General features: G+C 40.9%; 1 protein-coding gene across 3 annotated transcripts; it reads right to left on the reverse strand.

Annotated features, from left to right (window-relative positions):
- Positions 1-62,249: 62,249 nt before the first annotated feature.
- On the reverse strand, positions 62,250-108,545 carry NEDD1 (NEDD1 gamma-tubulin ring complex targeting factor). Of its 3 annotated transcripts, XM_047788233.1 has the most exons (16): positions 105,566-105,696; positions 104,727-104,829; positions 102,821-102,897; positions 101,776-101,870; positions 99,877-99,993; positions 97,097-97,237; positions 83,637-83,866; positions 82,012-82,213; positions 81,455-81,650; positions 76,438-76,566; positions 73,143-73,184; positions 71,924-72,126; positions 70,403-70,547; positions 69,355-69,511; positions 65,009-65,075; positions 63,485-64,566 (listed from the first exon to the last, which is right to left on the reverse strand). In XM_047788233.1, the coding sequence occupies exons 5-16, from the start codon at positions 99,955-99,957 to the stop codon at positions 64,462-64,464; spliced, it is 1,698 nt and encodes a 565-aa protein (XP_047644189.1). In that variant the 5' UTR covers positions 99,958-99,993; positions 101,776-101,870; positions 102,821-102,897; positions 104,727-104,829; positions 105,566-105,696; the 3' UTR covers positions 63,485-64,461. The 3 variants fall into 3 exon arrangements, with proteins under 3 accessions (XP_047644188.1, XP_047644189.1, XP_047644186.1); XM_047788230.1 differs by lacking the exons at positions 102,821-102,897; positions 104,727-104,829 and adding an exon at positions 108,467-108,545 and having other exon boundaries at positions 105,566-105,709; XM_047788232.1 differs by lacking the exons at positions 63,485-64,566; positions 102,821-102,897; positions 104,727-104,829 and adding an exon at positions 62,250-62,394 and having other exon boundaries at positions 105,566-105,709.
- Positions 108,546-144,179: the final 35,634 nt, after the last annotated feature.

Here is a 144,179-nt window from a genome sequence, read left to right on the forward strand (position 1 = left end):
TCAAGAGAATGTAGTAAAAATTTAATTTTTTATTTTTTATATGTCATTACTCTAAGAATGACCTGAAAGTGCCCAAATTCCTAAAACCCTGGAACACTGGATACAGTGTTCCAGGGTTTTAGGAAACTGATGCCCCAAATGGGTTTCATTGCCTTCCGAGTCTTCTCTTTCACCCCAGCCTGGATAATTTTACTAAAGTTATCTTCTAAAGGACTACTTTGGTCATGCCAGCCCCCGTGAAAAACCATAAACAGTGCTCCACTGCCTAATGGGTGAAGCTCAAATGCCTCCACCTGACATTCAAGACCTGCTTGTAATAAGTCTTAAGCCCACTGCCTCAACTCCTCACACAACAGGAATCTTCTACACCATCCAAAAGTTTTCACTCAAAACCCATGAGTTTGCACCTCCAGGTTACATATGTGGCATCTCTTTGTTCATGGAAAAGCCATTCATTCATCCCTCAAGGCTCAGATTAGGCCTCACCTCTTCATCCCTCAAGGCTCAGATTAGGCCTCACCTCTACACAAAGCCAGCCCAGAATGACTTTCTCCTTTGAATACACTAAACAACACATCTACTTTGTCACTGACCATGACAATGCTTCCATGATCTTTTTTACACATCTAATTAGACTGTAAACTACTGATGAGTATACCATAGTTTACATTTTATTTCTATTTCCACAGGACTTGACCTAGCCTTAGGATCTCTTGATCCTTATACATAAGAATTAGCCTCTGAGAGAAATGCCCAGACTTCGGTATCTTTCCCATTTCTGCGAACACCTACCTATTCACTCAAATCCTCCAAGTGGTTCCAACATGAAATGTATTCGAGGGATTGCAAAGCATCCAGAAATCTCCTGATTGTTCACCCCCCTCTTCTGCTTCCTGGGCGTTCTGGAAAGGGCTCTTCTGCTATGCCCCATTTTTCCATTTAATCCCAGATGCCTCTGAGAAGCTGCAGTCTGTTCTGTTTCCCCAGAACTCACTAAACTCCTGCCCTGACTTCTGCTGGTTTTCCCTCTGGGCTCCACACTGGCCAGTGGAAAGGGCCTTCACTTACGCAAATTCCCTGCTGGGGGTGCCAACTGTCACCCTTAATATATGCAGGGCCTCAGCTAGACCCTGGGTGAGATACAATAATGAATGACATTATCCTTACCCTCCAGGCGCTTACAGGCTGATAATACCTATAGAACTAATTAACTTCTAAGGGAAAAAGAAATAATATCTTCAGTTGTCTCATCTTTGCTCACATTCAGGTTAGACAAAGCCACATGAATTGCTTGTTGGTCTCTGTGAAGGAATACCAAGGAGAAACCACTGCCAAATCAATACATTTTAATTGGAAGTGGTTACGAAACCCAGGAGAGGTCCCTAAATGTATTAATTGCTTCCCAAGGAAATATAAAATTCACAATTACCAAAACCATGAAAATTAATACAATGACAGCTCTAAAAGATTGCTTTGTAAACTGTTGCTAAATGCATGGAAATAAACCAACTGACCTTTCAAAAAGTGGGGAAAAAAAAAAGCTCTAAATGATCAGTATACAAGAATTGTTTGCCTTGAGACTAATCAACTTACTTAGGGCAGTATATTAATGCATTGCAATTCATTTAAAGGAGACTTCATCAACTGCATCATTAGTTTAAGAAAAGTTATTTCAACAAAGAAGGTAGCTAAATGGTTAGATGTGAATTGTTTTCCCCTTCCTTCTCACACCCACAATATATTGGTACAGGTTAAAAATTGTTTTTCTAGTAGGTCTGAATTTAGATTTTAAAAAGTAGTTTGAAGTGAAAATAGCAATTTTCTTTATTCTAAGATTCTTTTTGATTTAGCATTTCCACTGAATTGCGTCAGAAAAGATGCTGGTTCTCCATAAGGCAGTATATGCAGAGTTTTCTCAAAACCTGGAAATTATTTCTCCTAGAAAAGTGCCTTCTCATTCACATGGTTATTTATTCAACAATCTGAGCAGCTTCCATACGTGTGTCTATGCTGGGTTGGGCACAGGGAATAAAGGCAGAAAGACCCAGCCCTCCTGCAAAGTCCTAGGAGAAAGAGCTATCTGCTTTGCTAATACTACATGCCCTGGAAAGCGGGAGCCCCAGAGAAGAAATACTTAAGTCTCTCACAGAGGACAAGGCACTTCAACTGAGAACTGAGGGATGAAGATGATGTTGCCAGGCAATCGAGATGGGCAAGGACATTCCAGCAGAAGGACCAACATGGGTGAAATGCAAAAAGTGGCAGAGCCAGAGAAGAGCAAGTAGCTAAGACTGGACCTTCTAGTATGTGGGGATCAGTGGGGCACATGGGGCTGGATAAGCAATCAGAGGAAAAATACTAATTAATTTTGAGCACTTACGTGCTGAGCACAGTGACAGGTGTTCCACATGGATAATTATATTATTTATTTTTATAAAATGGTCTCCCTTTGAGATAAGTACTATTATCTCAAAGATAATATTATCCTAATTTTACAGATGAGGAAAGCGAGGCACAAAGACGTTACTAGTTCAAGGACTTGTAGCTAGTCAATGGCTTTGAAACAAGGCGTTCTTTCTCCAGAGTCCACAAGCTTAACCACCTTGCAAAGTGTGACACAGAAGCTAAGAAAGCAAGTCTCATGCAATGGGATGTCACTGACTGATACTGGGCATGAAACAACATCATCAGATGTGTACAATAAAATAATTACTCTGATGTTCTAGAGGACAGACACTTCACAATTTTGCTTGTTTGAATGTTGGAAGGAGGAAGAAAAGGGGCCAGAGCACAAAGGCCAGAATTGCAATGAAGAGGATGCAAATCTTAGTAAAAGAGAAAACAAAGGCCTGACTTGGGCAGTGGCAGTGGCAACCGAGTGGAAGGGCAGACACACGAGGTATTTAGGAGGGGCAGGAAACCTGGTGATCCTGATGGGTGTCGGGAGTAGGATAGGTGTAGACAAAGATCAGGAAGGGAGCACCTCTCTCCCGCTCCTGGTGACTCTTTGAACATGAAAGGACATCAATTAATATAAAACTCCTGGCCTCTCTCTGTCCTCTGCCACTGCCTCAAATTACAGCTACCTGTAGGATGGTGAATTTGGTAGAGAAGAGAGACACACATAGCTCAGTCTCTTCCTCCCTCTCTCTCTAACCCCCTCTTCCTCTCTCCCCCCACCCCAAAAGTTGCCTTTGGAAGCATACATTCTATTCTGCAGTTCCACAGAGCAGGAAGGCTCCCAGTTGGAGGAAATAACTTAAATCTCTCAACAACTGGTGTGTGAACAAAAACTGTGAGAAATAAGACATGTTGGCAATTAAAGGTGCGTATGTCATAGGCCTTCGGTAGACTCTGTTATTTGGGGCTGTGTGGTGGCGTGTAGCAACTTAGATGGTCTATGAGGCTGATTTTGACAGTTATGCAGTTGGTTTTGAACTGCTGGACCTGAACCAAACACCATACATGGCTTTCCCCCTTGTAGATCTTTGTAGCGTGCGGTGGCTCTATCCACAAGCAAGTGACTTTCTCTAGAGGCAGAATGGCACATGCAGCCCCTACCAAGAGCCCCAGTGCTGGGGCAGGCCTGGAGGGATGGAGTGGGGGAAGGGGTGCAAAAAATATTACTCCTTTTTTTTTCTTTTTACGGCCACACCTGCAGCATATGGAAGTTCCCAGGACAGGGGTCAAATCAGGGCTGCAGCTGCCAACACCAGCGACAGCCAGAGCAATGCAGGATCAAAACTGCATCTTCAACCTATGCCATAGCTTGAGGCAACTCCAGATCCTTAACCCACTGAACAAGGCCAGGGATTGAACCAGCATCCTCACGAACATCAGGTTCTTAACCTGCTAAGCCAAGATGGAAACTCCTATTTCCTCCTTTTAAACTGCAAAGCAGCTCTACTATATGCAGCACAATCCCATGAGGTTCTGGATTTAAACTATAAAAAGCAGGCCATACAAAAGGGAAGAAGTAAACAGGTTTCAAATACATGGAACAAATAGGGGGAAACATAACTCTAAAAAGATCCCAAAACAGGAGCTGCCTCCACTGCAAATTATATTCTTTTCTCAGAGGGCACGCATGCCTCCAAAAGCATGTCAAAGTGAGGAGACATCCGTGGAGATGGCTGCCACCCCCCACCCCCTCCCCGCCACCAGGCTAAATTCCCAGGGCCCAAATGAGCTAACCTCTTGCTGGGATGGTTCTCCCACTGCGCTTAAGGTCACACATTGGGTGTTTCACACAATTGACAACAGCCAACTGGCTTCCTGATGAAGCCAAACTATCTCTCCCCTGGGTTTCCTACCAGTTACCCCTGCATTTCTGTTCTAGCCTTTGGCGACTCTAAGTAACTAGGTTCTGGAAACACAATTTTGTCTGAGAAACGGAATTACAGTTTAAGGACTGGCAGCTGGCATAGTTTCTAACCAATAAAGTGTTCTGTTAACTCTTGAGGTGCTTTACACAGGATTTTCACGGACACGAGGAATTCCATCAAGGCAACTTCCAAGACAGAGGCACTTCCCCTGTCTCGCTAGAGTCCACCTGGGCCACATCTCCTGGGCAATCCCCAGCTCCATCCAGAATCAAGATCGTCTCTCACCAAGACTGATCCAAATAGCAAACTGAGGAAGATGGACTTTGATTTCAATTTCCACGGACTTTTACATGACAGTGACCACAATTTTGAATTTGAATTCCTCTGGATTTTATCAAGTCTTTAGATTTTAGTTTCTTCCTAGACATTTTATAGGGTATTGATATTAATTTTAGAGGCATCTTTATAATGTTGAGGTTTTGATTTTTGAAATACTGTAATGCTGTCATTTAATCTCATGGCAGGATACAGACAATGTGCCATCATCATGTATGATGGAAAACAGAGCAAGGGGTGAAGAGTCAGCCTTGGGAGCAAAGTAGCCCAGAAGTTCATTTAGTGAAGGGATTTGCTAGATCCATTTCAGAACCCTGTTGGAGTAAAATCTCCACTGCCCACCTGTGCTCCAGGATGATCCCCAAAGGAGCAATGGAGGTTATGGCAGGAGTGGGCCTCAGGGAGGTGAGAGCAGACTGACTCCACAAGTTCCTCCTCTCCCGCCAGCAGAAGAGCCTCGTGGTTAACAAAGTGGTGAAGGCTAATAAGAGGAGGAAAAAAATGGTAACCAATGCAAGCGGAAAAGGTGTCTCTACTTCTGATGGTTCCCTTTAAGTGAAGGGCCATCAATTAGTATAACACACCTGGCCCTGGTCTATCTCTTTGCTCTTTTGGCCTGAATCCTATGCTAGACCAAACATAAGAACCTGCTTGGGGTGGGCCCAGACATCAGTATGTTTTAAAAGCTCCCCAGGTGATTCTAATGTGTGGGCAGGGCTGAGTAGCCAAGAACTAAATGATCCCTAAAGATACCTTCCAACTCTTAAAGAAATTGCTATAATCCTGCCAGAAGTTAGAGCAAATGACTTTAAGGCCCTTGGGATGTCCTTTCTAGTAGCCCCCAAGACTCAAATGCATAGTGTACAATCAACCTTCTAATGGAAAAAAAAAAAAAAAAAACCACATGAGCTTCATGTGTTGGTCCCAAAGCTTGCCTCTTAGGGCTCCCCTACCAGGTCACTGACACACAATCAATGGTAGAACTGTTCTGAACTGTAGCTTGAGAGGGAAATCATCAGGAACAATCCAGCTACAACACAGCTAATCACAATGACTGGTATTTCCAGGGCCGTGTTCATCAAGCATTCGTGTAGACAGACGCTTATGGTCAAACTGATTCTAGAATCCTTCTGCCTCCACGGCTGGAATCTTTTATAAACTGAAATTCTCCATTCAGCCTTCCCTCTCACCTAAGTGCAAAATCCCTCCTAATGGTAGCATCTGCTGTCTGCAGCAAACAGTTGATTACAGATGCTCTGAAAGGGATTTAAGTCCTTTCTCATGCTACTCAGGAGGTGATAGTGTGATGGGAAGCAGTGACTCGTCTGTTTAAAAAACAAAAACAAAGCCTTTGGCTAAACGGTGAGGGCAATAATAGGGTAAAAGATATATTGTTGTATAAAATATTAATATTTGTTGGATTTTTATCTTTTTCTTTGGTACTAAATACGACCAGTAACCATACATGCACTGTCTCGTACAGCTACGGAGCAGGTGTGCAGGTAACTGGTTACCAAGCAACGTACTGGCTGGGGATTAGAGCACACAGTTGCATGGGCATAACTCTGAATAATGCAGACCTTGTTAAGTGATACATTTTTCATTATCCTAGTATCAGATCAAGTTCTATACCAGCTTTTTTTCTTCTTTAATCTAGGGAACAGATTCTATTAAGAACCTTGAAGAAATCTTACCATCAGATATTTCTTTTTTATTAAAAACAATGAAAAGAACAGATTTCATTATCTTATCCATCAAACTTGTTATCTACCTAAACATCTGTTCAGTTTTTGTTGTCGTGTTTAGAAAGAATAATTATCCAACAGACCTCATAAGAAATGAATTCCAATGGAGTGAATGAACTTTACTAATGACCTGCATTTATAGCTCCTCAAGGACAAAGTTACCTAGTCTCATAATCCTGTTTATTCTTTCAAAATGAAAAGGTCTTTGGTGGTTGTTTTAGATCTTAGAGGGTTTTTAAAAACTAGCTCTCAACAGTCTTCTGATCCTTAATAAACACGATCAAAATATATTTAAAATACTTGTAGTTCCTCAGGTGCTGAGTATAGAATATAACTCTGCTCTTTACCTTTATTTTCCTAATTTAAATATTAGTCTGCATTAAGGACTTGAAGCAGCAGCTAGAACATTTTTTTTCAGAGGAAAGTTCTCTGATACCTGTAATGACATCATTTTGCCTTTCCAAAAAAAAAAAAATCACAATTAAATGGAGAGAAGAAGAGGAAGGAAGGAATTCAAAAGGAGTCCTTATTCCCCATTCTTTGGAAACAAACAAGTAGATCTTTTTAAAGATTATTACTCTCATATATATTCCATTAGGACTGCTCAGTTTTTAATGGCTTCTTTGCAACCATGTAAGTGATTTGCCTGCTCTAGAGAAGGCACGTCTAGATGGAAATGTTTATATGAGATGATTTGGGTATGGGAGAACAAGTAAATATTCTTGTCCTTAATTTTAAGATTAGGTATCCATGATGTGAATTTTATTTAAAAATTGACAAATACATTTTTTTTCTAAATCTGGATAGAAGCCAAAGGGGTTGTGTCTTGACTCTGAGAGAAGAAAAAATTTTAGCCAAGTTCTTGGTGTTGATGTCATAGCTAGGATTTAGATAAAAACACATTTTACACAACTGTTTGGAGTTCATGCAGTGCTGTACACCACTGCTTGACTCAGAGAATGGAGCAACGGGAACTTGCTTCTGACCTGATGCCTTACTGAAGCTCAAACCGGCAATTTCATAGAATTTCCAGCAGTTTTGTAACCGTGTCTATTATTTATGATTCAGCATCTTCAAATTCATCTGAAGTATACTTAACATGAACAAAACACTAAAAAAATGGCAAAGAAGGCAGCTTCAAATTTCTTAGAGGAAAGAGCTATGAGAGCGAATGCCCTCTCTCCCTCATGCTCCTTTTTTTAGGAAAGGAAATACAAGATTCTCTATACTGGAGATGGGATGGGAGTCAATACATAATTTCTTTTTCTTTTTTTTTTTTTTTTGCCGTTTTCTAGGGCCGTTTCCCACGGCATATGGAGGTTCCCAAGCTAGGGGTCTAATCAGAGCTGTAGCCTCCGGCCTACACCACAGCTCACAGCAACGCCAGATCCTTAACCCACTGAGCAAGGCCAGGGATCCAACGCACAACCTCATGGCTCCTAGTCGGATTCGTTAACCACTGCGCCATGACGGGAACTCCAATACATAATTTCTTAAAATGCAATGGGCATTTCTTTTCTTTACATTTAAAATGTATACACCTGATACCTACCTTATATCTAAAGTAAATATCTAGAATCCATACCCTCCAAAAGACCAAAGTGAAACAGCCCCTTTTATTTTTCAAGACGCTGCTTTTAAGTTCAAGATGCTCATAGTTGTGTTTACCTCATCACTGTTTTTCTTGGTTTTTCCCCGTCTAGCAAATTCTTTGCTGATAGGATTGTTGCTACACTGTATGGACATGAAAAGGCCTTTGGACTAGTGAGTCATCAGAGCTGTTTTTAAAAAGAAAAACCACAAGTAACTGTAGGCTGGAAGACCTGTTTGGCTTTAATTTTGCTCTATGAATTTTCTGTTAAAAGAAGGAAGATATTCTTCTCGGTTTCTCCTCATTCGTTCAGGCTGGAGATTTAAGCATATGCTAACTATGTATACAGTCTGCTTATAACTTCGAGCTAGCTTAATGGTAATTTCCTCATAAATGTCATTTCAACTGAAATTGCACTTGAAAGATACTCATTACAATAAATCATAATTTATCACAGAAATGTGGGTCGACCCAAAACACAGATTTACACTTCTATTCCTGACCCTCCCCTGTTTAATTATGCAATAATCATGTAATAAAAGACATAACACAACATAAAGTATAACTCATTTAATTCTATCCCTTATTCCAATAAGGACTCTCTAAAATCGTTCGCCTAAAGTCGTCTCCATTCCTCAAAGTCAGGTAACAAATGAAAAGGAGGAAAGATGGTCTGGAGCCTGTTTTTTTCTGTAATCTTCCATGCAGAAAATAACTGAGTTACACTCTAGAACTGAATCTTCAGACTTAAAAATTAGCAAATGTTGCCTAGCCTATTGATAATAAAAGGGCTATATTTACCATTGCTTTTTTCTCTAAAATGAAAAGACCTCAGAATTTTAAATTTGCAATAAATAATAATCAGTAACAAATTTACATTTTATGTCAATCTTGAAACAAACAAAAAAATACATTTATGAGAACCAAAATGCATTAACGTTCCCCTCTGTTAGTCCATTTGATCTTATGAGTCTTCTCTTCTTCCTGTTCAGCAAAGAAAATGCTCTGTTTTGCCTTGAAGTCTGAATTCCTTAAAAGGTAAAGAAGCTTCTGCTCTAAACATCATTATCAAATCTTCCCCCCCCAAAAAAATTTAAATGCAATCTAAACACTGTTCTCAGAGTGGACACCTAAATAATTACATGTTCAGTTTATTGTATTTTCTTATGCTGCTTGAATCGTTTTAGAAATAGGGTGGGCCACAAATTATATTATTGAGATAAAATTTATTGAAGTATCTACTATTCCCATATTTAAAATTTCAGCTTCATGACTCATTACCTTTTGTCAATTCTGAGCTCTCGAACATGGTAATTAACAGCCTTTCTTAACAACACCTGCCAGCGTCTTGAGGGTCAGAGGTTTGGGGGGCAGGCAGGACACAGACCTGTGGTTAGCCCAGGTGAGGACTGCAAAAGAAGTGACTGGATCAGGTCACAGGACTGAAGAACCCCTGAGACAGACAGGAATGTCCCTCACCACCCCGACCAAACAAGCGAGAAAGACCCAGGCACTGTCCTCCCTTTTGACTCCAGAGGCAAGAGAAGAGCTTTCCTGAGAACCAGATAAAAGATGTCAGCATCCTGAATTGCACCTTTACAGGGCCAGTACTACTTTACCATCTACTGATAAATTCTCTGGGCTATTAGAAGGTGTCCTTTTCATTATCAGCTACGCGTTTATTTTCCTATGTGGGTACTTATGGATATGTATAAAAGGGAACCAATGCTTGTCAAGTACATTCTTGTACCTGGTGCTTTACGTGCATTTTCTTATTTAACCCCCTCTCTGTCCCTTGGTGGTCGTCCTCTTATCCATCTATTGCATATGAGACACACAAAACTCCAAACTGAAAAAGGTCAAGTAAGACCCTTGTGCAAGGGAACACTCTCATAAAAAAACTGATTGGGAATTCAAATTTAGGTCGGATTCCAAAGACTCAGATCTTTACTACAATACCGCGGAGGCTCATGAGATGCAGATTTCCTCGCAAGCTGAGGAAATTGAATTTGGCATTGAACAGCGTCATCCAACTCTTACCTCTGAAAATAGTTTTGGCAGCTCCTCAAGTAACTGATCTGTATTTTGTTGTATAACATTCATTTCTGTTTGATAACATTTCCAATATTTAAGTATGCTGAAGATTTTGTTGATCTGCTGACATTTAAATTAGCTTTTGCATGTCTTTCCTTCCGACAATTTTAGGTCATTGAATTTCAGAGCAGAGTCATCATTACAAAGAAGAGCTTCCTCACTATATAAAATGACTATGATATTATACACAGAACAAAAAGCCAACAAACTCCTGTATCAGAATCACCTTGGGAGGTTAAGATGCAGGTTCCTGAATTCTGTCCCTGAGATACTGATCCCATTTATGGGACACCGTTACCTATATTTTAACCACAAAAGTTCAGGAATCACTACAGACAATGCACTGTTTAAATAAAAGTACTGTAAAGACCCAAGCTGTAGCAGTTCTCCTACGCCAAAAGTTTTGAAGAAAATCACATGCAGTTTCTGAGGTCTTAGATTTGAAATGGCCACAAACAAATTAACTAGACTTTGTGCAAATGTTCTAATTATTCTTATGGACAAAATTTGCTTCAAGTATGCCATTGTCAATACGAAGCATGGTAAACCAGATCAACCCACCCGCAATTCACCACAAACCAGCATGTGCTCACCTCCCCGCTTCCTCCTTCACTAACCTATTCCTCCACCCACTATATGACAGACCTTTTTCCTCCGCTCTTCACGTTTCACATCAATTACCCTTAAAACCCAACAGGCCAGCATAAAAGACCTTCTGTTTACATGCATGATACGTAAGGCCATTCATCATCAGGCCCTGGCAACTCTGCACATGCCTCCCTCTCACCGTTCCTCACCTCTCATTTCACGCTAGGACAGTCCCCAACCATAGCTCACTGAACACTTAATGCTGACTCATCGTGCATCCTTCCTTGTCAGTAAAATGGCCTTCAACCCATCATCTTCTTTGCTTGATTGATATCAATTAACCTCTGGAGGATTGCCTCTTCCTGGAAGCCTTCCTTGATGCTCTGAAGTGCCACTGTGGGAGAAGTGCACGGCAGAATCACCCAGGTAGCTTTTGATATAAACACAGCCCCTCCAGCTCTCTTATATTACTGTTTGCGTGATATATCCTTTTCTATACTTCTACTTTTAACCTATTTGTGTCTCTGAATCTAAACCATGTTTCTTGAACAGAGCATATAGTTGGGTCTTGTGTTTTATCAAATCTAATAGTATCTGTCTTCTGCTTTGAGTGTCACTCCATTCACATATACTGAAAGTATTGTTATGGATGGATCTGTTTTTCCATTTAATGGGATGGACTTGCTTTTGGATTCCATATTTTAAAAATTTCCATGTGCCTGTGGATATGGTTTCAATATAGCTCTGAAGTTTGTAGCAGTGATTCCTAAGCTTTTGTGTTTAAAATGTAGATAACAGGGTCCATAAGTGAGATTTTTAGCCATTTTTTAGGTTTTTTTCCTTAGTAGTTGCTCTAGGATTTATAAGGTGCATCTATAACTTACCATAATCTACTTCAGGTTACTATGGATTTAACACTGGTAAACCTCTATTTCAATAATACTTTTTTTCTTCTTCCCATATTTTGTGCTACTATTGCCAGATATATTACATCTGTATATGTTATAAACCCAACAATACAGTGTTATAATTATTGATTTAAGCAGCCTTATTGTTTTAAAGAAATTAAGAGAAGACAAAAGATAGATAGATAGATAGATAGATAGATAGATAGATAGATAGATAGATAGAGATAGATGGATAGACAGATAGATAGATGGATGGATAGATGGATGGATGGATAGATGATAGATACATGGATCGATCCTATATTTACCTACATTTTTACTATTTCCAATGTTCTTCTGTAACGTAAGTGCCTGGCATTAAGCTTTGGATAGCTGAGGCATCCATTTCAAAAGACATCCACCTTGAATAAACATATTGCCAGCTACCAGCAAAAGAAGACCAAGGAACTATGCACCCCCTCAACCATGAAGGTCCCTCTTTCAAAAAGCCCCAGGTAACCTAGATAGCTGACCATCTGACAGCTGTCTATCTGACTCTTCTCCCTTCCCATGCCCTCATTCCTGCTCTCATGCTTTAAATTAGCCAATAAAGAATGAACCCATACCACCTTAGTGGTGACTTTCAAACCCTAATTAAGGCAGAGCCCCAAGTCCTCTCTCACTCTTGCACCTTCTCTCTAGCCTCTCTCCATGACTTCCCTATATAATCTCAACCATGCCAAGTACCCCCTGGGACCTGTAAGCTACAAATCTTATTTCTCAAAGTTCCCTGATTGTTTTTGCAATCACAATAATACCCAAAGAACCAGTCCAGCCCTCAAATTGTGTGGGTGTACAAATATACCTCCCAAAACCAACCTAGCCTACAACCTAATACTTTTTCACTTGGAAAAGTCTATAGCGAGACCTCCTAAGAACTCATTCACTAATATTTGTGAATATAAACAAAAAGAAACTTCACTGGTATTGTGAAAAGGAAATATAACAAAACTGTAAAACATTTTTTTTTCTTTTTGGCCACCTTTTGTATATGGATTTCCTGGGCCAGGGATCAGATCCAAGTTGCAGTGCAACCTATGCCACAGCTTTGGCAATGCTGGATCCTTTTAACCCACTGTGCCAGGCCAGGGATCAAACCTGCATGCTGGTGCTGCAGAGATGCTGCTGATCCCATTGTGCCACAGCAGAAACTCCTGTAAGAGAAGTTTTAAAAACATGCCTCATGCTGACAATCACTGAATGACCCTATAACTTAGAAACGTAAAAGGGCGAGCCATAATGAAGGTTTTCCATTCTTTCTGACCCCTTTCTCAGTAAGGATGATCTCTGCTTTGCCCCGTGCCTATTGCTTTCTAATTCTGCTCCAAACATGAAACAGCTTTCCCAAGAAATTTTTCTTCAAGAATTTCCAAACCGAATAGGGTCTCATTTCACTCTCATGAAACAATAGGACAATTTATGGAAATTAAGCAAGGCATAATCAAAGAACGTCCCATAACCATGAACTGCATACTGATCCAAATTAAATGCACAGTAAGTACATACACGCTAGAAAATATTTTTCCCAATGAAGACTGACTCATCCTTTGACTATATTCTCCTGCCACCATTTTAATCCCCTTAGATTTCTGGAATAATTGTCTGCTCTGACCTCTGACCATCTTCACCCAGATCATCAGGACAGCCTCCATCCTCTCTGGAGCCTTCACTGCAGACTCTCTTACAAAAGCCCCTTACAGCTACATTTAAAATGCACATTTTAATCAATGGCCAAGATCTGAAAAGGGCAGTTTCATGCTCATTCTGTCTGCACTTCTAGAAGAAAGGATGGGCAAGATTTACATACTGCTTAACTCTGCTGCAAAGGACTTCTTTGCAATAATTTATTTTTGTTCAGTTCCAAGTCTTTGCAAGGTCACATTCTCCAATAATTGGCTCTAAGGTTACGTAGGACATAACATGTTCGGTTTTATTCCCTGCACTCCCACCCCATAATCTGTATCTTTGTCACAAGAATAAATGGGAGTCAAACAAGGCTGATAATTGTATCACACTCAAGGTAAACAGCCTTGTAGCTGGAAGATTCTGAAGGCTGCTCTTATGTTCTCTTCTCCCTCCCTCCCAATACAAGTTTTAAGAGATTGGAAATCATAGTTGCCTGGCTTGATTTAACCTAACGATTGCAGAGTTTGTTTAATTATTGTCTTAATCTCAAGTTGCGAGGAGGATGAATTTCTGGTGTGCGAGGAGAAAGAACAAGCTATCCCTGAGAGAATATTATTGTGCACCCACTGTTCTTACCTTTCTTTCCATCCATAAATAGCTCTTGGGCCCAGAAGGTCCTTCTGACCTACAGAAGAGGTTTCCAGAATCCCTTTATGTGACAGTTAATAAGCCTCATCTCCAGAAAACATACACAGCAGACTGTTCCAGACTAAAGATGGTGCTCTTACCCTCATGCAAATGCAGAACAGCACAGCTTGCATGAAAAATGGCACTAAGGAAAAGAAATCTCCAGCAAAACAAAGTCAGACAACGCCCACCAATAGATACATAGCCAACATGCAAGAAAGTCTGCTGATGGTTCCTGCGACCTCTCCCATGGTTAGGGTCTGTGCTAATTGAAAGTTTGGGTACTTGTACACCCACAATTGCATCCCACCTCTGTGTGTGTGACAGACTCCTACTCTCCCTGGCTAACCAAGATCCCCATTTTGGTGCCCAAGTTTTCCCATTTTCTCTTTACGATAAAAAGTGACCTGTCTTCCCATCCCATCCAGGCCCTGTGTGACATGCTCACTCACTGAGCTAGAATACTGATGACAGGTAAGTGCTCCATATGGTCCCCCTTCCTAAGACACACAAATATTTTTTCTACAGAGGCTTCTAATATCTTCACCCAAAGCCATAAGCAATGTAGACATTCCAGATAGCCTGGCATGATGTGCTTGACAGAGAAAGAAGAATGTGTACTGATGTCTCTCACATCATCCCTTATGCACTTGCCCTGCATAAAGCATGCACAGGCAAAAGGCCCTGCTGTCCCCTTCATATGCACCAAGGCCAAACCCATACAATTTCTCGATGTTGAGATTCTGCAAGGATATGGGGATAAAGGAAGGCAGAGTATGAAATAATCAGAAGCACAAACAAAATAAAGTGGCGACTAGTAGTGTACTGAGTGCTCCATATGCACCTCATTAAATTAAATTAAGTAGTACAATTCTTGCCAGGCTTCCTCAGAAACTGTTACACAGCACAAATACCACACATATTACGGTATAGAAGAAAATCCTACCAGTTACTTCCTTGGTGACCTCTGCCAGGCAGATGTCCACTCTGAACCTCAGGTTCCCCAAACATAAACTAGAAACAGCAAAACCAGCCAGAGTGGGCCGTTGTGAGGAATAAATGAGATGGTGTCTTTGAGAGCAGTGAGTCCACCAGGCCCTGGCACAAGGAAGAAACCCAACAAATGCTCTTTTTCATCTTTACCCCAACTTCAAGATTTGTTTCACACATAAAACCCTTTTTATGTGAACTTGGATACTCATAAAAGCCCTTATTTTTCTCTTTTCCCTAATTACTCACTTTCCTTCTTGCACTATTTTCCCTGCCTTTTGAAAAGACCAATCCCAGTCTATTTCCCGAGGTTCTTCTCACACTGGCCACATTAGCAGATATGGAAGATCTCACATGAGCTGCTTGCACTTCATCAACAAGAAACTTCCAGAACAATCTCCTAGCCATGCACTTGGCATTGTGTTGGCTAAAGCAAGAACAAGACCTGGTCCACTCAAAGCTTCTAGCTCAATTGAGAGGACTGCTAAACTTAAGAAATAGTTATAAGCCAATATGAGACTGCATATTCTTGGTGTGTAGTAGTATGAATCTCAGTAATAATAATAATAGGTAAAGTAATGAAAACTTACAATGAGCCAGGCATGAAGTTACAGATACATATCTATATCTATAATGTTATTCTCATTTTATAGATACAGAGAAAGATTCAGTAGTTTGTCCAAGATCATGCAATGGAGGGGCCACCAGTGTTACTCAATTCAACAGAAAAGTACAAAACACTGCTTAGCACAAGGCAAAGTAAACCGGATTCATACGAGATTCCTAAGGGCAGGAATTACATCTTCCTGACCTTTATTTCCATGGCAGACTGTCCATTCCTGTGTGTTGATTAACAAATGAGCGAAGTCTTGTTGAATATGAGGTTTGATAAGTCAACTACAGAAGAGCAAAGTGAAGGCTATTCACGGCAAGCAGAGTAGCAGACTCACGTGCTCAGAAGCTGAATTTAACATAACTATAGACAGGATCTAAGAAGCAGATTGACCTTAATGAAGCCCCAGGCTCGTTGTGAGGATAATGATGGATACAGATGCAGAGATGAGATAGAGGGAGATAATGGGGAGGTCTTAAAAGCTTAAGCAGAAAAGTATAGAGTTGACAACATGGGCAATAGGGAACACCCATAAATCCTTGAGCAAGGAAACAATTTGAGAAAAGTGGCATTTTAGAAAGACTGATCTGGCAAGAGTGAAAAATTGAGAGAACATAGAATAATGCAGGTGTGAAATCAGGAAGGGCTGAATTTGAGTTTTCCAAATGGCTGAATTAGAAGAAAGAGCTGTAAGTGTCAAAGCACAGAGAGAAATAACAATTCAACAATTACTCAGTATCTTTTATGTGCCTGGAATGGTGTAAGGAGCTAAGGATAAAGGAAGGAATTAAACATAAGCCTGGGTGACTAATCATCACAAAGATGGAAATGAAGTTAAAAGAGACCTGCCAAGGTGCAGTGTAGGTATTAGGCTAGAAGACTTTACCATCCCAGAACTAAGATCAGAAGGGTGATATACAACAAATTCCAGACATGTAAGTTGATGGGGAGAAAGCTCACATTTTTCTCTAACCCCTTCATAAGTAGTTATTTCTCTGTTAAAATTTTAAGCTTCTCTGAAAAAAGAAAAAGAGTCACATCACTCACGTTTTGAATACCTGGGACAGTATTAGAAATAAAGAAATCATATGATGAATATATATGATCAATTAACTAAATGTCATGAAATCCAACAGGGACTTCTTTTTTAAATTATTACAATAACCTCGTCTCTCTCTATTCCCTTATTATCATTTTACCATCCCTCCCACCTTTTCTCTATTCCTTCACAATTCCCTCTCTACTCCTGATGGGATACACGTCCTGCTGCTCCAGCCATCTGGCACACTGTTTCTGAGTCTCAGAAACTCTTTCTATTCAGAAATATCATTTTTCTCATACTTGCAAAAAATTAACTTGAAGAAAGCAAAGAACTGGATGTTAAAGCTGAGAAGAATTTTAGGAAATACCACGGGGTAAGTTTTAGGAAGGCACGCCATGTTCGTATTGAAGCTTCAGAGGTCCAGGGACTCAAATTCCATTACTGACTTTTCATCTTCCACCTCTACATTTCCTTTCTTGGTGCCTGACGAGTTCCATCTATAAGTGGGAAAGACTCTGGTCTGACAAACTCTCACAAGGAAGAACTCCGGAACTCTGCGCAGACCTCAACAGAGATGGATTACTGAAGCACATCCCCAGTGGGTAGGAAGTCTCTCTCTAGCACCACCTCCCAGGTGATTATAAATGCAGCACAGGAAAGGCAGATGCTATTAAAGCAATGGACTGCCTGCTCAATAATAATCTAAACATACATGATGGGGGACAAGATGCCAGTCAAAAGGCTGACGAAGTTTCTTAGAGTATCACTGTCCACCGCACTGACCCCAGAAACAACAGAAATGGGGGCTAAAGCAATTCCTAAAGGGCTGGAAAACAGGTTTCGAGTCTCTTACGAATGCCAGCTGATTGACATTAACTACCTAAAGTCTTGTGTTAAGGACATTGGGGTTGTTCCCGGGATCATTAGGAAAACTGTGTTGAACTGATAGGTGATACCTGGCACATATGACGGAAAAGTGACGATACTGTGCTATTTGGCCAGATCTGTTATGTCCAACCCCACCCTGATAATCACTATGAATAGTCTAGAGGATTGAGTGGAATTCAACAGCAAAGCTTCTAGAGAATAAACTCTGAGTGCTTCCTGAGTCATTGCTGGTGCAGGGCAGCATGCATTACAAAGAGAAGTCTTGTACTGGAGGAAAAAGAGAACAGAAGAGAAAATCAAACTACTTGGAGTCTACTGCAAGCCAGCTCTACAACCTTGGGCAAGACATTTTCTCCCCTGGATTTTCACATGTTCATCTAGAAATGGGGGGAGGACATGCACTTTCTGATACAAAATTCAATGTGTTTTTTTAATTTCCCATAGTTCCAATTTATTATCCACCAAAAAAAGTTGAATCTCATCAGAATGTACAGATCCTTTGGGGGTAAACAAGTCTACCTTGAAGATGGATCACATTTTAACCGCACCATCTGTATATTGGACATTCTTATATCTAAACTTTTGTCACTTTCCCCTTCTTATAATCATGCTATATTTATCTTCCCCAAATGCTTGAGAATTACGGGGAACACTGGCACTAGCTACTGAATGACTACTATGTAGGTGCCTAGAAGTGCTGGTGGAGAAAGGGATTATCACTGATTCTGAGATTTGAGATTTCATAGATGGGAGAGTGGTAGAAGGAGAAAGAACTTGAGGAGGAAAGACTTTCTTGATTTCAGATATTTTGTTCTTTAGGTGCTTAGGAGATATATGAATAAAACCGTCCAGTTGGGTATGTAAGTCCGAAGCTGGGGAGGAGAATCTGGGCCAGAGATAAGATTCAGGAGTCACTGACATATCAATGCCAACTGATATAATTAGAACAGATTAGATCGACCAGGTGGGAGAGTATACAGAATGAGAAATACAGTATGCTTAGGATGAAAAGGATGCCAGGATCTAACTAGTAAGCAGTGGGAGATCCCCTGGAGAAAACCAAGAAGGGATCATCTCTGAGGGGTTATGACAACCAGGAGTGTGGTCTCGTGGAAACCAACATCACAGATTTCAATGAAGTAGTGTCAAACAGCAGAAAAATCCAGAAAGGGAGTCGGGGGGAAAATCCAAATGGACCTGGTGTTTAAAAGACATCAAGGATATTAGCAAGAACTATTTCAGCAAAGTTAAGCGGATGCAAAATTAAAGGGAGGAAAAGAGTATTTTACTTTTATTTGGAGGCATATGAAGAATTGTGTGGGTCGCAGATACAAAATGGAAAATGAAAAGCTAACAGTAAGTACAGTAAGTTCTATATGCTGCTCTTTTCCATTGTCTGCAACTGGACAAAGGTGTGCTATTTTTTATTTACTGGCATGAGTCTATCAAAGGTAGATTTCAACTGACTCATAGCTGAGAGAACTGACAGGCCACACTAAAAAGAAAATAACTCAGCACCTCAGAAAGGGGGGCCCTTCCAAATCCCATTCCCCTGTCTGCCGCCTCACATCTGTCAGATCTTAAAACAGTCATTCAGCCTCTTTGTTGATCCATTTCCTTAGCTGTGGAATGGGAAAATAATTCCCTTTTAATTGGATCCTGAAGTGCTAAGGGCTTTTCAGACTGCCCGAGACTCTGCAGTGTTCAGAGACAATATCCTAGTTCAGAAATTTCCCAGCTGCGTCGTCCGATTACTGAGAAAGCTGCTTCTCTCTTCACAGGAAATCCACAACCTGAATGCTTAAGAGGTAAATGTTTTTCTGCACGTTTGTGTGGCTTCAGACCCTGAACCATGATCTCCTGGTGTCCACAACATGCAAAGTAAAGTGGAGAACGGAGGAAATGATCTGCAGAATTCAGCTCCTAGTTTGAAGTTTGCCTCAGACTATTCATTTGTCTGACCAGAAAAGTTTACAAAACTAAATTCCTACTGCATAAGCCAGGGCCTCCCGTTTTTTGGTTTTTTTTTTTTTTTTTTTTTGGGTCTGTGCAGGTTCATTTGCATTCTGTTTCTTTCCTCTTGAATTTCAGCCTCTACCAATTTTGTGTCCCCCAGGAGCTGTCGTTAGCAGCCATATATCCTCTCTTGTAAATAAACCCCAACTGTCTGCTGGAAATTTCCACTTGCATATCCAGCCATCTCACCGAAAGCAACAGACCTGAAATCAAATTCATCAATCTCTTCCCCAAAACTGGCCCCTTCCCAGACGCTCCCATTGCCCTCGACTGACGTCATTCTCCCCATCACCCTGGCTGAAGTCCTCGGCGTCATCTGTGCCCACACTCTCCCTTGTCTTCTGTATCTTTTCCCCAAGTCTTAAAATTTTTCCACTGAAATGTTTGACCCACCTGTCCCTTCTAGTTTTTGGTTTTGCACACTTCCCTTGTGCCAGATACCATGCTGAGTATAACCCTCACCTCACTTAATCCTCACGACAACCCTCTAAAGAGACTGATGGAATTTCCCTCATTTTGATGATATGAAACTGTGGTTCAGATGGCTATAAGGACTCTTAGAATGTCTGTGCCCCCGTAAATTCATGTGGTGAAGCCCCGACCCTCAATGTGACTATATTTAGAAAAGGGCCTGTGAAATGATAAAGACTAAATGAGGTCATACGGATGGAACCTTAATCCAAAGGGCTGTTGCCCTGGTAAGAAAAGAGGCCCCAGAGTTTGCTCTCGCCACTATATGAGGACACAGCCGAAGGCATCCATCCATCTACATGCCAAGAAAAGTGCTCTCACCAGGAACCAAGTCAGCCAGCGCTTTGATCTTGCATGTCCCAGGCTCCAAACTGTGAGAAAAGATTTCTGCTGTTTAAGCCACCCAGTCTATGATATCTTGTTATGACACACTGAGCTGACTAAGACAGAGTGCCCAGCCCACTGGTAGCGGACAGAGGTAGGATCCAAAGCTAGGACCACCTATCTCCAGGAAGCATGCTCTGAGCCACAGCACTGTACCCATCCCTCTCCCCCCAGGGCCAGCTCCCTAGCTCAGACCTTCATGGCCGCCCAGGGAGCTCAGTAACAGCCCCTTGCTTCAAGGCTGCCTTGCTCTCCTCCAATCAACCTGTGCACGTCAGGTTCGATTTCCTCAAACACCACCTGGATCAGATCATTTCTCTGCTCATAACTTTTAGTGTCTCCCTTACTGGCTACAAATTCAGGAGTAATGTCTTTAAATAGGTCCCCAAGTTGGCCTTAGGCTTCTCTCCCAGCTTAGGTTGCCTCACTGCCTTTCCCAGAGGCATCTGTCCCATTGATCAAAGTGCTACGAATTAGTGTCTGTGAGTGCCAATGAGGGCAGGGGCTATGCTGGTCCCATCTCTGTGTGATCACTGTCTGGCACATACTAAGTGCTCAATAGACAGGGGCTGAATGAATGAATGAATTGGTGCATGTCATTCGCCTGGCCCAGATAGGCTCCTAGTCCTCTTATTTGCAATTTACCCAGCCATCAGGACCAAGCGGAGCTCCACCTCCATGGCTATGGCAGCTCCAGCCACACAGCCCACCACGATCTCACTTAGCCATTCTTCCAGAACATTCTGTCCCTGTGACTCACTCGACACATATCACTTAGTACCATGAACCAACATGACTGTCCATGTTCAGGAATGTTCCTTTTTGCACTTTCTGAAATATTAAAACATGAGAACAATCTGTGGCAGAGGCTTCCAGCTGCCTCCCAAATCTCTTCTATCCTTTGTTTTAAAACTCAGATCTTTAGCTGGGCCTCTTGCCATCCAGATTTTTAAAAAGGAAGCACATTTTTCAGTCCTCTTTGCAGCGAATTAGAACCACAGGACTAAATTTTGGTCATTGAGGGGAAGCCCACCTTTTTCCTCCATACCCTCAGTCCCACTGCCTGGAATTGAGATGAGATTCTGGAATTCTAGCAGCCCTACTGGACAAGAGTACAAGGTCATGCCTGGGCCATAAGTGGAGTCCTACGATGCCCAGCTGCCTGCCTCTGGCCTTGTTTTTCATGAAAGCGAAATGAAGTTCCATCTTGTTTGGATCATTGGTATTTAGGCCTCTCGACTGCAGCCAAGGTGGCGCATACTGGAAATGCCGAGTATAAAAGACTTGAACACATAACAGTAGGTTGATATAAGATTGTTAAAAGAACTAGAGGGATCACTCTACCCACTTACCTCTCTATTGAACTATCTGAGAAAAATAACCCATATGTGCATTATACTTTTAATTAAGAGTGGATTTATGTATTACTTGTATGACAAATGGCAAAAAAGATTTAATCACAAACATTGTGATTAAACACAATGTTTAATCACTTTTACTTTCTGTTTGCCACTCTCCCTAGCATACAACAGGCCCTGATATTTGGCCAAAACCTACAAGAATCTGTCAAATACTGACTATTTGTATAGAAACACCAACAACAAATGTTGGGAGGAGGGCTTAAAAAATGATATCCTTCATCTGCTATGTCACAGGAGACTTTCCACTCAGTTAAGTAGTAATACGTTTGACATGTCTTATAGCCCCCTACTCCTTAGCTCCACCAAATTCAACTCACTTTTCAGTTAAAAATATTAACTGTTTTGAATTCTGAAATGAGAGAGAAATGTTGGCAGTGAAGCTCAACAGAAAGAGAGTCCAAAGTGAGCAAAATAAAGATATAAAAAGGAATAAAACTGAATTTCTTTATAATATATGGTTTGATAGATGAAATTAATACTCATCCATAGATTTACCAGGTTCAAACTTACTCTCACCCTAAGTATTTTGTGATTATGTTCCACAAGACAAGATTTCTTGCCACCAACTGTGGAAATCCATCCTATTTTTGTGTTTTTCACCAGAAGAATTTGTTTGGGGCCCATCAAAAGGAAACAGGGCACAGCACAGAAGTTTATTGGAAAAACCCACTCTTGTTTATTTTATAATTATATACTTGACATTTGGACACTCCTGCTTGTTACTAATCACTTAATTAGGTGCCCCAAAGTTCATAAAAAATCACAGGTTTAACCTCAACGTAAAAGCTCCTTTAACTCCTCTTGCTCTGAAATTTGATCTCATCCACTGTACACGCAATTACAGCCCTGACAAATGATTACTGATGATAACAGACCTCATTTAAAGGAGAGGAATATAAGCACACAATGACCTGATTTTTTTTTTTTAAATCAGTGTTCACAGAAAGAATGGGTAGAACAGATAAATCAATAACCGGAAAAAAAAAAAAAACCCTTAAGCATTGACGTTACATTCAGCAAATCATTCAATAAAGCTTGAATTAATGGAGATTTACATAAATAGTCTGAATAATGGGTGACCTTCAGGAAAATTAAGACAAAGGCTTTTGCATAGCTCTTCAAAGATGTTTGACAAGGGAATGACTCTCAGCTGTATGTCTTGCTTATTAAAGGTTTCATTTAGATCATTAGGATTTTTCCTGAACATAAATATACGCAAACAGCATATCTGATGAATTTTGGCAGTTTACAAACACACACACATACAATACCCAAAATAAGGACATTTAGAGGTGCAAAGTAAACATTATTTTTGTTTCTTTATGAGCAGTGATATTTAGAGAAATCAAGAACGACTTTAATAGTGAAATTACTCTTGACCACACAAGGTATTTACTAATAAATATGTAGAATATTACTCCAAGCAATAGTTCCCAAAATCAGTAACTGAAAACCCCGGTATCAGTATGCTTAACAAAAAAAGAGGTTTGTAGTGAAAAGAGTATGAAATATGATGCATACTACATTCTCTCTTCGATAGCCACATCAGCATATTACATTCTATAAGCCTAGTAAAGGCTCTGAAAAGCCCTGCAGTACAACGACCTATGTTCACATAACTAGATATTTTTCCCAAAGTAACCTGTACTACTATTACACTTTGGAAAACATGTTCTAAATTAATAGCCTAACGTTGGGTTTTTGACTTTACATCATAATTCTCAACTGAAAACTGTTTATTATGAAGGCTCAACAAATACTCACTATTGTTAAAGCACCATAAGGAATAAGAGATGAATAATGTGAGATCTTTGAGCTCCAGGAGCTCACACTTGAGTAGAAAAATCTAATACTCCTAGCCCAAACTAAAAGAATCACGGTAAGTGGTATATCATAGTTCAGTTGAAGAGGGAAGGTTTTGGGACTGTGGCATTTCTAACGGAATTTTCAAGAATGGATTGAATTTCTTAGGAAGTGATGGGGTTGGAACTATGAGGTGCAAAGAAACTCAAGATGTCCTGGAGGCTGATGATGACCAGCTGCCTTGGGTAGAGATCTGGGGTGAGGTCTCTATAGGCTAAACCAGTGCAAAGCTCACCAGCAGTTTTAAACTGAGGTCAGATGACAGGGGTGATTAAATGCAAGGCTAAAGAAGGTGGGAGGGATTAGGCAAGCAATGTGAAATAACTACGAGAGGAGTGTGATTAAAGCTGTGCAGGATGGTGTGCAATGCTGCCCTCAATATGAAAGCACAGCAGACAGGTTTTCATCCTTTGCTCGGATCACAGCAATATATAATTTAAGATCTTAAACAAATCCGCGTTACACAGGTTCAGAGCACTATGCATTTTATCAGAAATGTTCACAAGCAACCAAGAGACCAAAAATTATAGTTTTGGAATAACAGGAAAAGGTGATAAATTTCCACTGTCTTTCATAAATCCAACCTGATGGCAACACAAAAGAGGAAACTTGAAATACTGCCCTGTGCCCTCCCACTCTCACTCAGGGTAGCAACCATGGAATGGTCCTGCAGAACCGCTGAGACCAATTTCACCAGCAACTTGTATTGGTTTTAAGAGGTTACCTTTCTCTCTCAAAAGCCACACACTATTAAAAATGTAAATGGAGCAGCAGAAGGATGTCATGTGAGGAACATGTGGGTTCAAAACAAACAAACAGGCTGCTCCATATTCTTACAGACAAAAACAAGTGATACAATTTGATTTTTAATATCCAATGACTGTTAGATTGAGAAAACAGTTTTACAATTGCAATGGCCTTCACACCTACTGGGCTAGTTTAGGTCACTAGGAATCTGTGTTTGCTAGGAAGGTGAAAAGGGTTGAAATGAGACATTAGAGAGTTTTTTTGATAAATATAGGTGGTCAGTGTCTGCATTATCCAGGATGGCTCTCCTCCTACAGAGGGCATTGCCCAGGGGAATGAAGCAAGATGAGCTAGGAAGCAGTCTAAAGACTTTCAAAACACCTGCCCACAGAAAATGTCTGAAGGTGTCACCATTTCCAAGGGCTGACATAAACAGGGACTCAGGCTCATTTACTTTACCAAGTAACGAGAGCTCACTCTGTGTTCACCCAGTCCTTTCGGTAAAAATCTTCTGAAATGAGTTACTCTACATTCCTGCCTTATCAAGTGCCTTATCTAGACCAGTGATTTCCAAAGGAACTGGTGCTACTCTGACCACGACATCCAAATAACCTGGAGAGCTCCTGAAACATGTACATTCCAGGTCTGCTTCTACACCCACCCCCCTATTCTGGTCCTATGTGGGTCTAAGGGAAGTTGAAGAGATATTTTTTTAATGACCCAAGTTTTGGAAACCCCTAATTTAGACGATAATCAGATGTTACTGAGATGTTTTGCAGTATCTGAAGGGCCATAAAAATCTCAGGCTTTTATGTCACAGCTGCGACAGAGACCATGCTAGATGATACCAAACCCTGTTTCCTTTCCTTCCTGGGTACAGAGCTGGGCTCTATTTCCCAGCCTCTCTTACAGTTACGTGTCACGCCATTGGAATGTGGACAGAACGATGTGCCACTTTCCATTCTGGTCCCTAATAACTTCCTAGGGAAGCTTCCAGGTTGACTGGCTTCCCTTGTTTGCCAGTCAGGTTCCTTAGACTCAGTGGAAAGCTGAGATTCTAGAGGAATATCAGAGCCCCAAGACAGAGTCCAGGTTACCTGAGTAAGTATATGAAGCAGAGCAACCACCTACCCACCACCACAGCGGCTGAGTCCCATTGCACTGTCAGGTGCACGAGACATCGTTTTTATTTTGTATTTATTTATTTACTTATTTATTTTGTCTTTTACCTTTTTAGGGCCACACCCTCGGCCCATGGAGGTTCCCAGGCCAGGGGTCCAATTGGAACTGTGGCTGCCGGCCTACACCACAGCCACAGCCACGCCAGATCTGAGCCTCGTCTGCAACCTGCATCACAGCTCACGCCAATGCCAGATCCCTAACCCACTGAGCAAGACCAGGTATTGAACCCACAACCTCATGGTTCCCAGTCAGATTCGTTTCCGCTGCGCCACGATGGGAACTCCAGACATCATCTTTTATTACGATAAGCTATTAGGATGCAGGGACTCTTTGTCATCGCCCTTAGCTTAGTCTTACTAATACCTTAACATTTTTAGCAGACTTTGCTATCGATTAAGCATTCCAAAGTCGTAAAGAGATATACTCATATTTTGATCTCTAACATAGTTGGATGGTAGCTGAGTAACCTTTAAAAGAAATTTAAAGGATCACTGGATATTTAACCTTTAAAAGAAATTCTGATATAAACTTATTTTTTTCTGTGGCTTTCTTCTTCCTTCTAAAAACGGAGTACAGGACAGAAAAAAAAAAAAACATCTGGCTAATTGAGAGTTCCAAGTAATAAGATTTCAATTTAATAAGCTTTTATAACAGTTACAGGAATAAAAACAAAATATAGCAACTAATAAATCTGAATTTTCAAAAACCAAATGGATACAAAATAAAAGCCTGTGAAAATTTAAGACTTAATAGAATCACACAACCTGAAGAGTATTCAAAAGGTCATGGTATTTATTTACTGTTGAAAGAATCTGTAGGAAGAAATTCTACCACTGAGCTCATCATTGTCATCGCTTTGGAGGCAGTTTTACAGTAAATGTTAAGAGGGCAAGGTTAGGAGTTAGAGCTGGATCTAAATCCCAGCTCTTCTCCTTACGAGTTGGGAAATCCTAAATAAACCCTCTAAGCCTCACTCTCCCCATCTGCACAATGGTGAGGATATAATGTACTTCACGGGTTGTTATGAACTTTAAATGGCTCTAAGGCAGCATATGGCACACTGTAAATATTTAATACTCAGCTGTATTAATATAGTAGTTAGCTGCAACATATCTTTTACTAAGGACAACCCTTTACTGTCTACACACATAAAGATCTTGGAACTTCATGAGCTGTAATCAGCTAATTTTTACCCCCGAAGAAAGAAAGATGACAGGCTGGTGGTGGCTTTGCCCAGAATTCTATATACTTTTCTTATAAAGCAACAACCAGTGTGCTAATTTCTATGCTTCTTAATCCTTTTTCTGCCAACCATGAAGACCTGTAAGTCCTGGGCAAACCTCACCGGTGCTTGAAGCTTCTCTAAAAATGGTAAAACTCTCCCCATTCTTGGAGACAAAGCTGAGTGGCCTGTCATCGTCCAGTGTGTGAGCTTGAGCGGCTGGAGCCCTCCCATCACAGCCCATCTCAGAAATGCACTGGATTACCAGTGGGACCAAAAGACAATGTGGGGGTGCCACCCACCTCCCCCCCGCCCCGGCCGGCAGAGACAGTGGCCTGCACCTGCCACCGCATTTCTTTTGATAAGATACTGAGGAGATACAGTGTCTCCTCGGTTTTCTAAGTTTTAGTTTGAAAATTGAATTCGGGAGCTTGTCAACTCTGACAGCAGAGCTTTAACATTCAGTTCAAAAACAATCTGCTTGTACTTTATAAAATCTGCCTTCTGACTTCAGAGCAGTAGGATTTTTCAAAATCTTCACTACGTAGGGAATGAAAAACTTCAGTTTTCTTTCTTTCCAATTAAACTTGGATTCTTTATAAAAAAGCATTTCCATTTCCTACCCCAGTTCTTCTCCCCTAAAATGCCTCTTTCAGCTAAGAGAACTCAGTCCTATATTTCAAAAAAGACAGAGACTTTGCTGCAGTGTGGGCCCTTCTCATCAGCAAAGACTGCAGACAAAAATAGATAATACCCACGAGACTAATCTCAAATCAACACCGTTCAAGTGACAGGATTCATGACACTTGAGGTTTTAAAAATAATAAAAAGCAAAGCCCGTGGAAGAAATCGCTCCATGCCTTAAAGTTTCAAAAGTCACCCCTGGCAGCAGAGACCTCCATCAGAAGCTATATTGAGAAGTAAAATTACTGGGACTCAAAAGGATAGGTCAAAACCCTAAACATGGCAGGAAACCAAAGGTAAAAACATGATCCAATGACAGCTGGCAAAGGCCTGTCAATGCCTGGAAAATTACACGGTGAAATTCATTTCTGACATTTCATTCACACAAGAATAACAGGACCCTGAAGTTAAACAATGACATTCCGAAAGGAAACACCTCTGTGGGTGACACTTCTTGCATAGTTCAGCCTCCAGGGCATAATCGCAAACCAGAATTTCATGTAGCTCAGGTGTGTGTGGGGGGAGGTGCGGGGCTGGGGTGGGAAGGAGGAGATGGAGGGAGAGCAGAGAAGCAGCAAGAGGTGGGAGAGCCAAGAACGAAGCCAGGGAGGACGCAGGTGACAGTTCATTCCTGTTCCTTCCCAAAGGACTTGAGCCTTCACTACATAGATTTTTTTTTTAAGTGACATTTGAAAGGTGCTGCAATCATCCATTCATTTGGGTTCTGTCTGGCCTTTAAATATAATATTTCAACAGAGAGTTCAAGCTGGTGGGGGTCTGAGATGTTTTCATGAGAAGTAACCAAGTCAGACAGTTCCTATTGTCCAGGAGACTCTGTCAGGGGGGAGAAGCACTACGATTAACCACCCAGGAGAATTTTACTGCTCAGACTCAGGAGCACCAGCCTTCCAGGCTGTTCCATTTCTCCAGCAGGAAGGGACCAAAAGAAAGCAATCCTTCAATTCCAGAGAAATCCAGTGTAGTGGGGGCAGGAGATGGACAGGGGTCTATGTCTCTGAGCTGTTTCAATTTACCAACGCTGGAAATGAAGGACAGTGGTGGTTGTGATGGGGACCCAAGAAAAATAGAGCCTCATTACATCCCAAAGGTAAGCTCTAAGTTTTAGCTGCTAATTTCTCTCATGTCGCCTTTCGTTTGAATGGTGATCATTGATTATTATTTTATCAAGATTTGTTTTACATTTGCTCCCAAATGGCTTCATCAGTGGATTTTAAGTATCACCAATATAATGTACTAGAAATCAGTTCCTAAAACATATAAAAAGAATCAGAAACCCTATTTCTCATCTCACAGCATCACACACACACACACACACACATTTGATACCCACACACACTTCGAAAACTTCCCTTTTGTTTTCTTCTTTTCATAATAAACACAACTGCTTACAATTCCAAGTGATACTGAATGGCTCATGGACATGCACAACTATTTTTAAAAGGTGATTACACACACATATTACTTCCTCCCTGAAACATCAGACCAGAGAGACTGAGTTTCCCCAGTGAGTCTCAGAAACACACAACAGGATGTTTAATTTGTTTAAGTTTCCAAAGCAATTTACTGGAGACAAAAATAAAATACCATGGCATTTTCCTGGCATCTTAAAAAAAGAAACCCTCTCTGAGAAGTACAATGAACCTCATGAGATCTCCAACACAAATCCTCTATTTGTATGCTCACATCTCTTTATGGTTTTGCTCACTGAAGAAGAGTTTAACATATTTCAACCCAGGCACTTAGTGAAAGGGAAGCTTCCAACAAAACAGATCTTTTTATGAGGCAGCCCTCAAGGTCTCCAACAGCTAAACAGGCTCAGACAACCACCCACACTCGCCTATTCCAGCCTCAGTAATCAAGAGAGTCTGTTCCCTGGATCATCTTAATTTAAGAAAAGTTTCTCCTATTTAATGCAGTTAGAGCACCATGCTAGTGTCAGCTGAGCAGAGTTTAAAAAATCTTTAAAGAAAACTTCTGTTCCTGTAAGGTACAGCTGTCTATGCTTTCATTATTTTAAAATGAAGCTTGAAATGAGAAGAATGATTTTTTTAAAAGAAAAGAAATTATTCATCTGCAGCCCCTGGCTTCAACACTGTGCACAGCAGCCCAAGGAGGTCAAAGGCAGCATAGTTTCAAGGATTGTAGGTTACTTAAAAAAAGAAAAAAAATCCTACTTTTTGAGGTTTGCACTTGATCTGCTGCCACTATGACCCGCCATCCTGGAAAAATTTTTTTCCCTGCTCAAGAGTGAGTTCTCAAGCTATCTGTTGATTCTCCTTACCACTGCAGAGGCAGAGCAGCACAAGTGCAAATGTATGGGGTTCTCTGCCCTCCTGCTTCCGCTCCCTCTAACTTGACTCTCAACTTAGCAGATACTTAATAACCAAAGGCATGATTTATAAGGCACCATCGAATTATGAGGTGTCATCTGACACATCTACGCTAAACTGTCAGCTACTCCACATCACTTTGATTGCAAGCAACAGAAAATTACTCTGGTTAATTCCAGCAGAAAAAGACAATCAAAAGGGTATAGTGGAGCTCAAAGAACAGATAAAAGAGGCCAGAGTCTAGCACAGAAAAAAAGAGGGAGGGGAGTTCCCGTCATGGCGCAGCGGAAACAAATCCAACTAGGAACCATGAGGTTTCAGCTTCGATCCCTGGCCCTGTTCAGTGACTTAAGGATCCAGCGTTGCCGTGAGCTATGGTGTAGGTCACAGAGGCGGCTCGGATCTGGCATTGCTGTGGCTCTGGCGTAGGCCAGTAGCAACAGCTCCGATTAGACCCCTAGCCTGGGAACCTCCATATGCCGTGGGTGCAGCCCTAAAAAAAGACAAAAAAAAAAGGAATCCAGAAAGGTTTCAGGAGGAGGTCTAGCTAACAGGAACAACCTGACAGTGTTAATGAGGTGTTGTTACTAGATGAATGAGTTTGAATCATTTAGGGGAGGGGTGTTGTTGCTTATATCACACCACTGATATCTCAAGGTCCCAGAAGGGAAAGTCAAGTGAGCCTGGATCAGAGTTTATCAACCTGTGCACTACTGCCATTTTGGACCAGATAATTTCTTGTTGTAGGGGGTTGTCCTGTGCATTGCGCGATCTACAACAACGTCTCTGGCCTCTACACACTACATGCTAGCAGCATTCTCTCTAGTTTAACAACCAAAAATGTCTCCAGACATTGTCAAATGTCCCAGAGGAGATAAGCTCATCCCTAGTTAAGAACCACAGGCTGCGACTGAATCACAAACACTGCCCTCCTCATGCTTAGGAAAGGCCTGGTGCCTTGATGCCCAATCTCCCAAGACAAAAAGGGAAGGTGGGTAAGCCTCCAGGAAGGGAGCTGGATACTGTCCACCAAAGGCTAGGGAATTAATGCCTGCTCTTTGTTTCCACATCAGAATGTTAAAGAAGGTTACGTTTTCCATCCCACGTATTCATAGAACAAGAAAAAAGTGGAATTTAAGACACTTCTGAAAACAGGCTGTAGAGAAAGTATCCCATTAGAATGCTGTATCCGTCCACGATGCTGTGATAGTTGCAACTGCGTGCTGGAAAAGCGCAATCCTAGTCAGGGGGTGTTCTTTTCCATTTTTATTCAAATGCCCCATGTTTCCCTATATGTTTTTAAATCCTGCCAGATCTTTTTCCAGCTCTTGCTATCTGTGGGCTTGTGGTAACTGACATGGCTAATTTAAGGAAACTGGTTCCAAACCCCAGAGAACACTCAATGCATCTCTCTATTAATTAGCCAGTTAACTCAGTTGGTTCCAACACGGTGCTAATGAGACCAAAGACATGAATGCAACCCTCATGCCATATGGGCTTGTTCAACAGCCAGAATGATGGAGAGATGGGCATGGCTACTGCCCCGAGCGGGGGTGGTGAGGTGGGTGGGAGAGAGGATGGATATGTCCGGACAACCCATTCCCACTGCGAGGGCACCCGGTGTGGCATGCGCCGCCAGGGATGGGGTCCCTTACCCTCACAGAGGACAGAGCACGACACACGCGCATCACAGTACCTCTTTCCTGGCACTCCAGCGGGAGATGCCACATCTTCTCCTCTCCCCATTCCAGCACATACCTACTCATGTTAGGTTCCTGGGCTGCTTCCTTTCCCTTCTGTTCATTAACATTTCTTAAAAATTGAAGTGCAGAACTTCATCTCCAATCTGCACTGACACTAAATTCCCTGATCCCACCATCAGCAGCAAGACGGGGCTTGTCTCTTCTTCCATTATTATTTCTGACAGCCCCAAAGAAATCACTTAATATTCAATTCAGCCTCCTTTTTCAGACAGTCTTAAAAATCAATTTAAAAATGTTTCTTCTTGATCCTGTCATTTAGCACTGAAATGGCCCAAACTGATTACTTGGTAACATTAGCGTTTCTCCCTTCTTCCAGGATGTCAGCTTCACTTTGTGAGTCTGTTCTGCTATCATTTAAGCCGGCTTTCACTTTAGGGTTGTTTTTCACCGAGAAACATGATTTTTTTTTAGCTATATTTGTAGAACAACTTTCAATTATCTTTTTAAAAAAAACCAGCAGTAAATAATAGGCAAAACACTTTGGCTGAGAAAATTCGATTCAATGGGTAAGAAAAAAAAAAGGGAAAAAAAAGACTTAAAATTGCAATTACTCTAAAACCTTTGCAAATGCTCCTTTAAAGCCTCTACCTTCCAAACAGTAAATTAGTTAACAGTAACATCATATTATTTATTAATAAAAAGGAAAAGTTAAAATAGCCATTCATGATGAGACGCTGAAAGCTGCAAGAAAGCCAAGAACAGGAAGAAAAGGTCTGAAAGAGAAGAAAAGGTAACAGCAGTTTTTATAAAGAAGAAAAGAAGTTCTTTTGTTTTTGCTGCCGTTCTGTGAACAGCCTAGAGAATTCAGTTCATTGTCACTGTCTGCCCTTCTTCCTGGCTTCAGTTTTGTTTTTCAGGTTGTCTTTAATTCTCCAAGTAACATTATTAGAAAACTGGAGAGGCTGAAAACCACCAGGAAGACCAAGGGGGAAAAAGCCTAACTAAATGAACCGTGTCCGGAGCATTTGACTCCTGAGCCTGTGTTTCCTTTTCTCAGCAAACAGAGGAATGCTGCACACAGGCATGACATTAAAAAAGGGCTCTGGACTCTTTCTTAAAAAATAGTTCTTCAGCTTGATAATCAGAACTGATTTTTCCTCCAACTTCTTAAGAATCTCTGCTGTACTCTTAATTCCAACCAGCTTGTTATTTACATCATTGCGATATCCTAACAGATCCCCCTTCATCATGGCTCCGTCTTGAAAAAGAAAGTATCTGCTAAAACCATGAGGGCGCAAAAGCCATCAGCATGAACTGCAAGAGAGAAAACAATTGGATTTTTCTTATAGGATCAAAGAGTCAAAAATCATTCTTTCTGGGACTGTGGAACACCAAACATTGGGACTTGAAAGTGTCACCTCAGGAATTAACAAACACCAGAATGTACGTCCAGCCCCAAACCACCTTCTGAGATGGAAGATAAACTGTAAGAACCTATCCACATCACAGCAAATGTAATCAAACAGACTTTGAAAAGGCACAATGAAAAGTTCCCAAAGTGGCTCAGTCAGTTTAGGGCTCAACGTTGTCTCCGTGAGGACGAGGGTTCAATCCCTGGCCTTGCTCACTGGGTCAAGGATCCAGCGTTGCTGCCAGCTGCAGCATAGGTCTCAAATGCAGCTCAGATCCTGTGTTGCTATGGCTATGGCTTAGGCCGGCAGCTGCAGCTCTGATTCGACCCCTAGGAACTTCCATATGCTGCAAGTGTGGCCCTAAAAAGACAAAGAAAAGAAGGAAGGGAGGGGCGAAGGGAAAAAGGAAGAGAAAAGAAAAGAAGAGGGGGGAAGGGAAGAGAAGAGAAAGAAGAGAAAAGAAAAAAGAAAGAAAAGGCATAACGTGATTTGTGGGGAGTGTGTCTGGTATCTTTTCTACCTGCCAAACATGTAGCCTTCCTGTGCAGAGCAAGTGTCCTTCTAGTGCCACCAGGAGGCCACTAACATTAAAGACCATGGCCCAGCCCCGGCTTTTAGGCTCTGATTACAATGGACTAAAAATCGCCTAAGGTAACCCAGGGAAGGGGAGAGTACTGCCGCTTGCCCATTAATTGAACCTCAATGATGCATTACACTCCACCTGCAACTCTGTCTCTGGCTAGACACTCACTCATCTACATGGATGTGCAGGTAACGGGGCGGGGGGAAGAGTCTTGACAATGAGAAGGGAAAAGTAGGAACTGTTTCAATTGCTGACCTTTTTAGTAAATGACTTCTCTTTGGAGACTAGTAGCCGGGGGAAGAAAAACTTTAATATAGAGCCTGAACTAAGTCACAGAGTGAGGAAAGTCTCACATCTGCACCAGAATTCTTCCCCAAGTTCCGCCAGACTTCCAGCAAAACTAATTGAAGAACACCCGTTCGTTCAAAATCGGGTTATGATTCACATTATCAAAGGTCCATGTATTTTACCAAGGGATTTACTTCTAAATTCTTGAAAATAATATTAGTTCTTTGAATGCATTTCTAATTAAATTAGAATTATAAGCATTTCAAACTAGACTCCACTGTCAGAGACAGAAAATCTGAATTGTTCATGTAATTAACACACGACCCTAGGCTAACAGGCCTGGAAATAAGACCCTGCATGGGTATGAACCCTTAATGTACTGACGCCGTGCTTTTAGCTTGCTGGTCATCATCTCACATTTCCTTCTGATACTTCAGCATTTGTAGACCCGTCCTGGATTCTAATAAAATGAGTGTAAAGCATACGCCATGCAGAATCACCTAGCATTTTCATTGGCAAGGGACTTAAGAGGTCACCGAACAAAATGTTCCTCCGAGGCTGGAGGGCCCAGAGGCGCATGCCTGATGGCCTCACTTCTGCACACACTGACAGGACACTACTACGTTTCAAGGCCCTATACGTCACTCAACTTCAATGGTACAGGATCTTGTATAGAACAGTTAACATTTACAGATGAATACGCGAAACACTATGATATATGAAGAGGGGGATCAGAGGAGAGCATATTTTTCACTTTAGTTACCTCCGTTCTGCTGAAACATCAGCCTCCTGCCCCTTCCATTTCAGATGTTCTGTGTAATTTCACTTTCCCTGGAATCCTTTCCACCACACTCTCCTCAGAGCTATTATCTAATTCAGAAGAATGGAGGCACCAAAAATCCCAAACGCTTAATGACAGATTTCTTGTACATCACCCATCAGATGACAACAGCACATCCGCTCACCTAAGGAAAGGCTGAGAGTGCCATGAGCCTCACAGAGACACAATGGGGGAAAAAAACACTTCGGATTTCACACAGGATTTAAACTTTCAAGTCTGGCATTCTCTAACTGGGAGTGCATCCTGGCCAACAGTTGCACAGACTAACAATTAATTGCCAACTATTTATGGAAGGCCGTTTTGGCCTTACGTCAGGCTAGTTATGATGAAATAGAATACATATACCTATCAGATGTGGTTCTTTGCCATCAAAGATCTTCCATCCTCCCACTGGGGAGACAAGGCCAAGGAATAAGTCATTAAACTAACATTTATTTTCTTGAATCGAAATAGAAGAGGGATAATTCGTGGATTTGCTAATTATACTTCTGTGCCATACATGTTAGCCATGAATGGCTCATCCAGGCTTAACCTGACTTCAGGCCTATTTCATCAAGTCTTCTCCTGATTCCACGTGTTTAGCTGAGACCACTTCCTAGGCATGGGTTCTTACAGAACACACAGTTTTGGTGGTTGTTGTAGCTCTTTCCCATTTATGCCAAGCAAATATGGAAGTTAAACACTTTCAACATCTAGCCTATATACTTTCCAAAATCTTCCATGCCAACATGGAAATAAGCTTTCAAAACCTAAAAAGGGTTTTCATATAAATAAGTGTCAAGCATTTTTAAATACTTACAAACAGTCCCTTTCATACCCTGTTGCTAGATTTTTGTGTCTAATGTTAACAGGGGGAAAAAATAACAGGGAAAATAAAAAGCCCAAAGTGAGCAGCAAGTGAAAGCTTGAAAGCAAACACAGGAAAGAAATATATGGAAATCGTCTGCATGAATCCTTAGTCTCCCTTGCCTTAGATTTTAGCCTTACACAGGATTCAATTTCACACTAAACACAGCAGAGATGGCTGAGACAAAGGAGGGAAAGAGTAAATAGTTCCACGTAGGTTCTAGAAGAAAATAACCCCATTCTTTTCTGAGCAAATTCACTTCAGCTTCCCCTCCTCTGCAGATGAATAAAAGCATTTTTAAATAAAAAGTTACCATAAATTTTGTTGTTGCAAAAATAAATCCCCCAGATGTTTAGTGTAGCTTCAGGAGTTAAAGGCTTCCAAAGCATTTACTCTGAATTCAAGAGCAAACTCTACAAGAATACTCTGGGAACTAAATCCTAATATAAAATAAATCCTTATATGCAAGCAACAGCACATTTCACACTTCATTTTTTAGGACAGCTAGGACCAGGAGTGCAATCTCTTGAAAATACAAAGTCAAGTTTTAGCAAATAAACTTTTAAATGTGTTTTAAAAAATTAAAAGGTGCTGCTTGAATCTGCCTGGAGTTATTACTTAAAACTAGAGACAGAGGTTTTTAAAGTCAGAGGCAATTGACAACATTGGATTTAAGCCTTCAGTTTTATAAAAACTTAAAATACTCGAAATGTTCCTTGCTGAAAAAAGTAAAATACCAAAACATCTAAATGAATATTAAAGTATGTTAGATAATACTACTTCAAGTTTGGGTCCCAGGAATCACAGTTAAAGACTAGAGAATTCTTTGGCAAAACTGAAGGAACTTTAAAAAAAAAAAAAAAATTTTTTTTTTTTTTTTGTTTTTTTGAGACAGCTATGCCCTCTGGAGGTGGCACTTGGGAATTGAATAAATTCGTCCCCAAACCAATAACAATGACTTTTCGGAAGAATGGAACATGCGCTTGGAAATGCAAAGAAGGCTTAGAAGGTTTCATTCATGTTCCTTTCTTTGCATCAAACCCGTTTTCAATGAATACTAATTTAGAATTTCAATTTAGAAGTGTTGGAATGAGTGCGAAACATTTTGGTAGAACAGATTAAAAGCTTGTGTTCAGTATCTGGAATACAATGATTAGGAACGTGCTGAGTATTGTGAAACGGAATCAAAAAATACCCTCAAACCCTCTTTTGGTGAACTGCATGGGAGTGGATGGCCTTCCCTCTACACACCATATTTTCCAAGACTCCCAGAGAAAACTAAATCATCCCGACTAGCAAATGCATTTGTCCTATCTTCTCAGGGTGATTCACCACCTCCCCTTCAATCTTCTAACTTGTTTTATACTTCATGCCTAATCAACAGAGCTAAACTCCCCATCTAAGGAATATAGGATTCCTGTGGGAGAAATAAGAGACAAGTATTTTTCACTGGAGTTTGAGAGAGAGAAATTAATAATTATGGGGGAGGGGGGACCAAAAGCAAAACTCCAGGAGCAGTCCTTGCTGCATGTGCAAATGAGAAAGCCACCGCTACGAAAGAGAGAATGAACACAGCTTTTTGACTGTGAATTTGTCTTGGATATGCGTGAATACAGCTGTGTGTCTCTCTCTCTCTTTTTTTTTTTTTTTTTTTCTGTCCTTTAGGGCCACACCCGCGGCCTATGGAGGTTCCCAGGCTAGGGGTTCAGCTGGAGTTGCAGGAGCCAGGCCTACACCATAGGAAGCAAGAGCTCCGCCCAGCCGAGTCTGCAACCTACACCACAGCTCGCCACAACGCCAACGCAGGATCCTTCACCCACTGCTGCAAGGTCAGGGATCCAACCCGCATCCTCATGGATACTAGTCCAGTTCGTTAACCACCGAGTCACAACGGGGAACTCCAGCTACCTCTCTTCTTAAAAGAACGGAGAAACTGAAAGGGCTAAGGCCAGTGCCTGAGGCGAGCGGGTAGAATAATACATGCAGATATCAGAGCGGTGTGATTCTATCCAGGAAACAAGCTCCGCGGTGCGCGCTGAGCACGCCTGCGTGGCCAAGAGGGCCTGCAACAGAACGTTCTGGAAAAAGGAAACAAGGGTCTTCCCCACTTCCAGTTCATTTGGGCCCCAGCGGCATCACGGGTTCTGACCCAAAGGCAAGCGCGCTCCCCAGCCCCACTTCCTCCCGTCTCCCCAGAAGCAAGTCCAGGACCCAGGGTTCTAGAATCTGGTCCCTGACGGCTTCGCACAGCCTCTGTCTGGTTCCTACCCACCCACAGCCTCTGTCTGGTTCTCTGGCTCCTTGCCCGCGCCCCCACCTCGAGGCCAATTCTTTAAAGAAACGCAGGACCGCGCGTCTGAAACTCACAAGCGATGTCCAGGTGCCACGGAGGGAACGCGCTGAGCCTCCCAAAACGCGAAGCAAGCGTTCCAGGCCCAATCAGGGGGCTGACGCGCCCCGCTTTCCGCCTCTGGGGCCGCGCACCTGCGCCGCCGCGGACGGGGACGCTGCACCACCGGAGTGGCGCCGACAGAGGGCGCCCGCGGCCAGACTCGCCGCCTGAGACCCGCAAGGCCTGATGGGTCCGCCGGCGCCGAGGGCCCCCAAGGAGCCAGGGAGGTGGACTAAGGAAATCTGGGACTTGGGCCTTGGGGAACCAATGTCTTGACGTCTCTGAACCTCGGGCTCCTAATCTGAGAAATTGCTGATAGCTCTAAAGGTATGACTACATATTCGCTCGTGTATGTATTCAGTCATTCGTTCACAACAAATACGCCTCGAGGTCCCCGCCACGTCCGCGCACTGTCGAGGCACTCGGGGTACCAGATTGGAGCCAGCCTCTGCCCTCTTTGAGTGCGTGTTCTACTGGAGTCCCCTGGAGCAGCGTAAATGCGATCATGTGCCTGTAGCATGTCCTAGCACTTGCTTAGCCTTCAGAAACTGTTGGTGCATAATATTATTAGCTGTCTGTCTACATCAACTTCATCCTCCATCAGCAAGAGAGAAGGTTTGTTGGTTCCTGGGGCCTTCATCTTAATAGCTGGATGGTAATGGAAAGGACAGAGCCCTGCCACTCATGAGGCAAGTCCCGCTTGGGCTGTTATGGAACCTTCAGGTAAGAGTACCTTCGGGGAAAGGCCTTGCATCTTTGACGGACTACTTTCCCGAGGAAAAAAGTCTCTTCTAAAGGGGGGTGGGCCTAAATGGGGCTCTCCCCCCAACCCAGACATTCCTGGTAAAAGCTTCCAATGGCACTTGGGATGTTAGACATCTCCTCCCCCTTTTGTAGGGATATTTAGAGGTTTCCCATGGTTTCCAGAGCCCCCCGAAAGCTTTGTCTTAAAGTTCCCTGTCAGAAGAACTGATCAGAGATGATAACTTACGTCACTGAAGGGAGACACATCTTTGTAAAAACAAATCTTGGGCAAATGGGAGTATTTTCTCAACTTTTTTTTTTTTAAGGTGTTTTAAGCTTCTAACTCCTCAAACAGCATCCCAACTTAGGAGGCAGGATCTATTCTTTCTTCTGCCTGGGTCTCCTGAGACTGATTTTTTTTTTTTTATTTTAATGAATTGCAGGAAGGTGTATCAGGCTTCCATTGCTACATAACAAATTACCAAAAACTTAGTAGCTTAAAACCACAATCATTTATGATCTAACATGGATTAGGCATCAGGCACTAGTTCTCTTCTCAAGATCTCATGTGGCTAAACTAAAGATGCTGGCTGGCTGGATCCTCACCTGGAGGCTCCACTAGGGAAAGAGCCACTTCCAAGCTTCCTCAGGTTCTGGGCTGGATTCTCTTAGTGGAGGTAGGACTGAGGTCCCTACTGTCTTGCTAACTATCAGCCAATGACCACAGTCAGATCCTAGAGGCCACTCTCTGGTCCTTGCCACATGGTCCCCTCCATACCCTCTCACGTTTCCATTTTCTCTTTTAAAACTCATCCAATAAGATCAGACCCACTCAGATAATCTCCTTCTTAATTAACTTGAAATCCACTGATTAGCAACCTAATAATGGGATCAAGATCCCATCATAGTTACAGTGAGGGTTTTATATAGGTGTTATACTTTTTTTTTTTTAGGGCCCCATCTATGGCATATGAAAGTTCCTAGGCTAGGGGTTGAATCAGCGCTGCAGCTGCCAGCCTATGTCACAGCCACAGCCACAGCAATGCCAGATCCTTAACCCACAGAGCGAGGCCAGGAATCAAACCCATGTCTTCATGGATATTAGTTGGGTTTTTAACCTGCTGAGCCACAAAAGGAACTCCTACAGATGTTTTATTTGGGGCTGCTGTAACAAATACCACAGACTGGATGGCTTAAACAAAAACCATTTATTCCTCACAGTTCCGAAGGCCGGGAAAGTCCAAGATCAAGGTGGGGGCTGGTTCAGTTCCTAATGAGAGTCCACATCCTGGTTTGCAGATAGGGGCCTTCTCACTGTATCCTCACATGGCAGAGAGGGATTGTCTCTCTAGTGTCTCTTAAGGGCACGAATATCTTCAGGAGGGGCTCAACCCTCATGACCTAATTACTGCTCAAGGCCCTACCTCCTAATACTGTTACAGTGAAGATTGGGGCTTCAACATGTGAATTTTGGAGGGACATAAATATTCAACTTATAGCAACAGAATGTGCATACCAGGGGGTGGGAATCTTTCAATCCATCTTGTAATTCTTCCTATTATAAAGCTATAGGAATGTGCTAATTTTATAGACACTAGATTCCTACCTAAAATAACTAGTGTCTAAAGGCCAGAACCCCAAATACCACTATCTGGTCTTGGGCCCTCTGCCCGCTCCAACCTTCTTGTTCCCCTCTTCCATCCCTTGCATGAGTGGGAGTAAGAGCCAAAGCTGGAGCCCAGAGGATGAAGGGCATTGACTGAGGGTCAGAGGGAAGAAAGGCCACTGACCCCCACCCCATGGTGCCTCTGACGTGGCAGCAAGGCAGCAATTAGAAGTGGAAGGGTCAGGGAGTTCCACTTGTGGCTCAGTGGGTTAAGAACCCAACTAGTATCCACAAGGGTGCGGGTTCAGTCCCTGGCCCCGCTCAATGGGTTCAAGGATCTGGCATTGCCATGAGCTATGGTATAGGTTGCAGATGTGGCTCTTGCTTTTGCTGTTGCTGTGGCTGTGGTGTAGGCCAGCAGCTGCAGCTCCAGTTCCACCTCTAGGCCAGGAACGTCCATAGGCTGTAGGTGCAGCCCTAAAAAGCAAAAAAAAAAAAAAAAAAGGAGTGGAGGGGTCAGGAAGCCACACCTGGGCTCAGAGCTCAGCTCTGCCACTTATTTTGAACTTTCAGTCTAGTTACTGACTCTTTATTTCGACATCTGTAAAATGAAACAAGATTTCCCCTCAGAGTTGTAAGCATTGGATGAGAGACTATACACATCAGGTGCTTTACACAGCACCTGTAGGGTAAGAGTCCAATAGCTGGAAAAATAAATAAATAAAGCCCCCCGTGGAGACAGCTCAAAGAAGGAGGACTTGTCATTTCTCATAACATCTCCTGGGTGCTCAGAATGGCGCTGGGAACTGTGAGAGTTACAGACTTCCATGAAGCATGACATCTAGCCTTGAGACCTGGACAGTCCAGCTGGAAATCAGGCACACAGGTGCCCTTCACAGAGAGATCGATTATGATCATAAGAGGGCTCTTTCTCAAGACGTTTCACCCAGGACCTGTAAGCACTTGACCTCTCCAGGTGTTCATGCCAGGCCTTCAAATCTGTGCTGCCTTAGCAGCTGGCCTTGCCGTGACCAGAGGCCCTCTGGTCCCTGGACCTGAGCGAAGGTCCCTAAAGTATCACACACAGACCTACCCGTGAGACAGTCAGTTAGTGACACTGAGAATATTCAGCCTACAGTCAGAGCTGGCTCCATTTGCTTCTGCCAAGTAAGAATACCTATCAATGACACTGACTTTAGAGAAACTAGTAGGACTAGAGACTTTGCATAGTGTTTTTTTTCCTGTAGTTGCTCTAACAAATTACCGCAAAACTTAGTAACTCAAAACTACACAGGTTTATTCCCTTACAGTTCTGGAGGTCAGACATGTCACTGGGCTTAAATTCGGGTGTCAGTGGGGCTGTGTCCCTTCTGTAAACTCTAGGGAAGAATCCGTTTCTTTGCCTTGTCGGGCATCTAAAGGTTGCCTGCATCGCTTGACTCCTGCGCCCACTCTGACCTCTGCTTCCCATCACACCTCCCTTGAGATTACATTAGGGCCCACCTGGATAATCCAGGACACTCTTCCTATCTCAAGATCCTTAATTTTAAAAGATCTGCACAGTCTCTTTTGCCATGTGAGGTAACACAGTCACAAATTGGGGGGGCGGGGGGGCAGTTAGGACATAGAGATTTTGAGGCGCTATGATTTTGCTTATCACATCTGTTTCCCTGAATCAGATGCCTGTGAGTATTTTTCTCCCCAATAGATTCAGGGGAAAAAAAAAAAAAAACTATTCCTGTCTAGCCATTTCCCTGAGCAAACCTGCAAATAACTTGGGGATTAAACATATTTTCATAGAAGTAAGTTTGTTGAAGTTTAGTAAGGAAAGGTCCTGCGCTCTGGACGTCCTAAGAGAATAACTGATCATTAAACTCTGCTTTTACGGTGGCTTATTAAGGCCACCACGTAATAAGATTTGAAGAGAGAAGCTCTATTTTCATATAATTCTAGGATTCTTCACTTCAGTGTTTGCACATTGCAATGATCCCCAACACCTGTGTCCCCACACCCTGTTTCTAACGATTCTTTAAATGGACTTGATACTGCGTTTTTCTTTTGACAGTTCAGTGACAGGCACGCATCACTTACACTGTTACCATGGTAACTGAGGGATCTCCAAACAGAGAAAAACTGAGATCAAAATAAAAGGGGGGAGCCCTAGTCCAAATTGGCATTTTGACTCCTTGTCCAAGTGTAATTGGGTGTCAACTGGTCACGCAGTTGGCTTTGGGAGGTTTTTCCAGGAAGGACCCCTGAGTCAGTCAGCCCAGCAGGGGAAGTCGCTCCTGTGAAAGAGAATGTCTGTCTCCTGCAAGGAGCAGGTTCAAAGTTTATGGAACCTTCTGCTCTCCCTTGCATATGCATCTCTTTTATTGGAATCATCTCTTTTGTTTTTCATCTCCTCTAGCTTTTCCCCTTCTGAACACATTAGTTACTATGGAAACATTGGTGTGAATGTCAGAAAGCTCGGCTCAGAAATGCTTCATAAAGTCAATTTATAGAATGGTCTGACATTTATCTCATATTTGGGAAATTTAAAGAATTGGTGATATTCATGACCACAGACAGGGGTGGGTGGTAAACACTGTGCTCTATGTGGGTTTTAAAGTTTGTTTTATATGCACTGTGCAAACATCAAGTTTTGTCTTTGTGGGAAGAACAGCAACAAAAACAGGAATCTGGTTTGGGATTTGAAATCGGATTCGTTTTCCATCAGTTCAGGAAGGATTTCCACTTTCTAAGCTTATAAGGCTGACTAGAATCTCTTGTGTCAAAATAAATGCTTTTTGAGAAAATTATGGTTGGCTTATGTTTTCAACTTTAACCTGACAATAAAACAATGGTATTCCCCAGAATAACATACACAGGGCAGCAGCAATATTAGTTAAAGGCACAGAAATGTTACTATCCATGCTGTAAAACATCCTACTTCACTATGGGGAATTGCAGAGTGAGTGTTACCCTACAGAATAATAATAATAAGAGCTAATGTTTATGGCACACTTACTATGTGTCAAGCCCCATTCTAAATACTTTACATGTATTAATTCATGTGATGCTCAAAACAACGTGCTGAGGTAGATGCTACCATTATACTTGTTTTACACACAAGAAATCTAAGCACAAAGAGGTTAAGTAACTCATCCAAGTAAGTGGCTAAAGCAAAGATTCAAATGAAAGCAATTGGGTTCTGGTGTACATTCTTAACCATCGTGCAAAATTGCCTCTTTATGGAAAAGTAAAACAATAGTAACAACAGATCTTGCTAGAGAGCTTTGAGTTACCATGCCTGTACTAAAAAAGACAATCTAAATACAATCTAAGCATTCCCCTACAGTATTTCCCCTCTGATGATCTTGCCCAAAGCAATAGGCTTACCACATTGTCCTTGGAAATACAAGTTCCTAATGATTACAGTTTAACGATGAGTTCAGTTTACAGTTAAATTTGATTTTAGACTTGTAAGCTCTTGTCTATTTTATTTGTATATTTTACATATAAAGGAAGAAAATGTTTTGCTGTAAGATTAGCAGGAAAGCTATAAATAGCTGAAAAGATACTGACATTAACTCCTCTGTATTACATCAGAAGAATTTTGTGTGTGTGTGTTTTGTCTTTTGAGGGCCACACCCGCGGCATATGGAGGTTCCCAGGCTAGGGGTTGAATCAGAGCTGCAGCTGCTGACCTACACCACAGCACACAGCAATGCCAGATCCTTCACCCACTGAGCGAGGCCAGGGATCAAACCTGAAACCTCATGGTTCCTAGTTGGATTCGTTTCCACTGCACCACGACGGGAAATCCCAGAAGAATTTTAATTACAAAGAAAATCCAGTGTCAACTTGTGGAACTGCATGAATGCTCTGCACCCAACATTCTGTGTAATCTCTGGCAACAACTCCCAGTTCTTGTTCAAGAAAGGCACACCTGCTCAGTTCATATGCTTGACTCTCCTGGTGCCAGATCAGATCACATGACCCAGGTCTAAGCCAGTTACCACATCTCATCTCCCTGACCTCAGTGACTGGTTCAAAGATGGCGTGTGACCAGCTGAGAAAGAGCAAATGAAATGCCAGAAGATTTTTGCTGGGAATGCTTCAATGGGAAGAGGGGATCCTTTTCTTCTCTGGAAAACTTAAGAGTGGAATGAGCTACTCTAGCCATCTTTGCTACACAAAAGAGTTGGCCTGGAGCATACAGAGGCTGCTAGACAGAGAGACTGAAACCTCTGGAACAAAAGATTAAGAGAAACCCAGCCAAATGGCATCATTTAAGCCCTGAATACAACACTGTCCAAAATCTAGACTCTTCAAGTATTTAATCAATAAGTCATTCCCATCTCCTCTCCTTTTTATTTATTTATTTTTTTTTAATCTAAACACATTTGAACTGGCTTACAACAAACAGAAAAGATCTAATGGACAAAACATGAAATGTCTGTGTGCTTTGAAGGAAGACACTACATCTTCTTATTCACCTTGCTTGTAAGCAAGCAAACAATCCCTTATCTGAGATTCCAAAATGCATTAATCTCTGAAAACCAAATGTTCCTTTGTAGCTCATTTGGTGTCAAAACGGACATGACCTGCATGGACATGAGGCTACTCATAGCTCTTACTTATCCCATTTAACGTGAATATTCATATGTTTTGCTGAGGAACAACTAATGTGTGTGATGTCAGGATGCCACTGCAGACCCTGCCAGAAAGGTCAGACTATATAAGGCATAAACTCTTATCTTTATTTAATCAAATCAAAAAAAACTATAAAGTCCAAAACTCAAACCCCAAGGATTTTAGATAAAAGACCATGGACTTCTAGTCACAGGATAAATTGAATAAATAAATTGAAAAAATAAGAGCTTAATCTCTCAACAGGATGAAATCTGAGTTAGCTAACAGTATTGTTGAGAACCACGGGATGATGGGATCTATTATCCCAAAATTATATTGAAGTTAAGAGCATGCTTGCGTATGATAGACATCAAGTCAAACATCAGATTGATAAACAAGACAAAGGGAAAATTCCTACCTTCAAAACAAAAGCAAAAGGAATTGAATGTCTCGAAGAATGTATCAAAAGCTTTGATAACAGGGAATCTCAAAGAACAGAGCCTGCTGCCTGACTCAACACCAAGTTGCATTACCCTGTACGTGCTATAAACATTAAGTGCTGCAAGCTGCAAGCGAGGCCCCAAAAAGCAAAGAAATAAAAAAAATTAAAAAATTATAATGCTGAGTACCTGTGGCTATGACATCAACTAAATCTTGAAATCCATACTGGATATCCAACCATATGTCCATGGTGGATTTATTCTTAAAAACTTTGCCCTGAGTCCTCACTGTATAACACAAAGACACACACACACACACACACACACACACACACACACACACACACACATTATAGTTTTTTGTTTGTTTATTTTTCCTTTTTCTGTGTGTGTGGCCACACCCGAGGCATATGGAGGTTCCCAAGCTAGGGGTCGAATCGGAGCTGTAGCTGCTGGCCTAAGTCAGAGCAACTTGGGATCCAAGCTGTCTACAACCTATACCACAGCTCACGGCAATGCTGGATCCTTAACCCACTGAGCAAAGCTAGGGATCGAACCCGCATCCTTACGGATACTAGTCAGGTTCATTAACCACTGAGCCACAAGGGGAACTCGTACTCGCTATAGTTACATATAGTTATTTGCTTTTTATTAGACTGCAGCCAAGAAAACGATCATGCTATACAATATCAAAAACAGTAGTGGAAACTAATTAAGCACTACCCTCAAAGGAGAAAATTTTGGGGTTGTGACTCATCTGTTTTCTTCTTTATGCATCCAAGACCTAAAACAGGAACTAGCACACACTAGGTTCTCAAGATGTGCTTTATTAAAAATGAAACAGGAGTTCCTGTCATGACTCAGGAGAAACAAATCTGACTAGTATCCATGAGGATGCGGGTTCAGTCCCTGAGCCACTCAGTGGGTTAAGGGTCTGGTGTTGCCATGAGCTGTGGTGTAGGTTGCAGATGTGGCTTGGATCCTGCATTGCTGCGGCTGTGGCTGTGGCTGGCAGCTGCAGCTCCAATTAGACCCCTAGCCTGTGAACTTCCATATGCCGAGGGTGTGTCCCTAAAAAAAAAAAAAAAAAAAAAAAGGGAAAAAAAGAAAGAACTGCTGTATTCTGAGGCCCTTGCCATCTGACAACTGACAGAGGGAGGGAAAACTAGAGAAGAAAAAGCCCTAAGAATGGTGACAACACTAGTACATGGAAAGAGACCCTCCACAGGCGTCCTGTCAGTGACAGAAAACCAGAATACAATCAGTGATGTCTAAGGCACCCCCAGCTACACGATTACATGATTTTTATACATTAAACGAAAATCTAAATGGGAGCAGATAGAATTTCATGTAACTTACTTAAAACACTGACTAATAGAATATACAGTAATCCCCAAACTTGGAGAAGTCTCCATTGAAATTTAAAATTTCATATATATGAAAAAAATGCTGCATCAAGTATCTTACTATAGCTAAAAGATGGTACGAGCCTAAAAAAAAAAAGTAGTGCAGCTGAAAATGGCCCACACACTGGCCTGAGAAATGTTGAATCTTTATGTTTCTGTTAATAAAACATCTCAGGTCCAAACCCCCAAGCTGTAAAAGCCCAAAAAAAAAAAAAAAAAACCCAGCATGTTGCCAAATTTTTCTACCTCCATGCCATTGCTTAAATCTCACCTACCTTTTTTTCCTGGGAATAGAACTGCCTCCCTTCACTCCAGGTTCTCCTCCAATCTGCCTTACACACTATCGCCAGATGATGTTTCCTAAGGAAAAGCTTTGATCTCATCACTGTTTCTCAGCCATTGACAGCACCTCATTACCTTCAGCAGCATCTCACTAACTACATGCTGATAGCACGTTTCCCATTTCCTCTCCTACTCCTCATTGGGCTCCTTTTCAGTCTCTGGTACTGAAGCACGCCTCTCTGCTTGTCCCTTAAAATGTTAGAATTCTGAAATTCCTCTGGTGGCTCAGCAAGTTAAGAGTCTGGCATTGTCACTTCTACCTCTCTGGTTACAGCGCGGGGTGTATCCCTGGCCCAGGAACTTCCACATGCCAAAGGTGCAGCCAAAATAAAATAAAATGTTAGAATTCCTTAAATCTTGACCACAGCCCCTCCTCTCATTCTGTACCTTCTCTTTACATGACCCCATCCTTTGCAAAGCCTTCATTAACATCTAGAGGCCAACAAATCTCATTATTTGTTTTTGACTGTGGTAAATTATGTATAACATAAAATTTACCATTTTCACCCTTTTATTTTTTGGCTGCACCCATAAATCTGAGCCACAGCTGCAAGCTACACTACAGCTGCAGCAACACCAGATCCTTAACCCATTGTGCCAGGCTGAGGATCAAAACCACCCCTCCACAGTGACCTGAACCACTGCAGTTGGGTCATTAACCTGCTGTGCCACAGCAGGAACTCCTCACCCATTTAAAGTATACAATTCAATGGCACTGAGTATATTCCCAAGGTTATGCAACCATCACTATTATCCACTTCCAGACTTTTACCATCGTCTTAAATGGAAACTCCAGACCTATGGAGCCGTCACTTTCCATATTCCCCCAGCCGTAATCCCTGGAAATCACTAATCTGCTTTGTGTCTCTATGCACTTTCCTATTCTGGAAATTCTGCATAAATAGAATCTTACAATATGTGACCTTTTGCGTCTGACTCCTTTCTCTTATAAGCATAATGTTTTCAAGGTTCATCCATGTTGTACCATGTATAAGTATTCATCCCTTTGTCTGGATATAAAATATTCCATTGTATGGATATACCATATTTGTTTACCCATTCACCAGTTTATAGGCATTTGAGTTGTTTTCATCTTTTTAGCTACTGTGAGTAATGCTGCTATAATCATCGGTGTACAAGTTTTGCTTGAATACCACTTTTCAATGTTTTCTGGATATCTACCTAGGATTGAAATTGGTGGGTCCTCTGGTATTTCTGTCTAACTTATTGAAGAACTGGTAAACTGTTCTCCATATTGGCTGTATCATTTTATATTTCCACCAGCAGTGTATGAGGGTTCCAATTTCTTCACATCCTTGTCAAGATGATATTTTCGTTTTTTTAAATTATGGCCATCCTGGCAGACGCACAGTGCCATCTCTTTGTGGTTTTGACTTGCATTTGCCTAATGACTAATGATATTGAGCATCTTTTCATGCACTTTTTAGCTATTTATAGGTCTCATTTGGAAAAATGTCTATTCCAGTCCTTTACCCATTTTTAAATTGGGTAGTTTGTCTTTTTGTTGTTGAATTGTAGGAGTTCTTTATGTATTTTGGAGACTAGACCCTTAGTATATATACAATTTACAAATATTATCTCCCATTCCATAGGTAGACTTTTTACTCTCTTGATAATGTTCTTTAGCGCATAAGAGTTTCGAACTTCGATGAAGTCCAGATTAGCCTTTTTTTGCTATTGCCACTTTTGCTTTAGTGCCAAAATTATGACCAAATCCAATATCATAAAGATTTGCCCTTATGTTTTCTTTTAAGGGTTTTAAAGTTTTAGCTCTTGAATTTAGGTTTTTCGAGTTCTCATTTTAATGTTTGTAAATGATGTGAGATAAAGGTCTAACTCCATTCTTTTGCCTGTGGATAGCCAGTTGTCCCAGCACCATTTGTTGAAGAAATTGTTCTTTCCCCCATTGAATGGTCTTGGCAACTTGGTCAAAAATCAGTTGCCCATAGATATCTGGGAACCGTTATTATTTAGACAGACTTGTCTGAGCTTGAGACCCATAGGTCTCCGTCAGACCCTCCAACATACACATCTCAACATCCGCAAAGCAGACCTCTTGGTTTCCTACATCTCCAAGTATGTTCACTTTCTACTCTTCTTTCTAGGTACCACCATTCATCTAGCCATGGAGGCCAGAAATTCCCTCTCCTTCACTCTCCATATCTAGTTTCTGGCAACTGCCTCTCCATAAAATATCTTGAATCTGTCAAATTCTTTCAAGCTCTTCTGCCGTTCCCTCGATCATGTTACTGTGGTCTACTCTCTGCACCATTAAAAGGTATCCTAACTAGACTCATCTCCCTCCAGGCAGCAGCGGACAACCGCAGTCATGAGCAACTGTCCCTTTCCTTCTATGTAAAAGAAAAAGGACAACTTCTAATAACACATTAATATATGAAATATGTGGTAAGATAAAACTCACTGCTAGAAACGTTCTAGGGTGGCTCCAATGAATACTGCTTCCTTGTGTTCTTATTCTGTCTAATCCCTTACACTTGAGTGTGGGTAAAACTTGTGTCTTACTTGGAGTCAAAACAATACAGTGAAGGTGAAGAAATCTTGCTGATAAAATTAAGGTCCTAAATCAGTGGCCTCGAGAGACTGTGTGACTCTGAATGTGGGTTGTTTGAAGCTGCTAATTTGTGGCAATTTGCAATACGGAAAAATAAAACTTGGGGGTTCCCATTTGTGGCTCAGAAGTAATGAACCTGACTAGGATCCTGACGAGGACCCATGAGGACATGGGTTCGATCCCTGCCATGAGCTGTGGTGTAGATTGCAGACATGGCTCGGATCCTACGTTGCTGTGGCTGTGATGTAGGCCAGCAGCTGTAGCTCTGATTCGACCCCTAACCTGGGAACTTCTATGTGCCACAGGTGTGACCCTAAAAAAAAAAAACAAACACACACAAAAAAACAAAAACTAATACACATTCTAAGGTAGTAAAGATGTTTTTGTTGCTGTCATTTGTTTCTTACTTTTTTTTCCCTCCCTAAATGGCTTAAATAGTAAAGGGACAATTGAAAGAATAAAGCAGTTAGAACAAAATTAAATGCATTTGTAGCCGACTCCCCAATAAAGTGAAGTGACAACTGAATGCTTGAACTTGATTTGCTCTATTTTACAATAGAATATGTAACTCCCTCCTCACACCCAGGCTTTCATTCTTTGAAGTTTCTTTGCCTAAGAAAGAATTTAAGGATTAAAAGAAAAACAGGAGTTCCCATCGTGGCGCAGCGAAAACAAATCTGAATAGGAACCATGAGGTTGCAGGTTCAATCCCTGGCCTCACTCAGTGGGTCAAGGATCTGGCATTGCCGTGAACTGTGGTGTAGGTCGCAGACACAGCTCGGATCCCGCCTTGCTGTGGCTGTGGTGTAGGCTGGCAACTACAGCTCCAATTAGACCCCTAGCCTGGGAACCTCCATATGCCGTGGGAGCGGCCCTAAAAAAAAGACAAAAAGACAATAAAAGAAACAAAAACAAAAACCATAGGAAAACAAATGGAAGAGCACACTGACTGCACAACACACAACAGCACACAAAACAGTCCACAGTCGTTCTTGCTTCAATGCTTTTTTACCTCGGCTCTTTGAGTCAGTGTCTTCCCACAGGAATAATTTTATAATTAGTTGATGACCCAACATCAAATAAGTCGTTGTTATGATTTATATGGTCAATTTATATATAATAATAGCAAAGAGGGGATTCAGAGCCTCTATAATAATTTAGGTTGAAGATATTATGTTCCAAGTTACATAAGACAGGCATAAAAAGACGGTTCATCTTGATTATAAAATAAACCCATAGGTCGTATGATAAATATATGTGGTACAAATATAACTTTATAACATCATTTTTAATACAAAACTCTAGACCAGATAAAAATATATCATTTAATTTGACCTAATTTTGTTAAGAAATTAACTTATCCCCTGCACAAAAATCTAGGAAAGATAATTATTCTTTTATATTGCTTATGAACATAGAAATGAAACTCTGAAATAAAATACCAGGGGAAAAGACACAACAGTATATAAAAAGAGTAATCCTCCCGACCATGTAGAATTTGTCCCCCAATCAAAAAGATGAGTCAGTACTAAAAACAAATCACAACAATTCACATCTATACGTAATAAAGGGAGGAATGCTCAAATACATGTTGAGCATTCTGTTGAAACTGTTAAATTTCTATTCAGACCTCTAATGCTTAAAACACTTTGAAAACTGGAGCTTATAGGATAATTATTAAACGTTAAAAAACCTTCTCAGGAGTTCCCGTCATGGCGCAGCAGAAATAAATCCAACTAGGAACCACTAGGTTGTGGGTTCGATCCCTGGCCTTACTCAGTGGGCGTTGCCGTGAGCTGTGGTGTAGGTTGCAGATGTGGCTCGGATCTGGTGTTGCTGTGGCTGTGGCTAGGCCGGCAGCTGCGGCTCCAATTGGACCTCTAGCCTGGGAACCTCCATATGCCATGGGTGTGGCCCTAAAAAAACAAAAATTAAATAAATAAATAAATAGCCTTCTCAAACCAATAGCCTACCTTATGTGTAACAGGTAGCTTCTAATTTATTTTATTTTGTTTAATTACTCAATGAATTCTATTACATTTATAGTTGTACAATGATCAGCACAACCCGATTTTATAGCATTTCCATCCCAAACCCGCAGCCCATCCCCCACCCCCAACCTGTCTCTTTTGGAAACCGAAAGTTTTTCAAAATCTGTGAGTCAGTATCTGTTCACACAGATAGCTTCTAGAAGCATTCTGATTTAAATCCACTATCTCTGATCAAGCTCTGCTTATTTCACCTTCCAAATAGTTCTCCAGTCTTTTGATGGTTGAGGCCTTCAGTGTTTCTTCCCTGGAAAAAGTCTCCTAAATGAGGAATGCTATGTCTGAATGCCTCTGTGCCCCCCAAATTCATTTGCTGAAATCCTAACTCCCAAGGTGATGGTTTTAGGAGAGGGAAGCTTTTGGAGGTGATTAAGTCACAAGAGTGCCTCCTGAATAGAACTGGTGTTCTTATAGGAGGCCACACTCGTGGCCTCACTCCTTCTCCCATCCTCATGGTGGAGACACAGTGAGATGGTGTCTTCTGTGTACCAGAAACAGGCCCAAATCTGCCAGCATCTTGATCCTGGACTCCCCAGCCTCCAGGACTGTGAAAATACATTGCTACATTTCTGTTGTTTATAAGCCATCCAATCATCGTATTTTGTTACAGCAGCTCAAACAGACCAAAACAATACCACTGCCCTTAGTCTAATTCGTCTCAAAACCATTCTCTTCACTGAAGTCAGAATCATTGTTCTAAATTTGTTTATTCGTTCCTTTTCCTTTTTTTTTTTTTAAGTCTTTTTAGGGCCACACCCATGGCATATGGAAGTTCCCAGGCAAGGGGTTGAAACATAGCTGCGGCTGCTGGCCTATGCCATAGCCACAGCAACGTGGGATCCAAGCCGTGTCTGTGTCCTACACCACAGCTCACAGCAACACCAATCCTTAACCCACTGAGTGAGGCCAGGGATTAAACCCATATCCTCATGGATACTAGTAGGGTTCGTTACAGCTGAGCCACAACAGGTGCTTTTATTGGTTCCTCTTTATCCTCCAAAGACAATCCCAGCACCTTGGTGAGCTCCCAAGGCTCTTGATGATCCGACATGGCTCATCTCTGCAACTTACACCCTGCTTTCCCTGAGGGGCCGTTACAGGTTCTGTGCATGCTCCTTCCAGCCTCCTACCTGGGAGGCACACCCAAGTAATTACTTTAGTTCTCAGTTCAGAACTTTTACCTCCTCTTTCCTCTAGGAAGCCTTCTTAGATGCTACTCTGCCTTTTCAGATTGCAGCTAATGCCCCTTTCTGCTGCCTCCAGACGTGCCCTGTTCATATACCGTTTCCCCATTCTCAGCATATGATTAGTCAGTTTATGTGTGTCTTTTCTACTGGATTGATGCATGTGCTCCGTGGTACAATGCCCAGTTTCTAGCACACAGGAGGTGACTACTGTGCACTGAATGAATGAATGATGAAAAACTTGAGCAAAGGTGAGCCCTGTTAGTTGAAACCTCTCTACTGAAGCACGATCTGGAATGGAATCTTCTGGGGAGTTGTCCAGACTGGCGGATAATGTCTAAAAGTATTATCTACCACTCATCCTGAGAGGAACCCCAGCCAAGTCAAACTTCTAGATCTGGGAGATCCTACTTATCTACCAAAATCACCTCACACCCATGCTCAAGGAGGTCCCCTTCCCCATTCAGACCTAAGCAGCCAAACTTGTTGTACACAATGGATGTCAGCTACAGGCACCTAACAGAGCTGAGGATGTGGCCACATTTAAGGGTCTGCATACTTTGTGCCTTTGTTTATTGGATAAATGCTAACCTCTTAGCCATGTCTCCCAGAGCCTCCCCCCCTTTTTTTTTTGTCTTTTTAGGGCCACACCCACTTGTTAGGGCCCATGGAGATTCCCAGGCTAGGGGTCAAATTGGAGCTGTAGCTGCCGGCCTACGCCAGAGCCACAGCACTGGAGGATCTGAGACATATCTGTGACCTACACCACAGCTCAAGGCAATGCCAGATCCTCAATCCATTGAGCAGAGCCAGGGATCAAACCTGACTCCTCATGGATGCTAGTCGGATTCACTTCCACTGGGCCATTCTGGGAACTCCCCAGAGCCCTCCTTGATCCGTCCCCACTTTCCTCTCCATCTTCTCTTGCACAAGCTCCTTTGCATGACCCACATTCCAGATGTTCCCTCCTATTAAATTCAGGCAACTTCGTTCTTTGCCAGATAACTTTGATATTTAGAGAGAGTTCAATGATGACAGCAATATTTAGACATCCAAATATTCTTCATTCTTTCATTCTGGCAGATAAAGACTTAGTGTGCATGATCATCTTAAAAATGAGAAATAAAATGTTTTCTCATTTCACTAGTATTCAAATAATAGAGTAGGTGTCTTTTGACATAAGACGTGCTTCAGACAAATTCTGAAAAGTTCAATTTCTCTGAATGCAAAATGAAGCATAATTGATTTCTGACGTTTTAATTTTATGTGAGCTGGTTGTCAGGTTTCACTTGGAAAATTCCCACAATATCTACATCAAGGGCATGTCAACTATCTTCAGTCGTTATTGTCATTTTTCTATGTTTATAAATTTATCCTACTACTGTAAGTACTACCATTCGATATGTGTGAAGAAGGAAGAATCATGGTTAACCACATTCCCCGTTTATTGCAAATATCATAGGTATCATACAGAAATTAGTGAATTCTTTGTCGTTTTTTGGGGGCCACACCTGAGACATATTAAAGTTCCCAGGCTAGGGGTCAAATTGGAACTGCAGCTGCCGGCCTGCACTACAGCTCACGGCAATGCAGGATCCTTAACCCAATGAATGAGGCCAAGGATCAAACCCACACCTTGGTGGATGCTAGTCAGGTTTGTAACCAGCTGAGCCGCAACGGGAACTCCCAGAAATTAATAATTTATAACAATCCCTACATGTTTTCCACATTATTCAACAACTGATAAAATTAGATACGAGGTGACATTGAACCACTATTGAGGTCAAAGTGTCACACGAGACATGGCACCTACAGAAAGATTTCCAAAACGGCCTCTGCCCAGTGGGGAGAGAGACCTGGAGACAAATCACTCCAATTCTGTAAGAATTATAATAGTGATAGGAAATGAATTTGGGGATGCACGGAAGAGAGCATGGTGGCCCTTAGGTCATGGGAAAACGTCACAAAAGAAGTGATGTGGTAAGTGTCATGAAGGATCGCTACTGGTTTGCCAGGCAGAGAGAACAAGGAAAGTGATTGCCCAGAGCTATGAAATTGCATGGCACTCTCTGGAACCTGACACTGAGATATCTGGGGCAGGGAGTGTGGAGTAGCAGGAGAAAAGTCTTCAAGGGGAGTTCCCACCGTGGTGCAATGGGATCAGTGGCATCTCTGGAGCACTGGGATGCAGGCTAGATTCCCAGCTCAGCACAGATCCAGAGCTGCTGCAGCTGTGACATAGGTCACAACTGTGGCTCGGATTTAGTACTTAGCCTGGGAATTTTCACATGCCACTGGGTGGCCAAAAAAAAAAAAAAAAAAACACCAAAACAAAACAAGTCTTCAAGGGAGGATCAGGATACCACACCAAGGAGTTCCTGTTGTGGTACAGTGGGTTAAGAATCTGACTGCAGAGACTTGGGCTGCTGCAGAGGTGGGAACTTCCATGCACTGTGGGTGCGGCCATTTCAAAAAAAAAAAAGAAAAAGGTGTGAGGATGCCACACACATGGCCTTTTTCTGTCGATAGGACAATTAGATTTGCCTTTTGGGTGACTACAGCAGAAGTGTCCACAACAGATGAGAAGAAACAGAGGAAGGCAGAAAGCCTGGTTAAAAGGCTCTTATGGTAAATCTCAGCAAAGCATGACAAGGCTCCAAATTTCAGCAGCTGGACTAGAGATGAGTCAAGATGTTTATCAGTTATCTGTTGCTGCGTAATAAACAACCAAAAAACTCTCAGTGCCAGCCAGAGGTAGGCATTTGCTCCCAGAGATCTGAAGGGTCACTTGGGCTGGACTCCGCTGGGTCTGGCAGAGCAGCTTGGCCGAGAGCACTGCTTCACATGTCTCATTTTCCTTGGGACCCGCAGAAAGCCAAGGTAGCTTTTTGTGTTTAGTTTTGTTTTTTAAGGTCCATGTTGGAGGTACAAGAGAGCAGGTGGAAACATGCAAGACCTCTTAAAGCCTAGGCTTGGACAGTTTCATTTCTACTTTATTGGCCAAAATAAGCCACATGGCCAAACCCAAAGTCACAGCGTGAGGAAACACACTCCACCTCTTCAGTAGCTGTAGGACTGCAGTCAAATAGCGAAGGGCAGGGATACAGCTAGGGGTTTAGGTCTGGTGACAATAATGCGATATATAACACTCTGGCCTCTGGGCTAGCGTAATTCATGTTCCTCCCAAATGCGGGGTATGCTTACCCCCATCGAAGGACTCTAACAAATGTCACATCCAATCACAGCATCAGGCTCAGTTTAGGATCTTATAATCGACACTAGATTCAGATGTTTTACCTTCATAAGAACAATGGATCGCTCTTTGCTCAGAGAACAGAAGAATGAGCTATATGCCCCCCACACCTGAGAGAGAGACAGAGACAGAGACAGACAGAGAGAAAGAGAGTCTACAAACAGTGAAACTAGGACAGGATACGTGCAATAAATACTCCCCTTTACGAATGGGAGGCTCTAGCAATCACTGACCTACAGAAATTCTGAAATCCAACTGGACCACAACTGCTCTGTGGATGGGAGACGTTCCTTAATCCGGCCTGGGTTCCGCCCCCTGAGAAACCACCTCCCAAACCCATAGCTCTCCACCGTTCTGCACTGCTCTTCAAGGTGTCCTTCCTTTTCCATCCTCCTCCTCAGCCACTGCTGAAAGGGGCTTTGGAAGATAAGCCATTTTGGAAAGTGAACAACTTTCTCCGTCTGCCTCTTGCTTTAGAAAGTGGAGGGCTTAGGGATTTTTAAATATTTTTTGAAAAGCTTTAATCTTTTAGTCCTAGATGGCAGCCATGCTTCTGCTAAACCAACTGTTTAAAACACTTTGTGGACGTCTATGTATTTGATTCCAGTCAATCCAGTGTGCCAAAAGCCAAAAGTCATACCCACAATTATTTTCTAGGTATGCTTCTCTCACTCTTGACTTAATCACTGCTACTAATAAGTGCATATCTGACTAATGGGAGGCCATGCCCTTAATCTTCTGAAGTGTCCTTCTACCAGCTGAAGAGGTGTTAGCACAGGGCCTCCGCCAGTCTCAGGTGTCTTCTACACTGTTCACAATTACTGAAGATTCCAAAGAGCTTGCCTTCGGAAGTACACGAATATACAAGAAGCCATTCCATTAGACCTCAGGACAGTGATGTAACAGCATGTCACAAAACCAAAGAAACACTTCACTCTATGCACATGAGAAAATAAGAATCAAAAAGACAATGTCTTAGTACTGTCAGGAACATACTTTTGACTTCACAGACCCCCAAAAGGAACTTGGGAATTCTCAGGGCTTACCAAACCACATTTTAAAAATCAACTGCTCTACTAAAAGACACCTTTTTTCCTTTCAGAGGCTCTAACTACAGTTTTTATAGCCACATCCTTGAATTTCCCCTAAATAACATAAACCTAAACAGACTATCTCTTTATCTTATCTCTGTAGTCTTTAAGAGCTCCATCTATCTAAGTAGGTGAAACTTGAAAATTTAATACATAAAATAAGACTTTGCTAGTAATATACAGTGATTATCTACAGTATTAATTTGCCTGGCATTCTGTTTACTTCAACTACACAGTAATACATCTAAACCTTATTGGTGAAAGGTAAGCAGAACTTTGAAAACCACTGGAGAGGTGGCAAAACAAAAATGAGAGTCCTGACTTGCCAAGTAGAATGATCCTGTTGAACCCCAAGAGTTGACTTGGAACTCTGAAGGGTTACACCTAAAGAATAAACTACACATTTAAACTCTACTTGGAATCACCTCAATCCCTGATGGGGTTACTATGGCATAAGGTGCTCATTCCCCTAGCCTAGCTGCCTGCCAACAGTCAAAGTAAATCTTCTCTGGGAGAAGACAATAGCAGTCAGAGACTCAAAGGCAATTTTTCATATCAATCACTCAGTAAAGAAATATTCAAGAAGACCAGATGACACAATGGGACCAACTACTCAGAGGAAAAGTGTAGAATAGAAACAAATGCATAGAACATCCAGATACTAGTTATCAGACACACTTTTAAAAAACTAAGGTAGGGGCAAGATAGGGGTAGGGGACTAAGAGATACAACCTACTATGTATAAAATAAATAAGCTACAAGGATATATTATACAGCACAGGGAATATAACTAGTATTTTATAACTATAAATGAAGTACGATCTTTAAAAACTGTGAATCACTGTGTTGTATATTGAAACATATACTGTAAATCAACTATCCCTCAACTTAAACAGACAGATGAATCATACAGTTAATGTATGATTAACATACATTAGTCTATTAACATAGCAAATTACATTAATCTTATGTTAGCCCAAATTTGCATTGAGATAAGCCTTGCTAAGTAATATATATTATCATTTTTTTAGACATCATTGGATTCCAATTGCTAACATTTTATTTAGTACTTTTGCATCTGTATTCTGATAAATACTGGTTTATGATTTTCTTGTGATTTTGGTATTAGACTAATACTGACCTCAAAGAATGAGTTCAGAATTATCCCTTCTTCAATTTCCTGGAAGCATCTGTTGAGGATTCGGATATTTTCTTCTTTAAGTATACCAAAGAATTCATCAGTATAGCCATTTAGATTTGGTATTTTTTTGTCAGAATTATCTATAGAATCTGCCATGATGTCACTTCCCTTCCTTGATATCGGTAATTTAGGGTTTTGCTTTTTCCTTTCATCAGTCTGGCTAAAAGTTTATCAATTTTATTGATCTCAAAGACATTTTTATCAGTTGGCTTTTTTTAATATAATGGAAAAAAATAAAAATCATTATCAAGGGAATAAAAAAAATCAAAGAAATTTTAATTTCATTGATTTTCGCAATTGATTTTCTATTGCATTGAGTTCTCTAATCTTTTTTTCCTTTCATTTGCTTCTTTTGGGGTTTTACTTGCTATTATTTTTCTAGCTTCAGGTGGAAGCTGAAGTCATTAAAAAAAAAAGGAAAGGACTCAAATTAATCTATTCGTCTGTTTTATTCTCACTTCACACTGTAAACAGAGAAATGCTTACAATAAAGTTTCAAACTATAAATTAAAAATAAAACAACAGGACAAAGTAAAACACAAATAAGAGGTATTGGCCAGGGGAAAAACAAGCTCAGACAGGCAATCCCGATGCTCTCCCACACTGGACTATAAAGTTTGCTCTAATCTTCTGGAAGGCACAGCAAAGGGGAAGCGTTTTTCTTGTTATTCATGATGCTAAAATGTTGCTATCCCTCTAGAGAAGGAAACTTCTTTTTTTTAACCTCTAAAGTAAATATAACTAAATGGGACTGAAGACTTTGGTATAATGCCCTTAACCATGGTGCTAGCTATTTTCCAGTTCTTCCTTCATTTTAGATTTACCCTCTACCTTTCTCTCTGTTTTGTACTGCAGGAGACTCACCCTACAGACTCTCCCTCCCAGGCTGCTTGCTGGGTGGCTTCAGGTTGGGTTTGGCTGGAGGCTGGAAGTCAGGAGAAGAGAGGTTGGAGTTCCTTTCCTGCTTCTCTGCTTTGACCACATTTCTCTTAGAAGCCATGTTCCACTAGGGCCATAGCAATGTTGGGTGACACCTCCCACAATTCAAATACCCCTTCAGCCTGAAATAACAACAGCTTCCTCTGGTGACCCTAACATTTTTTTGTTAGTTCTCTCAACTCTATCCACACATGTCCTGGTAGGAAAGATTGGTGTGATTTTCCTACCAGGACCCTGATTGATAAAGACAAACTCCGAGAGCAATGCCTTATTTCAAAAACTTCCTTCTCAAAAGAGAAGTCCTAACAATTGCCCTCAGCCACATTTCAATGAAAATGCCTCTGCAAGATGTGAGAAATTATTGTTCAGGTATACAAAAAGTCTAGAACAGTTCTAGAAAAGTTCTAGAACAGTTCTAGAACAGTTCTAGAAAAGTCTAGAAAAGTTCTATCCGATAGAACTTACTGAAATGATGGAAATGTTTTAGGTCAGTGTTGCCCAAGATAATAGCCATTAAGTCATTAATATAGTAGATGTTAAGCTCCTGAAATGTGGGTACAGAGACCAAGAAACTGAGTTTTTTATTTCATTTAAATTAATTTATACATAAATAGCTACATGTGGCTAGTGGCTACATTATTGTACAGCAAAAATCTATATAATTTCTTAATAGTTATTTCCCCAATACGATTTTTTGTCCTACCGTACAGCATGGTGACCCAGTTACACATACATGTACACATTCTATTTTCAGACATTCTCATGCTCCGTCTTAAGTGACTAGACATAGTTCCCAGTGCTACACAGCAGGATCTCATTGCTAATCCATTCCAAAGGCAATAGTTTGTATCTATTAACCCCAAGCTCCCAATCCATTCCACTCCCACGCCCTCCCCCTTGGCAACCACAAATCTGTTCTCTAAGTCCATGATTTTCTTTTCTGTGGAAAGGTTCATTTGTGCTGTTTATCAGATTCCAGATATAAGTGATATCATGTGGTATTTGTCTTTCTCTTTCTGACTTACTTCACTCAGGATGAGAGTCTCTAGTTCCATCCATGTTGCTGCAAATGGCATTATGTCATTCTTTTTTATGACCGAGTAGTATTCCATTGTGTATATATACATCTTCCTAATCCAATCGTCTGTGGATGGACATTTGGGTTGTTTCCATGTCTTGGCTATTGTGAATAGAGCTGCAATGAACATGTGGGTGCATGAGTCTTTTTTAAGGCAAGTTTTGTCTGGGTATAAGCTCAAGAGTGGGATTGCTGGATCATATGGTAGTTCTATGTATAGATTTCTAAGGCATCTCCATACTGATCTCCATAGTGATTGTAAAGCTTGTATTTCCACCAACAGTGCAGGAGGGTTCCTTTTTTTCCACACTCCCTCCAGCATTTGTTGTTTGTGAACTTATTAATGATGGCCATTCTGACTGGTGTGAGGTGATATCTCATGGTAGTTTTGATTTGCATTTCTCTAATAATCAGGGATGTTTAGCTTTTTGTCATGTGCTTGTTGGCCATCTGTACATGTTCCTTGGAAAAATGTCTACTCAGGTCTTTTGCCCATTTTTCCATTGGGTTTTTGGCTTTTTTGCTGCTGAGTTGTATAAGTTGCTTGTATATCCTAGAGATTAAGCCCTTGTCAGTTGCATCATCTGAAACTATTTTCTCCATTCTGTAAGTTGTCTTTTTGTTTTCTTTTTGGTTTCCTTTGCTGTGCAAAAGCTTGTCAGTTTGATCAGTTCCCATTGGTTTATTTTTGCTTTTATTTCTGTTGCTTTGGGAGACTGACCTGAGAAAATATTCATAAGGTTGATGTCAGAAAATGTTTTGCTGATGTTCTTTTCCAAGAGTTTGATGGTGTCCTGTCTTATATTTAAGTCTTTCAACCATTTTGAGTTTATTTTCGTGCATGGTGTGAGGGTGTGTTCTAGTTCATTGATTTACATGCAGCTGTCCAGGTTTCCCAGCAATGCTTGCAGAAAAGACTGTCTTTTTTCCATTTTATGTTCTTGCCTCCTTTATCAAAGATACATTGGTCTGTATGCCTGTTTTGGTACCAGTACCACATTGTCTTGATGACTGTGGCTTTGTAATATTGCCTTAAGTCTGGGAGAGTTATGCCTTCTGCTGAGTCCTTTCCTTTTCTAACGCAGATATTTAATGATATAAATATAAGAACTGCTTTAGCTGATTCTCATAAATTAGAATAATTTGTTTTCATTTGCATTCAGTTTGATATACCTTCTAAGTTTTATTTCTTCTTTTTATATTTAAACTATTTATACCTTTATATTTAAAGTAGATTTCATGGATTCAGTATATAGTTTGATTAAAAAAGGCTCAATCTGATATTAAGGCTATCTGACAATTTATACTTAATTATTGATATTGCTGTTTGAATCTACCATTTTACTGTTCATTTTCTTTGTGTCCCATTTATTCTTTGTTCCCCTTCTTTTCCTTCCTTCTTTTGCATTGTTTTTTATGGCTACATTTTAGTATCTGTTGGTTTACTAGTTATAATTGCTTTTCTTTTGTGGTTGCTTTAGGGTTTACAGTATACATTCTTAGCTTATAACATTCTACCTTCAGGTAGTATTATACTGCTTCACAGTTAGTATAAGACCCATAAAGGAGTTCCCTGGTAGCCTATCAGTAAGGATTTGGCATTGTCACTGCTGTGGCTTGGTTCACTCCTGGCCTGTGAACTTCTGCATGCCACAGGGGTGACCCAAAAAAAAAAAAAAAAGACCCCTTACAGTGGTATACTTTTATTTCCCTCCTCCCAATCCTGATGATACTACTGTCAGACATTTCATTTTACATATATGTTAACCGCACAATATCTTATTATTTTTGCTTTAAATGGTCCATCATCCCTTAAAGATAATTTAAAATAAGAAAAAAAAAAAAGTCACATTTGTTCACACATTTACTATTTCTGTTGTTCTTCATTCCTTTGCATAGAAGCAGATTTCTATCTGGTGCCTTTAACATTCTCTGTAGGGCAAGTCAGCTTGTGGTAAATTCTCTCAGCCTTTCTAAGAATGAAAAAGGTTTTATTTCATTTTCATTTTTGAAAGATATTTTTACTAGACACAAAATTCTAAGCTGAACTTATTTTCAAAAATTCAATATAATTCACATATTTTGGTCTTTTTGAAATTCAGATGCATAAATCCAATCTCTAGTATTCTATTTTTATCCAGAGCAAAAATTTAATTTTTGGTTTTCCATTTTTACCATTTAAAATTTTATTTTTTGTACTTAGTTTTTAAATTCCATGACACAAATGTTTCATCTACACGCATAAAGTTACTAAAATTGTTTTATTTACCAATCTCTTTTAATACTCATTATGTCCATTTATAGAAAAAAGCAATAGGAAAATATTAACAGATTAAAATACAGCATGTAGCAAAACACACTTGTTTGTCTTCTAAACCTGTACGACAATGATATATATGAGAATCTGTTACAAGTCATAATGCTTTCATAACCTGTCAGGAAAAAAGAAGATATCAGAACCCCTTCAATGAAGCTTTAATACAAATGTATTCTCTGAGCCACACTAGGAAAAAGTAATTTGTTTTTATTTTTTGAAGTAATTATTAGTATGTTTACACTTATTAAATATTTCTTTAAAACCTTTCATCACTTGGAAAAAAGTTAGTAAGCTAACTAGATTTCTTTTTTATTTTAGTAAATACTGTCATCTCAGAAGTAAAAATTGGGCAGGAGTGTTATGCCCAGGTACATAGTTTAAATCTTTGGGACAAGAGACGAGAAGGTAAACAAGTCAGTAGCCCACCTAATCTCATATCATGGAAAGCACAGATCACAGCAGGTGGATGCACACATGCACCTATTGTCAAAGAGGTGTAACTTCTCTTGAGGATTAATCTTTTTTTTTTTTTTGCTTTTTAGGGCTGTACCTGCAGCATGTGGAAGTTCCCAGGCTAAGGGTCAATTGGAGCTGTAGTTGCCAGCCTACACCACAGCTCACAGTGATGCTGGATCCTTAACCCACTCGCGAGGCCAGGGATCAAACCCACATCCTCATGGACACTAGTCAGGTTCATAACCCGCTAAGCCATAAAGGGAACTCCCAATCTTCCTATTTTTTTTTAATTTTATTTATTTTATAGTAAGGTCAATAATATAAACATATTACACACAGCACACAAAGAATTAGAGAAGGTTAATAACATAAACCACAAAACAAAATAAACTTCTTTTGGGAGGAGAAAAATGGCACTAATCCTGTAATATTTACTATCTAATATGAAATTTTCACTGATTATAAGTTGAACTATATTGATTGAAATTTTACAGTATAATTTTGGGTGTTATTAATTCATGAGATAATCAGTAGAGATGTGGTTCTGGTTGAGTCTTATAAACCCTTAGAAGTTTTCATAGGTAAAGTGAAGTTAGCTAAAAAATACCAACCAGGAGTAGAGATATGTCAGAAGTATAATACAGTAACATAAATTCAAGAGATATTACGTAATCTGTGCAATTCAAAATTCCAGAAATTTTCTAATCAAATGTACAAGTAATAAATAATGGTCATACTTGACTGCATCAAGTTAACAAAATAACTACTAACCAACCTTATGTTTTATTAGTCAAATGTTTAGAAACACAAGACACCAATTATAATTACTTTCTCCATAAAAATAGAAGGTATATCAAACTCTTTAATCAAACATCCAAAAAAATTTAGAAGGCAATTGTCAACCAAAAATATTATCTGCTTAAAAAAAGATGATTTAAGAGCATACATAACGTATTTTTTTCTTTGCACAATTTTCTTTTATTATGAGAAAGGACACTTAGTGTATAGCTAAATAAAGCTTTCCAAAAATAAAGATCCTGTTGACTTTCCTTTTAGGCAAATGACATTGTGTAGTTTATTTAATATAAAAATATAAATATTTTTGACAGTCAGAAAAAGTGAAATAGTGGTTGGTATAAAATCCCATCACCCTTTTACTTGAAAAAAAATTCTTCCCCAGAGGCCATGAAAACAATACTGATGCCATGTAGTTCTGTGTTGCCAAAAGCTTCCCAAATTACAAAACATTAAAGTATTCACAGAAATTTCAAAAGTGTGCCCGTAGTCTTTTGTTTTCTTCTCGTAGTCTTTCAATTTCCGCCACTAAACCTTCATTCACTGAGTATCTTTCCAACAAAGAGTGCATTTCATTCTAGAAAAGGGGGGAAATCCCTTTTAAATTATAGTATTTCATATTTATTTGAAAAGCTGTTTTACATGTTTTCAGCTACCATTTCTCTCATGTTCAATTAACTAGCTGAACAATATTTTTTGTACTGAACCACACTTACTACTTTGTTAATATAAATTAAAGATCAGTGGTGAAATTTATGTATTTGGAAAGCTTATATTTGCACCTCTTGGAAGCTTTCTGCTTACTTATTGGAAAAAAAAAAAAAAAGCTGTGGAAAAAGTAGCCTTAACTATCATAAGTTACAAAGAAGGGTGACTAGTTAAAATCTACTTTCCTTGTTCAATTTCTAAAACTCTTTGTTTATTTCTTAGTAAATAGATACAACCAGATAAAAATACATCACCCTCTAATGGACTTTTTAGATCTACAAATATACTCACTTAAAATATGTCATACATACCAATTGCATATGAAACTGTTTAATCATCTCCACTTGCAAATTCACAATGTCCCTATGGCATGCTTCTCTAGGATAGAAGGTAAAATATTTATCAAAATTAAAACAGTTTCACCAATTTTAGATCATTCAAGAAATTGGCTAAATTCTTAGTTTCAAATTACTGAATGTTAATCATTAATATTACAATAGCAAAAATACCAATGCAGTTAGTATTTATTTACTATGTGCTAGTCACTGTTTCTTGAATATATGAGTTCTTAAATATAAGAACTCATTCAATTTTCACAACTAGGTACAATTATTACTTCCATTTTACCAGTGAAGTACCAGAGTCACAGAGCAGTTATAACTTGTCCCAAGTCACACAACTAGTAAATGGTGGGCTAGGCTACAAACCCAGGCTCTCTACCCCCAGAACTCTCACTACACCACATTCCTCAATATAGAAACTAAGGGAAGACACAGGTTTACATTTCAATGAAATACAGATAAGACACTAGCTTATACTGCCCCCACTCCCCTGCCCCAAGTCTTCACCAGGCTTTGTCTCAGCGCTCCTGCTCTGCCCCAACTTTTAATGGAAGTACCCAGTGAAGGCCTGTGGCAAAAACTTTGTGAGCAAATGGAGGGAGACTTATTTTTTGGCTGGAACTCCTTGGGATTGCTAAACTGTCTTGACAGTCTTCACTTGGCCTTTAAAAATCTATAAAAACTTCAGCTAGCTCTCCTTACCCTAGTGCTTTCTCCATTGCTCTCTCAAGGATGAAAACAACCGTGGGTCTCTCATCTCCTGGAGGGACTCATCACTTTCTGGGTTTTAGTTCATTTAGGTTTCTTGGCACTCTCAAAGCTGAATTTATTTTTAAAAATATGATTTTAGGAGGAGTTCCCGTTGTGGCGCAGTGGTTAACGAATCCGACTAGGAACCATGAGGTTGCGGGTTCGGTCCCTGCCCTTGCTCAGTGGGTTAACGATCCGGCGTTGCCGTGAGCTGTGGTGTAGGTTGCAGACGCGGCTTGGATCCCGCGTTGCTGTGGCTCTGGCATAGGCTGGCGGCTACAGCTCCGATTCAACCCCTAGCCTGGGAACCTCCATATGCCGCGGGAGCGGCCCAAGAAATAGCAACAACAACAACAACAATAACAACAACAAAAGACAAAAATATATGATTTTATAGGTTATCTGGCTTCTTCTCATTATTAGGGTTGAAAAGATTACATCCTAAGCGGAAAGTCTGCGGGTTTATTTCTATTGTCTTTCAAGAAGATTGAAGTTTCTTCTAGCAAGCAGATCCCTTTGATCCTGTACTTGCTGGGTTTTACGTTTTCTTAGGGTTAGTTTATTTCTGGTTTGCTTTTATTCCTAGGGTTTAGTCTGTGCTCCTTTAGGAGGTCAACTGAATGTCTAGAGTATTCACCAGGCTTTATCTTAGTGGGTCCTGAACGTTAACCTTCAATTCTCCAGCATCACAAGGCTGCCAAAATCTTTTTCTCCTCTTTATCTGCCACTTTATGTTTAATTTCCTGCCCTCTAACTCAGTACAGGCATTGCTTAGGAGTCAAAGATGTCTACAGGGGAAACTATACAGTTTTAGGCTTGCTTCCTGCAGGTGCCCCCTTTCCAGAAACTTGGCCTTGCAGTCTTGGCTGCCTTGGCAGTTCCAAATTCCGGTACTCTCCAACCCAGGAAGACAGTCTCAAACTCCAGGCCATTGTTTTCAGCTCAGCCTCTTTTCCCCACACTGTGAAATCTACACATCCCTCAGGGGAAAAAGCAGAGGTAAATGTGGAGCTTACCAAGTAGACACCCCTTCTTTGCAAGACTGTGGCCACTTCTCTCTTTTCTACAGCAGTGGTTTGGTGGTGCCTTCACTTTTTGTTGTGTGTTTGTAGGGTTTTTTTCTTTTGGTTATGCCCACAGCATGCAGAAGTTTTGGCCAGAAATCTAAGTCCCACTCCCCATGTGCAGGTATGCAAGGCATGCTGAAAGCCCAAGGTAGGGCAGTAATTTCTTTCTAAATCTACAGAACTGCTCCCTTTCTGTGTTTCCAACATTGCTTTATTCACATTATATTCTAGTCCATGGTATCCAGACAATTCTGCTATTTTGCCCTATTTATGCTTTCCTGAAATATCTCATATTTTTTGGACTATACATTGAAAATAACAGGGCCAGATTTTTTTAAAATGTGCTATTTACATATAATGGAATATAATTCAGCCTTAAAAATAAAGAAATATTGACATGTGACAACATGGATGAACCCGAAAAGCATAACGCTAAGTGAAATAAACCAGATATAGAAGTAAGGAAATACTGTAGATTCTGTTTATAAGAAATATCTAACACAGTTAAACTCACGGAAACAAAGAATGGCATTGTGGGTGTCAGAGGCTGGGGAGAACAGAAAACAGGGAGTTACCAATCAATGAGTATAAACCTTCAGTTGCACAAAATGAGCAAACAAAAGAGGCCTGCTGTACAACACTGAGCCCAGAGTTACTAATACTGTACACTTAAAATCTATTAAGAGGGAGGGTCTCAGGTAAGTATTCTTAACACAAGAAAACAAGCAAAAGTAAGAAAGAGAGAGAGAGAGAGAAAGAAAAGAAAAGAAAAGAAAAGAAAAGAAAAGAAAGAAAGAAAGAAAGAAAGAAAGAAAGAAAGAAAGAAAGAAAAGAAAAGAAAGAAAGAAAGAAAGAAAGAAATTAAGAAAAAGAAAAGGAAGGAAGGAAGGAAGGAAGGACGGAAAGAGAAAATAAAAAGACTTAAAGAGGAAGGACTGGGGCAGACGACTTGGAACCTACGTCAACTTTGGAAACAGAGCACTAACAAAAACAAGTAAATCCTAGTAAAAATATTGAATAATCAAAGATTTTGCCTTAAAAAAAGTGAGGGTCACTTAGTGAAAGGGGAAAGGAAGTAGAAGAAAGGATTGGGGCAGTCAAGCATGAAGGCAAGGAGAAAATGCCCAAAGATGGGGAATAATAAAAACAAGCACTTCCTAACACAGAGCACATGGCCAAACCAAGTTCAGAGGAAGGGAAAGGAAAAGATGGACACTGACAGGGGCTTCGCTGCTTTCACCTGTCTTCATGGACTTTGTTTTAGAGGCTGTTACATGAACCAACAAGATTTCCTCATCACAGTGTCATCACTGCCCTACTTACAACTGAATTAATTCACATTAAAGAAACACACATCATAGGAGGACACACTATACCTACCTTAATTAAACTATAAGGCCTATGTAGGCAGATCATTCATTTTTGTATCCTTAGTATCAGTACATACTAGGCACACTACACATGCCAAAATGATTATTTTTCTTTAAAAAATTGTTAGCATTAAAATTTTTTTCAAAATATTTTTGTCTTTTTTTGTTGTTGTTGTTGTTGTTATTGTTGCTATTTCTTGGGCCGCTCCCGCGGCATATGGAGGTTCCCAGGCTAGGGGTCCAATCGGAGCTGTAGCCACCGGCCTACGCCAGAGCCACAGCAACGCGGGATCCAAGCCGCGTCTGCAACCTACACCACAACTCACGGCAACGCCGGATCGTTAACCCACTGAGCAAGGGCAGGGACCGAACCCGCAACCTCATGGTTCCTAGTCGGATTCGTTAACCACTGCGCCACGACGGGAACTCCTCAAAATATTTTTAACATTAAAAAGAAACATACACCAACGAAAACGAGACATCTTCTCCAACATTCTTGCTCATGCTATTTCAAATCTGAGTAAGAGTACTAAGTAACTCAAGGTAGAAGGGGGGAAAAAATAAAAGAGTCTAATAATGGAAAACAGCTTTCAAAATATATTGAGATGATAGCTAAAAGGAAGCCGCACTGTAGAACTTTTTTACAATGTTCAAAATTCAAAGAATGAGAAGACAAAGATAGATGCAGGCAAGAATTTTTAAAATTGAGTATTATATTCTGATGCATTCTATTTGAAAATATTCAGAATTCCTTTAAAAAATATCTTTCTCTACTACATTATTACACATAGCATATTTAAAAGGTGATCTATCAATACTGTAACAATCCCATTTGAATTTACCAGAATCTGTTCACACAGTGATTATTAAAAAAAAATCCATGATGGCAGCCTGCCCGCTACACTGTCCTGCCAAATTATCCAATAATCGCCCTAGAGAGATGTGCCTTTTCCTAGATGATATAAAATAAACCTAGCGCTTCAACAAACTCATCATGTCTTCTACGATGTTATGGACCCCAGACCCTAGGCAAATACAGTAACCACCACCATTACTTGTAGTCACAGTTTTATATCCAATTTAAAAAGCCAGTTGAGGTCCCAGATAGAAAGAGTAATTTCCCAATTACCTAAAGTCATCCAATGTTTCTTGTATCATGTTCTGAATAAAATGGATTTGAACAGATGTCAACGGTGCATTTGGCCGATTATTTCCAATGGTATCAGCTATTTTTTCTGATAGTGAACTGGCCACTCCAGCAGTGACAGAGGATGCTATCTTTGGATCTAACATAAAAAAAATGGAGAAAATATTAATAGTCAGCTTGGGCTAAGAGACAGCAAACATTTCTGAATATGATTTGGCATGAGAAAACTTGAAACACTGGTGAAGAACAGTGTTCCTGAAACATTTAGAAAAATTCTCTGTCTGGAATACCAATCTTAGAAACTTTCTATGACATTATTTCTAATAGTCATTTATCTCTATATATAAACTGCCAACTGTCTAATGTAATAACATATGGCAGAGGAATTAATCCTGAAGAATCTCTGAACCACCTTCTCTTATAAAGGATGCATGTGACAAGCTGCACACAAACTAGATAAACCAAGACCATTAAAAACAAAGAGAAGGAACAGAGAAGTAAAGTAGTGCTCCAGGCAAAGCCCTAGAGTTTAAGCTAATGCAATATATCCACAGAAACCTTAAAATACAGATATCTATACAAAAGAGCTACTTTTATACAAAGAGGTGTTTTGTACAGACAACTTAGCACTGAACCTAATACCGTTTTAAATGTGATCACCTCTTTAGGGTCTGTGCCATGAACTCTATACACAGAACTTTAATATGAGGAAGAAAAACGACAGTCTGAGCTAGGTAATGACCCACTTTCAGAGTCCTCCATTACAGTCCTACCTGCACCACAGTAGAGCAAGACCCTTACGTATTAGATGGAAAATGAAATGCACAGCCAAAGAGAATCAGATCAATGTGATTGAATTTAGCCTTTCATGTACATCATCTGGTGTAAGAGTCACACACTAGAGAAATGTCATAAATTTTAAATACCTTCAACTTTTCCCCCTATAATCATGGCTAAATTTATCCTTTTCAAGTTAAATACTGGGAATTTTCAACTTAACACTCAAACACCAGAAGTTCTATGTGCTTACTTGGAGTTGAGGAGCCATTGACTGGAGGTTCATGGGCTTCAATTTCTTTTTCTGGCTTTTCAAATTTCTCAGGACTTCTTGTTTGGTTAGATGATGAAGAGGTATTTAGACGTCCAATTTCAGCACTGGGGATCAACTTTGCAAACTTCATATTTTAAATAAACAATATATAAATTCTGGTTTTATTCATATTACCCATATAACTTATATCTACTTTTCTCTTTTTTTTCCCAGTAAGTGGGGTCAGAAAAAGGAAGACTAGGGAGTCTTTCTTGAAGGAGAAAAAAGTGCTACTAGGGCCAGTAGCAAAACAGACCAAGTTCACTACTGAAAAACAGTCGCAATGATAACATGATGAGGAAAAGCTCATTTACTAAGAATCTGCTATTGAATATCATTCAAAATTGTAATCATAGGCCAAAAAAGAAAAATAAATCCCCAAACTCTTATGTGATAACTAGTCAGAAATATTTGAAAAACAGGTCAAAAAACATTTTTCTATTTCTTAAATGATATCTTTTCAATATCATTCTAAAAAATATATACATCAACAAGCAGACATACTGCGCAAAAGATTACAATGATGAGGAATTACATTCTCAGCACCACAAATTTGCTCTAAGACTTAAGGTAAATGACTTGACCACCAACTTGATGCTGTGTGTTGCATGGAAATGCATTCTAAAAGAATTCAGGTATGGGGAGTTCCCACTGTGCCTCCACGTAGATGAACCCAACTAGCATTCATGAGGATGTGGGATTGATTCCTGGCCTCACTCAGTGGGTTAAGGATCTGGCACTGCCGTGCACTGTGGTGCAGGTCACAGATGCGGCTCGGATCTCACATTGCTGTGGCTGTGGCATTGGCCAGCAGCTGCAACTCAGATATGACCCCTAGCCTGGAAATTTCCATATGCCACAGTTGTGGCACTAAAAAGATTAAAAAAAAAAGAAGAAGAAGAATTCAGGTATAAAATATTCTTACACAGACAGTTTAAGCAAGTATCTTGTCTCAGGAAAAAAAACAGCTTATGATTACACCTGCTGTTACCTCCAACATATCCAAAGACAGATTACAAAAGTTTTCTTGAGCTTTTCACAGGTGACATCAAGGTTTAAGAATATTTTCTACCTGGAGTTCCCATCATGGCTCAGTGGTTAACGAACCTGACTAGCATCCATGAGGATGCGGGTTTGATCCATGGCCTTGCTCAGTGGGTTAAGGATCTGGCATTGCCGTGAGCTGTGGTATAGGTCATAGTCGTGCCTCGGACTGGCATTGCTGTGGCTGTGGCGTAGGCCCCGATTAGACCCCTATCCTGGGAACCTCCATATGCTGTGGGTGCAGGCCAAGAAAGACAAAAAAAAAAAAAGAGAGAGAGAGAAAAGAAAAGAATATTTTCTACCTAGTGAGCACACAGCACTGTCAATAATGACAACATATTCAGGGGCAGCTGCCTTCATTATACTTGCTGGTGATAAACACACACAGTGAGTTCAATCTCATTTATAGGCGGATACCTGTTTGAAGGAATCTTTAGGTTCCTGTTTTCCAAGATGCATTTTCTTAGACTCAGCTGTCAGAGCATGATTTTCATTTTCTTCTTTCCCTGGAGACTCCATAAAGACATTAAGAGGACTAGAATGCAATACTGAGGTGCTTGAAGCTGCTGGGTTTTTTCTTAGAGGAAACACTGAGTTCAACTGTGATAGAAAGTCTAGGCCTGAAAAAGAAAAGGCAAAAACCGGCACTTACACAGAATGTTCCCCAATCTTGGATATTCAAGAAAAGCACTTAATGCAATAGACGTGCTAATACAGTACAGAGACAAGGGAGCACCCGTCAGCTCTACCCCTTACTTCATGTGAATTCTGGGGTAAAAAATCCTAAAACTCCCTGTGACCATTGCATAAGCTACAAACGTGAATAATGATAGCCATCTCTCTGAGTGGTGAGGTTTAAAGGGATATTGTATGTAAAAATACAGCGAAAACTGCAAAATATAATGAATGTTTTAGTCAATATAAGTTTTTTTTGATAAAATTATTAATTTGGTATATATCTGTGATATATTTTGGTAGGTAGCCTTGAGGAGGCACCTCCTGCCACAGATCCATGCTCTCAGGTAATCCCCTCCCTTGGAATGTGAGCTGGACTTAGAAACTTACTTCTAATAAAGAATATATAGCAAAAGTGCAGGATCTCACTTCCAAGATTAAGTTACAAACACTCTGTGGCTTCTTTTTTTTTTTGGCCACAGTGTGCAGCAGCATATAGAATCTTAGTTTGCAGATCAGGGACTGAACTTGGACTACAGTAGTGAAAGCACTGAGCCCTAACCACTGGGCCACCAGGGAACTCCCTGTGGCTCCCATCTTGAATGCCCTCTCTCACTCTCTTGCACCAGCTCTGAGGGAAGCCAGCTGCTGTGTTGTCGGCTGCCCTGTGGAGAGGCCCACATGGAAGGAAGTGCTATCTTTGGCCAATAGCCACATGGATGAGTGTGGAAGATCCTTGCCCAGTCAAGCCCTGAGATGACTGCTAACACCCCTAAAGCATCTAGAGAGACCTGAAGCCAAAGGCACCCAGCTAAGCCATACTTGGATTCTTAACCCATAATTATGAAATGATAAATGTTCTTTTAAGCTCAAATTGTTGGAGTCATTTGTTTGTTATACAGCAATAGATAATATGGTATCACTTTTAATTTTCACAAAAGTACTTTTCAATAATTCTTACCATCTCCTTTGCCTATGGACTCATCACCTCCTTTGTTAGCATCTATAATAAAATTAGAAAATCAAATTTAAAAACTAGAGAAAAAGAAGCCATAGCAACTTATGCTTCCTATTCATTCCCCAAAGAGTTCAGAGACTTTCCATCCTTAAGAAGGAAAATCTGAGTGAAGATAAAGCTAGTACAAATACAATCTTCCCTTTTCATTCTTTTAGCTTCAGGCATAGCAGCAAATATGAAACAATAATTCTATGGCAGGAAGGTGTATTACAAAAAGCAATGGAGTAGGCTCTGGAGATCTGTAATCCAGGTCCGCCTAGACCACTTAATAGCGTTGTGACCTTGGACAAGACGTTTATACAATTAAACTTCAGTTTTCGCACTATACAATGGGGAGAGTGCCTTGACCATCTTACAAGACTGTTTGGACAATCAATTGAAATAGAGTAAAAAATTTTGCAAGCAATACAATGTTATTCAAAATATAAGTTTTTATTAATATTTCAGTGGTAGAATACGTTTAAGAATATTTCAATACAAAAGTTCCCGTGTGGCACAGTGGGTTAAGGATCTGGCATTGCTGCAGCTGTGGCACAGGCCACAAGTGCAGCTCAGGTTCGATCCCTGGCCCAGGAACTTCCACATGGGTGTGGCCAAAATATCTCAATACGGTGATATTATTCATTTACCAAATAACAACTAAAAACTGTTTAACTCCATTTTAACAGGTTAATAGAAAATGGGAAAAGGTTATTTAAAAAACTCACCAGGAACTCAGATGACCAATAAACTGATTATCCTGCATGGTAACCATATTAGCGGACTATCATCCCTCTCTCCATCCAGTCATCTGTCTGTCTATCTACACAATCATACCTAGTCATTGCACAACACACATACACCTTTAGAGGCTACTCGTTTTTTTCCCTAACAAAGCCAGAAGTATTCTTACTTTAGAAATCAAGAAATTGAGGCACAAACAAGTTAAGCCTTTTGTCTAGGTAGTGTTGAATCTTTGAGATTAAAACACAAATCTCTTGACAATGAAAACCTGTACTATATTTAGTATCCATGTTTTTTCTTATTAATAACATCAAACTCTAATAAATGAAGGGCATATGGCTCAAATTCTAATCATATGTTTTCTTTTGTTTTGTTTCATTTTTGTTTTTTGCTTTTTAGGCCCGCACCCGCAGCATATGGAATTCCCAGACTAGCAGGTGAATTGGAGCTACAGCTGCCAGCCTACACCACAGCCACAGCAACACCGGATCCGAGTCACATCTGTGACCTACACCACAGCTCATGGCAATGCTGGATCCTTAACCCACTGAGCAAGGCCAGGGATTGAACTTGCATCCTGTGGACACTGGTCCAGTTCTTAACCCAATAAACCACGATGAGAACTCTGGGAAAGGCTATCCTATCCTCCCGAGCACTGCTTTATTTTTTTTTTTTTTTGGTCTTTTGTCTTTTTAGGGCTGCACCCCTGGCATATGGAGGTTCCCAGGCTAGGGGTCGAATCAGAGCTACAGCTGCCGGCCTACACCAGAGCCACAGCAACGCCAGATCCGAGCCACGTCTGCGACCTACACCACAGCTCACGGCAACGCCGGATCTCCGACCCGCAGAGCAAGGCCAGGGATCAAACCCGAATCCTCATGGACACTAGTCGGATTTGTTTCCACTGCACCACAACCGGAACTCCCAGATAGAAATTAAAGAGGAATTTCTTTCCTTATTTATTACTTTCAAAAACCATTAAAGAGTTTCATTTATAACTCATTTATAACTCAAATACTTCCAAAGAGCCCCTTCAATTCAAAAATTACTCCAGCAGTTCTCATAAACAAAGTCCCCCAACCGGGTACTCACGTCTAAAACCTTTCTCAACTCCGGCCCAAGCCACTTTTCCCTCCTTTGCCCACATCTCTCTCTCTTTACCCTAAACTACACAGTATGACCACTCTTCATCCTGAAAGATGAAAGACAGGACTTTGACGTGGAAACTTAAGGAGTCGTTTTCAAGCTGGGGCAGGGCAGAAGACCCTCAATAACTGCACCATTACACATGTATTTAGTCCTTCTGACTACGAAATTAGTTGTAGAAAATTTTGAAATAATTTCAAAGTAAAAAATTAAGCTGTACAAAATCAAGACTGGATGTAATAATTTAAATATTCTGCTACTGTTGACATTAAGATTCCCTCCAGCTTTCACTCTTATAAGTAACAGTAAACACAAATCTTTGTGGGCTTTTCTGAATATCTTCTTAGGTAAATTTATAGATATGGAATTAACAGGCCAAAAAGTATGAATATTTAGGTCTGCCAAATTACCCTCTAGAAATTTACCCCTATTGTTGATAACACTGCTATTAGCAGTGAGACTATCCCATTAAAGAAATTAGTATGAACATTAGTACCAAAAAACAGCCCAACAATGTGCCGAGTTCATACAGAGGAAACAATGATTTGTGGGGTTTTTTTTGTTTCTTTGGCTTTCTTCTTTTTCATGGTAACATCTACTAGCAATGGGGGAATGGGGGTGCACTTTCATACATAATATAGGAGTTCCCATTGTGGCGCAGTGGTTAACGAATCTGACTAGGAACCATGAGGTTGCGGGTTCGGTCCCTGCCCTTGCTCAGTGGGTTAAGGGTCCGGCATTGCCGTGAGCTGTGGTGTAGGTTGCAGACGCGGCTCGGATCCCGCGTTGCTGTGGCTCTGGCGTAGGCCGGTGGCTACAGCTCCGATTCAAACCCCTAGCCTGGGAACCTCCATATGCCTCGGGAGCGGCCCAAGAAATAGCTAAAAAAAAAAAAAACAAAAACATACATAATATAAAAGATGAGGCAACTACCCCCCAGCCATATTTCTCCATGAAAACATTAAATACCAATTAAATACTAATAATCAAAGAAACAATTTTTTTTAATCTTAGGAAGATATTTTTGGCCTATAAAATATCCAAGATTTGGGGGAAATTTATTTAGCAGTAGATACAAGCAAAAGATTGCCTACAGAGGCAAAACTTCCTCTAAGAAACTTCTGTGGAAATAAAAATGCTAATTTGAGAGCTATCTGCCTGGTTCCCAAGTGAAAATTGCTAGCATATATTTTGGAATGATAACATTTGAAATATCAGGGCAAAGGAAAAGATACCACCCCAGGGATTGAGAAAACTAGCAAGTGTCTTCAACAGAGTGAGATTAAGGTATTATCCACATCTTGGAGCCAGAATAAAAACATAGTGATTACCAGAGCAGGAGAACAGCACCCTTGCTTTGAAGACTTACCATCTCTGAGAGGTGAGAACATGTCACCTAAACTACCTTCCCCAGTATCATCAAAGCTGGAGAAATCCTGAGGTTTCCCACTGTCTGTCTCCTTAGACAAAATATCTGTGTTTACGCCTCGAGGAAGACCTTGGAGAAAATGAATATAAAAATAAGTTTTATTATATCCAAATACATTTACCATGAGAAGCTACGCCCTAAAAATTAAAGTACTACCTATATCATTGGTAATATGACAACAGCTAAGCATCAGGAAAAGAAAGAATATAACAAGAGCTCAGTTAACCATCATTTTCATGGAACGAAGGGCTCCTCAAAAGCAAGTAACTTGTTCCTATAGCGCCACTTTTAAAATCTATTTGGAAAGCACTTTTCCAAGGCTTCCCTCTTAAACAAAGTATACTGAACACAGCTTACCTTTGTTTGTGACCAACTATTAGGATCATTTACAAATGATTGTTTTAAGTCTGTAAGATATAGTACAATGCCTAACATAGAGCAGTATTCAAGTAACGTTAGTTCCTTTCCCCAACTTGGAGCGAGTGGATTTCTTTTTTCCCTTCTTTGATCTTGTCCTTCGCGAACAGTGGGGACGTAACACTGCTCTCTGCATTCTTGACCTCGAATGACTTCACTAACCTCAGGCTAGTTCACTGAGAGGAAGGAACCAGAATACCAGACTCATAAGGAATGGTACAGTAGACAACAATGAAGAGGCAGGGAGCAGGTGACCTTCTCTCTCAGTATATAATTGTATGACTTAAGGGCAAGGACACTCTAAGAGGAATTCTGCACGCTACTGCTTCTTGCTCATTTTGGGGTCAAGGAATGAGTTCTAGAAACTGAAGAACTTTGATGAAAGCCTGGCATTTGAATCGGTAGCGTGTTACTGCAGCATATTTTAAAGAGTATTTTACGCCATCTTGGTCCCAAATGAAAACTGAAGAGCCTGGGATAAAAACAAAGATCCGCTTCGCTCAAAATATTCGAAGATGTTCAAGCCTGGCGCATAAAATAAACCTTTCCGAAAGAAAGTTGAAATATGACCAAACAACGTACATCACCATCACTGAAGGGTGTTCATATCAAGAGTATAAACTGACATAAAGATGTTTCCTCTCTTTTTTTTAGATTCTTAAGATGTTTGAATGCATAACTCTAGCCTTTGTTACTTTATGAAATAGAAACGTGGTATCATTTGAAAATAGTGCTAAAGCCTGATTTTTTTTTTTAAGACCACACCTGCAGCATATAGAAGTTCCCAGGATAGGGCTCAAATTAGAGCTGCAGTTGCTGGCCCACAATGCTGGATCCTTAACCCACTGAGCAAGGCCAGGGATCAAACCTGCATCCTCATGGATACTAGTCGAGTTTGTTACCACTGATCCACAACAGATACTCCTAAGGCCTTATTTTTCACTTCTTAAATGGCTATCTCCTACTTAAAATGAGCACTACCAACAAGTCTGCAGAGGGTCTTTTCAATAATTAAATTAGGGGAGTTCCCTTCGTGGCTCAGTGGAAATCCATGAGAATGCAGGTTCGATCCCTGGCCTTGCTCACTGGGTTAAGGATCCAGCATTGCCATGAGCTGTGGTGTAAGTCGCAGATGTGGCTCAGATCTAGCATTACTGTGGCTGTGGTGTAGGCCAGTGGCTACAGGTCTGATTGGACCCCTAGCCTGGGAACCTCCATGTGCCACGGGTGTGGCCCTTAAAAAAAAAAAAAACTAATAATAATAATAATAGGATACCTTTAGTAGGATCAATACAAACTTTTTTCAAGCTTTAGATTTATTTTACAAAACACTTCTAATAGCAATAATAATGACTGTACAGCAACATTAACAGTATAATTTACTGAGGGCCTACGTGTGCCAGGCACTTTCTCTCTGATTTTTACAATAACCCCAAATGTTAAACATTATCTATGGAAGAGAAAAATGAGACTTTAAAGAGTGGTTAAGAAAATTGCCTAGAGTGTTCCCGTCATGGCCCAGTGAAAACAAATCCAACCAGGAACCATGAGGTTGCAGGTTCCATCCCTGACCTCATTCAGTGGGTTAAGGATCCGGCATTGCCCTGAGCTGTGGTGTAGGTCACAGATGAAGCTAGGATCTGCCGTTGCTGTGGCTCTGACGTAGGCCAGCAACTGTAGCTCCGATTAGACCCCTAGCCTGGGAACCTCCATATGCTGTGGGTGCGGCCCTAAAAGGACAAAGGAGACCAAAAAAAAAAAAGAAAAAAGAAAAAAAAAGAAAGAAAAAAAATTGCCTACTGAGTTCCCGTCCTGGCTCAGTGGAAACAAATCTGACTAGCATCCATGAGGACACAGGTTCAACCCTGGCCTCATTCAGTGGGTTAAGGATCCAGAGTTGCCCCTTGCTGTGAGCTGCGGTGTAGGTCACAGACACGGCTCAGATCTGGCGTTGCTGTGGCTGTGGCGTCGGCCAGCAGCTACAACTCTGATTCGACCCCTAGTCTGGGAACCTCCATATGACATGGGTTTGTCCCTAAAGTCGTCCAAGTAGGAAGGTAATAGACCTGAAACTTAAGCCTTAACATGTCCCCAGTGCTTTATAGAGGGAAACTATATCCGTGTGTGCGTTTGAGCTGAAAAAAAAAGTGATCTACAGCCATACCAATCTGAATATGCCCAATCTCGCCTGATCTTGGAAGCTAAGCAGGGATGGGCCCGATTAGTATGTGGATGGGAGAGAAAATGATGAAGCAAATGTGGCAAAATTTATAAAACGGTGAATCTGCTAAAGGATATACTAGAACTCAGGACTTCTTTGGACTATTATGGAAACTTTAAATCTGCAATTATTTCAAAATAAAAACATACACAGATTTTTAATCCTTTATGAGTGCACAGTAAACATACATTTTGCCAGACATTTTGCTAATCAGCCAAGAATGATCATTAATTGGTGGCCCTGCAGACCGAAGTCTTCCATAGCTAATTAATGCTGCCACTGTTACACAGGAGCTTCCTTACTAAAAACTAAGTGAAAAACATTGAGACTTCACAAAGTTTAGAGTACACGGAAGAATCTTTATTTTGTTTCATTTGTAAAAATTATGAATACAATTCATAATTTTTAAAATAATGCCAATTTTTATAATATAGTTAATTCAGCATCCTGGCAAACATCTTCTATTTCAAAAAGACCAACTTCTTTTAAATAGATAGCAACAGTGTTTCTAGGAGTTCTTAAATAAGGACCTTATTATTTTTCTATGTAACATATAATGATTTTTACGTAAGGATGATACAGATATTCACAGATAATTTAAACAAATATACTTACTATTTTAAAAAACTATTCTTCACTATCAAGACTAACAAAATTCTGTCTCCATTTGGAAACAGTAAATTCATACTGAGAAAGCACCAACAAATATTTATGCTCAAGTTAGCATTTGTCTCAAAAATTAAAGAGACATGAGTAGATCCATTTCTACTAAGAATATTTTGGAGACAAACTGATATATCATGCAGACTTTTTAAAATATGTCTGAGTTAACAATATAGCATAGCTTCTTAAAATAAAAACAAAAAGGCTTTCGGGAATTTAGGGAATAAGATCTTTATTGTGGGTAATACAGTAAGTGTGGAGAAGCTTACCATGTTACACCTTTATAATGCTAAATGAATTCTTCTTTTTTTTTTTTTTTTTTTTTTTTAAATTTCATGGCCGCATCTGCAGCATATGGAAGTTCCCAGGCCAGGGACGGAATCCGAGCCTCAACTGAGGTAACATCAGATCCTTTAACCCACTGTGCTGAGCAGGGGACTGAACCTGCACCTCCACAGTGACCTGAGCCACTGCAGCAGGATTCTTAACCCACTGTGCCATGGCAGGAACTCTTAAATGGATTCTTTGGGTTTTGGGTTTTTTGTTTTTGCTTTCTAGGGCCACACTTGTGGCATATGGAGGTTCCCAGGCTAGGGGTTCAATCAGACCTGTAGCTGCCAGCCACAGCCACAGCAACTCGGGATCCGAGCCGCATCTGTGACCTACAACGCGGTTCATGGCAACACCAGATCCCTGACCCACTGAGCGAAGCCACGGATTGAATCCGCATCCTCGTGGATACTAGGCAGATTCATTTCTGCTGCGCCACAACAGGAACCCGTAAATGAATTTTTGTTGTTGTTGTTGTTCTTTTTGTCATTTCTAGGGCCGCTCCTTCGGCATATGGAGGTTCCCAGGCTAGGGGTCTAATCGGAGCTGTAGCCACCAGCCTACACCAGAGTCACAGCAACGCAGGCTCCAAGCCATGTCTGCAACCTACACCACAGCTCACGGCAACGCCAGATCCTTAACCCACTGAGCAAGGCCAGGGACCGAACCCACAACCACATGGTTCCTTGTCGGATTCACTGACCATTGAGCCAGACGGGAACTCCCTAAATGAATTCTTTTTAAGAACCGTTTCATCGACATGATTATCAGAATAAAAGAAATTATTTTAAAATTGCAACGCTTTCATTTATTTTTATTTAACAAATGACTGATTTACTGCTTAATATGTGCCAGGAACTATCCAGCACTTAAATATATTCATTTCATCACTTGACTTACTTTTTATTCTGAAATATGAAATAAAAGTTTTTTTCAAAACTAAGATTAAATCATAATGACAACATCCAAGTTTCATACTTTCTATTGATTAATCTGAAGATACAATGAAGTCAGCTGGTCTGTGCTGGTACTTCTGAATTGGTGGCATTATTCTGTTTTTAAGATAATCAATATTTCTTACAACAGAAGTGCAGCGAAACAGAATAAGAGAAGTACCTTTCATTAATTTTTTTGAAATTTAGAGCTGAAGTTAATTGTTTCAATTTTTTACTATTTACTAATAATTTTAATTATTAATCTACCAATAATCTACCCAAATGCTCAAGCGACTGTGAGTTCTAGGTTCTTGAGGAAAGTGATAATGACAGTCATTTGGGGAGGGACACAGGATGGGAAATCCAAATATTAAATATAAGCAACATTTACCTGCTTTGTCTTGAACAGCAACCTTTCCTTTCCCCACAGGGGCGGTCGTGGGCTGTGGCAGAACTGTGGCAGCAGAGGCGGTGGCTGCTTCTCTGACAGTTCCAGAATTCTGGACTCCTCCACTAGCAGCACTCGCATTAACAGCACGTTTGTTCACGGCTGTGGGCTTATTTGAACTGCCTTTATTTAAACCTGACTGAAATGTAATGGAATATTTAAAAGATCATGTTTCTAATGTTCCATAGTATACATTAATATTTTATAAATTCCCTATTAGTTAAAAAAATATATTTGTTTTTTGCCCTTAGAAATCTTAAGCTTGCTGGTAGGATATGAGAGCTTCCCTCTGAAACATAAAAGCCTTTTAATATTTTTGAACAGAAAGGAATGTGGGAATTAAGTGCAAAAAAAAATGTTTCAAACTAAGTATCAAATGGATTTTATTATTTAAAATGCTTTCACAAAACTACGATGTGTTTAAGTGACAACATAAGATTTCTATATTCCGATTTAGATTTATTTAGTAAAATAAAAAATAAGGAAAGAAAATATCTTACCTTAGAAAAAACAGTGGAGTACTGAAATGCTATACACTGCACAGATGTCTTATGTGCACTGATGGTTTTAACTGGTGATTTCAACATCCTTAAATCATACTGATATATTTTCCCACGGGAAGATCCAATAGCCAAAGTGGCTCCATCAGGCATGAAATCTACTGCCGTTAGAGGAGCATCAGCTACTAACGTTTTCACTATCCTTTGGAAAGAAGAACAAAGTATATGGAGACGTGAATATATACACATACGCTTATATGACATACAAATAACTATCAACCAAAACCAAAGTTACTTAGAATATCCATCTCAAATATTTGTTTTGAGCAGAAAATTAGAATTAGATCTAGAGGCATTTTTAACACAATGGCACATAAAGGAACTGCTGAACACTCCATCCTATTTTTCTATTCATGTCCAATAGATACATTCTACATCTTCTAGATATAGGACCTATTTCTTTGAGTAATCATCACTTTGGCTGTGAATGTTACAGAACTCCTGCACGTCCCTCCACAAACAAAGGCTCTAGCCTCAGGGTTAAGGAGTCTCTAAGTACCCCTTTGCCATTTAGTGACAGCTTAGGCCTCAAGAGGTCTTTGACCGCTGACAGGAAAGCAGCTGCTACTTTCTCTTAGTTACGCATCTCTGGACCAAAAAGCTAACAGAATTCATGGGCTTAATCCTTCCGGAAGTAATATAGAAATATGGATACTGATCTGCTGAAGTTGAGCTCCTTGCTAGAGTGTCTGGTATGAGAGGGCTCTCAGTAAATTCATTAGAAAAGAAAAGAATAAAAAAGAAAAAAATAATAATAAAGGAGAATGAAATAAGTAACAGTAAACTGTAAGAAGGGCTCACAGTAGGTCCTTCCCTAGCAGTAATCTTATTACCATTTTCTTTTACATGATCTTTAGATGTGGTTAGGTGTCTTGCATACACCTATGGCACTCTTGCAGCTTTTTTTTTTTTAAAGCTAACTAGGCACACTTAAGAACTGTAAGAAGGACAAGAAGGTACTCAGATAATTAAGTACTTAAGAGAACCATGTACCCTTAGATACTTAGGGAATTATATACTTAGAGCATTAGCTCTATTCGGTGGTTCTCAACTGGAGGGAATTTTACTACTTTTGCTTATCTAGGGAGTACTACTGGTATCTCTAAGTAGGGGCCAGGGATGCTGCTGAGTACCCTTACAATGCCCAGGCCCCCCCCCAACCAAGAATTATCCAGCCTCAAATGTTAACAGTTTAGAAATTCTGCTCTAAATAATGCATTAATTCTAAAGCAAATTAATCATATTAGTTTAAAAATGCACAAATTTAGTTGTATTTGGGAAAAAAGAATGACATGCACACATGCCAGAACAGAGACAGGAAATCATTAACATGCTGCCCCCCAACATTCACCATCCAGAAGTCCTCCACAGAACACCCACGGCTCATCTCGTTTTTTCGTCATGAGAAGAAAAAGAGAAGCTTCTATCTAATAATTCTGGTTAGATACAAACACACAAACTTTAGCTCCTCTGACATTAACCAGACATCCATACAAGTCACAAATGTGGCTGCTAATGAAATCATTATTTGTTACTAAATTAAGAAATGAGCATGTTACACTTACTTCTTACTTGAAGTATCATAAAGAATAATCCTTTTATCCAAGCCTATAGTTACAAATAGCAATTCATTGACAGGAGAAAAACAGATGGCTGAGGCGGGAGCTTTATGGGCACTGTCAAAGCTGTGGTAGGGACTCTGACTATTAACATCCCAGAGAGTTACTATTCCGTTATCTGAAACACTGCCCAGGAGCGACTTCTTAAACAAGGAGTACTTCAAGTGCCGAACAGACTGAAAATACAAATAAATTTCATGTAATTGCAAACATACATGAGAACGTTTACATAAGCTATAAATGATGGCCACCTACAAACTACATTATTCACAAGGGATTTAGAAGATCTCTGGTTTCTAGCATAGCAGGCTTCAATCATGACAACCATAGAATCATTTAGGGGACTATGAGATGATCCTAAGATACCCTAATTCTAGTAACCGAATATTTGTCACGGTTTTACGTTGGAATAGAATTAACTTCATTCATCTCTTTTTCAGAAGAAAAAATGATACACTGAAATGAACCACATTCAGTCATCAGGATTAGAACATTCTACCACAAATAAAAGGCCCAGTCACAGTCGAATCACGAAGAAGCATCAGGTAATACTGGTAGAGAATAAGCAATAATATTCTGTATTTGTTTTCAATATATATTTGGATATATTTCTTTGACTCTTATTGCTGGCAATTCAACACCTGAAGCACAATAAAAAATTAACTAAGCTCAAAAAGTGGAATTGGCAACACTCTAGACTGGGGAGAGACTACATATCCATTCTTTCAAAAGCACTGGCCTACGGGCAATGCTGACCTGTCACTGAAACACTCATCTCCGGAGGCCGTGGAGACATTCTCTGTCTAGTTTCTGCTGGACAAGAATAAACAAAGAGCCAGTTTGAGTAACAGGTCTTGGATCAACACTGAATGAATTTTATCTACTTTTACTAAAATGCTGCTTTCAATTTGATTGCTATTATCATTTACTATGCTGAGACTAAGTATTTTTACATTTAAGCTATTTTTTTCTCCGCACAGAAATGGTAATACAGATATAGACATGAGTAAGGAGAATCCACAGGATGGGAAACTAGCTGGAAGACACCTTCAAACAGTTTAGTTATAGACCCCAGTCAAGCAAGGAAATGCATTCCAGTGGGCAGCTGTCAGCTACATGTATAGGTCCCAGATAAAAATGCCACAGAACAAAAGTTAGTTCTGAGGGCTTCTTGTTTGTTCTAATATATCACATTCCAAAAAGATTTAAAACCACTCACTCTTACATATTAAAAACTCATAGTCAACTTCTAGGATATTTCAAAACAGTAAGTACTAGCCCTCAACAAGAAAAATACTTAGGAATAACATAAAACAACTTCTGTCTAAGGAAACAAGAGGATCTATAACCTTCCACCTAAGGTAAGATAATTACTGTGGTCATTCATTATATTTGGCTCCTCATTTTCATATGGCTAAAGTACAGACAAAATGTTGGTTTATATTTTCCATTTTTGCTGAGGAAAAGGATATCTATTTGAGTAGACAAATCTTTCTTCTAGTCTAAACTCAATAAACCATAAACTACATGGACCTTGACTATACAAAAGGTAGAGAGATCCTTAGTGAATTACAATGTTTGCAGTCATATATCAACCTATCAAAACTAAGCAAAGAGTTCCCACTGTGGCACAACGGGATCAGGGGTGTCTCTGGAATGCTAGGAAACAGGTCTGATCCCTGGCTGGTGCAATGGGTTGGGTGACTGAAGCAAAACAAAGTTCTCTTGTGGTACAGTGGGTTAAGGATCTGATGTCACTGTAGCAGCTGGGGTCGCTGCTGTGGCATAGTTCAATCTCTGGCCCAGGAATGTCCACATGCCAGGGCACAACCAAAAAAAAAAGAAAAAAGAAAAACATAAGCAAAACAGTGATTTTTTTTTTTTTCTTTTTGGCCACCCTGAGGCCATGAGTTTCCAGGTCACAGCCACAGTTGCGACCTATGCAACCCCAATTCCTTAACCCACTGTGCCCAGCTGTGGATTGAACCTGTGTCCTGATGCTCCAGAGATGCCATCAATCCCACCAAAGCAGTAATTTTTAAAAGATTTGTGCAGCACTTTGAGAGTCCATATCATGATCAGAGTTCCCTGGTGGTGAAAAGTTAAGGAGTCGGCATTGTCACTGCTTGGCTCAGATTCGATCCCTGCCCAGGAACTTCCACAGGGCACTGGTGTGATCAAAAGAAAAAAAAAAAAAAAAGAGTTCATACAGTTATAGTCCTTCATATAATCTAAATATGAATTAAAATGCACGAGTAGAATTAAAAAAAAAACCCACCACCATTATAAAATCATATACCTCATAGATTCTCAAAGTTCATAAAGTTCAACCTCTTAACCAGAGCAGTGATTTGCTAAAACTTCCTTAAAATAAGGTCAAGAATCTTCTTGAACATAGCAAGGAACAAGGAGCTTATTTACTATTTTATACACAGCAGTCCCTCCCTTGTCCGTGATTTCACCTTTCAGTTTGTCACCCATTATCAACCACAGTCCAAAAATACAAAATGGAAAATTCCAGCAATAAACAAATCAAAAATACTAAATTGTGCACTATTCTGAGTAACATGATGAAATCTTGCTCCATCCCACCTGAGATGTGAACTCATCCCTTTGTCCAGGGTAGCTTGCCCATTGATCACTTAGTAGGCATCTCGGTCATCACATTAACTGTCGTGGTACTGCAGTGCTTCTGTTCAACTAACCCTTAATTTACTTAATAATGGCCCTCAAATGCAACATTAGTGATACTGACAATTCAGATAGGCCAAAAGGAAGCTGTGTGAAGTGCTTCCATTCGGTGAAAGGATGAAAGTTCTCAACTTAATCATACTAAGGGAAAAAAAAAAAAAAAACCTATGGTGAGCATGAATATTCCATCTGTGAAATAATGAGGAAGGAAAAAGAAATTACTGCTAGTTTTCCTGTGTATCTCAAACTGCAAGTTATAGCCACAGTGTGTGTTAAATGTTTAGTTAACATGGAAATGGCATTAAATTTGTACAATAAGATACTCTGAGAGAGGGACCACATTTATTTAACCTCTACTACAGTGTATTGTTATAATTATTCTATTTTACTATTGTTATTAATCTCTTACTACGCCTAATTTATAAATTAAATTTATCACAGGAATATACGTATAGAAAAGAACACAGTGTATACAAGTTCAGTGCCATCTGCAGTTTCAGGCACCACTAGGGTCTTGGAATGCATCTCTCGCAGATAAGGTGGATCATCAACAAAACTTAATAAATAACTAAAAATGCATTTCCTGATTAAGTTAAAATCTAGAGATAACAATACATTTTCCATTTAGATAAACCTGGGTTCAAGTGGAGCCACACCTTGTATGAGCTGGGTGAAAAAACTCATTAAACTCTTCAGACATCGGTGTTTTCATGTACAAAATGGAAAACACTTTCATGTGGCTGTCAAGGTTCATTTTAAGGACTGAACAGCATTTCTGCAAAGACCCAGGTACACAGCAAGTGTTGTCACCATTCTTATGATTTCATGACTCTCACATGCATCATTACATATCGTATATCTGAGCATCTTTTACATGTTGTTTTAAAAGACCCTGAAGTAGCCACATGGGTTTCTGTAAATAACTCATCTCTGTCTCTGACAACAGATCTTCCTTTCTGAGCCTCTACATTTATTAAATCATCATCTCTTTAGAATATCATTAAAAGAGTATCCAATGGGAACCCTATTACACTGTCGATGGGAATGTAAATTGGTGCAGCCACTGTAGAAAACGGTATGGAAATACCTCAGAAAACTAAATAGAATTATCATTTGATCCAGCAATCCCACTCCTGGGCATCTCTCCAGAGAAAACCATACCTCAAAAAGATACACATAATCCAATGTTCACTGCAGCACTATATACAATGGCCAAGAAATGGAAACAACCTAAATGCCCATCGACAGAGGAGTGGATAAAGAAGATGTGGTACATAAACACAATGGACTATTACTCAGACATTAAAAAGAAAGAAATACCGGCATTTGCAGCAACATAGGTGGACCCAGAAATTATCATGCTGAGTGAAGTCAGACAGTGAGACACCAACATCATATGCTATTACGTACATGTAGAATCTTAAAAAAAGGACACAATGAACTTCTTTGCAGAACAGATACTGACTCACAGACTTTGAAAAACTCATGTTTTCCAAATGAGACAGGTTGTGGGGTGGGGGATGCACTGGCGGTTTGGGATGGAAACGCTATAAAACTGGGTTGTGATGATTGTTGTACAACTATAAATGTAATAAAATTCATTGAGTAATTAAAAAAACCAACTTGATAACCACCAACATAAGCTGGAGATAAAAACAGTTATAAGGTAACTGAGTTTATCCACATAGATTACTCAATCCGGGGCACAATATGTGCAGTAATTTCTTGTCACTGCTAATTTTACTCTCTCTTCCCTTTTCCACTGCCTCCCTCCACTGCCTCCTCCCCTCTTCCTTCTTCATATTACTTTTATTATTAGTTGTAGTGATATTAGTAGTAAGAGTAATAGTCATTATTTCATTAAGTGGAGATTAAGTTGTGGATCTTTCTCATCATAATGTCATAAGCGTTTCTTGAAGAAAGACTGTGTTGCTTGTGTACACTTTGCCTGATACTCTGCTAGAAGAATACAGAAGCACTTGTGTGCAAAAAAATGATGATTATTGCAATATTCTTTGGTAACCGATATGGGAAAAGAGTCTGAAGAATGGATGCATATATGTACAACTGAATCACTTTGCTGTAGAGCAGAAACTGTCACAACATTGTAAATGAATTATACAGCAATACAACTTAAAAAAAGCCGTCCCTTTCGAATATCATTAAAAGAGTATCCAATGGTCCTAGAAAATGAATTATTCACCTAAATTATATTTAAAATAAGTATTAACTCATGTTAGTATCAACCACATTTCTTAAGCCCCTATCTTGTTCCATATTTAAGCTATTTCTAGGAATAATAATGGCCAGCCCATAGGTCATAATTTGCTGACTTCTGCTATAAATATTCAGAAAAAAAATTTTTAAAAATTCACAAAAAAGAAAAGAAAAATCATCCATAATCCAACCCCCTAGAGAAAAGCTGGTTCATATCTTGTTTGGGGTTTTTTTTTTTGGTCTTTTTAGGGCCGTGCGTGTGGCATACAGAAGTTCCCAGGCTAGGGTTCGAAATCAGAGCTGCAGCTGTCGGCCTCCACCACAGCCACAGCAACTCCAGATCAGAGCTGTGTCTGTGACCTACACCACAGCTCATGGCAACGCTGGATCCTTAACCCACTGAGCAGAGCCAGGGACTGAACCCGTGTCCTCACGGATACTAGTCAGGTTCGTTACTACTGAGCCAAAGCGGGAACTCCAAAGCTGGTTAATATTCTGGAAAATAACCTTTAAGTATTTTTCTGTGTGTATATATGTTTGTGTGTAAGTAAAGTATCAACAGAAAACTTAGGACCATAATTTAGTATTGTAAAGTTAGCTGTATCATAAATATTTTCTACTACATGATTTTAATAGTTGGGTAATATATGAATGCATGAGTATACCAATTTGTCTAAATAATCTAACGTTGGACATTTAGGCTATTTTCAATTTCAAAGTACCCTGGCCACTATTTTTTTTTTAGTTGCTAATTTATGAAAGAATTTGTATTCCATTGTTGTTCACGCTTTAAAAGTTCTCGGTTGAAAAATGCTAAATGACCATTTGCCTTCTTTTTTTGTGAACTGCCCATTAATCTACCTTATTTTCTATTGGTCTATTAAAATTTTTTAAATACCAATTTGCAAATGATCTTTATATAATAGGGATATTAATGATCTCATAAATATGTTTTCCCCATTTTCCTTTCAATTTTGTTGATTTTTCAAGTCTTACTTTTTGTCCAATTTTAAATTTTTCTGTATTTAAATATATCAAACTTGTCTCATGACTTGTGACTTTGTTCCTACACTGAGAAAAGCCTTCCCTTCACAGTGATAAAATATACATTCATATTCTTGTATCTTTACACTCTGATAGATTATGACACTATATATATTTATGTACATTCATGTAGTATGTTTATGTACATAAATATATACAGTATCCCTTCACCTCCCTCCCTCCCTCCCTCCTCTCGATGGCCAGTGTCTTATTTTAAGCACCAAGCATTTACCACCTGAGCTGCTGCCCATTTCTATTCCCAGTGGCTTGCTGACCACACTTCACACTACTACAGCAACAACCTCTTCAAAACTGGAAAAATGAACATAATGCTGTCTCGCTTAAAGTCCTTGTAATTGAGATTGCCTATGCTTAGAAAGCCTTGCTTTCAAGATTGGCCCTTGGCTGGCATCTTGGAACTTGGACGTGGAGAAGGTTTCCGTCACCCTCACTGAAGACAGAAGCTCGCTGACAGACAAGAGCAGCTCACTGTGCCTAAACAGTTTGTGCAAAAGACATGGCTTAAGGCTGCACCATGGCGGAACATCTGCTTTCCTTATTAGAGTTTAAAATTTCAATACATGCTAGGCAGAGGGCGCCTAGGTAACCTGTCTCCCAAAAAAATCCCTGGCCAATGAGTCTCTAACAAGCTTCCCTGGTGGACAATGTTTCATACATGTTGTTGTAATTTGATGTGGGGGAAATTAAGCACATCCTCTCCACTGAGAAAGAACTCCTGGAAGCTCACGCCTGGTTTCCTTGGGACTTCACCCAATGCACCTTTTCCCTCTGCTGATTTCGCTTTTGTACTTCACTGTAATAAATCATAGCCATGTTGAGTCCTGTGAGCCCTCCTAGTGAATCATAAACCTGGTCTTGGGGAATCCCAGCAGAGAGTGAGTATGAGAGAGAGTTTCACAGACAGCAAAACTAAAATCCCATGAACAACCTTTATAGTAAAACTAGACCATCGGGTATCCCCATGACCCTGAAATACACACTACTAAGTCAAATAATTGACATCCACAGTCCTTCAGACTATTAGTTACCTATGCAGGAAGAATTAGAAGGAAATTATAGAGCCTGAGATGGATCTGAGAACAAGAAAAGTCCCAAATAGCTAAAAGGTATTCACAGGAAAGCATGGTGGCCAATTTGACAACAGCAGCTAAGCTAGGAATATCCACTGCATTAGTGGGGCTGTGCAAGAGGTTTACAGGAAGGTCTGAAGGGCTAAAGCAGTTTGGCTCCAGTGAACTCCCCAAACTGAGCAGCCAAAGCACCTCCTGCCCAGATCAGGGCATCATACTGAGCAGACACTACTAAGAGTGGAAGCAAACCTGAATAGGTTGCAATCAACAGAGTTGAAAGAAAGTGAAAGTTCACATACAAGTAAAGGAGTTGAATGAAGCCAGGCAACCTCAGAAAAGAAAGAAAAGATACCCTCTAAACGCCATCTCTGGCTAGGGAAATTAACTTCACAGTAAACTCCACACAAAGTTATTTGGACAACAAAGCAAACAGGAAGAGAGACATGACCCAAAAGACAATAAAATGATACAAGACATTAAAAAGCAACATAAATCAGAATTAGGAAATTCAGAAATGAGATGTCAAAACTTGGAAAAGAATTTGAAATTTTAATTATTTTTAAAATGAAGGGTTTTATACATTTTTTAACAGAATGAATAAATACAAAAAATAATACCTTAAAGATAGGTAAAAAGGAAAGAATTTTTAAAAATCAAAAATAAGGAAAAAAGTTAAAAATGGCTTGCATGTAGTCAATCACAGAAGAAGCTCCAACAAAGAAAAAACAAAGAAAATGTGAGCCTGCTACTGAATTACACTGAAAGAGAATTTGTAATCTCAAAGAAAAAGTCAAAAGCAGAAAACATATATTTATGGAAACAATGTTAACATATGATACTCACTGTGATCATAAAAATTTGGAAAATGCCTAAAATATAGGAATGTTTAAATAAATGGTGGTGGGAGTTCCCATCATGGCACAGCAGCAACGAACCCAACTAGTAACCATGAGGTTGCAGGTTCAATCCCTGGCCTTGCTCACTGGGTTAAGGATCCAGCGTTGCCGTGATCTGTGGTGTTGGTTGCAGAAGCAGCTCAGATCTGGTGTTGCTGTGGCTGTGGTGTAGGCCAGCAGCTGTAGCTCCAATTCGACCCCTAGCCTAGGAACCTCTGCCTGCTGCAGGTGTGGCCCTAATAAGCAACAACAACAAAAAAGAATACATAAATAAATGATGGCATTCAAACAATGGAATATTACGTACCCATTAAAAATTATAATTATGAAGGCTAGTAATACGAGAATACCTGGGATAGAACACTTATAAGAAAAGGCAAAATCGGAGTTCCCGTCGTGGCGCAGTGGTTAATGAATCCGACTAGGAACCATGAGGTTGCGGGTTCAGTCCCTGCCCTTGCTCAGTGGGTTAACGATCCGGCGTTGCCGTGAGCTGTGGTGTAGGTTGCAGACGCGGCTCGGATCCCGCGTTGCTGTGGCTCTGGCGTAGGCCGGTGGCTACGGCTCCGATTCAACCCCTAGCCTGGGAACCTCCATATGCCCGATTCAACCCCTAGCCTGGGAACCTCCATATGCCGTGGGAGCGGCCCAAGAAATAGCAACAACAACAACAACAAAAGACAAAAAAAAAAAGAAAAGGCAAAATCAACTATAATAAAATTTTTTTTCAAATTATTTATATTTTAAAAAAAAGAAAAGAAAAGCAAAAGCAGAAAACAAGATTGGACCAAGAGAATATATGGAAGGAAGACAGAGCTTTATAGAGAAATCACAAGAAAACATTGTTCGAATCACTTCATATTAAAGAAAATTTAGAAGAGAAAAACAAAAGGAAAAAAATTACACCTTAAGAAGTAATACATGGAGTTCCCGTTGTGGCGCAGTGGTTAACGAATCTGACTGGGAACCATGAGATTGGGGGTTCAATTCCTGGCCTTGCTCAGTGGGTTAAGGATCTGGTGTTGCCGTGAGCTGTGGTGTAGGTCATAGGTGTGGCTTGGATCCCGAGTTGCGGTGGCTCTGGTGTAGGCCGGCAGCTACAGCTCCGACTGGACCCCTGGGCCTGGGAACCTCCATATGCTGGGGGAAAGCAGCAAAAAGACAAAAAAAAAAAAAAAAGTAATACAGGAGTTCCCATTGTGGCACAGAGGAAACAAATCCAACTAGGAACCATTAGGTTGCGGGTTCGATCCCTGGCCTTGCTCAGTGGGTTGGGGATCCAACATTGCCGCGAGCTGTGGTGTAGGCTGCAGACATGGCTTGGGGATTCTGTGTTGCTGTTGCTGTGGGGTAGACTGGCAGCTGTAGCTCTGATTTGACCCATAGCTTGGGAACTTCCATATGCTGCAAGTATGGCTCTAAAAAGCAAAAAAAAAAAGATATACAAGTTTATTTCATGCCAGCAGGTCAGTTATAAAACTGCTCAAGAACATAATAGAAAGGCTAGAAAAGTATACAAATTCTAAGGAAATACATTTAGAGAATCAAGGACACACTATACTACAGTATACAGAGTATACAATTATATACCAATGTATCCCATATAACCTAAAGGAAACCACTATTCTAGATATAAAGCTTTGTAATCAAACTTTTTGAGTGCCAAAGTTCAAGTACAAACAAAACCAGTCAACCAAGTCAACTAAATCAGAATTAAACTCATTCTTTTTTTTTCTTTTTGATAGGCAAGGAATAGATTTATTAAGATAGGACACTTGTGAGAGATGCAAGTGGGCAGGCAAGGAGGCCCTGCCACTGGATCCGGTGGGCTAGTTTTATTATCCAAGGGCTAAATTCATTCTTGATAAAATAATTATTTTTAAAATGTGGTAATAATTATTTATACTTCCAGATTTCTGTACTCAAAAAGCTTATTAATATAAAATCTCTACCTAAAATGTCAAAAATTTCACTGAAGAAAATGAACTTATTGAACATGCACTGAAAAATGTTATATTTAAAATATCAAAGATACTACATTTAAAGATCATTTTAAAATCAAAGGAAGCAATAAAATGCACCCACTTTTTAACTGCTTTCAAAAGGGCTATGGTCTGAGAAAGGCAATACAGGTTAACCTATGTGTGAACCTCTGCTGTTGAACTTGCCAAATAGCAACTTGCAATTATAATCTAAGGAGTCTGTCAGCCCTGGCAGCTCTTGCAGAAGCAGTAGGGCTCTTTTTCCCCTGAAGATAGACACTGTGATCCACAAAAAAACTAACAGCTTCAATTCAGCTCAGACACTTCAAAGTAAGATTCTAAACATATTCAGGCAAGCTCATTTCCAATATGAAATTCAGTATAATGTAGATTTAGTAGGACTCCATGGTTTAGTAGGACTTTTGCTAGGAAATCAACTTGATTTTTAAAGATTTCAAATTCTTGTTTGTTCACAGAAACAAAAATAGAAAATTTTAACTCAGTCATAAGATATGCCCTCCCTACTATTTTTCCCCAAAACCCAAATGCTAGCTATAGTAAAACTGCTCAGTATAGAAATTGGGCTAGGTAATGGTATTCTGGAATTGAATTATGTCCATTTTTGCACGGATTTGAAAATTTCATGAACACTTTTTAAATTTAAAAAATGAACACTGGCGTTCTGTACACTGACAGACTCCTTGGTTTGATCCAAGACTGAAGTCAAGGGGAAATTCTGTCAGCAGCTAAGGACCTCTGTTCAGCCCTGAATGGGTTTTTCCTCGATATGCAGTCCTTGCTCCTATACTTGCACTAGTAAGTGTATAAAGGTATATAGTTAGTTATATTACCCCTAGGTTTTATTAATTATTGTTAGTATATTATGAAGTGTTGAACATAGTGCACCCTTAAAGCTTTCCACTTATCTTCTTTCCAAAAATCTGAACATACGAGCAACATACACAGGAGCTCATTGTTTGATGGTGAGATTTAAAGGTTAATATACCACCCCCCAGCAAAAAAAGATAGACAAAACCTGGTGTAAGCAAAACATGGCTCTTACATACAACGCTGCCACAACTATAAAATGGCATAAGCACTTTTAAAACTTTTGGGCAATTTTTAGCAAAGTAAAACTTAATGCCTACCCTAAGACCCGGCATTTCGCTGCTGAGCATTTACTCAAGAGAAATGAAAACATATCCACAAAAAGATTTATACAAGAATATTCGTAGTAGCTATTCTCGCAATAGCTAAAAACTAGAAACAGCTCATATGTTCATCAACAACAGCATGGATAAATAAATTGTGGCATATCCATACAATGGAACACTGTGCAGCAGTAAAACAGTATGAATCATTATTCTGTGAAACATAGCAAACATAATGAAAACTAGAAGAAATCAGACACATATAATTCGTTTAAGAAATATGAGCTAGTGGGAGCTCCCTTTGTGGCTCAGCAGGTTATAAACCCAACTAGTGTCCATAGGATGCAGGTTCGATCCCTGGCCTTGCACAGCAGGTTAAGGATCCAGCATTGCCCTGAGCTGTGGTGTAGGTCACAGACACAGCTTGGATCCTGAGTTGCAGTGGTTGTGGCATAGGCCGGCAGCTGCAGCTCTGATTCAGCCCCTAGCCTGTGAACTTCCTTATGCCACATGTGTGGCCCTAAAAAGTGAAAGAAAAAAAAAACAAAAAGAAGAAAGAAAGAAATAAATATGAGCTAGTGACTGGAATAGGTTAAGAGGGAGTCCTTTGTTATGCCAGAAATGTTCTCTATCTTAATTTTGGTAGTATGCAGTTACATAGGTTTATGTATATACAAAAATTCATCAAGCTGTATATTTAAGATATGTGTATTTTATTATCTGTAAGTTATCTCAATTTTTAAAACGTTAATATTTTGTATATAAGGCCAAGAGCAATAAGTAAACCTAACATTTTCAGTACTATTCTTTCTTTCTTTCTTTCTTTCTTTTTTTGGTCTTTTGTCTTTTTAAGAGGTTCCCAGGCTAGGGGTCGAATCGGAGCTACAGCTGCTGGCCTACACCACAGCTTGCAGCAACGCTGGATCCTTAACTCACTGAGCAAGGCCAGGGTTCGAACCTGAAACCTCATGGTTCCTAGTTGGATTCATTTCTGCTGCACCACGACGGGAACTCCCTATTCTTTTTTTTAATTCTATGAATTTTATTATATTTATAGTTGTACAACCATCATCACACCTAATTTTAGAGCATTTCCATCCCAAGCCCTCAAGAACTATTCTTCAATTTCTAGTTTTAATAAGAAAACTCTCTAGAAAAAAATAATAAAAACTGAAATCTAAGAATTTACATGGTAGCATCTGACCTAATAATATTTATGTTACTAAAAATTCAACCCAGAATTTATAAATCTGAATTTGTCAGGCTTCTAATATACTGAAGAAGATAATGATTACTCTACTTCTTTAACAAGCAAATCTGAATGCTAGATAAGATCTTTCTTCCCCAATAGTTCCAACATGGGCTTAGGTTTTGTCTCCATTATCAAAATACAAATGATAACAAAAAAATTACTTCCTGCTTTTATGGCATTTTTAATACATTCTTGGTGCAAATCACTTATTCTCATCCATAAAATGCCGAAAGTGAGATTACCTCTAAAGGCTTCTTTTCAATTCAAGGATTCTATGATTCTGACATTCAATTTATAAAAAAGCCCTGACCAGAAGTTCCCATCATGGCTGAGCAGTTAACGAACCTGACTAGCATCCATGAGGATGCAAGTTTGATCCTTGGCTTTGCTCAATGGGTTAAGTATCCAACACTGCTATGAGCTGTGGTGTGGGTCGCAGATGCTGCTTGGATCCTGCATTGCTGTGGCTGTGGCGTTGGCCAGCAGCTACAGCTCCAGTTGGACCCCTAGCCTGAGAACCTCCATATGCCTTGGGTGCAGCCCTAAAAAGACCAAAAAAAAAAAAAAAAAAAACCTCTGAGCTTCTGACCACTTCCCTAAATCCCTTCCAAAATAAAAGTCAAACCTTTGGTCTGGCATTCAAAATCCCACATCAACACTATGTTCCTGCTGACCTTTCTTCCTTACTTTTTTTTAGGACTGCACCTGTGGCGTATGGAAACTCCTGGGCTAGGGGTTAAATCAGATCTGCAGCTGGCAGCCTACACCAGAGTCACAGCAACATCAGATCCAAGCCGGATCTATGACCTACACAGCAGCTTGCAGCACGCCTGATCCTTAACCTACTGAGAGAGGTCAGGGATTGAAACTGCATCCTCATGGATACTATGTCAGGTTCTTAACACACTGAACCACAATGGAAACTCCTCCTGCTTACCCTTCTCATCTTTCTCTCACATTAGCCCCATATGAAACTATACACCTTCCTTTCTCCTTGTTTTTGTTCCTATGATTTAAATTCACTTACGTAAGAATTAAAAATCTATATTATCAACTTTATTTTGAATAAACCCATACTGTACCTGGTTACTACCATGGCCAAAAGGAGTACTAGATAAATTAGTGGTTACACTGTGCAAAATAATTTCACCACTGAGAGATCCAGAAGCAATGTAGCAATCATTCCAATTATATGTTACACAAGTTACTTCATCTTTATGATCCTGAATGAAAGAAATGAAAGTAAATACAGTGCTATACAACCTTCAAAGAGCACATTTTCATGTTTTTGTAAATTGTATGTTTTGTTAAATACTATGTATTTGTCAATCTAATATTTGCTTTAACATTTTCCTCAAATAATCTAAAAAAAAATTAGTCAAATGAGTAGTAAATTATCCGATCAACATCAAATCTTTTCAGGGAACAAAGATTTGTATTTCATAACCATAATAATGATTGGGCACTCTGAAACAAGACACCTAAAGGAAAGGTAATTTTCTAAATGGCATTCTACCTACCTTAAAGGATTCACTTCCACTGACAAGTAACATTTATTTCAAGTTGACTATTGTGAAAGTCCCGGCCTTGGAGAATATTAGTACGCAGGTGAGAAGACAGGACATTTAAGTGAACATGCAAATGGCAGAATGAGTGCTAAATGAGTGGCAGAGACAAAGTGTCAGAGGAAAGAGAAAGACCGGAGCTGACAGAGGAAGCTTTGTGGAAGACACAAGGCTGGAGTTCAACCTTAAGCAGGAAATTAGGGGAAGGAGAAAGAAACCGACCCTGCAAAATGGAAAAGAGTGTAAAACAAAAGCCTCAAAGCCAGAATGAGCCAGACACAGTTGAGATTTGATGGCTGCTGCTTCCATCTGCTGAGCACCAGCTAAGGTTTGGCATTTTACATATTACTATTAATCTTTATAACAATCACTTTCCCCAATTTACAGGCGTGTTAACTAAGGTTAAGAAACCTGTGTAACCTCACATACGTGTTAACAATGCGTGAAGGAATGTGGCCCTCTAAGAATTTCAAATGATGGGCAGAAAATAACTATCTGGAGTAACTGAGAAAGCTTAGGATGGAAAAATGAGTAGAATTTTGCCATGTGGTAAGGAGGAGGGGAATGAGTGACACTCCTAAAATGTGTGACACTGTGTGACAAAACTGGCTACAGACTTCTGATCTCAATTCTTTACGATATTCTCTGTTTAGACTCAGTATAGCCCCCTAAACAGCTTTAATTCAATTATTTCATAACTGACAAGATTGCACAATGAGTAGATTATCTGCGTGCGGAGCTCATCTGCCATTACTAGTTGCTTGACACTGAACAAGTTCTGTACCACCTCAGCCTGAGTTTCTCCATTTGTACTCACGAATAATACTACCTGCTCTGCAGAGCTACTGAGATACACAGAACAAACATGACAGGCACAGTGGCTGGAATACCAAAGAACGCAGTAAAAGTGAAGTATGCTCGTTATTGGCAACTTTTTAATTTTCCTGAAGACTCTTCAAAGTTTAGCTAATACGTAAAATAATGAACTTCCAAAAGGAATATTTTAAACAGCAATCATAGATTTTATTTCAACTTAGCTAAGAGAAAACCATTCTTCTATATACTCTAATAAGTAACTCAATGACATTAAGATATACAACAAAATGATAATGATCTCTGGTATTCGCTTCAAAATGCTCTGAGAGTCTGAGGATGAGCGTGGATAAGCACACAAAGAAAACAATACTGGCCAAGAGCTGCTCACCACCGAAACGGTCATGATGGCCACACGGATGACGGGTTAAGGGAAGTTCCTTCTCTGTGTATAGGCATGTGTGTGTGTATGTGTGTGTGTGTGTATGTATGTATTCATACATACATACACATATGTTTAAAATTTTGCATATTAACTTTTTAAAAAGACACGAAAATTAAAAGCAATTTTAAAGAACTTACAAATATTAAAAGGACACAATAATAAAAAAGAGAAGTCCAAAAAAAAAAAAGTCACAACCGAGGCTTCCATGATGTTTACTTTCATTTTCTGAAACGGCAAAAAGCTAACTATTTAAAGAAACACTGATTGTAAAGAGTTAATTATTTTTGGAGTTGCCATTGTGGCTCAGTGGTTAGCGAACTTGACTAGCATCCATGAGGACGCGGGTTCGATCCCTGGCCTTGCTTGGTGGGTTAAGGATCCAGCGTTGCTGTGAGCTGTGGTGTAGGTCGCAGACGCACCTGGGATCTGGCGTTGCTGTGGCTCCAGCATAGGCTGGTAGCTACAGTTCCAATTGGACCCCTATTCTGGGAAACTCCATATGCCACAGGTGTGGCCCCAAAAGTCAAAAAGACCAAAAAAAAAAAAAAGTAAATTATTTTAGAAACATTTCATTATCAAGATAAAAATATATACACACAAAAATAATACAAACAGTAGTAAAGAACTAAGAAGCCAAATTCCCAACTCTGATTGCTAGATTGAAGACTGTCATCCAAAACCACTGTAATTTTTTCAAAGTGCCTTAAAAAGATTTCTGGTTGACAAATCTTTTCTTTCATTTTTTTTTTTAAATGAAAGAAGTGGTTCACTTAAACAAGAGCAGAACAAAATGGAAAAAATAATGTTTTAAACACCAGCAATATATCAATATAGTGACATACATGGAGGGGAAGATAAACCAAAAAACCTTAAGTTTTTAGCTAAACAGCATCTTTTCCCTAACAAATCTCACTTCAATTCTGAAGAAGCTTATTTTTGTTATAAAAAGTTAACATTAAAAGTCTGATAACCAATCCTAATAAACACATTGTGGGATATCCATTTCTGTAAGGATTAAAAGAAAAAAAAGGTTGCTTACCTTAAGAGATCGATGAACTCTTTTTGATTTTAAATCCCAAATATTAACTGTGTTATTCAGGCCTCCACTTACCAAATACATAGATGTTGAATTTAAACTGACACATGTCTGCTTTTGCTATTAAAAAAAAAAAGTCTCATTAATACAACAGAGCCCAGGAGTTCCCGTTGTGGCTCAGAGGAAATGAATCAGACTAAGAACCATGAGGTTGTGGGTTCGATCCCTGGCCTCACTTAGTGGGTTAAGGATCCGGAATTGCCGTGAGCTGTGGTGTAGGTCACAGACACAGCTCGGATCTGGCATTGCTATGGCTCTGGCATAGGGCGGCGGCTACGGCTATGATTCGACCCCTAGCCTGGGAGCCTCCATGTGCCAAGGGTGTGGCCCCAAAAAACAAAAAAATTAAAAAACTTAAAAAAATAATAAAATAAATTTAACAGAGCCTAGAGCTAACTTTCAAGTCTCATCCAATACTTAAAACTAAGCGCATGACAGGAGTTCCTGTGACTTGTGACTCAATGGGTTGAGAACCCGACTCGTATCCATGAGAATGCAGGTTCGATCCCTGGCCTCGCTCAGCAGGTTAAGGATTCAGCACTGCCGCAAGCTGCAAAGTAGATTACAGATGCAGCTCGATCCTGCATTGCTGTGGCTCTGGTGTAGGCCAGGAGCTGTAGCTCCAGTTCGACCCCTAGCCTGGGAACTTCCATATGCCTCAGGCGCAGCTGTAAAAAGAAAAAAAAAAATGTATCAGGAGCACATTACATCAATGTTTTGGCATAGCCACTATAATTCTCTTGCAGGCAACATTCTAGGGACGAACTTTGGTCTAAACAGACTAACTAACCAGATTCTAAATTTTATTAGCGTACAAAATGATGACAATTCATAATGATTTAGAGTCTGCTATGAAAACTTTGAAATTTAAAAAAAGAACAAGCTATCAACTACTTGTACCTTTTTTATTTAGACCTTATCTTATTTAAAATGGAAACAACTTTCCAGAAATGTGTGACTGGAAATGAGGACGGCAGCATCAACCTGAATCAGAGGGATTAACTTATAAAACAAAAGGGTAAAAATATACAGTAAGAATTTCATTTAAATGCTCTGGAACCAAAGCTCTTTTTGACAAAGTCATCCTGTTACAGAAGAGCTTGAGAAGGCTCAGGCAGTACCAGGTGGACAAGAGCTAAAGCAGAAGGCTACCATCATGTAGGTAAGGGTCTTTACCGCACGGTCCTGAGCCCAGTGTCATTAAGGGTAGAGCTACGTGGAGTTCCCATCATGGCGCAGTGGTTAACGAATCCGACTAGGAACCATGAGGTTGTGGGTTCGGTCCCTGCCCTTGCTCAGTGGGTTAACGATCCGGCGTTGCCGTGGGCTGTGGTGTAGGGTGCAGACGCGGCTCGGATCCCGAGTTGCTGTGGCTCTGGTGTAGGCCGGTGGCTACAGCTCCGATTCAACCCCTAGCCTGGGAACCTCCATATGCCGCGGGAGCGGCCCAAGAAATAGCAACAAGACAAAAAAAAAAAAAGGTAGAGCTACGTGATTGGGACTCTTATGGTCAACTCAACCCAGGGACCTTGGTGGAACATGGTCTTAAAAAACCATAGCAATACCAGGGAACCTCCCACAAAGAGAAATGGAGAAAGTAATTGCCTAGTTGAGGAAATCTAAGTCCTTGATGGGCTCCCCTGGGATCCAACGTTATTTTACCTAAAGATGTTTCAGAAAGCACACTTATTTCACCCTCAAGTGTCACTGTATTATTTTTAACTCAGGTTAAGAATAATACTTGTAAACACCTTTATATTTAGTTGTGAGCACCATAATAAATAAGCAATTACCACCCGAGCAGACCTAAGATTTTAAAAAGTTAAGAGAAAAATCACTTACCCCTTCACCCAGCTCTAAAAGTGGAACAGGTTTACATTTGCAACTTGAAACGACTATTTTATCGCCACTGAAAGATGCTGTCACTAGGAAGTTATCTAAATGAAGAGTTATGGAGCATCAAACAATTCATGAGCAGCTCTAGCACCCAACTATCATTATAGGAATTGTGATGATAAAGGCAAGCACATTAAACTAAGAAGACACACAACAAACATAGCTTATACATTAGCTTTCAAAAACGGCTCGGGTTACTAATTACTAAGACTAATTCTCTTTACTATTACTGCAGGGAAGAACTATCCTTCTGGCTTTGCCATCACTTGAAAGCTATTTAACCCCCTGTGAAATAGTACTCCATATTCAAAGAGTAGGCCAGAAGGTCTAATTTTATCCTTCAAGAATGAGAGCATGGTAAAAGCTACATCAGGCAAATATCAATCAGTCTTTTCATCTATAAACACTGTTTAAGATAGTTATTTAGTAACAGGGCTTGATACCAACTTTAGCTAGGAAGCAAATATCCAGGTTAGTCTCCTATTTTTCCACTAAAAAAATAAAGCCTGCTGTTTTCTCAGGACTGGGATTTTTACAATAAAGTGTTTCAATCTTAAATGTGTTGAGAATATTACAGTATATGTAGCAAATATAAATACGTGTGGTTACACAGCAACTATGTTTGAAAGAGCTTTAACTATTTCAATTGAATTAAACTTAAATTATTTAAAATAATTTAAATTATTAAAATATTTAAAAATTAATTTAATTTAAACTTATATTTACCTCATTTTACATAAATTATAAGTGAAAGAATCAGTAAACACAAAACAATGTTTTAAAACCAGAATGACTAAACAAAATAACCAAAAACAAGTATGATTTTGAGAGTCAAATTAAAATGGCAGAAGTTTAAATTATGCTTTTAACAAATGAAGTCCTAACTGCATTACTTCTGGATGATTTATGGCACATTCAGATATTTTGTGACCAAACACTGGACTGTAACTTTATTATGATATATGATTCAAACAAAATCACTTCTACTTACCTAGATATTACAGCATTGAGAAAAATACATCATTCCCCTTTCCTTGACTTCTTCCTATGTTTACTGCTACTTTTCTCCTTAGAATATAGAAAAGAAGGACTGAAAGAATACAAGAATGTTCTCTAGTTACTCCTTTAATTTCTCCTAAGTGTTATAAGCCATGAGAAAGTGAGGAGCATTGCCTAGAGGACCAAAGAAACCAAAAATAAGACAGCTAATCTCCCTGATACCACACCGTCAAGCCTGTCCCTAGAATCCGTGCTCAGTGATCCCCAGATCTCTGAGTCTGGGAATTCCTGGGTCTTCAGCGATTAACCTGCATGGAATGCATCAAAGCCTCAATAGGAATAAGACTGCACAAGGGTTTCCAGTGCACACGTACTTACTTGTACAAGAAAACTACACAGAAATAAGATTGGTGTCTAAAAGTCACTGGACACCATCACAGAGTCACATTAGTTTTGTCCATAGACCATTACATGGTTTATCAGTAAATGCCAACTCCTAATCAAACTCCTTAAAATAAAAATAAGCGATCTTAAGGGTTGCTACTTTCATGCAGTAACAATGAAAATTAAGCTCTAAACATAATAAAAATCTAATAATAGATCTAATAATAGAGGCAACCTCACATACTTGTCCCTCTTTTTGAAACATTTCCCCCACTATACATCTGGTGAGTCCTTCAAAAATGTAGTCCCTTCACCGTAAATTTGATTAATAGAGCACCAAAGTAATTTATTGTGCTACTTTAATACAAAATTAAGGAATAATGAAGAGGTAAACTTAATTCAATAAGAAAATTTGTTATTTTTTTTGTTATATATTTGCAAGAATAATTAGATTGTGCATGAAAACTTCTAATTTTTGTTCATGAATCATTCCTATTTAAAAGCTTTGATATTTGTACTTTCATCAGGAAACAGAATATTACTACTTTGATATTGATAAGATCAGACACATGTTAAAGCTTAATCTGTTAAGAAATAATATATAAGTTCCATAAAAGAATGACTATTTCTAGCATACCAAGTATATAAAATATTTTGACACAAAAGGTAGTAAGAGTACTGTGTACTCAGAGTACTCAACTGGGGTGCTTCTGGCCCTCAGGTGACATTTGGCAATTCAGGAGACGTTTTTAGCTGTCACCAGTGGGGCTATCAGCATCTTGGTGAGGCCAGGAAGGCTTCTCAACATCCAACAATGCACAGGGCAGCCCCCATAACAAAGCATTATCTGGCCCCAAATGTCAAGAGTACAATGTTGAGAAATCTATATTTATGAGTTCACTGAACCCAGATCTAGGAACTTACTAAGACAAGGAAGGTGTGAATCAGAAAAACAAAAACCTTAGGAAAAGTCAATCTAGACAATTTCTCTTGTCTTTTTGGGAAAGGAGACTATTTTCATCACGGAGAAGAGAAATTAAGAGAGTACATCAGGAGTTCCCGTCGTGGCGCAGTGGTTAATGAATCCGACTAGGAACCATGAGGTTGCGGGTTCGGTCCCTGCCCTTGCTCAGTGGGTTAAGGATCCGGCGTTGCCGTGAGCTGTGGTGTAGGCTGCAGACGCGGCTCGGATCCCGCGTTGCTGTGGCTCTGGCGTAGGCCGGTGGCTACAGCTCCGATTCAACCCCTAGCCTGGGAACCTCCATATGCCGCGGGAGCGGCCCAAGAAATAGCAACAACAACAACAACAACAAAAAAGACAAAAGACAAAAGACAAAAAAAAAAGAGAGTACATCAGTAAGCTGGGAACAGCAGACAGTTGTTATCTCCTCCTTCAACCTTTGCTTCTGCCTTCAAGTTCTGTCTGTAACCTCCAGACCAGACCCACAAATATCTAAATGTAGCTACAAAAAGTCACTCTGCAACCTTTCAGAATTTTTCCCACCATTACGTACCTTATTCCATTTGATTCAATAACAAATTTTTGGAGTTCCCATCGTGGCTCAGGGGTTAACGAACCCAACTAGTATCCATGAGGATGCACGTTTGATCCCTGGCCTTGCTCAGTGGGTTAAGGATCCGGCATTGCCATGAGCTGTGGTGTAGGTCACAGATGCGGCTCTGTGGCTGTGGGGTAGGACAGTGGCTACAGCTCTGATTAGACCCCTAGCCTGGGAACCTCCATAAACCGCAGGTGCAGCCCCCCTAAAAAAAGTAAAAATAAAAAAATAACAAATTGTTGATAACCAAACTAATTCTATGGTCTGCCTCTAGTAGCTAACATATATTTCCTTTTTTTTTTTTCCGCTTTTGTCTTTTTAGGGCTGCACCCATGGCATATGGAGGTTCCTAGGCTGGGGGTTGAACTAGAGCTGTAGCTGCCAGTCTACGCCACAGCCACAGCAATGCAGGATCCGAGCCATGTCTGTAACCTACGCCACAGCTCATGGCAATGCAGGATCCTTAATCCACCAAATGAGACCAAGGATCCAACCTGCTTCCTCATGGATACTAGTCGGGTTCTTTACCACTGAGCCACCGCGTGAACTCCCTAACATATATTTTTAAAAGCAATGCTTTTCCATGTTGTGGGTTGCAAATAAAAAATTTTTAAATGAAACCAATGGAGAGTATCAGTGTGCATTCATATGATATACTGTGCATTAAATTCCTATTTCACTTTATCTTTCACAGCTATGTCAAATGTTTCTCTTTATGGGTCACATGCAAAAGTTTCATTGATAGTGGTTATTTAAACTAACAAAAACTGGTTGTTTAAAAAAGAAAAGGATACTATTGCTGCTCCAACACACTGAGCTGATTCCATGTGGTGATGTGTGTGGGTTGAATTTATCCACCAGTGTCATAGACGAAGCATCCCATATTTTAACATCATCTCCCGATGAAGCAAATCTGAGGTTTTCCTGCATGACTGCACCTACAGTTTAAAACAACAGATTTTACTTTTTTTAATTTTTATTTATTTATTTATTTTGTTTTGTTTTGTTTTAGGGCTGCACTGCAGCAAGTTCCCAGGCTAGGGTTCTAATGGGAGCCACAGCTGCCAGCCTACACCACAGCCACAGCAACTCGGGATCCAAGCCCCATCTGCAACCTACACCACAGCCCATGGCAACGCCGGATCCTTAATCCACTGATCGAGGCCAGGGATTGAACCCACGTCCTCATGGATCCTGGTTGGGTTCATTAACCACCGAGCCACGAACGGAACTCCTAAAACAACAGATTTTAAAAGCAATTAAGGATTCATTTTTTAAAAAGAGTTAAAATGAGGCATCTTGTCTAATACAAGTGGCTCTACTCATCCACTTTGGTCCCAGAGACTGAGCTCACCACAAAGCTGCTGGAGTGATCACTCTAAAAGGTAAACCAGATCCCATTCTCTTAGCTGATCTTTCCAATGGCTCTCCACAGTAATTATAATGGAATCTAACCTCCTTAGCACGATACTAATACAGACTAGCCCTGATGTAACTTTCCTACCTCTCCTCCCTGGGAGCACCAAACTCAGAGGCCTTCTTTCTCACCTCCTCACCTCCGTGGTGTCTTTAAGTTTGCTCCCCCCTCTGCCCGGAATGGGTCTTTGCCCAGATTTCTCCTTCGCATCAGCCCAGTCTCAGCTCATGTTTCTTCCTCAGAAAGGCCTTCCGCGACCACCATGCCTAAAGCAGCTCCATACCAGTTCTCCTATAGCCCATTATCCTGTTTCATTTTTCCATGGCCCATCCTACTATCTGCAGTTCTTACGGTAACATCTGCCTCCCCTGACTTGATCCTGAGGACAGCAATTCTGTCCTGTTTAATACCAGTCTCGAAACATTCCTGGCGCACAGTAGGAACTTAACAAATAACTGATGGATAGGTAACTTCCTAATCTTTTAAAAAATGTAAGAGAAACTCTGGCACTCCTCCAGGTCAGAATCCCACCACTCCAGTTTTTCTAAGTAATTTTCTAGAAAATTAGCAAATACAGCCTTAGGAGAAGTCACTAAGTCCCTACACCAACACCTGGTCTACAGTGCCTTCACTTGTATTATCTACTTGCAGCACACAGTTCAAACACATAATTCCGACAAAGTGACTTCACTAACCAAGGCAGTCTGGAAGACAAAAAGCAAGTAGTAATGCATGACAGGGAAGAAAAAAAAATGCTCAAAAAATACCTAGGAGGAAGGGGAAGGGAAGATATGGGAGCCTAGAACTATACCCTCCACGAATTCCTGGTACGGACAGTGCGAGCGTGCAGCTAAGAGTACGTGATGTCACAGACAGGGTCCCAAGTCATCAACAAAACATCACATTGATGGGTATCCTCAATTTCAGAGGCCAAGTTAAAGGCATAATAAATCACAGGGCCCTTTCATTCCCAAGAATGTGTTTATAAAGAGGCTACAAGTTTTGGAGTTCCCGTCGTGGCGCAGTGGTTAACGAATCCGACTAGGAACCATGGGGTTGTGGGTTTGATCCCTGGCCTTGCTCAGTGGGTTGGGGATCCGGCGTTGCCGTGAGCTGTGGTGCGGGTTGTAGACGCGGCTCAGATCCTGCGTTGCCGTGGCTGTGGCACAGGCCGGTGGCTACAGCTCCGATTCGACCCCCTAGCCTGGGAACCTCCATATGCCCCAGGAGCGGCCCTAGAAAAAGTAAAAAGACCAAAAAAAGAGGCTAAAAGTTTTAACTAGAAAAGTCACTTATGTGATTCATTATGCTTCACTCATCACATAAATACCATTCTACTAAAAGCCGCTAGTAACCTGTTGAAATGTAGACAGTGTTTGGATTTGGTGCCTTAACATGTGGTAACGTGTCCTTTCCATTTCCTACTCAACAACAATTTAGTGCTGGAAAAGCATCTGTACATCCAGGAAACACCACTGAAAAACGTCTTTACTACAATCTTAGATCATTCCTGTGGAGCAGTTATGGAGTAGCGGAAAGATCCCTGTAGCCTGGGCACAGAGGATGTGTCCAGAGTTAGTCACTTTGGCCAAGTCACCCAATGTCTGTTGGGAAGAGGACCACTGACCCACCAACCTCCATCTTCCCAGAACAGACACATTTAAGGGAGGGGCATTACATCAGCCTCTGGAAAAGGCGCCCATCAAAAGTGAGCTGTCAGGACACAAGGCGGTAAGAGCCCGCCAGCCCCAGATTTGGGGAGCACGGTTACAAGAAACAATTCCACTACGACACCTAGCTTAAACAAATAAAAGTTCTCCAACTTTCATTCATCCAAAAGACATTTTACTTGCAGGAGTGTTGCTCAGCTGGGGTTACCTTGTAAAATGCATTCAAGCGCCGGCTAAAAGAGTCGGATTTGAGGGATTTACAAAAAGGAAGAGGGACTGTGGGCAAACGGCAAACTTTCCAGAGGCAGCGCAGACCCCAGAGCCGCCAACAACCTGCTCCCGTGAAGCCGGACCACCTCTCGGGCTCGACCCGAGGCTGTTCACAGGCGGGGGTGCACGACCCCGGCCCGCGGCTCCCGGGCACTTCCGCGCCAAACGCACCGCCGCGCCCCTGCCCCGCAAACGTCCCGAGCGCACGGCCGGCCGGGGCTCTGGGGGCCCAGGGACCTCCGACCCGCCCCCTGCGGTGCCGGAGGGTGGTTAGGGGCCAAGAGACAGCAAGTACGTGGCGGGCGTCGGCCCACTGCCCCCGGCCCTCCGAATCTCACCTCTCAGCCGCCGTAGACCGGGGGCATCGGACCGGCCCGCTCCGGCGCTGGGCTTCCGGCTCCCGCCTGGAGTGTTAAACTTCGGCGGCCGGAAGTCCCGCCCCCGCCTGGCGTCACCAGGAGAGGCACCGCCCGAAGCGGTGGCTCCGGTAGGCGGGCAGAGCCCGGGCTAGGGGCTGGGCCTAGGGCGGTGCTGGGGCTTGATGGGGGTCTGGATCCTAACCGCTGGGCGGTAATTGCCGGCCTCCTTCCCTCCACGCCCCAGCGAAGGAACGGGGGCCGGGTCCTGCTGCCCTTTGTCATCCATTTGTTCACTGACTGCCTACTGTGTGCCAAGGCCTTCGTTAGGCTCTGGGTGGGTGCACAGTGATGAGTTTAGTCTGGGAATACTGGGGTACAGTCAACTCTCGTGGTCCCTGGCCCAGCAGACGTTCGTAAGTAATTCACACTTAAGTGAAAAGCGAAAACTGAATTGCGTACCAGATGCATGAAAGGGAAACGAACATGGATGTGGGTTTGGGAAAGGCTTCGCTAAAGAGGAAACCTGAGAGAGCTGGTGATACCCAATGCAATTTACAAACCAAGAGACATGCTAAAAAAGCTAAGAAATAGCGGAAAGCATAAGTGAGCTATTCGACTTCAAAACCTATGATCTTTTTTCAGAATGATGCTGCTGCGGGGTCAGGAACATCAAACACCATCTGGTTGGGAATTCTTTTGAAGGAGATGCTTCTCAGAGTGGAAAAAGGAGGAGGTGAATTAAGCTTTCATATGCCCACATGCCGCTTCTACCTGTGCGCTTTTTTTTTTTTTTTTTTAGTTGACAATTTTTGCTGAGAATCCTTGTAAAAATATAGGGCATTTCTGGAGTTCCTGTTGTTAAACAGCTCAGCAGGTTACCTCCTCTCTGTGAAAATGCAGGTTCCATCCTTGGCCTCACTCAGTGGTTTCAGGATCCTGCCTTGCTGTAAGCTGCAGCTAGGTCCCAGATGCAGCTGAGGTCAGGTGATGCTGGAGGCTGTGGCATAGGCAGCAGCTGCAGCTCTGATTAGATCCCTAACCTGGGAACTTCCATATACCGAAAGTGTGGCCATAATATATATATACACACACACAAACACACATACATATACACATATATATGTTATACATACTTATATAGATGTTATATATACTTATTATATATATTTTTATGTATATGGCATTTCTCCTAACAGTGTTATTATTCTTTCAGCACAAGTACATACTCGGAGCACTTTTCTGAACTAGTACATAAGCCCCAGTTACTTGCACCAATATTGCAAATAACTGGAAAACTCTAATAAGTATAGAGCAGAAATTCTTTTCAGAACAGAAAAGTTGTTAAGATTGATGGGGAGCCTCAAAACAAGAAATTAAGGCAAGTAGCAACTTCCTTAATTGTATAGATTACAGTTCTTGAGGTTATAAAAGCAATTTTGACAGGGATGGGGGCCAAAAAGTCGGGAAATAAAAAAATAAAGTAAGAGGAGTTCTCTTGTGCTTCAGTAGGTTAAGGATCCGGCATTGTCACTGCAGCAGCTTGGCTCACTGCTGTGTCTTGGGTTGGATCCCTGGCTCAGGAACTTATACACTCCATGGGTGTGGCCAAAAAAAAAAGGTTAAAGAAAAGGAAACAATGTATGAGCATATGAGCAGGGGGGCAGGAAGAATAAGGGAAAATAAGGGAAAGAAAAGACAACTAAGTCTGAATATTTCAAACCAGCAGGATAACGGACACTAGAATATCTGACACAACATATGATATAGTAACATATACATGTTCTATATTATACAACATACTCATGAAACATACTTTACTAAGCAGTATATATTTGTATGTGTGTATAGATATGTATGTAAAGTATATTTGTATACTGTATATATTTATCTTTCTAAAAATACATATGTACTTTTATATGTCCCCATTTTCCATGAGAAGAAACAGAGATTAAGTAACTCGCCCAAGGTCATAGAATTAAGAAATGGTATGGACAGGAGTTAAATCCAGAACCATAAGACTATAAAGACTGTGCTCTTAACCATTATGCTATTCTACCAACAGCCAAAATACAGCATAAAGAGACAAATGTTAGCCTCTGCTGCTTTCTCCCTGCTAGTCCTACAGCCTCATCAAACCTTGCATGGTCCCGGAATGGACCTGTCTCTCCTGTTCCTACTTCCGAGTCTATATGCATAGTGTTTCCTAGTTCTGTATAATAGATTCTACAAGTAATGTAAGCCAAATGTTGGAAACTTCACTAACATATAAATTATATACACATACACAGCTTACCAAATGGAGTATCAAGACAAGGGATATTCCTAGAGACACAGGGATACTTCCTAACAATACAACTAGAAGCCATATCAATTGTAAATAATATGTGACCAATAACAGAAGTTCAAAGTACATGAAGAATAAATGTCAGAACTAAAGGGAGGAAAAGGAATATGCATAATCATAATCACTGTTGAAAACTTTAACAGAATTCTCTCAGTAATTGATAAAACATCCAGATGAAGAAAATCAGTAAAGATGTGGAAGATCTGAACATAATCAACGACAGCATTTTAACAGACGTTTTCAGAACCCTACACCAAACCTCTGCAGGAAAAATACTCTCTTTCAAATATATATAGAACATTTATGAAGATAGATTATATGCTGCCATAAAACAAGTCTCAATGAATTTTAAATGAATACGTCTTACAGACTATGTTCTCTGATCACAAGAGAATGAATGGTAATAGAAAACAATAAGCATGTAGAAAAACCCCAAACATCTGAAAATCACACAACTTTACATCTATATAAGTCATAGGTCAAGGAAGAAATCAAATCACAAATAAATTAGAAAATATCCAAATGGATGGTAAGTAAAATACAACACAAAAATTTATTGAATTCAGCTAAAGCAGTGCTTATAGAAAAATATATAGGTTTAGGAGTTTCCGCTGTGGCACGACAGGATCAGATTGGAAGCATCTTGGGAGAGCTGGAACCTATGTTCAATCCCCAGGCTGGCACAGTGTGTTACAGATCTGGCATTGCTGCAGCTTAGATCACTACTGCAGCTCAGATCTGAACCCTGAAACTCCTTATGCCATGGCATGGCCAAAAAAAAATATATATATATATATATACATATACATATACATATATATATAGGTTTAAATGTCTATATTATGGGGCGGGGGGGAGAAAGGTCCAACATCAATAATCTATGCTCTCTCTTTAGGAAACTAGAAGAAGAAGAATTTTTTTTTTTTAAAGGAAAGATGAGAGGAGTTCCTGCTGTGGCTGAGTGAGTTACAAACCTGACTAGTGTCCATGAAGATGCAGGTTCAATCCCTGGCCTCTCTCAGTGGCATAGGTCACAAATGCACCTTAGATCCTGCATTGCTCTGGCTGTGGTGTAGGCCAGCACCTGCAGCTCTGATTTGACCCTGAGCCTGGGAACTTCCATATGCTGAAGATGTGGCTCTAAAAAGAAAAAAAAAAAGGAAAAATTAGAATATAGGATAATGTAAATGAAAACAGATTGACAGCAGTGAAAACAGAATCCGATATTAAAGTGATTAATAAAATTTATAAAGTTCTGCCTAGACTTATCAAGAAGAAGGAGAAATACAAATTACCAATATGAGGATTGAAAGAGAGGATGTCAATACAGAACCAAAAGACATAATAAAAGATAGTAAAGGAATAATACGAATTTTGTGCTAATAGATTTGGTAACAAATAAAATGGACAAATATCTAGAAAGACACAAATATGAGTACTGACACAAGAAGAAATAGAGAATATGAGTAGTCCTATATGTACTACATAAATTGAATTTGCAATTAAAACTCTCCCACTAAGGAGATTCCAGAATCAGATGGCTTCACTGTTGAATTCCATCAAACACATAAGGAAGGAACAATAACAATCCAATACTAATTTTTTTCCCAAAACAGAAGAAGAGGGAATCTCTCTTAAATTCTTTTTTTTTTTTTTTGGTCTTTTTGTCTTTTCTAGGGCCACATCTGTGGCATATGGAGGTTCCCAGGCTAGGGGTCCAATCGGAGCTGTAGCCACCGGCCTACTCCAGAGCCACAGCAATGTGGGATCTGAGCCGTGTCTGTGACCTACACCACAGCTCACAACAATGCTAGATCCCTAACCCACTGAGTGAGGCCAGGGATCAAACCCAAAACCTCATGGTTCCTAGTCGGATTCATTAACTGCTGAGCCACAATGGGAACTCCCTTAAATTCATTTTTTAAGGACAGTATACTCTGATGCTAAAAGTCAGACAAAAGCATGACAAAGAATAACTATAGACTCATATCCCTCATACATAGAGACACAAATTATATACACACATATACATGCAAGTTAAATCCAGGAACACATAAAAAGAATTGTTACACATCATGACCAAGTAATGTTTATTTCAGAAATTCCAGGTTGGTTTAACATTCAAAAACCAATTAACATAATTCCCTATATTAAGAAAATAAAGAAGATTCTCATATGACCCCGCAGTTCCACTCTTGGGCATATATCTGGACAAAACTTTCCTTAAAAAAGACAGATGCACCCCTGCATGTTCATTGCAGGATTATTCACAATAGGAAAGACATGGAAACAACCCAAATGTCATCAACAGATGATTGGGTTAAGAAGCTGTGGTATATATACACAACAGAATACTACTCAGCCATAAAAAAGAACAAAATAATGCCATTTGCAGCAACATAGATGGAACTAGAGACTCTTATATTGAGTGAAATAAGTCAGAAAGAGAAAGACAAATACCATATGATATCACTTATATCTGGAATCTAACGTATAGCACAAATGAACCTTTCCACAGAAAAGAAAATCATGGATTTGGAGAATAGACTTGTGGTTGCCTAGGGGAAGTGGAGGGAGTGGGATGGATTGGGAGCTTGGGGTTATCAGATGCAAACTATTGCTTTTGCGGTGGATTAGCAATGAGATCTTGCCATTAAGCATTGAGAACTATGTCTAGTCGCTTATGACAGAGCATGATAACTGGAAAAAAAAGAATGTGTACATGTATGTGTAACTGGGTCACTATGCTGTACAGTAGGGAAAAAATCCTATTGGGGAAAAAACAATAATAAAAAAAGTGATTAAAAAAAGAAAATAAAGAAGAATAGCATTATAAGTATGCTGATAGATAAAGCAAAGCATTTTTTAAAATTCTGCATCCACATATTGTTAACAACTCTCTTGGAAAAAAAGAGAAGAAATATCCTCAACTGGTTCAATGCCCATAGTTAGTGTTACACTTTTGCTGTTGTTTTGTTGTTGTTTGTCTTTTTAGGGCCGTACCCACAGCATATGGAGGTTCCCAGGCTAGGGAGCCAATCCACGCTGTAGTTGCCGGCCTTGGCCACAGCTACAGCAATGCTGGACCCTTAACCTGCTGAGTGAGGCCAGCGATCAAACCTGCATCCTCATGGTTACTAGGCAGATTTCGTTTCCGCTGAGCCACAACAGGAACTGAACGATTTTCCCCTAAGATTGAGAATGAAACAAGAATGCCCAGTCTTACTGTTGGTCTTCAACATTCCTCTAGAAGGCCTTGCCAATACAATAAGATGGAAAAGAAAGAAAAGTAAAGGAAAAGCACACGGGAACCAAATTCTCTTTAGCTGAGGGCAAAATAATTGTATACCGAAAAGCCATAAGGCATACTGAAAAATGCCCCTAGAACCAATAAATGAATTTAGTAAGGTTTATGCAAAGTCAATATACAAAAATAGAGTAGCATTTCTACATAGTAGTAATAAACAATCAGGAAATGAAATACAATTTCATTTCCAGTAGTATCCATATAAATTATCTATAAATACTTATAGTTAATTTATGATATATGTGCAGTAATTATACATTGAAAACCATAAAACATTGTTGAAAAAAGTCAGAGACCTGAATAAATAGAGAGTAGTATCATGTTAATGAGATGGAAAACAATACTGCAGAATGTCAACTTTTTCCAGATTAATCTATATGTCCAACTTAATCACAAAATTCCAGCAGGGTTTTTTTGTGTGTGTGAAAACTGACAGGCTAATTCAAAAATTTATTTTGGAAAGCAAATGAATGACTTAGCCACAACAACTTTTTAAAGACAAAGTCGGAAGACCTGTTCCTGATATTAATCCCCAGATTAATGCAAACCAGTCCACAGTACCACATAGCAGTGTAGCCTTTGCTTGGGTGGAAGGAAGAATGGACTGGGAGTCAAGGAAGCAATTGATAGTGACAGCAATATTCTCTATCTTGATTGTTGTGATGTTTCAAGGTAGTTTCAATACCTCTGTCAAAATTCATGATGCAGTTTATTGCTCATATATTAAATCTCAATAAATTTTATTTAATGGAGTTCCCATTGTGATGCAGAGGAAATGAATCTGACTAGGAACAATGAGGTTGTGGGTTCAATCCCTGGCCTCTCTCAGTGGGTTAAGGATCCGGTGTTGCTGTGGTGTAGGTCACAGACATGGCTCAGATCTAGCATTGCTGTGGCTGTGGCATAGGCTGGCAGCTATAGCTCTGATTGGACCCCTAGCTTGGGAACCTCCATATGCTGCTGGTGTGGCCCTAAAAAGCAAAAAAAATAAAAATAAAAATAAAAATAAATTTTATTTAAAAAATATCAGTCACTAAAAGCTCCTGATTCTGAAGGAATAAAGTGATGTCCTCAATTTATAAGTGAAAAACAAAATTACTTCTTTTTAAAAAACATGCCATAAAAAAAAAAAAAAAGTAGTTCCCGTCGTGGCGCAGTGGTTGGCGAATCCAACTAGGAACCATGAGGTTGCGGGTTCGGTCCCTGCCCTTGCTCAGTGGGTTAATGATCCGGCGTTGCCGTGAGCTGTGGTGTAGGCTGCAGACGCGGCTCGGATCCCGCGTTGCTGTGGCTCTGGTGTAGGCCGGCGGCTATGGCTCCAATTCGACCCCTAGCCTGGGAACCTCCATATGCCGCGGGAGCGGCCACAGAAATACCAACAACAACAACAACAAGACAAAAAACAAACAAACAAACAAACAAAAAAACATGCCATAATAGTACATAACTGCAAAATTTCGGAACACTAGCTTGAGATTTTTAAACATTCCCCAAAATGAAGGAAAAAAGAACAGGTTTCAAGAACCGCAATGGCTTCCATGTTCTTCACAGCAACACTAGAATTTACAAAACAATGGAACAATGCCTTCGTGTTTCTGAGCAAAATGATTATTATGTCCTATATTATCCAGCCATTACCATTCAAGTGTCTGGGAGGATCAAAACCATTTTCAGACATGTAAAGTCCCAACAAATTTCCTTCCCATGCAGCCTATCGGAAGTTACCTGAGGAGGTGTTCCCCCCAAACTAAGAGAACTGAAAGAGAGGAAGGCAGGACGGCCTGTCTGAGAATGGTAAAGGGAATCCCCTAGGAGGCTGGGGGAGGAAAATCCCAGAACTACTCTCAGGCACTGGGTCTACAGAGCAGCTAGTCCAGAAGGCAGATCAAAAGGCTCCAGGAGTGATATTGTGAAAAATAAAAAAGCAAGCGTTCCGATTGCGGCTCAGCAGGTTAAGAACCTAACTAGGGTCCATGAGGATGCAGGTTCCATCCCTTGCCTAGCACAGTGGGTTAAGGAGCTGCCGGGGTGTCGGTTGCAGATGCTTCTTGGATCTGGTGTTGCTGTGGATGTGGAATAGACCGGCAACTATAGCTCCCTTTCAGCCCCTGACCAGGGAACTTCCATATCCCGCACCTGCAGCCCTAAAAAGAATTTTTAAAATGCAGCCCACACCCATATCTGATATGTTTAATTGTATCAAGAAGGGCTTTACAGAACTGGAGGAGAGGAGGTTAGGACTTAATTCATGATCAGATACATGGAAAAGTAAAAAAAAACAATCAACCTGCCAAACAATAACAGAAAGTAATATAAGAAAACAAAAAGGTATGCAAGAAAAGAAAAATGGAAATAGAAACCACAATGCACTGTATAACTCTGCTACGGATATTTATGCTCATAAAAAAGTGAACGTGAAGTGTTAATTCAACCAAATTATGACACAGCTCTAATGAGTATTGATATAGATGGGAAGTGCTCATCTGTGCATAGCTGGGGTGGAGGAGGGTCTGAGAAAACTGATTCCTTCTATTTTATGGTGGAAAGTTAGTAGGGAAAGCCTAAAAGTGAAAGAAAAATCATCATGAATTAGCTTTTTATTGAGAGAGATGGAGATGAATAGCAAAAGACACAGCAAAAGGGCTAAAAGGGTGGCGTGTGGAGAGGAGCAACTGGGTGGTGATGGATTGGGGCAAGAGACTGCTTTTCTTTTTCTTTCAGCCTTATGGTTTTATGTACTTTAATTTAGTCCAATTTGTCTGATTTGTTTTTAAGCAAACTAAGTTTTAAAAGAAAAAAATATATTGCAATATTGTCCCTTCATAGTTTAAAGCATGAAGGTTTAGAAAGGACAGAGCAGCCAGATCCTATATTTCATGGGGTTTTCCAAAGTCACCTTCACAAAGTCACACAGTTTGTCAGTATTGTTCTGAAACATACATTTGTGGGCCTTCCAAGTTCCCAGCAAACTGCGCTGGGTATTTCAACCACCAAGGTGAACGACACCTCTGCCTTGGAGAAAACTCAGATTATACCAGAGTCACAAATTCCAGTGGTACAAAGTGACATGTGATGGGAGATTTATCAAGGGCTGGGCAGTCATGACGGAGGTAGGAATTCGTACTCTCTAAGGTGCTAGAGATGGTTGCAAAAGGAAGCAGATGACTTCGGAGCTGTCACTGCTGTGGCTGTGGTTACGGCTGTGGCACGAGGTTGATCCCGGCCTGGGAACTTGACTTTCTCCATGCTCTGGGCACAGCCAAAAAATAGGAAGCAGATGATGGATAGTACTGAAGAATTTAAGGTTTTCAGGGATTGCTAGGGGTGCTATTAGGTGAACATCTGTATTCCTTCTTCCTCCTACCACCCCTTGCCCACAGCTTCCACCCATCCTCTGGGACCCTGCTGCCCCACAAAGTTTACACATCCTTTCCCTGAACTTTCCCAGGGCTCCCTCTTGTATTTCAATCAAGTTTGAGCTAAAACATCACCTCTTCAAAGACACTTTTTCTCTGGACCACCTTATTTTATTATTATTATTATTATTGGCCATGTCCATGGCATGTGAAAGTTCCTGGGCCAGGAATTGAACCCCCACCACAGCAGTGACAATCCTTAACCTGCTGAGCCATGAAGGAACTCCTGGACAATCTTATTTTCTTTTGTTTTTATTTATTTAATTTTTAGGGCCGCACCTAGGGCATATGGAAGTTCCTGAGGCTACAGGTTGAACAAGAGCTGCAGCTGCACCCCAGGCAAAGCAACACTACATCTGAGCTGAGTTTTTGTTTTTTTGTTTTTTTTTATGAGATAGAGTTCTTTTTGCCTTTTTTTTTTTTTTTTTGGCCTTTTCTAGGGCCACACCTGCGGCATATGGAGGTTCTCAGGCTAGGGGTCTAATCAGAGCTGTAGCCGCCAGCCTACACCACAGCCACAGCAACGCGGGATAGGAGCCACATCTGCAACCTACACCACAGCTCACAGCAACGCCGGATCCTTCACCCAGTGAGTGAAGCCAGGGATAGAACCCCTATCCTCATGGTTCCTAGTTGGATTCGTTAACCACTGTGCCATGATGGGAACTCCTAAGCTGAGTTTTTGACCTATCCCACAGTTTGTGGTAACACCAGATTTTTAACCCACTGAGTGAGGCCAGGATCAAACCCAAATCTTCATGGATACTAGTCAGGTTCTTAACCTGCAGAGCCACAGTGGGAACTTCCTGGACAACCTTATTTTAAATATCCCCAATACCTTATTATGCTCTGTCTCATCACTCTATTTGTCCTCAAAGCACATACCTATCTGACATTTATCACAGAATCCATTTATTTGTTTGGTTTATTTAGTCTCTTTATTAGAATGAAGGTGCTAAAAAAAAAAATAGCAACTTTGTCATGTTTTTCTGCCACTATGTTCCCAACGCTTAGAATGAGGTAGGGGGTAAATGGGCCCCTGGGCTAAGAATAGCTGAGACTTGTTCGGCTGAGTAAGGCGGCCTTGCTTATCTTTGACCACTGGAGGAGAAAGGTAATGGAAGCAGCTGAGGTCTGCTGGAATAAAAAGATAATGTGACCACATCCATCACTCCTGGGGGCAAGGAAACCTCCCCAACTACACAGGTGCAGAAAGACTCCTAGGGGTCAGAAAGGGAAGGTGGGTCAGGCCATAGTAAGTCCTGATACCGTCCCATAACCCTTTGCTCTGGAATCTATCTTGGCCAACAGATATGGGTGCATATTGAGGAGGTCCCTGGCTCTGGTCAGGTGTGAGAAATAAAACAAGATAATTGGCCAAAGGAAAACAAAGACCTGGAAGAACTATCCTATACAGGGATTTAAATCACCTCTCCGGTGTGCTTCTCATTCAGAGGGCCGCCTGCACCCGCACGCCTCTTTTGCTTTGTTTCTGACTTAAATAAATGAACTGCTTCTCTGTGTGCTCTCACACGTGTTGTACTGGGTCTCTAACAATAAACTTTGTACCTGTTTTTTACACTCTTTTCTCCTTGAAATAGTCTTGCTTTCAACAGGGGGCAAGGATCAGGGCAATTCTGCTTTTAACCTCTAGCCAGTCTAGTGGCTAGGATTCCGCATCTTCACCCAGGCTGCCCAAGTTCAATTCCTAAGCAGAGAATTAAGATCTTGTTCCCAAGCCATCACTCACTGCTGTCTCTCTAAGATCAAGAACATTGCCTAGAATACAGTAGACACTCAATACTTATTTGCTAAATGAGTAAGTGAATGAAGAATGAATGTCTTTGGTCTAAATATCTCACCTGAGTACAGACTCATGTACTCAATAGCTACCATCTTTACCAAACAACACAACTAGCTCTCTTCCAAACCATTCCTTCTCTATAGCTCTTTATAGCATCCTAAAGGCTTAAATCAGATATTTGCAAGTCAGTTCTGACTTTCTCCTTTTCCTTCCCTCCTTTCCACAAATATGCAAATAAGTAATCACTAACCCCCTAGTCTGTTTTATTGATGGCTACCTCTCAAATCTGTTCATTTCTCCTCATCCCCACTGCTGTTTTCTTGGTTTAGATTGTCCTTGACTCTTGACTGGATAGTTGAAACAAGCTCTTCTAATTTACTTTCCTGGCTCCTCCAGTCTTTTGTCTCTTCAACTATCCTTGCACCTTTTTTTTTTTTTTTTTTAGGGCCACACCTGCAGCATATGGAGGTTCCCAGGCTAGGGGGCCAATCGGAGCTGCAGCCACCGGCCTACGCCACAGCCACAGCAACGCCAGATCCGAGCTGCGTCTTCGACCTACAACACAGCTCACAGCAACGCCAGATCCTTCACCCACTGAGCGAGGCCAGGGATCCAACCCGCAACCTCATGGTTCCTAGTCGGATTCATTTCTGCTGTGCCATGATGGGAACTGGTATCCTTCTAACTCTTAGCTTTTCATAAAATGCAAGTCTGATCGCATGACTACTCTACTTGAAACCTAAGCTGGAGTTCCCATCATGGTTCAGCAGTAATGAACTCGACTAGTATGAGGACTCGGGATAGATACCTGGCCTTGCTCAGTGGGTTAAGGCTCCTACGTTGCTGTGGCTATGGTGTAGGCTGGCAGCTACAGCTCTGATTTGACCCTAGTCTGGGAACTTCCATATGCCGTGGATGCAGCCCTAAGAAGACAAAAAAAGAAAAAAAGAAAAGAAACCTAAGCTCTTAGAATAAAATCCAAACACCTCTGCATGCCCCCACCCCAGGCCCTTCACCGCTGCCTTACACCAATGTCTCCAGCTCTTCTCTGGCCATCTGTCCAGCCCTATTGATCAGATACGCTATGCACCACCCCGTCCAGGCTTTGCCCTTGTTGCCGCCTGTTCAAACATGTCCCTCTGCCTCTCTCCAACTTGATCGGATGGTAGGGACTAAAAAACTGCCCTTCCCTGCTGGATTTTGCCACAACATCCTGTGCCTACCCCGATGGACTATAAATCCTGTGTCCCCTCATTGGCCCCCTGCACTAGACTCAAAGCTCAGGAGCACAGTTCCTACACAGGAAAAATATGTCTCTGTGTTCCCAGTTCCTAGCATGATGCCTGACACAAAGGAGATACTTAATAAATGTTTGATGAATGAATGAATGCATGCATAAATCTGTTTTTCAGAACTTGTTTTTGAAATTTATCAGTAAAGTGGAAAATGGACCGCCAGCAGGGAGTCTGAAGGCATAGCCACTAGTGGAGAGCTAACTGACATATTCCAGACAAGACGAAGAGGACCTGGACTCGGGCAGAAGCAATGGGGATGGAAATAAGGATACAGAATCAAGAGACTTTTGTCCCAAAAAACAAAAGATATTTTTATGAGCAAATGCAATTGATTGAGCACTGTGTACTTTCTGAAGGATGGCTCTAGCGTTTTAAATTTAGACAAAGGGCTGGAAAGCCAGACGTACCCCGTGAGAAGCAATCAATCAACAAACTTCATGAAAGTGAGAAGAGGTGATTGAAGTAGACAAAGAGGTTAGCAAGGCACACAGAGTCTCTGATACAAAAATAAAAGAGAGTGTTTTAACTGCCGAAGAATCAAGAGACTGACAAGGAGAGCGAAGGTTTTAGTGCAGAGGATGTAATAACTGGAAAAGTTTGCTTCAGCCCTTAATACAGTAATAAAATTTGCAGACAGCCGACAATGTTAGACTGACTGCAAAGTTATACATTATACAAGCTGCCTTCCATCTTGATGAGAGAGGTATAAAGTAAACAAGCATATTTCTGGGATTTATTGGCGGGAAATAACCAATTTCCAGGGCATGTCATAGGATCAGTGCAGCCTCATTCTATTTACACTTGACAACTCCAGCGCCATAACGTGAAGGTAACACTTATGATATCCCCAAAACATGGAAAGATTCCGTTATGATATCTGTGCTATTAGTCAAAATGTGGAGAAAGGAAAGAAATGGCTATTTCCTAGGCCTTTACCATATGTAAGACACTGTGGTTTGCCACCTCCCTTTGAAAAAAATAAACATGTTATTATGCTGTCATAAATAACTGTGGGAAATTCTCTTTGGAGATGATTGGTTTTCTCCAAAAACAATGAAAACCTACAAATACGTCTATTTCTAAATAGGAAATGAATACATATTGCAAAAAAAAAAAAGTTGGTTAATGAGTATAGAAATGCAGAATGAAAATTATATCTTCTCCCACCCCTGATACTGAGCCACAATTTCTTGTCTTTAGGACACTAACTAAAAATAATTTCTGGTGCACCCTTCCAAAAATATTCTATGCATATGTACAGTTGTATGTAATTCATTCAAAATTTGTTTGTTATACACTGAACAAAAACCTTAGCTTACCGTACGTTTGTTTTGTGCTGTACTTTTTTAGCTTAATCTATATTGTAAGTTGCCTCCTGAGAGCAGTAGGCAGCGTGTCAGCCTCATAATAATATATACTGTAGAGTTCCCCATCTTGGTACATACAAGTCTCATTCATTTTTCTGTTCATATAACAGTCCACTGTGTGGATGAATCATAAAATCCAAACACCTTTGCATGCCCCTCCAGGCATGCAAAGAATCATGTTTTATTTAGTGAAACCTCTGCCAGTGAGTATTAAAGTTGTTTCCAAATATTATATATATTTATACATTTTTATATATATATAAAATTCCTCACACATACAAATAGAATTATCTATGTTACACTGTTCATATATGAACACACATAATTTTGAATGTTCTGGCAGCACATTAAAAAAATGAAACAAGTAAAATTTTTAAAAAGTCTTATATTTAAGGCATTATGTCCCAAATATTATTATTTCAACATGTAAGTCATTATAAAAAAAAACTAGAGGAGTTCCCGTCATGGCGCAGTGGTTAACGAATCCGACTAGGAAACTTGAGGTTGTGGGTTCGATCCCTGGCCTCGCTCAGTGGGTTAGGGATCTGGCGTTGCCGTGAGCTGTGGTGTAGGTTGAGGATGCAGCTGGGATCCTGCGTTGCTGTGGCTCTGGTGTACACTGGCAGCTACAGCTCCAATTCAACCCCTAGCCTGGGAACCTCCATATGCCATGGGAGTAGCCCAAGAAATGGCAAAAAGACAAAAAAAAAGTCTTATATTTAATGCATTATATCCCAAATATTATTATTTCAACATGTAAGTAATTATAAAAAAAAAAAAACTAGAGGGGTTCCCGTTATGGCTCAGCAGTTAATGAACCTGACTAGTATCCATGAGCACACAGGTTCACTCCCTGGCTTCGCTCAGTGGGTTAAGGATCTGGCATTGCCATGAGCTGTGGTGTAGGTTGCAGACACGGCTCAGATCCCACATTGCTGTAGTTGTGGCATGGCCGGGTGGCTACAGCTCCAATTGGACCCCTAGACTGGGGAACCTCCAAATGCTGTGGGTGTAGCCCTACAAACAAACAAACAAACAAAAAACACCTAGAAATGAGATATTTTACATTCTTTTACTTGTACTAAGTCTTTAGAGTTCAGTGTGTATTTTATACATAACGTACATCTCAATTCAGATGAGCCACATTTCAAAGGCTCAGCAATTAGATGTGGCCACTGGCTACAATATTGGACAGCATAGATATATGCATTCCTAGAAAAGGAATTGCTCAGAAGAGTATGTGCTTAAATTTTTTGGTCAGTGCCAAATTGCTTTTCAAATAAGTTGTGTTATATACATTCCCCTCAGGTGAAAAATAGTATATCACTGAGTTTTAATTTGCATTTACTTTATTACATGTGAGAGTGAGCATCTTTTATATGTTTAAAAGCTATTTACCTTTCCTTTTCTGTGGATTATTTCTATGTCCTTTATCCATATTTTTTCCTACTGGACTGGTCTTCTTTCTCACTGATATATGACTGAAAATAATCCCTTTAATGTGTCATAAAGGTTGCAAACATTTTCTCCAGTTTACCCCCTTTGGCTTTGGTTATGGTATTATTTTACTATGCAAAAATGTTTACATTTTATATAATCAAAATATCAATTTTATAGCTTCTGGATTTTATCATGCTTTTAGAGATCTTCCTCTAAGATTATTTTAAAAATCTTTTCTGAGTTCCCATCGTGGCTCAGCAGTAACAAACCGAACCAACTAGTATTCATGAGGACACGGGTTTGATCCCTGGCCTCGCTGAGTGAGCTGTGGTGTAGGTTGCAGACATGGCTTGGATCTGGTGTTGCTGTGGCTGTGGTGTAGGCCAGTGGCTACAGCTTGGGTTCTACCCTTAGCCTGGGAACCTCTATATGCTGCAGGTGTGGCCCTAAAAAGACAAAAGACAAAAAAAAAAGAAAAGAAAAGAAAAAAAGTCTTGTGCAATAACGTCTCTGCTAGGATAAAGGTACAGCCTCCTAAAGTGAACACTTTGGAAATTTTTCCAGTGTTTTCATTTTATTTTTTGCTATTTTTGTCTTTTTAGGGCAAAGACAGTTGGACCTGTAGCCGCTGGCCTACGCCAGAGCCACTGGGTCCAAGCCTTGTCTGTGACCTATACCAGCTCACAGCAACACCAGAGCCTTAACCCACTGAGTGAGGTCGGGGATCGAACCCGCGTCCTCATGTATGCTACTCGGGTTCACTAGACACTGAGCCACGACGGGAACTCCTGTTTTTATTTTATTTTTTAAAAAAATAAATCACTTTATAATCTTATCTCATGCCAAAAACAAATTTCAATTACCATAAGGAAGTAAAAATCTGTGTTTCTTATGTGTGACTTTTAGGGAATACATACATCTTAATCCATATGCTTAGTTAATAGGCAAGCCTCTTCAAAATAAAAGACTAGTTTATGGGCACTTAATTTTTTAATTGATATCTGTGAGCTGAGTTTAAAAGGCTGCCTGAGTTTCAACTGCAAACTGGCTTTCACGAGCATCGCTCAACAGATTGTAGACATCTGTTGTTTTTGGTTGCCCTCCATTTCTCCTCTAGATTCTGGAAACAGCACCTTTTCCTCTTCCTTCTTTTGGATCTATTCCTCCTCTCTCAAATTATGTGTGATTCTGGCGGTATGACCATTCTTGCCCCTGGCTTAGGAGTGGCCTTGTGACACTGGCTGGCAGGACCAACCAGAGTCCTTCCCAGCAAGTTACGCGTTCTTTCCTCTAGATTTACAAGGCTGAGAAAACGTGAGCCCAGAGCCACCTAGAGTTTCCCTCTGTGGATAGGAAGTCTGTCTGCAGTAGAGGGAATAAGACCAAAGCAGAAAAGGACGAACACATGTAAATGAGGCTTTCCGGGCAGGGATGGGGAGAAAGTGGCATTAATATTAAGACTGAATCTTCCCTTTTTCTTCTTCATATGAACCAATAAAGCCATAAAGCCTTATCAACCTTAAGTGATTTGAGTTTCTTCTTCTTTTCTTTTTTTTTGCTTTTCAGGGCCACACCCGAGGCATATGGAAGTTCCCAGGCTAAGGGTCGAATTGGAGCTGCTGCCACAGGCCACAGCCACAGCCTCAGGCCACAGCCACAGCCACAGCCACAGCCTCAGGCCACAGCCACAGCCACAGCCACAGCCACTTGGTATCTGACCCACATCTAAGACCTACACCACAGCAGATCCCTGACCCACTGAGCGAGGCCATAGACCGAACCTGCAACCTTGTGGATGCTAGTTAAATTTGTTTCTGCTGCATCACAACAGAACTCCCTGATTTGAGTTTCTAGGACTTGCAACCAGAAGAGACCTGACGGCTGCTCTTACACATTAGTTCCAATACATCCAACCGGACCTCGCAGTCTTTACCTCATTCAGTCTCTTTGAAGTCCATATCTTCATTACCTCTTTTCTCTTTCCTACTTCCCTTTATTAGCTTTTATCTCACTGCTCTGGTCCCTCCATCTTGGTCTCCTTGTGGTACACAGCCCTCTAGATTTTCACGCTAAACCTTTCTGCCTGTGCAATAGCATGAACTCACACAGCTTCAAAAACCATTTCTAGTCTATACTGTATCAGACATCCCACAAGCACCTCACACCCACAGGGGCTGCAGAAAGCCTATTGCTTTTGATGCCAAACCTGTCCTCCTCTTCCTCCATTCTGTATCTCAACCAGTTCACCCATCACCCATCCAAAAGACCAAACCAGAATGGCAAGAATCGTTGTTAGAATCCTGCTTCCCAATCTTCTCTCTCCCTCCACATTCTATTAATCATTAGGTCACAGACATTTCACTTTCTAAGCCCCCTTCAAATTAGTGCTGACTTTTTACCTTAATCATACCCTAACTTAGTCCAAACTAACTAGTCTGGGATACTACTGCTACCTCCCAGCAGTTCATTTTGCCTCCTGGTCTGCTTCTTCATAGTTTATGACCCCTACTATTGTCAGAGGATCTTCTTACACACTAAGTATGATCATTTCACTCCTCTCCCGGACGTGCTTCAAGGTCTGACTCCCTCCAGTTGTTGCATAAAGTTCTAACTCCTTAGCACAGCACACATAGCAATGTGTCAGTCACCAGATACTAAATACTTCGTCCCAAGTGCTATGGTAGATGTGGTCATTGCAGAAAACAAAACAAAAACATGTTTCTGCCTGAAAGAGCTACTGGTTTTGCTTATGTCTTGAAAATAGGTTTAAAGGTCTTTAGTCGGATTCATTTCTGCTGCTCAACAGGAACTCTCTGATCTGAGTTTCTAAATCAGCACCAAACAACCACCTTCATGGAAAATTTACAACACAAATGCTGTGACTCAAGCCGCCTTCTTTCTAATTTCATGGAAAAAAGCATCAAACACATGAGCCAAGAGCCCCTAACCTGTGTTATTTGCCTACTGCAGATCTACTCTTACTTTTAGCCGTTTTGTTTGAAAGGTGATAAGGCTCTTCCGGAAAAGATTAAAGGAGGAGTCAGCTCAAAGGGTGACTTTTTGCATTTCTTATAGCTACTGACAGATACGAGCACTCAAGGAGACTTGAACACCACAGCCTTGAACCCCTCTATTTTGATGGAAAGTGCTTTGTCTGATTGTATCCAGGTAAAGTTCACCTTTGGGTCAGATAGCTGTCCTGTGCTTTCTAAACACAAAATGAAAGATGCTCTATATCACTTGGTTTCTAATAACATGCCACAGGCTTTGATGTAACATTATGGGGTTACACTATCTAATTGGTTCAGTGCACGCTTCCCCTCTACTCCTACAATAAAGGGTACATTAGGTTTGCTTTATGTGGATGGCTTGACTTTAAATAAGAACAGCTGCTTCTTATTTCAAACTAGAGAAAAAAAAACATGAATTACATCAGAGGGAATCATACTCACCTGATGATCTAATGGATTTTTTTTTTTCCTTGAAATTTCCATGAGTCTAGACACATCTTTCGCATAGAAAAGAAAAAAATGTTTCCTGGCTGTTAATTTGACAGCTGGAAATTTTTGCTCTGGCTCGCCTGGACTTTCATCACTGATCTCAGCTTATGAAGAGGGGGGAGCTGTCTCAGAGAAAGTATTTTTGAAGGCTGACTAAGAATAGTCTGAGGATGAGTCATGATGCAGGAAAGTATGAATTAAGTAGAAGGTTGAAAAGCAAAGACAGTTATTGAGCTATTTCCTTCCCCCTGCTGAAGCATTGACCAGAAAAGGGCTTCTTGGGTGCTGGTAAAATTCTGTTTCTTTATCTGGATGCTGGTTACTAGGTATGCTCAATTTGAAAAAATTCATTGAGCTGTGTACTTAGGATTTGGGCAATGTTCTGTGGGTTTACCTCAGTAAAGAGTAAACAAAAACAACCCTCCCACATCCCCTCCCTACCTGGACAATAGACATACATATACACATGTGCAAACACACACACACACACTCATGCTTCCTCTTCATGCAAAGGGATCATTTTCCTAAAAGCATCTCTTTCTTTTCTATTAGACTATAAATTCTCTTTCCTCTTTATTAGACTCTAAGTTCCTTGAGAGTAAGACAAATGTTTACTAAACTAAGTAGTTATTTAGTTTAACTCTCTGTCAGAGCTAGCACCGAGAAGGTACATAGTAAATATATGTTGAAGGAATGAATAAGATAAAGAAATTTGAAACAGGTTTTAATGTCTCAGAAAAGAAATACAGTGAATCATTATTCTTTACACTGTAAAAATTACGTTCATGATTATCTTAGTCATTGGCCAGGCTCTACATGCAGCTTAAGTCTCACACTCCTGATACGTCTTAAATACAATGTTTGACCAACTAACCAGCCTATTCCTCAGTATTACCAGAAAAAGGTCAGGAAGAATAAGGTATCTGTTACTTAGTGACTGCCTTTAAAAGTTGTTGTAGCGGCAGTACATTGGCAAAGATAGACAGGCTTAGAGATGGAGTGGGAGACAGCACTACCTCCATCCCCCACGCTGCAACACCTCCATTTACATTGTAAGAGTCATTGTAGAGTTCCCACTGTGGCTTAGTGGGTTAAGAACCTGATTAGTGTCTATGAGGATGTGGGTTCTATCCCTGGCCTCACTCCGTGGGTTCAGGGTCTGGTGTTGCCATGAGCTGTGGTGTAGATCACAGATGTGGCTCGGATTCCACATTGCTGCGGCTGTGGTGTAGGCTGGCAGGTACAGGTCTGATTCAACCCCTAGCCTGGGAACTTCCATATGCCATAGCTGCAGCCTCCCCTCCCCAAAAGTCATGATATTAGAGAGACCTGTCATGTTACAGTTTAATTTTTTGGTTTTGTTTGTTTGTTTGTTTTGTCTTTTTGCCATTTTCTTGGGCCGCTCCCACGGCATATGGAGGTTCCCAGGTTAGGGGTCCAAATCGGAGCTGTAGCCGCCGGCCTACGCCAGAGCCACAGCAACGCGGGATCCGAGCCGTGTCTGCAACCTACACCACAGCTCACAGCTCACGGCAACGCCGGATCGTTAACCCACTGAGCAAGGGCAGGGACTGAACCCGCAACCTCATGGTTCCTAGTCAGATTCGTTAATCACTGCGCCACGATGGGAACTCCCTAATTTTTTGTTTTTTTAACATTCAATTTTGAAATAAAAAAATCCAAGTTTAAACTATTGAAAAACCAATATAATACAAAATGTAGAATGTTTAAACATGTTTCTAAAGACATCTTTTTTATATACTAAGTTTTTTCCCTTTTTTTTTCTTTTTTTTTTTGTGCTGCACCCAAGGCATGAGGAAGTTCCCAGGCCAGGGATCAAATTAGTGCCACAGCAGCAACCCAAACCACTGCAGTGACAATGCTGGATCCTTAACCTGCTGCACCACAAGAGAACTCCTATATTAAGTTTCCGGAAAGGCTCTCTGAAATAATGTATGTCAATGCCATGATCTGAGAAGCAGGGGTGGAATGGAAATGTATTAATTGTGTGTTCCTGATTAACAAATTACTTCAAAAAGAAATGGCTTAGCATATGGCAAACACTTATCATTTCTCCTAGTTTCTGAGCGTCAGGAATTTGGGAGCAGCTAAATTGGGCAAAATAAGGTTCAAAAAGGTTAATTAACTTGCCTAAAGTTATAAACTTGCCAATAAGAACCAGAATTTGGAAACAGGTTTTCTGACTTTTCTTTAAAATTATAGTTGATTTACAATGTTGTGCTAATTTCTGATGTAGAGAAAAGTCACTTGGTTTTATATATATATTTATATATATATATATATATATATATCTCCTTTTTAAAAATATTCCTTTTCGTTATGGTTTATCCCAGGAGACTGGATAGAGTTCCCTGAGCTATACAATAGGACTTTATTTTCTATTCATTCTAAAAGTAATAGTTTGCACCTGCTAACCCTAAACTTTCAGTCCATCCCACTCCCTCCTCCCTCTCCTTAGCAAGCAAGTCCGTTCTCCTTGTCCATGGGTCTCTTTCTGTTTTGTTGAGGTTGTCTCACTCTCAATGACTGAGGCTGACACTGGTGGCTGGGATATCAATTAGGAAGCTATTGCAATAGGAGAAGCAAGAAATAATTTGGGGCAGGTGCAGTTACAATACAGGTACCAGTGCAAGTATTTTGGCAGCTGATTGCAGAACTTGGCTGAGAGCAAGACCAAAGGGCCCACTGTCCAGGGCACAGTGCTTGAGAAAACTGTACTATGGCCATCTGCCCGAAATCCATGGCCTAAGGGGACTGGCCTGCTGAAGCCCACTGCCCCCCTTTAACCTCAGGTTCGCAGAATTGCCTGCCCAGACAGCTCTCAGCTTGTATCCAGAAACTTCATGGGATTCTTTTCCAGGCTCTTCCAGTTGAGGCCAGAACTTGCTATCTGTATACCAATACAGAACAGAAGTGGCCACAGTTGTCTGTTTTTGTCGTTGTTGTTGTTTGTCTTTTTTAGGGCCGCACCCACAGCACATGGAGTTTCCCAGGCTAGGGGTCGAATCGTTGCTGCTGGCCTACACCAGAGCCACAGCAACACAGAATCCGGGACTTGCCTGTGACCTACACCACAACTCACAGCAACACCAGATCCTTAACCTACTGAGTGAGGCCAGGGATCGAACCCGAATCCTCATGGATCCTAGTCTGGTTCATTAACCGGGACGGGAATGCCCACAGTTGCCTGTTTGCCAAAGGTTTGGACAGAACTTCATAGTCAGGCAAGGGATCGGGAGGGTGGCAGGAAATATGCCTGCGTCTGAGGCCTCACACAGTGCTGGGTGGAGCCAGGGCTGAAAAGAGATGGGCCACAGCTGGGGGCATCTCTCCTTGTACGGCCAAGTCCTGGCGCAACACCTCAAGGAACCTGAGAATCGTCCATCCATATCTGGCCTCCAGGTCATGACGGAAGTAGATTTGTCAAGTTAGGATGACAGTATATTTTCGTTAAAAAAAACCTATAACTTGCTTTATAGTTTCAAGTATTTGAATATATTTTCTGTGCCTCTATTTATACCTTGGTTGATGGAATATAATCATCTCTGAAATTTATTTTTCTGGCAATATTGTTGGTCAGAAAAATCTCTAAATTTTCATCCTATTGAAACCCAGCAGGACCCTAGGCAGCTCCAGGGCACAAAAGCCTTTCTGGGTTCCAGGCGTCAGGTTTTTAGGAAATAGGCTTCATTCAGCCTCCTAGATCTGAAAGGCAGGTTCAAACAGTTGCTAATTAGGGACCTGGAGGGGGGGTGCAGAGACAAGAGAGGAGCAGTGGAGAAACAATACGGCAGCCTCGCCAAGGGCTCCAGGTTCCTCCAGGCGGAACAATAACTTTGACTCCAACCCCCACCAAACGGAAGACGTTAACTACTTGATGGAACCTTTGTCATTCCAGAGAGAAGGTAATGGTTCAATCATCTTAGAATCACAGTTTGAGTACCTCAGAAACCCTTCTCTAGCTCCGCTGAGCCAGAGGATCTCCGGATTGAAGGAATGCCAGACCCTGCAGGCACCCTGATGCCCGTCAGCCTTGCCCCTTGAACCACACTCCTCACCGACCGCTTACTTCCCTTAGGACACAGTTTTGAGGGCATTACTTGCTGCGCTCCCCTTTTCCTGGCAAAGCAAGCAATAAAGCTCCTCTTTTCCACTTCACCCCAAACTCTGTCTCCAAGATTCAACTCAGTGTCAGTAAACAGAGGCTGAGTTTGGGCATCAGATTTGGGACCCAGTGTGGGGCTGACCCGGGGCTGGCCCACGGTGGGTCCTGTGGCTTGCAAATGCTCTGAGGTTTTCTTCATTTCAGCCTCTTTGAAGAGAGGGGGGGGGGGGGGGTGGTGCCTTCATCAAGAGGCCAGATCACCTGGGACCCTTACCCGGAAAGGCGGGGCCCCAGTCGCCCCTCCTCCGCCCTCCCAGCGGACGGACTACGAGGCGGCAGCGGACCCTTCTCCTCCTCCTGCCCGGGCCGCCCCAACGTCCCTCTCCGAGGAATTGCCTGGAGGAGGGAGAAAAAGAGCCTTTGGGATGTCCCAGCACCTAGCCAGCAGTGTGTAAGTCCTGGGTGTGACCCTGAATGCTGGGGGCGGGGAGTGGGGACCCTCTGTCGGCTCCAGGACGTCCCGCTTGGAAGGCGCGCTACTGGACAGCCTTCATGGGTTACGTGGGACTTGGAGGCTGATTTGAGCTTTGTGCTGTTTGGTTTTCATTTGGGTCTGAGACTTCTGTGTGCTTTGGGAATTGTGCTTTGCTCTTGGTCTGCATATGAGTGTCCTGTCCCATCAGACCTACCAAGGACTTCTTCATTTCCATTGGCTACCCCTCTGGAGAAAATTCTGGCAGACTAGTCGACCTAGAGCTATGAGCCTGAGACTGCAAAGGGAGTGATATTCTGTTTGGCCAGTGTGCGTTGTTGAAAACAAGGAGAGGTGGCCTTTGTATGGTGGCCTGAGTTATGATACTGTAATTCAGCTAAACTTGTTTTTGCCACAGGCATGGAAAAGCTGGGGGTTCTCGCCACTCCATCTGGGCTGGCCACCCCCCAGTTCACTCCCTTGTGGGAACTGAGCTCCTCTGGGCTCTCTGAGAGCCAACCTGGGTTTATTCTCTTTTGGGAACTGGGCCAGTCTGTTTGGAGGCCTCCCTCTGGGAGTTGAAGTGAAATTTTTAGATGACATTTGCTGATTCAATCAGATGACAGGATTTTGATGATTTCTGTGTGTGCGCCTGTAGCTTTGTCTGTCATTTGTTTTTGTATATTGTTTCCAGGTGAGCCGCTTTGGCTTGTGGCGCAGGATGGGAAAATTTCACCCAGGACCACTTTGAGTCTTATCTGGGGGTGGGAGTGGAATTTGGGAGCTAAATCTTGTCGGATCTTTTGATTGTAGGACTCTGTAGTATGTGGGTCAGTACTTAAATTGACCAGTTGAGACGTCTTTGGTGAATAATGGGACTCACATGTGATGATACCAGAATATCTTTGCCTATTGCGTTGGGGCTTCACCTGTGTGGGAGTGTTGGTTGGGGTGTCCCTTTGGGACTAGGTTTTGTGTGAATGACCAGGGCTTTGTTCCATCTTGTAGTCTCCCTAGAGTATTTTTTTACAAAACTGGGAGAACTTCAGCTACGCTCCCATGAAAAGTAGTATTTCCCACCTCCTGTGCCTTGAGAGAGAAATGTTCTACCTGGGTCCTTACCTTAGGAATACTTAGCTAGGCCATCTCTAGTTCCTGAGACTGAAGATAAAGGGGGAAACTCAGGTGGAGAAACTGTGAGATCCCCGGTTCTAAATTAAGGTAAAAGGTACCTTGTAAATGAGCTCTATTTAATTGACTTAATTAAAAGTGAGTGGTTACAAATTAAACCTAAGTATTCAGAAAATTGGCCAGGATGGGGAGTTCCTGTTGTGGCTCAGAGGAAGTGAACCTGACTAGGGTCCTTGAGGATGTGGGTTTGATCCCTGGCCTCACTCAACTGGGTTAAGGATCTGGGGTTGCTGTGAGCTGTGGTGTAGGTCTGGAACTTGGATCTGGATCTGGGGTTGCTGTGGCTGCGGTGTAGGCCGGCAGCTGTAGCTCCGATTCAATCCCTAGCCTGGGAGCTTCCATATGTTGCACCTGTGGCCCTTAAAAAAAGAAAATTAGCCAGGATGAATTTCAGTACCATATGATCTGGAAAATATTACGTGATGAAGTGATCTCTTGTGACCTTTAGTCTGAGACGCCTGAGGAATTCCACCACAGCCAGTTTGGAGGGGCCTATGTGCTCCATGGAACAGACTTATCTGGGAAACAAATTAGTGTTGAGTTGGCTGTGTTTGATGAAAATGAGGGTAATTTTAGGGGGGGAAAATGACTAAATTCTAGTTGTTAATTGAGGTCTGTATTTATGAAAGTTACTGTGTTAGGCACATTTTTACCCTGATGTTCAGGAGAAAAAGGAACTTATCTAGCTAGTGGAGTTATCACAGCATAATCTTGACGTATCACCACTTGCTTTAGATCTCCTGATAAAATTATGTGTACAATGCTTGCATGATAGTTGGGTATAAGTGACAAAATATATGGCCTGGATAGCATTTCCTTATTAATACACCTTTGAGTTTGTTCATGATACCTGATCAGTTTCCCCCTGATATAGATTAAAGAGGCAGTTATAAAGGAAGCCTGGCACCAGGGGTACGTGATCTACATGAGGGGCAAACAGCTGAATCATCCTAGCATCAAAGGACAGATTTTTTTTTTTTTTTTTCCCTTTTTAGGACTGCACCTGTGGCACATGGACGTTCCCAGGTGAGGGGTCAAAATGGAGCTTCAGCTACCGGCCTACACCACAGCCACAGCAACGCCAGATCCAAGCCACTAGCCCTTCTCAAAAGCAGAGTGTGCTCACAGCTGGTAGCGGCAACCTAATGTTTTCAAAGGTCCCTCTTGTAACTTAAATTTTTAGACAATGAAATTGCTTTAGATCAGGTATTAGCAGAAAGAAGAGACATGTGTGTGCGTAGAGGCCAGTAGCTCCTGCTATGTTAGTCTGTTATCTGTTAATGTCACATCAGAAGTTAAGACCCACTTAGGTTAAAATTGGACAACTGGCTACAGAAAACCTCTCTGAGGTGGCAGTTCCAGATTGGGTTTCAGGCTTATTCTCCTGAATTCGTCAGGGAATGAGATCTATTTTTTTTCTATTCATCTTCTAGTTGTCACTCCTCTAACTGGATCTGTTGCACCAAAGTGATGGACTAATGGCTTGAGTTTTTTGTTTTGTTTTTTGCTGTTTAGGGCCGCACCCACAGCATATGATGGTTCCCAGGCTAGGAGTCGAATCAAAGCTGTAGCTCCTGGCCTACACCACAGCCACAGCAATGCCAGATCCAAGCCACATCTGCAACTTACACCACAGCTCACAGCAACACTGGATCCTTAACCCACCGAGTGAGGTCAGGGATTGAACCCTCGACCTCATGGTTCCTAGTTGAATTTGTTTCCACTGTGCCATGATGGGAACTCCCCCAGCTTGAGGTCTTCATCATACAAAACTTGGATCCAGACGTTCCCGTTGTGGCGCAGTGGTTAACCAATCCGACTAGGAACCATGAGGTTGCAGGTTCGATCCCTGGCCTCGCTCAGTGGGTTAAGGATCCAGCATTGCTGTGCGCTGTGGTGTAGGTCGTAGACATGGTTCGGATCCCATGTTGCTGTGGCTCTGGCATCAGCCTATGGCTGCAGCTCCCATTAGACCCCTAGCCTGAGAACCTCCATATACCGCTGGTGCGGCCCTAGAAAAAGACAGAAAAAAGAAAAGCAACTTGGATCCAGGCCTTGAAACTTGGAAATATTTCTAATTGGGTGTCCATTCTCCCAGCTGAGGCAGGACTATGCCCTCTTTCAGCAGGAAGTAGCCAGAGTGGCCATTGCCTGTTCCTGAAGGATGAGAGGAGGGTAAAAATAAAAAGGGGGAGGGAGTGAACCTGAGTTCCCCTAAAACTGAGTTCCTCTGCTGAGTTTACCATTAATGTCTATCCAGAATGATTATTTCTTTTCTTATTTAATGCCTGCTCTCCTCAGCATTGAAGAGTATCAGAGAAAAGAGAAACTGAGTAGGACCCTGTGGGGCTCCAAGGCATGAAAGCCTTTCTACATGCCCAGTTTTCTTTGGTCTTTTTCTTTTTTATTGTAGGAAACAGGCTTCATTCAGCCTATTTCCATGACTTTCTCTGAATGCCAAAGGGCAGGAATTTGGAATCAAAACAGTTGCTAATAAGGGAAGGGAAGGGAAAGGAGTCAGAGACTAGGGAGGAGCAGTCAAGAAACTACTTCATGGGAGTTCCCTTGTGGTGCAGTAGGTTAAGGACCCAGCATTGTCACTGCTGTGGCAAGGGTTCTATTCCTAGCTTGGGAACTTCTGCATGCCAAAGGCCAAAAAGAAAAAACAAAACAAAACATAGTTTCTGTTGTGGCTCAGTGGTTAACAAATCCGACTAGGAACCATGAGGTTGTGGCTTCGATCCCTGGCCTTGCTCAGTGGGTTAAGGATCTGGCATTGCCATGAGCTGTGGTCTAGGTGACAGACGTGGCTCAGATCCCGAGTTGCTGTGGCTCTGGTGTAGACCTGCGCTACAGCTCTGATTCGACCCCTAGCCTGGGAACCTCCATATGCTGTGGGTACGGCCCTAGAAAAAGACAAAAAAAAAAAGAAAGAAAGAAAAACAACTACTTGATGAAGCCTTCCTCATTCTAGAGAGGTCACAGTTGCTAATCTCGAGAACCACAGAAGCCCATCATGAAACCACTGGAGCCAGATGATCTCTAGATTGAAGGAATGCAGGCCCTGCAGGCACCCTAATTCTTGTCAGCCTTGCCCCTTGAACCATTGCTGTAAGACTCTTCGCCAACCCCAGCCTCCCTGGGGGACATGGTTTTGAGGGCATTATCCTGCTGTGGCCCCCTTTCGTTGGCAAAGCAATAAAGTTTTTCTTTTCTACTTCACCCAAAACTGTCTCCAAGGTTCAGTTCAGTGTTGGTGTAGAGGGGTGCACAGTGTTTTAGCATCACTATGAGCCCCTAGAAAGACTGGATAAATACCACAAATATTCCTTTAGAAAATAAGATTTCTTTTTTTTTCTTTTTTTTTGTCTTTTGTCTTTTTTTGTTGTTGTTGTTGTTGCTATTTCTTGGGCCGCTCCCTCGGCATATGGAGGTTCCCAGGCTAGGGGTCTAATCGGAGCTGTAGCCACTGGCCTACGCCAGAGCCACAGCAACGTGGGATCCGAGCCGCGTCTGCAACCTACACCACAGCTCACGGCAACGCCGGATCGCCAACCCACTGAGCAAGGGCAGGGACCGAACCCGCAACCTCATGGTTCCTAGTCGGATTCGTTAACCACTGCGCCACGACGGGAACTCCAGAAAATAAGATTTCTTATTCTAAGAAATCCCCAAAGAAGGAAGTGGAGAAATGAAATTCAAGGTCAAGAGAATGTGAGCTGATTCTCTTAACTTCCCGGGATGGAGCATCTGGTTTGGTACACCTAAGAGTGTGGGTTTTAATAACTGAGCCCTGGGAAGAGTGTGGGTTTTAATAACTGAGCCCTGGGACAGCACAAAGTGGCAAGATCCTTGCATAAAGCTGAGATCTTGAAAAGACTGTGGCCAGCAGAAAAAGGCTCTCCACACCGTATCCTAATGCCAAAAATCTGTGGATGTTACCATAAGTGGCAAAGGGGAATGAAGGTTGCAGATAGAATCAAGACTGCTAATCAGCTGACATTAAAATAACAAGATTTTTGGAGTTCCCGTCGTGCCTTAGTGGTTAATGAATCCCACTAGGAACCATGAGGTTGCAGGTTCGATCCCTGGCCTCGCTCAGTGGGTTAAGGATCCGGCGTTGCTGTGAGCTGTGGTGTAGGTTGCAGACTTGGCTTGGATCCCCCGTTGCTGTGGTGTAGGCCGGCAGCCACAGCTCCCATTAGACCCCTAGCCTGTGAACCTCCATGTGCCGAAGGAGTGGCCCCAGAAAAGGCAAAAAGACACAAATAATAATAATAAGATTATCCTGGGTGATCGGAGTGGTCCAGTGTTATTACAAAGATCCTTAAAAGTAGATGAGAAAGGCAGAAAAAAAGAGGTCAAGCCATGCAACACAGGACAGACTAAGCTGCTACTGTTGATTCTGAAGATGGAAACGGCTGTGAACTGGAGTTTGGCACTTACCATCTGACTCTACATGGATTAGATCCTGAGCCACTGCAGCTGCTGACCTACAGTGCCACCTGAGCAGAGATGAGGGTGGAGATCAGAAATAAGGTACTCCAGAGTTCCCATCGTGGTGCAGTGGTTAACAGATCTGACTAGGAACCATGAGGTTGCGGGTTCGGTCCCTGCCCTTGCTCAGTGGGTTAATGATCCGGCGTTGCCGTGAGCTGTGGTGTAGGTTGCAGACGCGGCTCAGATCCCGCGTTGCCGTGGCTCTGGTGTAGGCCAATGACTAGAGCTCCGATTTGACCCCTAGCTTGGGAACCTCCATATGCCGTGGGAGCGGCCCTAGAAATGGCAAAAAGACAAAAAAAAAAAAAAGAAAAGAAATAAGGTACTCTGCTCTGGGTAAACTGGAGGAACAGGTGTTCAGATAGATATTTTCAGAAGATTTTATGAGCCCAATTCTTGCATCTCCTCAGATCTAGAAAAACACTAAAATCCTGCATGGCGATGTCTGCTCCTCATGACTAGCAGCAACCCTCACGAGACCAGTAGCAAACTTTTGTAAAATGTGTACTTGATTGCATGCACCTCCCCTTCCTCTTCCTCCCAGGAATCCTGATATTTCCTCTGTCTACTGCCTCCTGGGCTACAGTTAAGTTGACAAACCAAAAAGATTTCACAGTTATCTGTGAGAGCAGCCACACTCCCAAGGGTGAACCTGCAGTCCTGAGGGAACTCAGGAAGAAAACAAAGAATGCTGGCCCCATAGCTGAGGTGCATATCGAAGGAGTGATTCCAGTAAGCCCAGACCTTTCCATCTCCTCATAGCAACATGCTGAATTCCTTCAACTGCAGTATCTGGTTTTCTGTAATCTTCAGTGCCTACTGCCTGCCCTTTGTTGAAAAATCTCCCATATATCCTAGCTCCCCCCTTGCCTCTTCAGAGTGGTTTTCTCAGAGCTGCCTGAGATGCTGTCTCCCAGGCTGAAGTCCTCAATTTGCCCCAAATAAAACTTAAATCTCGCCTTTCAGGTTGTGCATTTTTTTTAAGTCAACAGGGCCACCAGCCAAGGAATATGGGCAGCCTCCAGAAGCTGGAAAAAACAATGGATTCTCCCCTGAGCCTTTAGGAAAAAAACAGGCCCACTGACACCTTGATTTCAGCCCAATGAGATACGTTTTGGACTTAAACTATAAAATTATAGCAATGTAGGAAATGAATAGACTTCATTCTCTGTAGATATTGGACTAGAAAAAAATCTGCTCATTAGCACAGATAAAGAACAAGGAATCTTATCTAATCTCCTAGGGCTTTTAGTTTAAAAAAAAAAAATCTCTCTTGAGAATTTGTTGCCATGGCCCTGCCCTTCACTATTTGACCTGGGACTCCCAAACTGAGAAATTAACACAATAATTGCTCCCAGAGAGGGGTTCTGGCAAAATCCTCTCTGGAAAGGCCCAACCTTAGCCCAGGGCACACAAGATTTACACAGATAAAGTTCTGAATTAACAAACTGAAAGATAAATCTGAAGACATTATCCAGAGGGACACCTGAATGGAAAATATAAGAGAGATTAAGAGAGGATAAAATGAAAAGATCTAAAACATGTTGTGGCCTCTGTGCACTGATGCCAAGTTGAGTCTCTGAGAGAGAGTTTTGAGTGAAGAAGAAAGGAATCGCTTTATTGCTTTGCCAGGCAAAGGGGGGCAAAGTGCACTAATGCCCCCCAAAGTTGTGTGTCCCACCCTGGAGGATTTGGTGAGGAGTTTTATTAGCAATAGTTCAAGGGCAGGATTGCTGTTAAGTATCAAATTGTGTGCAGGGCCTGTATTTTTTTTAATCTCGCCTCGGGTGATCTGATAAACTTCTGTTGTTCCTTTAATCTGGCCTCAGGTAGTCTCCTGGTGAGCTTCTGTGGTTCTCAAACTATCTCAGACTGTGACCATCTCAGCAAACTGTGACCTTACTTTCTCTCTAGAATGGAGAATGCTTCATCAAGTGGTTAACACTTCTGATTTGGTGGAGGTTTTAATTCTGCAGAAGAGCTCAAAGGTAGGCTTGTGTGCGTCCCTTGAGGGAGAACCAGGACCCTTCCCCCAGAGTGCACTGTTGTTTCTCGATTGCTCTCCCCTGTCTCTGCATCCGCTCCTTTGCCTGATTAGCAACTGTTGGAACATACCGTTTGGGACTCAGGGAAGGTCTTGGAGGCTGAAGCCTACTCCTTACAAGAAAGAAGGGTGGGGGGAGGGCACGCAGAAAGGGTTCTGTTCCCAAGAGCCCCAAAGTGTCTTCCTCTTGGTTTCAATGTGTAGTAAAATAAGAGTTCTCAAAGAGAAGGAAGTGAATGAGAAAAAAGCAGTATTTAGAAAACAGATGTATATCTCTTAAAACCAATGTGAATTATGTGCTGATGAAGAAAATGACGTGGTTGGAGTTCCTATTGTGGCTCATTGGGTTAAGAACCCAACTAGTATCCATGAGGGTGTGGGTTCAATCCCTAGTCTTGCTCAGTGGGTTAAGGATCCTGCATTGCTACAAGCTGTAGCACAGGTCACAGATGTGGCTTGGATATGGACCTGGCTCAGATCTGGCATTACTGTGACTGTGGTGTAGGCCTGTAGCTGCAGGTCTGCTTCAATCCCTAGGCTGGTCATGCCCATACGCCACAGGTGTGGCCCTTAAAAGAAAAAAAAAAAAAAAAGAAAAAGAAAATGACATGGTCATTAAGTACCAGTCTCTTGACTCTTTTTTCCTAGCATGATTAAAATAATACCACTATACTGAGTAATTACTGCCACTCTTGCCTATATTGTGTTGACTTAATAAACAAACCCACACTACCTTGAGATTTAAGTTTTATTTGGAGCAAATTGAGGACTTAAGCCTGGGAGACAGCATCTCAGATAGCTCTGAGAAAACCTCTCCATGGAGATAAGGGGGAAGCTAGGAAATATAGGAGTTTTTTCAACAAAGGGAAGGTAGTAGGCACTGAAGATTACAGAAAACCAGATATCTCAATTTAAGGTATTCAGCATGTTTCTATGGGGAGATGTAAAGGTCTGGGTTTACTGGAATCACTCCTTCAATATGCACCTCAGCTATGGGGCCAGTATTCTTTGTTTTCTTCCTGAGTTCCCTCAGGGCTCACAGGCTCACCCTTGCAAGTGAAGATATCTTTTCCTGAAAATATCTAACTATCTGAAGACCTGTTCTTCCAGTTTTCCCAGAGCTCAGAATACCTTATTTCTGATCTCCACCCTGAGCTCTGCTCAGGGGGTGTTGGTTGGCAGCTGCAGTGGTTCAGGATTGAATCCCTGTAGAGGCTAAAGGCAAGTGCCAAACTCCAGTTCACAATTGTATATCATAGGTTCCTCTCCTGCCAAAATATAATTTTCAAGTTAAGAATACTATGCTTATAGAAATACAAGATGAATATCGGACAAAGACTTTTTTCAACTTACTAATTGAGGAAAGCTATAAGATGATAAGGGTTATTTAAAGAGCGCTGTTTAAATGTTAAGATTGCTGGGTTAGACACAAAACTGATTGTAGTCCTAAGATCAATAAATGATCATTTTTAGGTAATCTTCCCATCACTGGTGCCCTTTTGAGACAAAATTTTTTTATAATTTTATTGGACAAGGAGCTCTTACATTGTTACCAGGTTTTTACAAATTAACCTCCACCCTTACAGGGATGTCAGATTTCCTAATCATGGTAAATAAAATGCTAAGCAGAAGTTCACATCCCTAGAGAATCAGCTACCTACCTCAGGTGTGTTAGACAATGCCATGCACTCAACAGGTAAGACACCCAGTCATTTATTTATTTATTTTTCCCATTTCCACCTTTTGGTTAATTTTTCCTAATATCCCAAAGGTTTAGAAAGACACCTGATAAATTACATTTATACCCCCATTCACACCACAATAAACACTTCATTGTACGTCACAGGTCTTTCTCAGAAAAACTAGAGATAATTGAACATCAGTTGGTAATAAATAATATGGTTAGAAAAATTGGTATAGCTAATGTATGATAGGCTACTTTCATTTTATCACAAAAAGTTAACATCAATGCCACAACCCTCATGAAGGTTAGCAAAGATTGCTATATCTTTTCTGCCCACTCTCAATCTGTAGCCACAGAGATCTGAAATGTAAATCTGACTGCTACTCCTGGTTGCAAGGCCTTCTGTGGCTTTCTCAACTCCTTAAAATGTTCCCTACATTAATTTGTGTCCGCACGCCTCTCTAGCCAGTCCTGACCCCCCACTTCTCAGGCTTGTGCTTCAGCCAAATTGAACTTTTTTCCATTTCTGAAAAAGCCACCGTCTAATTTTGTCCAAATAAACTATTGTCTAAATCAAAATTATTGTCCTCCACCTTCAGCAGCTATTTTTTACTTATATATCTATATCTAGGATTAGTTTAAAAATTGCCTTAGCCCAGGTTTCCTAGACAACAGAGTTTAAGGCAAGAATTCAGTGCTGGTGCTTTACTGCGGAGGCAGGGGTGTGTAATCTTAGGGCAAGTAAGTGGGAGAAAGACCTGAGTGAAGGGACAAAGAATGTGAACTATGTTACCACATGGGCCACTGCTTCACGACACACATTGAAGTGACATCAGTTTGCTCAGCACATGTGTTGAGTATTTGGTATTCCTCAAGATGACTGTACAGACAAACAACACCTTGGATTGAGAGGAAGGGAAAAGGGGAATCTGTTTGCCCAGATCCCTCCTGCCTCTTGCTTTCTGTTGGGCAAAGTCCACCCAGGTGGAGTTTACTGCTCTACTCTTCTAGGTCATATCATCTGGCCTTTTTGAAGCCTCTCAAGATACCAGATCTCATATCCCATGGTGTAGTGTCTAGGGGACGAAAATATGCCATCCCCAAATATGCCCCTTCAGGATAAAGATTATTTTGAGATAAAAGCTTATGAGATTGAGGAGATGCAGAAAGAAATCTTCCTAGAACTTCTCTTATCTATCAAAAAGCAGAAACTTCAGAGAAATGAGGACTGCCAGTAAATCCCCTCTCCCAGTGACATTTTATGGTTGTGAAGAAGACAAGGTTGGCTCCTAGATGGTCTGCACAAGCAAAACATACTCCCCTGGTTTCCCCCATGTATTTACTTATCCCAGGTTGTCAGCCTTGGAAAACTGAAACATTTTTCTTTGCCTTATCACTTCTCTACAATTTCTTGTCCTTTGTTAAGATGATATATAAGCCTAAGTTCAAGGGGGTGGTTATCCCTTTGAGTTAGTTTTTTACCGAATTCCTCTCGTGTGTGTGTGTGTGTGTGTGTGTGTGCGCTACATGGGTTAATTCTGTTTTCCTCTTGTTAATCTGGTTTTGTCAGTCTAATTCATAAGAGCTTTAGTCAGTGAACCTAGATGGGTAGAGAAAACTTTTTTTTTTTTTTCTCTCTCCTCCACTACAAGTGTTTCCATGGGTGAAAGGTACTAGTTTGGATACTCTGAATAGCAGATTCAGGGCTGGATTCGATGTTTATAGGGTGAAACAACTATGAGGGAAGAGGGGGAAGGAAAACTGTACAGCAACCATGATGGAGACAGGGAAGGAAGTTCTAAGAGTGTCAGTCAAGCTGAGGGAGAGCTTGAGTCACCTCTCATAGGAGTCACATGTCTCATAGAAATGGGCCTGCCTCAGCATCCCTGTGTCACTTAGTCACTGGCTGAAGGCAGCCTGGAGATACAGGTCATCAGCACCAACCCAACGGTGGATTCAGAGCACAGAACCTGAAGTCATTCATTGATCCTGTTCTCAGCAGGCTTGAGTGGTGCATTTTCATGGCCACAAGAAGCTAAAATCTCTAGCTGAGCAGAGGCCAAGGGAGAGCGCTTGGAACACCCAAGACCACTGAGTAGTGGGTCCCTGGTATTGGTTGCACTGTCCATTCGAGGGGCCTGGGAGAGTCTGAGCTGGCAGATGAGGGTTTGACTATGGTGAGGTACCACCTCACACTGGTCAGGATGGCCATCATTAGTGAGTCTGCAAATAACAAATACTAGAGAGGGTGTGGAGAAAAGGGAACTCTCCTACACTCTTGGTGGGAATGTAAATTGGTACAACCACTATGGAAAACATAATGGAGTTTGCTCAGAAGACTAAAAAATAGAATTACCATATGATACAGCAATCCCACTCCTGGGCCTATATTCAGACAAAACTAATTAAAAAAGATACCCGCATCCCAGTGTTCACAGTAACACTAATCACAATAGCTAGGACATGGAAACAACCTAAATGTCCAGCCACAGATGAATAGATTAAGATGAGGCACATACATACAGCAAATACTCCTTACTCAGTCATAAAAAAGAATGAAATAACGCCATTCACAGCAACACACACAACTAGTGGAAGTCAGAAAGAGAAGGACAAATACCATATGATACCACTTATTATGTGGAATCTAAAATAGGGCATACATGAACCTTTCTCCAAAACAGAAACAGACTCACAGACATAGAGAACAGACTTGTGGTTGCCAAGGGGGAGGGGGATGAACTGGGAGTTTGGAATTAGTAGATGCAAACTATGACATTTAGAATGGAGAAATAGTATGGTCCTACTGTGTAGCGCAGGGAACCATACCCAATCTCTTAGGATAGAGCATGATGGAAGATAATATAAAAAAGGTATGTATATATATATACATATACATACGTATATATATACATATACACACATATATATATAACTGAGTCACTTTGCTGTACAGGAGTAATTGGCACAACATTGTAAATCAACTATACTTTAATAAAAAAAATAGGTTTGTGTTTGACACAAAAATCAAAGCAGTTCTTCCAGGAAACGTACCTTAAAGTATACTAATTTTCTGTTCTAAATTAGGGGCTCCTAGTGTATGTTCTGTGATTCCTCTATCAAAGCAATATTACACTTTTTGTAATTGTCTATTTATAAGTAATCTTTGCTGACCGTGTACAATCTAAGGTGGCAGGCACCA

The sequence above is a fragment of the Phacochoerus africanus genome, chromosome 7 (genome assembly GCF_016906955.1).
Source record: "Phacochoerus africanus isolate WHEZ1 chromosome 7, ROS_Pafr_v1, whole genome shotgun sequence".
In the NCBI taxonomy this organism is placed as follows: domain Eukaryota; kingdom Metazoa; phylum Chordata; class Mammalia; order Artiodactyla; family Suidae; genus Phacochoerus; species Phacochoerus africanus.

Excerpts from the sequence above, each read along its gene's own strand:
- NEDD1 (XM_047788230.1), bottom strand. The coding sequence starts at position 105,701 with ATGCAGGAAAACCTCAGATTTGCTTCATCGGGAGATGATGTTAAAATA. Across the intron at positions 97,238-99,876 it reads GAGTTCATCGATCTCTTAAG|GATCATAAAGATGAAGTAAC; the intron begins GTAAGCAACCTT and ends TCTTTCATTCAG. Across the intron at positions 82,214-83,636 it reads TATGATACTTCAAGTAAGAA|GATAGTGAAAACGTTAGTAG; the intron begins GTAAGTGTAACA and ends TTCTTTCCAAAG.